The 123,349-nt window shown below is 45.0% G+C and overlaps 2 protein-coding genes, 1 long non-coding RNA gene, 1 other non-coding gene and 1 pseudogene across 8 annotated transcripts; 3 read left to right on the top strand and 2 right to left on the bottom strand.

Moving 5' to 3' along the window:
* Positions 1-6,007: 6,007 nt before the first annotated feature.
* METAP1D (methionyl aminopeptidase type 1D, mitochondrial) lies at positions 6,008-105,964 on the top strand. Of its 5 annotated transcripts, none has more exons than XM_053359580.1 (10): positions 6,008-6,114; positions 51,503-51,672; positions 58,964-59,113; positions 68,503-68,651; positions 69,487-69,529; positions 80,064-80,227; positions 99,215-99,312; positions 103,299-103,346; positions 104,667-104,745; positions 104,952-105,964. In XM_053359580.1, the coding sequence occupies exons 1-10, from the start codon at positions 6,066-6,068 to the stop codon at positions 105,028-105,030; spliced, it is 1,029 nt and encodes a 342-aa protein (XP_053215555.1). In that variant the 5' UTR covers positions 6,008-6,065; the 3' UTR covers positions 105,031-105,964. The 5 variants fall into 5 exon arrangements, with proteins under 5 accessions (XP_053215555.1, XP_053215570.1, XP_053215560.1 ...); XM_053359615.1 differs by lacking the exon at positions 58,964-59,113 and adding an exon at positions 43,064-43,283 and having other exon boundaries at positions 6,055-6,114; XM_053359595.1 differs by lacking the exon at positions 58,964-59,113.
* Positions 18,987-29,130, top strand: LOC128402058 (ras-related protein Rab-22A-like; annotated as a pseudogene).
* Positions 62,464-62,537, bottom strand: TRNAT-GGU (transfer RNA threonine (anticodon GGU)). Its single transcript has one exon. It is a non-coding gene; the product is annotated as a tRNA-Thr (tRNA).
* On the bottom strand, positions 79,953-112,525 carry LOC128398494 (uncharacterized). The gene is made up of 2 exons (XR_008327149.1): positions 112,140-112,525; positions 79,953-80,205 (listed from the first exon to the last, which is right to left on the bottom strand). It is a non-coding gene; the product is annotated as an uncharacterized LOC128398494 (long non-coding RNA).
* A 2,321-nt stretch (positions 112,526-114,846) lies between these two features.
* Positions 114,847-119,728, top strand: DLX1 (distal-less homeobox 1). The gene is made up of 3 exons (XM_053359627.1): positions 114,847-115,804; positions 116,683-116,882; positions 118,528-119,728. The coding sequence occupies exons 1-3, from the start codon at positions 115,492-115,494 to the stop codon at positions 118,780-118,782; spliced, it is 768 nt and encodes a 255-aa protein (XP_053215602.1). The 5' UTR covers positions 114,847-115,491; the 3' UTR covers positions 118,783-119,728.
* The last annotated feature ends 3,621 nt before the right edge of the window (positions 119,729-123,349 follow it).

The following is a 123,349-nucleotide window of genomic DNA, read 5'->3' as shown; positions in this document are numbered from 1 at the left end:
CGGGTTACGAACTTTGCTTCAGGATGAGAACAGAAATTGCGTGGCGGCACAGCAGCAGCAGCAGCCCCCATTAGCTAAAGTGGTGCTTCAGGTTAAGAACAGTTTCAGGTTAAGAACGGACCTCCGGAACGAATTAAGTACGTAACCAGAGGTACCACTGTATTACAAACTACTGGGAAGGTTGTTTTTTTTTTCTTTGGGAAGCGGGACAATTGATTTGCATCCAGTTCCAGTGAAGATCATCATCTTTTTTAATGGAGTCAATTATCCAGTGACAGAGGCCTGGGCCTTGACACTATTTCCTACGTGTACCATGCCCATTGTCTTGGGGTGGGAGTGCGCGGGGGGGGGTCAGGGGACAGGAGAGAAGGCCGAGAGAAAGTCTGGGTGACAGCAAAGAGAGCAGGGCTGTGGGCTGTCTGTTCCCGCAGCAGCTGGATCTTTTCTTCTGCTGGTGATCAGGGGAAACGTAATGCAGTTAACGTGCCTCAAATACGAAGAATGTCCTCTGGTTAAGTCTGCTCTGCACCGTTAGAGTAGATTAGAGCAAACATAAATGAAATCTGGTTCAATGGAAAGGGAGGGGGGGTGGAGATTCAGCATCTGCCACCTTTGTTCCAAGCACATTGCAATAAGCAAATGTCTAGTTTTTAAACTCCCCACCCACTGGGCAGTTGCTTTTTTGGGGGGAGGGGAACCCTGATTATTAAGCACTTTTCACGGAGGTGGAGGGGGCAATCAAATCTAAAATGTATTGACTAAGTGGGGGAAAATGGTGGGGCAGTATGTTTAAAAAGCAGAAGGGCTGCATGAGTGAGAAGTGAAAGACTCTTGACAAAACAATGGAAGATGATATTAGAAATCATAGAATTGTAAGGTTGGAGGGACCCTGAGGATCATGTAGTCCAACCTCCTGAAACACAGAAATATGCAGTTGTCCCATACAAGGATCGATCCTGCAACCTTGGTGTATCAGCACCGCGCTCTAACCAACTGAGCTATTGAATACCACTAGTTCCACTTGACTAAAATCAAGGGAGGTCCATGGCGCTCTGCTTCTCCCATACAAAGAACCTGACCAAAATGGTAAGTTCAGCAAATACAGTGGTACCTTGGGTTACATACACTTCAGGTTACATACGCTTCAGGTTACAGACTCCGCTAACCCAGAAATAGTGCTTCAGGTTAAGAACAGTTTCAGGTTAAGAACGGACCTCCGGAACGAATTAGGTGCTTAACCCGAGGTACCACTGTAATGACGAGACAGGGCTCTCCAGACTGGCTTCAGGAGTGCATGGCAACCCACATACAGCTTTTCTCCTCCAACATTTCCCCACTCTTACTAAAAGCAATTCAAAGCATCTCACATAATGAAAGCCAGAAGTGTTTCCTCTGTGCAGACAGCCATTCCCTCACCAACGGTGTTGGAAACTTAGATACATAAGCTAATTGCCAAATGGCACCTTAAACCTAGGTTACAGTCGCCACAATGGAATGCTTAGACGCCTTTTTTTTTCCCCCTGGGGAAATTTGTTGTTGTTGCTGTTCATTTCATTTCCGTGCCACTTTATATTTTGAAGGAATAAAAATCTCAAAGTGGTTTGCAACACGTTAAAAAAATCAAATAAAACAATCCAGAATAAAACAAATTCAAGCTTCAAGGAAAATATTTCAGATCTAAGTGGCATTTTGCTTTCCCCTATACAGTGGTGGACGCGGGTGGCGCTGTGGGTAAAACCTCAGGGCCTAGGACTTGCCGATCGCATGGTCGGCGGTTCGAATCCCCGCGGAGGGGTGTGCTCCCGTCGTTCGGTCCCAGCGCCTGCCAACCTAGCAGTTCGAAAGCACCCCCGGGTGCAAGTAGATAAATAGGGACCGCTTACCAGGGAGAAGGTAAACGGCGTTCCGTGTGCTGTGCTGGCTCGCCGGATGCAGCTTTGTCACGCTGGCCACGTGACCCGGAAGTGTCTGCGGACAGCGCTGGCTCCCGGCCTATAGAGTGAGATGAGCGCACAACCCTAGAGTCTGTCAAGACTGGCCCGTACGGGCAGGGGTACCTTTACCTTTTATACAGTGGTACCTCAGGTTAAGTACTTAATTCATTCCGGAGGTCCGTTCTTAACCTGAAACTGTTCTTAACCTGAAGCACCACTTTAGCTAAGGGGCCTCCTGCTGCTGCTGTGCCGCTGGAGCACGATTTTTGTTCTCATCCTGAAGCAAAGTTCTTAACCTGAAGCACTATTTCTGGGTTAGCGGAGTCTGTAACCTGAAGCGTATGTAACCCGAGGTACCACTGTATTTATTTATTTACCTACTTAATTTATACAGTGGTAACTCGGGTTAAGAACTTAATTCGTTCTGGAGGTCCATTCTTAACCTGAAACTGTTCTTAACCTGAGGTACCACTTTAGCTAATGGGGTCTCCCTCTGCTGCCGCACGATTTCTGTTCTCATCCTGAAGCAAAGTTCTTAACCCAAGGTACTATTTCTGGGTTAGCGGAGTCTGTAACCTGAAGCGTCTCTAACCTGAAGCGTCTCTAACCCGAGGTACCACTGTATAGCTGCCCCATAGCAGAAATATTCTAGGAAGCCAGGGTAGTGGATAGAGTGTGGGACTCAGACCTGGGAGATTAGGGTTCAAATCCTCAGTCGTGAAGATCACTGGGTGACCCTGAGCCAGTCACAGCCTCTTAACGTCCTCGCAGGGTCATTGTAGGGCAGGCATCCCCAAATTCGGCCCTCCAGCTATTTGGGGACTACAATTCCCATCATCCCTGACCACTGGTCCTGGTAGCTATGGATGATGGGAGTTGTAGTCACAAAAACAGCTGGAGGGCTGAGTTTGGGGATGCCTGTTTAACTGAGGAGAGGGGTGAATCATGTACTCCTTGGAGAAAAGGGTGGGATATAAATACAATAAATAAGTTCTTCTGCTTGCCTGCTTAAGAAAGCTGGAGAGGCCAGCCAGATGGAGATGTGAGCCTCCATTCTGGCATCCAGAGATCTCCACGTGGTTGCAAATGAATCTGCACCAGTAGCAAAATGCACCTAAAAGGTAAAGGTAAAGGTACCCCTGCCCGTACGGGCCAGTCGTGTCCGACTCTAGGGTTGTGCGCCCATCTCACTTAAGAGGCCGGGGGCCAGCGCTGTCCAGAGACACTTCCGGGTCACGCGGCCAGCGTGACGAAGCTGCTCTGGCGAGCCGGCACCAGCGCAGCACACGGAAACGCCGTTTACCTTCCCGCTATAAAGCGGTATCTATTTATCTACTTGCACTTAGGGGTGCTTTCGAACTGCTAGGTGGGCAGGAGCTGGGACCGAAAGACGGGAGCTCACCCCGCCGTGGGGATTCGAACCGCCGACCATGCGATCAGCAAGCCCTAGGCACTGAGGTTTTACCCACAGTGCCACCCGCGTCCCTAGCACCTGGCTAATTCCTAACGCTGGTTACCAATAGGAGAGGTTCTCTTGCACCGAGCAACCGGTGCAAGTTTGTTGGGATTCCATGACAGAATCCCTGACTTGAAGACCTTTCTTCCTAGAAACTACCCAGTGTAATTCAGTAACTTAATAAACTGAACCAAACAATGTAGGCGCATGCAGCCTCCAACCGACTGCACACGAAATATGAAATGGGACACAAGCTGTGAGCCAGTGGTAAAATATTTCGCAGCATGATCAGAACTGATGTTTTCTACTTTACACTGACTTCAATTAGGCTCCTCTCCCCGCCCCCCTTTCACTTAAATATGCTTAGACTTTCACTTTTGTGCCCCTGAACTGGAACAATGAGTCTGATTTGGGGCGTGCGAGCGTGTGCCAAAGAAAAGCTCATCTAGAGCGGCAGCTGCAGTGTGTTCTGATTTGGGTACGAAGACGACTGCATTATAATTGTCGAAAATTGATTCCTGCCAAGCAGCCACAATGGAGCCATTAAGAAATGTGAGAACTTAAACATCTCTGCTTGCAAAACCAGGGGGGCAAGGTTTCATTTTATCTTTCTGCAAAATCACACTCAACCTTCCTCAAGAAAGTTCTTCTTCTATTTTCCCCGAGAAGACAAGTACCTAGAACGTCAAATAAAGGATGTTTCAAAACAACAACAACAAAGTGGGGAGGAGATTACTCTATTAAACCATAGGATTCTGTTCTATCAAAAGTCTCTGAGACAAGCATCACTCGTTACCCAATCTTTCTTCTCTTTGCCAATTAATGCAACGATCTGGAAATCCCCACCTGCATGCAGGAATTAGCTATAACTTCAGTATTTTTTTTAGGGGGACCAGGTGGCGCTGTGGGTTAAACCACAGAGCCTAGGACTTGCCGATCAGAAAGCTGGCGGTTTGAATCCCCATGACGGGGTGAGCTCCCGTTGCTCGGTCCCTGCTCCTGCCAACCTAGCAGTTCAAAAGCACATCAAAGTGCAAGTAGATAAATAGGTACCACTCCAGCGGGAAGGTAAACGGCATTTCTGTGAGCTGCTCTGGTTCGCCAGAAGTGGCTTAGTCATGCTGGCCACATGACCCAGAAGCTGTATGCCAGCTCCCTCGGCCAGTAAAGTGAGATGAGCACCGCAACCTCAGAGTCGGCCACGACTGGACCTAATGGTCAGGGGTCCCTTTAACATACAGTATTTTTTAAAAAAGAAATGGCAAAGTTGAAGGGCATTCACCATATCTCAGTTGGTAGAGCATGAGACTCTTAATCTCAGGGACATGGGTTTGAGACCCACACTGGGCAAAAAAATTATGCGTTGCAGGGAGTTGGCCTAGAATGACCCTCAGGGTCCCTTCCAACTTTTCCTGGTATTCATTTGTCCTAGGATTTGCCTTCATGGGAAAAGTCAAACTGTTAAGAGAGTTGCAGCGCCTGCTGTGGCTGTGTAGAAACTGATACCAGAGAGCCATGTTTTGTTGCAGCTGGGGCAGATGAAGGCGTCCAGTTTCGCTGCTACAGGCAAGGCTTTTTTTCCCAGTCAGAACTCGCTAGAACTCAGTTCCGGCACCTCTCAGGTGGGTGCCATTGCCATTATAAGAGAACAAGGCAGGCGCTTATGGTGAGTTAAAGCACCTCTTTTTCTAGAAAAACGGCACCGGCTACAGTTGCACCATGGTGTTTCTTCTCTCTGTTCTCCTCCAACAGTCATTCCTCCTCTGGTCACTGCTACGGATACACAACCTGATTGTCTCCAGGCACTGCGGTCACCCTCTCTACGATTCCAACAACCTTACAATTCCAACTCTACAATTCTATAGAACAGATTTTTGTAGGGCATATAAAACAATTTTGTGGTTGACTCACAGGGGCGCCAAGCTACTTTTATACTAGTGTTGCCACCTTTGTTCTGGGAAAATACAGGACAGGGTGAGTTGGGGCACGATTTTCTTTTTAAAAAAAATCTTTTGTTGAAGTGTCTTTCAAGGCAATCCATAGCAATCTCTTGCAGCCGAACAGGATAGCCCCTCTGGAATTTGTCACACAGGCACACATGAATTTGTAAATCTGTTTGAGCTTGGCTACCCAGAGTTTAAACGCATGATCTTTCAAACCCCCTTTCAAACAGATGCATGGGCTTAGTCAGGATTTTTGTTAGTGGGGTCAAGCTTTTGTAAGGGAGGGGCAGAATCTCAGATTTATATTGATTTTTCCTGATTTGGGGGGGGATCTGCCCCCCGCCCCCCATCTTGGCTATGCCCATGAACGTAGGATGCATTTGGAGAAGATCTCTAATTCATTTGGAGAGGATTAGGCGGGGGGGGGGGCTGAAATAAAGGACAAAACTGCAGGAGGTTGCATTGAAACACGGGACATTGTTATACAGGACAGGTGGCAACGCTACACCTTTGCCGAACCTTACCTGCGACCTGCCTTTGCCGCCGAGCTACAGGACCAGAGGTGCGCATGCGCCCCGCAGAGGAGGTTCCGAGGGTTCCACCTCCGCCCGCTCGCGCGCCTTTGACCCTCCTGGCCAGGTCGACGCCTGACCTTTAAAAGCGAAGGGGAGGGGAGCAGGGGGGGGGAATATTTGCTCTCCGCGCCCACGTGACCCAAGACGTCCGTCCAAAATGGCGGCGCCCAGGAGCCTTGTTGACATGCTTCCGCGGCTGTTCAGGGGTAGGTGAATTCTGCGCGCTTGTGGTGTTCCTGAAGGGGGTGTCCCCGCGTGTGGGGGAAAGCGCGGGAGAGGAATTGCGGGCTATACTACTGAGGGGAAGAGGAACTGCGCGCGCTTCTCTCCCTCGTGCGCACCCCTGGTAGGGGAAAGATGCCGAGGAAAGCCGCCTTTCGTTCTGAAGTGCACCATAAATAAATACATGTATGTTGTCTCCTCCCCTCCCTGTCAAGTGAGGGGGCACTTGGCCGTTTTGCATCACGGGTTCAAAAAAGTATTGGGCTGCAACGCTGTACCAGTTTGCCTGGAAGCGAGCGCCGCTACTGTTACCATTAAAAGGGACGTGGGTGGCGCTGTGGGTTAAACCACAGAGCCTAGAACTTGCCGATCAGAAGGTTAGAATCATAGAATCATAGAGTTGGAAGAGACCACAAGGGCCATCGAGTCCAACCCCCTGCCAAGCAGGTTGGCGGTTCGAATCCCCGCGACAGGGTGAGCTCCCGTTGCTCAGTCCCTGCTCCTGCCAACCTAGCAGTTCGAAAGCACGCTAGTGCAAGTAGATAAATAGGTACCGCTCTGGCGGGAAGGTAAATGGTGTTTCCGTGCGCTGCTCTGGTTTGCCAGAAGCGGCTTAGTCATGCTGGCCACATGACCCGGAAGCTGTACCCCGGTTCCCTCGGCCAATAAAGCAAGATGAGCGCCACAACCCCAGAGACGGCCACGACTGGACCTAATGGTCAGGGGTCCCTTTACCTTTTAGGCAGGTATAGTGCTGTGAAGCCCCAGGTTGGGTTTCCCAGTTTATCTGACTGGAAAGTGGAAGGGTGGGGGGAAAGAGAAATGATATTCCAGTCCAGACTATCAACAACACAAATATGAATTATGACCTCTTCTCTGTAGGTTTAGTGCCCTGTTTCAAAGCAGGGAATCTTCCTAGGGAATGATGGTGTGATTTAGCATATTTAGCGTACCTTCATATAAACTGAATATATGAGGCTCCTGTACTCAGATGGTTGGTTCATCTTACCTAATGCAGTGCTTGCTTGAGCCTGGCAGCCTGATGTGCTGAAGGTGGTAAGGATTGCGCTTATCGCTCAACTATGGTCCCTGCTTGGGGTTCTTGTACAAATATAGATGTGGTTAGCCTGTTGGTGGCTGGTGCTTGAGTCTATCGAAATTAGAAACCAAAGATGTTCATAAATAGCCTTTGACTAGTTGTCAAATTACTGCTTAAAGTGGACAGCTCCCAATATGATTTCTAAGAAGAAGTGACATAACCAGGCCTTTTTCAGCTTGTCTAGTGTGATTAGGGCAAACAGTCTCCCCATGGCTTATATTTCACTTTATTACACTGGAGAAATAACAAGATTAGATGCATCTTTAAAGTAAGCAGATAAGATTTGGATAAATATATCATTTGTGATTTTAGCAGGCCAGGAATAGCATTTTGTGTAAGTCAGGCAAGTTATGTATTAACATTGTGAACAGGTTTTTTTTGGGGGGGGGAGCAGAAGGAGCTTGAAAAACTGTGAGCACTGCACTGGCAGAGTAATGAAAACTAATTTAGAAAGAAATAATGGCAAGAAATTTATTCAAATGGCTCTTTGTGGAAGTAGAAATATTGAAAAGCACCTTAAAAATCCAAAAGCAAGCAGCCGTTACTAGTAGTTCCTAAGCTATAATTCCTTTGAAATGAGGGGCAATTCTTAAATGTTCTGCCATATTGTGCAGTAAATTTTAAATACCATGGCCCCAGTCCATACAAAGCTACTCCTACATTTCTTTGAAATCAACAGGACTTAAGCTACCACATGCTTACGTGGAAGAAAGTTAAATCAAACTTATTCTCAGGTAAGTGTGCATAGGATTGAAGACTTGGGTGCAATTCAAACCCTCACCCCTGACAGTGATGCCATTTCTGCATCTGTAGTCCAGCCTTTCACGGTGGCTATGGCAGAAGGCATGGGAAAGAAGGACCTGGCCAGATCTCTGCACCAACTCCAGGCTGCTGCAACCACTGGGTCTGGATCAGGCCTGATGCCAGTGGATCTTGGGCCAGCTCAACACCACCTCTTCTCCATTCTCAGAATGTCCCATTTCAGGACTTTCTGCTGGCAGGGATATTGCCAGAGCACTACCACTTGTCTGTTTGGAAGGTGGAAGTAGGAGATTGATTCTGACAGAGATGCTTGTGCTTCTCCATTAGCAGTAAACAGTGAGAGTCTGATTCCTCCTGCAAAGCTGAGCAAAGGGACACCTCTACTCAATCCAACCTGGAGCAAGGGGTGGGCTTGGATTTTTTGGTCAGTTGCAACTAGCTCCCCCGCCCCCCATTGTTTGCAGAAGAGCTTTACTAGCATATCTAGTATCGGAGCCCTAGCTTCAGGGACAATTTGGAAGGCCGAAAGGAGAAGGCCTTTGCTGAACTAACTCCCTCCCCTTAAATAATGGTGCAAAATGGTGGTTATCGTTCTAGGCTGGCCTTCCCCAACTGGATGCCCTCCAAATCTGTTGGATTACAACTCCCATCATCCCTTATCATCGGCCATGCTGGGTGAAGCTGATGGGAGTTGTAGGTGGACTAGGACCTGGGGATTCTCAGCCACATGGAGCCCATGGGGTGATTTTGGGCCAGTCACTATCTCTCAGCTTAACCTACCTCACAAGGCTGTTGTGAGACTAAAATGGAGAGGGGGAGAAGCTTGTATGCCACCTTGAGCTCCTTGGAGAATAATAATAATCAATAATAGCTATAAATAAAATAATAAAACAAGTAAACATCCAGAGGGCACCAGCTTGGGGAAGGCTGGTCTAAGGCACTGTTATAGTCTACACTGGCATGATTGATTATGCTATTGTAGTAGATTGTAAATGTTCTAATTATGCATTGGAACAGCTCTCAAGTATTAGCAATAATTGCATCAGGGTGACACTCCCATTGCTAATAACAAAAAATCAGGATAATGCCCTTTGAAAACCATCTTAAAGGGGCACGAGAGACTGCAGTATCCTTATGTGCACTGATTTACTGATTTTGAAAAGCTAAATCATTACGAAGCAGGCACTCTGCGCATCTTCGTGTAAGTGGCTCTCAATCTTCAGAAATATTCAGTTCCTGGATAAACGCTTGATTCTATATTTGAAGTCCAAAAACAAATAGGAAGGCTATAATTTTTTTCTTCTCATTTGTGACTTCTTGAACACGAAGGCTCAGGATGTTGACCTATAAGAAAATAATCATGTTTATGAGAAGAAGTCACTTATTCAGTCAATTTCTTCTTGCCTCTGTGTTCATACTAGTGCAGGGTGATGTCTTCTGTGGCTCAAAAAGGGAAATGGAGGGGGAGGTTGTTTAAATTTTGATTTCCTGCAAAAAAAGAAGTTAAAAGTCATGTATGCATTTCTAGGTTATATTTTTAAGAATAGTGCCTGCATGGATTTATACAGTTTGTAGGGGGCCTTGTAATATATCAAGCAGAACCTTATTCTGAGTGAGACTTTCTGCATTACTTTTCTTTTTTCTTTTTTACTGTACAGCACTTTCTACAATTCCTGCCACTAGGAAGGGGAAAGTGTCCCATATCGTAACATTCATGCTTTTCTGTGCCAGGAGCCTGTACGTGCTTGGCAGTTGCTTTTGTAAAACTGGACCTGTATTGTATGAAGATTATGAGTAATAATAATAATAATAATAATAATAATAATAATAATAATAATATATTATTTCTACCCCACCCATCTGGCTGGGTTTCCCCAGCTACTCTGGGCGGCTTCCAACCGAATATTAAAAACAATACGGCGCCAGACATTAAAAACTTCCCTAAACAGGGTCATCTTCAGTTGTCTTTTAAAAGTAAAATAGTTGTTTATTGCCTTGACATCTGCTGGGAGGGCATTCCACAGGGCAGGCACCACTACTAAGAAGGCCCTCTGCTTGGTTCCCTGCAACCTCACTTCTCGCAGTGAGGGAACTGCCAGAAGGCCCTCGGTACTGGACCTCTGTGTCCGGGCTGAATAATGGGGGTGGAGACGCTCCTTCAGGTATACTGGACTGAGGCCATTTAGGGCTTTATAGGTCAGCACCAACACTTTGAATTGTGCTCGGAAACGTACTGGGAGCCAATGAAAAACAACGATCCCATACGGGAAATGTTCCCAATGTTGTGCCCTCTGTCAGGGTTCTGGGAAGAGATATATTACTCATCTGTGCTTTATTTCTTTTTTTGGCTATTGGATGCTTGTTCTTTGTGAAAGATTCCTCCTTTGTGCGAAGTTTCTCCATCAGCAATCTATACTTGTATGCTCATAGTGCTAAAGACATTGAGGTGGAGTAACATAGCTTGCATTGAAGCACACCTTGATAATGAAATCTTGCAATTGTGGTGTCTTGCATAGCTATCAGTGTGCTGCGATTGTTTTGCTACCATCGGTGGCTTTGGAGGCAAAGGCAGGGGAACAGTGGACTTTTAAAAGGAGAGTGTTTTAGCTTTATTAGGGCTGTGTTACACTGTGGGTATAAATGTGTATGAGCTATGAGGGAGGATAGGCTCTGAACTACACTTCTCATTTGCCACGCCTCACTTTTTCCCACTTCTCTTGCTGGTGCTAGACTCCGCTAGTGCAAGGGAGTCACTAGACTAGTGTAGATTCACTATCCTGGTGCGCTTTGCCAGAGCGGGGTGTTTGTGTTGTTGTCGCAGTGTCATTTTCCTTCTTCCCCAGCAGGTGTAACTCAGAGATTATGGATTATGCTGCCATATGTTTGGTTCCAATTATTAAGCACAGACAAAACAACAGTGTGCATGTCTAACTCAGAAGCAAGTACTGCTGCATTCAGTGGCACCTACTTCTGTGTAAGTGTATATAGGATCAGAGCCTTTATGCATTTGCAAATGAATACAACAATAGTGTCTGATTTGCAGGATTTCTTTTTGCCAAAGAATAAATTTGCCCTCTTCAAAATGGCATAATTGTCCATGCTCCAATATGGAAATGGAATGTACTGATACTTTAGAAAAGAGACGTGAGGAAACAGATACACTGCTTGATCCTAAATTGATTGCAATCAGTATTAAGACTGCAGCCCTCAACACATTCACATAAGTAAATGTGTTTAAGAGTGATGCAGAAGGCAACAGAGGTACACGTACTTGTGGGGGGAAAGAGCCCCACTGAAATCAGCAATGTGGGCTCAAACTCCTGCATAGTTGCCATGGGCCTAGTGTTAAGATGCTTTCCCCTCAGCGCAGAATCTGTTGTGATGTTCCTAGTCCCTTTGACCGTCCTCTGGTATCATTACTGTGGTTTAATAGCAAACATGAAAGCTAAAGGTCCAAGCCTTCAGACAGAATCGTAGACACTGATCATAGTTGAAGTCTTTGGCTAATGGATGTGCTGATCAAAGGACGGCTCTACTTTATTCTGGGCCCTGAAATAATAGCTGAAAATGGAACCTTATTATTACATCTTGACTGTGAAAAAAATAATTAATTCAAATCTGTATTCAGCCAGCGCTGTATTTTTTTAAATGGCTGATGATTCGCAGGCCTCATGGTTTTCCCCAAACATTTTTATTATATCCTATGACAGGAAGTGTTTGGGTGGAAAGGGTAAAAAGTTGGGATTTTTAGATGATTTTTAATCTGAACTTTTGTTACATCTTAACCCTTCCTGTCATCCTTTCTTCCTGAGTGGGCAGCAGTCACGGTGGACCATTGTCTCAGCCTTGCTCATCATTCTAAAGCATATTAGGCACAGTGTTTGAAATTCACCAAGCATCAGGCACATTTTGCATCTGGCTATCGGCCAGTTGCGACCAAGTAAAGGTGTCTGGGTTCCAAGATGGTGCCTGTCATCTCCACTGTTATGTGTTCAGTGGTCTGCGTTTGCCTGAGCTTGAGTCTGGACTAAGGATTCTGAGACCCTGCGTTCTCATTCAATACATGATATCCAATCACAGAACATTTCAGGATTTGGGCCTCTGCCATTGGCCCTTAAACTCTGAGTCATGATTCGCAGCTTGGAAGTTTAGACAGCCAATGACGTTGGGAGTGGGAGGGGCCCAGGCCTTCCGAAATGTATATAAGCAGTTGCTTTGCCCCTGTTGTCCAGTTCTGTTAATTCAATAAAGGGTCTTGCTGTTATCACTGTGTCCTGCCTTGTGGGAACCCAGCTACGCTTCATCTACCATCTGGAGGTGCATGCCTGGAGATCCTTGGATCTTGATTGTTTTCACACACTAGCAACACATCCTGTAGAATTCTACCCATTATATTTTACCCGTGCAATAGGAATGAATTTCAGGAACCAAAAAGTCATATTGAAAAATACGACTTTCGAGCCTTCTGGCCCCAAAATGGCAACTAGGCGACTGCAACCCTCGTTTAAGGAGCCATTTGGTGCCTAGCTTATATATCTGACGCAGGTGGGATGCGGGTGACGCTGTGGGTTAAACCACAGAGCCTAGGACTTGCCAATCAGAAGGTCGGCAGTTCGAATCCCCACGACAGGGTGAGCTCCTGTTGCTCGGTCCCGGCTCCTGCCAACCTAGCAGTTCGAAAGCACGTCAAAGTGCAAGTAGATAAATAGGTACCGCTCCAGCGGGAAGGTAAACGGCATTTCCGTGCGCTGCTCTGGTTCGCCAGAAGTGGCTTAGTCATGCTGGCCACATGACCTGGAAGTTGTACGCCGGCTCCCTCGGCCAGTAAAGCGAGATGAGCGCCGCAACCCCAGAGTCGTCCGTGACTGGACCTAATGGTCGGGGGTCCCTTTACCTTTTAGGCAGGTATAGGAATGTGCACCAGGTTGGGATTCCCAGTTTATCTGACTGGAAAGTGGAAGGGTGGGGGGAGAGAGAAATGATATTCCAGTCCAGACCATAGCATCAACAACATAAATATGAATTTGTGTCAGGGGTCCCTTTACCTTTACCTTATATATCTGAGTTTCTAACACTGATTCGGTGGGCATTTCACAGGCAAAGGCTTCTAAATGCTTAACCGAGTCCTGTGCTTCGGCTGTGCACCTGGAGTTGGATGATAGGTTGCCTGAAGCTTAAGATCTGCCAGACACATATAGAAAGGGACTGCGTAATCCAGACTCAATATTACAGCCAAAAAGAAAACATCTGTAGCACATAATATAAATTACTTGCCTGTTCTCTGCAGTTTGGGCAGCTTTAAAGGCTAGATTATTTTTTCCCTTGTTTGTTTTAAGTTGGCTTTTAATATTGTGTTGTTATCTGATGTTAATATATTCAGATGTTTGGTTAAATATGTTTGGTTAAACTTGCGGTATCTTACCACACATCACCTCTTAGCCTGGCTAAGTAAAAGTGGTTGCTAGCCCTTTTAAGGGAGCTGGGTGGACTGAGATGGGATGTCCTTTCTCCCCACCCACCCCAAATCAGGTTTTTTTGGGGGGGGATGGTTTGTGTCCAGGGATAGGAAGTCCCACTTTGTTAGATACAGCCCATTGTATGCAGATAAGCTATAACAGTAATCAGCCAACCTCACCAAATAGGCAATATAATTATGGGTCCTTTTTTTCATTGGTTCTACTTCATGGGATCCCGAAATAGCTACTTTTCTAACTGTCCCAGAATGTCCTGTTGTTTTTATTTAAAAAAATCAAGTACCATTGTATATGTTGTGAGCTTTTAATAATCCCAACTATTACATTACCGTATGTGAACGTGCGGAACGATTTGCCTTTGGTCTACGTGGTCTGTATCTTGCAGTTATTGCATGCTGCAGAAAGAAGTCCTTTCGTTAAGGCAGTCTGCTAATTTCATTTTTTAGTCTTCAGTTACAAGCTTCTGGCAGGTTTTCTGACCACTACTGTTACCTGGTGGCGCCGATATTTCATCAGAGTTAGACAAGCAGACTACCTGGACCTAGGCCCAGATGCCCTGTTGTAAGTGATGAACATGATCCCTTGTGTTAAGGAATTCAAGACTTATAGTGCTGGAATTCCCAAGTGAGTTGAAAGAAAACTGTGTTCAAGCATTCCCTTTGTGCGTTCTCTTTGTGCTTGTTACGTACACAGCATTATGAGCTCAAGCAATTACACATCACCCCGACGAAATCCTTTTTTCAGTTATTGATCATTTATTTCAGGTAGAAAGACTCTCTTAATTTGAACGAATACAAGCCATTAAAGATGCAGATGCTGTTTAAAGATGACCTGATAATAGTGGCTAAGGAAAACGTAGCTCGTGTTTAGCACCATTTTTATTTATTTTTAACTCCGATAAAAATTGACACCAACGTTAAGATAATACATCTCATTCCAGCAGTTTGAGTGAATTTTGTTTGCTTTAAAATCTTATCTCTTAACCCTGGACAATTTGTATTTTATTGTGTTGATCTGTCTGTTTGGGCTGTATGCTGGTTTGGCTTTTTAAGACTTATTGTGGATTTCACTGTATAATTGTTATGTTTTTAAAACATGTCATCCGATGGCCTAGATGAGGCTTCTAACAACTATAAATCAATAAATGCTGTATCCTTCCCAACATTTCCTTTTTCATATAGTAACTTTATGCTTACGTTTTGGGATTGTTTTAAAAAATTATGTTTATCCTACATAGCGTGCCATGCTTAACTGTACTCTGCATTTATAGCATGTCATATGTTAATATGTTGAAGTTGGTATACTATAGATATTGAGTGGCAAGTCACTATTCAATTCTCCTGAATCGGCCCCACTGAAATGTATGGGAGCTGCATCCACTTCAGTAAAATTTGTGCATTATTCTGCTGATTGGATCTGGGTTGGATTAATAATGGTTTGGATTAGATGTCATCTAGATTCCCTCTATGACCATGATTCAGAGGGCCTCATAGGGAACTAGATATGCTCATCAGGGCTTCTTGAGGTGTGCAGCCTGGGAGTCATTTTGGACTCACAGCTGTCCATGGAGGCGCAGGTCAATTCTGTGTCCAAGGCAGCTGTTTACCAGCTCCATCCGGTATGCAGGCTGAAACCCCACCTGCCCGCAGATTGTCTCGCCAGAATGGTGCATGCTCTAGTTATCTCCTGCTTGGACTACTGCAATGTGCTCTACGTGGGCTACCTTTGCAGGTGACCCAGAAACTACAACTACTCTTGAAAGACCTACATTGGCTCCCAGTACGGTTCCGAGCACAATTCAAAGTGTTGGTGCTGACCTTTTTTAAACAGCCTCGGTCCAGTATACCGGAAGGAGCGCCTCCACCCCCATTGTTCTGCCCAGACACTAAGGTCCAGTGCCGAGTGCCTTCTGGCAGTTCCCTCGCTGTGAGAAGCCAAGCTACAGGGAACCAGGCAGAGGGCCTTCTCGGTAGTGGTGCCTGCCCCGTGGAACGCCCTCCCACCAGATGTCAAAGAGAAAAACAACTACCAGACTTTTAGAAGATATCTGAAGGCAGCCCTGTTTAGGGAAGCTTTTAATGTTTAACAGACTATTGTATTTTACCATTTTGTTGGAAGCTGCCAAGAGTGGCTGGGGAAACCCAGCCAGATGGGTGGGGTATAAATAATATATTATTATTATTATTATTATTATTATTATTATTATTATTAATCTTTCCATCCCTCTTGCTTGTTCTCTTTTTTCCCCCTCAACCACTCTCTGCAAATTGCAAGCCTTATTTCATATAATCATACAATTGTAGAGTTGGAAAAAATCCCTGAGGATCATCTAGTCCAACCACTTGCAATGCAGGAATATGCACCATGGTGGGATTGAACCTGCAACCTTGGCGTTATCAGCACCATACTCTAACCAACTGAGCTATCCGGGCTATTTGCTGCTTAGCAAGCTGCTTCGGTTTTTAATTAACCCTTTCAGAAGTGGTTAGTAAGATGAGGAGCTATTATTTGGAAACCTCAATGAGATGCCCTCACACACAATAGCAGGGATTGCTAGATGTCTGTTCACAGGGGGTGTTTAGTGCATTTAACGCTAGTTAAGTCAGTGGGCTTAAGCATGCTTAACCCTGTATAGGAGTGGGCTATAAATCCCTAGTTCTTGGAACTGGGATATTCGTCCCCAACTGGTGTGTGTGTGTGTGTGTGTGAAATTCATGAGCATGGGATCAAGGACCAGAAACCACCAGCCTCTGATCTTGAAATGCATACTGGGTGTTAGCAGACAAAACAATTTAACCTGCAGCCACAAAAGAGAGGTAATACTTACTTCTTTGGCAGGTTAATTAGTTTGCATTTGCAAAGTTCTTTGAAGATGAAAAGTGCTATAAAAATGTTAAATAGTATTTTATATGCTGTTCTCGAGTGGATTAACAGGTGCAGAATTAAAAGCTGGCAGTTGCTGAGAACACTTAACGGTAACTTCTCTCTTTCATCTGCTAATGGTTTTAACTCCCCACCCCGCAAAAAATGTAAGAAATAGATAGAAATTTACCTTATGGTAAATATGTAAACTTCAGGAATGGCTGAGGGAATTCATTTAAAACTGGCTTTCAAAAACGCAACTGAACCAAAAGAAGCATGCACTTGAGTAACCTGGCAATATTGCTTACCAATCTTGACTATTGTTTAATAAAATCCTCTAGTCTGGGAATTTATAGAATCTTGGAATTGTAGAGTTGGAAGGGACCCGAAGGGTCATAAAGACAGAGTCCCTGCAATGCAGGAATCTCAAACCTCCAAGAAAGGACACTCCACAATCTCCTGAGGTTGGACCTGTTTGATATCATGTCTCTTGGGACTAGGGGGTGGCTGTTACGTTAATAAGACCAAGCCATTTTTATTCTTAATCATTTACATTTACAGTTTCCAGAGGGGTAACTGTGTTAGTCTGTTACGGGGGGACGACAACAAAAACAACCCTGCAAAGAGTCTTGAGGCGCCTTAAAGATAGATTCTGCCACAATAAAATCATTAGACTGAAGGTGCCGTAAGACTCTGTTTCTTACATCTGCTGGATTAGATGGAGCTTTGATGATGATGATGAAGAAGAGGTTGGATTTGATATCCCGCTTTATCACTACCCGAAGGAGTCTCAAAGCGGCTAACATTCTCCTTTTCCCTTCCTCCCCCACAACAAACACTCTGTGGAACACAAGTGAACAGCAGAGAACCCGCACAAGAAACGCTGACACAAAACCCCACATATATTAAGTACAACAGAAACATCACCACCCGACCCCAACCCCACTCATATTTCCCCCCCTCCACCTCTTTCACCCTATTCTTCCTAATGTCTCAACAAATGAAAACGATTTGTAAAAAAAAAAAATTGCTACGTGGAAAAAAAATACGAGAGGCATTCCACATACCTTTGTAAATCAAGAAAATCTTTAATAAAAATACATTTTTTAAAAAAACACTCTGTGAGGTGAGTGGGGCTGAGAGACTTCAGAGACATGTGACTAGCCCGAGGTCACCCAGCAGCTGCATGTGGAGAAGCGGAGACGCGAACCCGGTTCACCAGATTACGAGTCCACCGCTCCTAACCACTACACCACACTGGCTCTCTTGATCTGATTCTTATATGTGCTATTAAATTTCTGCCAGCTCTGGAGGAGAGCAGACATGTCTGGGAAATGGAAAAGCTAGGTCAGGGCAGTGTTTTCTTGTCCTTTCCATCATGTTCTGCCACACTCGTCAACCAGTGCATGGTTCAGCTTCATCTCTTTGACCACACATCTAATCAGCTCCTAAATGGAGGAATATCTGCATTACATCTTCAGCAAACCAAGCGACAGCAGAAAGAGGGAAGAGAGAGGGACATATGGTGCCCTAACCAATCGGCCCCCTTTTCCTACCATCTCTGTCATCTTCCCCAGGCTCCTGAACGAAATAGTATACACATGTGCCCTATAGGGGCTTGAGTCAAGGGTCAAATTATAACTTCCCAGGGTTTCTGGTCCTCGGTCCCACGACCTGCAAACCTTGAGAAGTTACAGTTTGCAGGGATTCTAGGCTGCAGGATGCTGCTAGAGTAACTTAGCTCAGCCCTCAAAATTGTTGGAAGGGCAAAAAGGCCAGGAGCGTCAATAGGCCTCATCTTAAAATGAGTTAACTTAGGCCAGGGAGGCTCTCCTGGCGCCCTTATTACAGATATTATTATTATTATTATTATTATTATTATTTAGGCACCAGGCAAAAATGTTCCTCTTCTCCCAAGCTTTTGCCTAATTAAACAATCTACACCCTTTTAAACTGGGCCGGGTGGGTATTTTTGTTTGTTTTTATACTGTAAACCACCCTGTGCTCCTCAGATGGAGGGCAGTATAGCAATAATGATGATGATGATGATGATGATGATGATGATGATGATGATGATGATGATAATGTTTTACTATGGTTTTATGTATGCTGGAATCCTCCCAGAGTGGCTGGGGTACCCCGTCAGATGGGCGGGGTGTAATAAAAATAATAATGTCTGAATCATTTCAGTTTAGCTGAGATAATTTTGAATCTGGTGCACGGAAGTTCATCTAGTACAGTCGTATCCTGGATCCCGAATGCCTTGCGAGTCGAACGTTTTGGTTCCCGAATGCCGCAAACCCAGAACTGCGTGTTCCTGTTTGTGAATGTTCTTTGGAACTCGAACGTCTGGCACAGCTTCCGATTGGCTGCAGGAGCTTCCTGCAGCCAATCGGAAGCCACGCCTTGGTTTCTGAACGTTTTGGAAGTCGAACGGACTTCCAGAACGGATTCTGTTCGACTTCCGAGGTACCACTGTAATAGGATTGTCAATGAGCCCTGTAAGATGGTGCCCATTTTGTGGGGCCCAAAGTGGAAAAGGAGGAGACTTTACCTGTAACTAGGAACTGGGTGGGAGGAAAGACAGGATTTTTGGTCAGGTCATCTTCCATGCCTTTTTTTTCTTTTCTTTTTTCTTTTTGAGAGAGAGAGAGAGAGAGACTTTTGACTGAGGGAGAGGGCGACAATGGCTCTTCAGTTTGTGCCTTTTTCCAGTGGGGAGAGTATGGTTGGCTTTGTTCCTTAGAAGCAAGCTGTCTCTTTTTCCCCAGCAATGGCTCTGAGAGAGCTCAGAGTTTGCCTGCTGGAGGGACACTGGTGTGGGCATATCAAGCACTATATAGTGCTTTGTAGAAGACCGCTTTGATCCCAACATCAATCCAACAATTAGAGCATCTTTTATGAGAAAGACAGCGCAGTATCAGAATGGGTTGCGTAAATTCCTAATATGGGATACAGCCGGTTAAAGACGATTTCACGCTCTAGCGCCAATGGACTAGTGAGCTTCTGCAGCCGCTATTTATGTTTATGACATCATCGCAAAAGAGGAAACGTTTTCAATTTTAAGGAGCTGTGTGGAAGAACTCCGGTAGCATGGATATCCCAACATAGTTGCTGCTATTGCTGGAAATAAATGTGATCTTAACGATGTAAGAGAAGCCATGGAAAAAGATGCTAAAGACTTTGCAGATCCCATCCATGGAATATCTGGAAAGAACAGGGCAAAAAATGCAACAAACATAAATGAACTGTTTATAAAAATTAGTCATAGAATTCTATCAACAGATAGTAAAGGTAAAGGGACCCCTGAACATTAGGTCCAGTTGTGGCCGACTCTGGGGTTGCGGCACTCATCTCGCTTTACTGGCTGAGGGAGCTGGCGTACAGCTTCCGGGTCATGTGGCTAGAATGATTAAGCCGCTTCTGGTGAACCAGAGCAGCGCACGGAAACGCCATTTACCTTCCCGCCGGAGCGGTTTATTTATCTACTTGCATTTTGACCTGCTTTCAAACTGCTAGGTTGGCAGGAGCAGGGACCGAGCAACAGAAGTTCACCCCGTCGAGGGGATTCGAACCGCCGACCTTCTGATCGGCAAGTCCTAGGCTCTGTGGTTTAACCCACAGCGCCACCCGCGTCCCTCTATCAACAGATACAAACCCTCAAAATGCAGCTGTTGTTGACTTACACTATCATATACCAGAGTAGTTTTTAGAAAGTGTTTGACCTTGGAAATTAGGGGTTTATTTGGAGTATAGTTGACTTGGTCCCCTCCAGATTTTGCTGGACTCCAGTTCCCATCAGCTCCAGCTAGCATGGCATATTATCAGGATTGATGGGAGTTGTAGTCCAGAACATCTAAAGGACACCATTCTGGCTATCCTGCCATAACCAACCTGCTCTCTACCTGCCATTGTCGGATTTTTGTTTTGATTGTTTGCAGATTCATTCACCGCTTTGCAGCAGAGCATTACTGAAGTGGTGTACCCTTAAAATAAAATAAAATAAAATATTGCAAACTCAGTAAACCAAAGACAATAAAACAAGTCATACAATTATACGGTTATTCTTTCATAAAATAATAGGTCATGTTTTGCTCAACATCTACAATTCCCATGTCCTTTGTGTGAAAAGTGAACAGGTGGCACGGCAACCCTATCTACTGCAATGCTTTCTTGCATGTATGAATCTTGTCAGTGGGTTTATTACCATGTCAGTTTTGATCACAAACTCTGAGTTTTCATTTAATTTTTTTGGCCTACAGATTGAGCCATTAATTCATTGAGTTAATTGACAATGACTTTACAGCTCTGACTTTCCCACTGAACTCTGGAAAAGCTCCTGGCCTTGCCTATAAAGTCCAGATGTTGTGCTTAAACTAAAATGCCGCATGGAAGTCGAAGGGGAATCGATTTGAATACCACACCAAACTTCAGACAAGGGCAAGAGATTTGAGTCTCTAGTAAAACATGCATACTTTTGGAGCAAGGAGCAGGTCTGAGGGGAAATAATATTGTGCATATTGAACTTGAACAAGCACCCTCTTTCTCTCCCTGTAACTGATTGTACTGCTACTACAAAGAAAGGTATTAAGAGTGATTCCGTAAAACTTTCAAATGGCCACCTCTTCCTTCTTTGCTATTAGCTTGAGTGGCCTATGGTGTTAGAAAAGTAAAAAATGCACTTTAGTGTTTGGAAGACACACTGCCCAAGACAACTTTTGAAATAAGTGATAAGGTCAAGGAGCCGGTAGGGATCATAGCTTAAACAATTTAATATCCTCTGTCTTACACATGCACAGTCAAAACAGGTCTTTAAATAATGTTTATGCCAGTCTTGTGTGTATGGAATTAACTGCAAATAAAGTGTTTTAAGTGTGTTGCAATATACAAATGTGACACTAGATGGCGACAGTGAGCTATGGCAAATTCAATATATTTTTCAAAACGTTTTTTAAAAAAGCATTTTCACAGCGTTTTTTATATGTGTGTAGATTCCACCAGTGTGTGTGTGTGTGTGTGTGTGTTATGAAACAAGGAGTCAAGCATATGTGTAAGGTAGAACAGTATTACGTAGTTTTGCCATGTTGCAGATGTAAGGAATGCAAGTGTAAACGTGGTGAAGTTTCTAGTTTATAATACAATCCTAACAATGTTTACTCAAAAGTAGGTACTTTTGAATTCAGTGGGGCTTACTCCCTGGTAAGTAGGTTTAAGATTTCAACCCCAATCTTAACTCAGTTATGTGTATTTTTTAAGAAGCCCAGGTTAATGTGAAGCAAGGTGCTGAAGAAATATGTGGTTGCCTACCTATTGATCCTTAACATTAACAGCAACTGCCTTTGATGAAGGTCTGAGGATGTGTTATGAAGGCATATGGTCAGTGGCAGCTGTTGTGGTGGGTAAGAACAGTGGAGCTACCCTCCCCAGGTCACTACAACATGGATGGGGAAACTTTTTGGATCTGCAGGTCAAGTGTAGTATGTGGTGGGTCTGGCTACTGTCAATCATGTGACATCACAATGATGTCAGGTGATTGGTGCTTTGACGTCCCAAAGTTGGGACGTCAAAGCACCATGCACAACCAATTCAGGAGGCTTCAGCTCTGGCCCCTTATTGGCTGATGGGTGGTAGAGGCCGAAGCCTGCTTTCCCTTGCCAATGTGCAATCAGGAGCGCACTTGAAGGCTCCCAGTTATGCATTGGCAACCACATATTACCTCAGGTATAAGGCCGTGGTGTATCCAAGAAGAAGAAGAAGAGTTTGGATTTGATATCCCGCTTTATCACTAAGCGAATGAGTCTCAAAGCGGCTAACGTTCTCCTTTCCCTTCCTCCCCCACAACAAACACTCTTTGAGGTGAGTGAGGCTGAGAGACTCAGAGATGTGTGACTAGCCCAAGGTCACCCAGCAGCTGCATGTGGAGGAGCGGAGATGCGAACCCGGTTCACCAGATTACGAGACTACCACTCTTAACCACTGCACCACACTGGCTCCTAAGAGTGGCCAGCCTGATGCTGGGTGCCCATATGCAGGTGACACAGGTGATGATCTTCTCTTGTTCTTTGTCTGCCAGAGGATGGTATATTGGCTCTGTACATGGAGGTTCCATTGAGCTATCAAGGCTAATAGCCACAAGTTATGCTCCATGTATCTATCTCAGAGGTTTCCAAGCTATTTGAGTCCACGGCTCCCTTAACCAACCCCATTCTTTCTGCGGCTCCCCTGTGGGCTACAGGAGAATCTCCCCATGTACGGGAGTTCCATTTTGGGCCGTCGTGTGCATCACTTGAACATTCCTGTTCACATTCCCCTGTTCTGTCCCTACCCCTTTTGGGTGCTGTTTCAGTGCACACTTTTTCAAAGATGACCAGCATCAGATGGCACAGAGGTGCATGAAAATGTAGACAAGCGCATCTCGTTTGCCTATTTGATTAGCAGTGGTGTCCAAACTTTTTTCAAAGAGGGCCAGATTTGATGAAGTGAAAGGCCGTGGGGGCTGACCAAAGAGCCAACCAAAGTTATTGACCTTTTTTTAGGATTGATATTGCTGAGCTTCTTTTAGGGTTGAAATTGTTGAGGGTTTTTTTTAGGATTTTACCCCTTGAAATAAACTGAAATGGACTGGAGTTTCCGACTTTGTGTTGTTATTTTTTCATCAGAGGAGGGAGGGAAGGAAGGAAGGAGGGATGGTCAGCACCCCTGACCATCATTCAAGTCACCCCAGGGTGCCACGGCACACTGGTTGAAAACCATCTACCTGAAGCCCTCTTCATGCTTTGCTTGTGTGAAGAGACAAAGCAAGAAGATAGGGGTTGTGGGGCTTCACTTTTGAAGTCTGGGCATAACTAGTGTGGCCTTCTGATGTGGGTTGTTGTTGTGGTTGTTGTTTGTTGAATTTATATACCACCCTATATAAAAAGTGCGGGTGGCGCTGTGGTCTAAACCACTGAGCCTCTTGCCACTTGCCAATCAGAAGGTTGGCGGTTTGAATCCCCATGATGGATTGAGCTCCCATTGCTCTGTCCCAGCTTCTGCCAGCCTAGCAGTTCGAAAGCATACCAGTGCAAGCAAATAAATAGGTACTTCTGTGGCGGGAAGGTAAACGGCATTTCCGTGCGCTCTGTTTTCCATCACGGTGTTCCATTGTGCCAGAAGCGGTTTAGTCATGCTGGCCACATGACCTGGAAAGCTGTCTGTGGACAAACGCCGGCTCCCTCGGCCCGAGAGCAAGATGAGCGCCGCAACCCCATAGTCACCTTTGACTGGTCTTAACCGTCCAGGGGTTCTTTACCTTTTTACACCCTGTACCCAGAGGTCTCAGGGCGGTTCACAGAATAAAATCAAAATATGAAACCACAAAATGCATAATAAAAAAACCCCAATAACCCCCGCCCTGAAAAAAACACATTTTAAAAGGGCATAGGATGTCAATCAAATCAACCATAAAGGTAAAGGTAAAGGTACCCCTGCCCGTACGGGCCAGTCGTGTCCGACTCTAGGGTTGTGCGCCCATCTCACTTAAGAGGCCGGGGGCCAGTGCTGTCCGCAGACACTTCCGGGTCACGTGGCCAGCGTGACAAAGCTGCATCTGGCGAGCCAGCACAGCACACGGAAACGCCGTTTACCTTCCCGCCAGTAAGCGGTCCCTATTTATCTACTTGCACCCGGGGGTGCTTTCAAACTGCTAGGTTGGCAGGCGCTGGGACCGAGCAGCGGGACCCCGCCGCGGGGATTCAAACCGCCGACCTTTCGATCGGCAAGTCCTAGGCACTGAGGCTTTTACCCACAGCGCCACCCGCGTCCCATAGGACATAGGCCTGGTTAAAAAGGAACAACAAGGAATCAACCATAGGCCTGATTAGAAAGGAACGTCTTTGCCTGGCACCTAAAGGTGTACTGTATAATGAAGGCGCCATTGTTTTTCTCTACACATGAAGTCTTCCTTGGATCCTGGGACTCTGATTGCTTAGGATTCCAGAATACAGAGAAGCCTCTGCGTGAAGCAGCACTCATCCTAAGGAAGCCATGTGCTTGGGGGTCTCCCCTCCCCCCTACTCTCTACTTGCTTTCCCTCTTTACCCGAGTAAAGCGTGAAGAAGAGGGCTTAATTCTGCGCTAGTTCTCAGAAGTGGGGTGTTAATTGGGACGAAACACAGGGCAGCGAGCAACTGTGCAAGCAATCTGCGCTGCGCTCTTGCCTCAGATCATGTGCAAAACAGCAGGTGCAGGCCTACTGAGAGGCACGGCGAGCCGCAACGAGCCCCGAAACAAACGCTGATTGCCGGCCTCATTGACAAAGCACTTTCTGTAGCTGGAGCGGGCTACCCCTGCGACTGTTTCCCATTTGTTTCTTCCTGTGTACCAAAATTAGTTTCATATTGTTTGAACCGAGTGGTAATGGATTCTCCGTCATGCAAGCCCAGTCCCCTTCCAACAAAGAAAAGAGCCTGATTTGGCGGAGGGAGGGGAGGGGAATGCGGCGCTGCATATCAAATACATGCTGATGATGCGGTGGGACGAAGCGCATTCCCCCCGTTTCTCCTTACACCTGTTTGGACAGAAAAGGGTCACAGAGCAGGGTCCCCAGGGAAGCCCGCTGGAGAGGTGATTAATTGCCTACCTGCTGATTAAAAGGATCCAAGCGGCTGAATTCACCCAAGTCCGTTTCCGTAGGTGTCGCCATGTGCTGCAGCACAACACTAACTGCTAAAGTTACAGGCCTTCCAAGTACAGTGGTACCTCGGGTTAAGCACTTAATTCGTTCCGGAGGTCCGTTCTTAACCTGAAACTGTTCTTAACCTGAAGCACCACTTTAGCTAATGGGGCTCCCGCTGCTGCTGCACCGCCGGCGCACGATTTCTGTTCTCATCCTGAAGCAAAGTTCTTAACCCGAGGTTCTATTTCTGGGTTAGCGGAGTTTGTAAACTGAAGCGTATGTAACCTGAAGTGTATGTAACCTGAGGTACCACTACATCCCTATTTCCGAGGGCAGCCCCGGGTTTACAGAAACAGCCCAGGTTTCTGATTTGATCCCGGAATGTCCCGCTTTTCTTTAGGACGTCCCCATTCCATCAGAGAAATGTTGGAGACATGTGACCCCCGAGCCAAGGAGTTAAGAAACTACACAACTTTTAAAAGACATCTGAAGGCAGCCGTGTACAGGGAAGTTTTTTAGTGTTTTATTTTCTTCTTATATAAGTTGGAAGCCGCCCAGAGTAGAGGGGCGGGGTATAAATTATTAGTATGGAATAGGATGTCCCTATTTTCATCAGAGAAATGTTGGAGGGTCTGAAGTAAAACAGTATGAGCTGTGCATACAGTGGTCTAAACCACTGAGCCTCTTGGGCTTGCCGATCAGAAGGTCGGTGGTTCGAATCCCTGCGACGGGGTAAGCTCCTGTTGCTCTGCCCCAGCTCCTGCCAACCTAGCAGTTCGAAAGCACACCAGTGCAAGTAGATAAATAGGTACCGCTGTGGCGGGAATGTAAACGATGTTTCCATGCGTTATGTGTTCCATCACAGTGTTCTGTTGCGCCAGAAGCGGTTCAGTCATGCTGGCCACATGATCTGGAAATCTGTCTGTGGACAAACGCCGGCTCCCTCGGCCTGAAAAGCGAGATGAGCGCTGCAACCCCATAGTCTCCCTTGACTGGACTTAACTGTCCAGGGGTCCTTTACCTTTTTTACCTGTCGTTTGACTGCCTTCTTCCTCTACCCCCTGCCCATCTCTGAGGTGCTTTGAACGTTTTGCAATTCCAGAAGTCAAGGAAACTTACTCTTTGTGAAAACCATGCCCGAGTGTTGACGATGACTGCCTTTGTGCACATGTCGTAGTAACCTTATAACTAGTAATCTCGGGGGGGGGGGGGTTACGCTTGTTTCCTGCTCAGATTGCCTGAGCTCTCGGCCTTCCTCCTCTGCAGAACGGTCTTCTCCCAAAGAGAACCAGGCCAGGCTGGATGCCTGGTCAGGTTTCTGCCCCTCCATCAAATCACAGCTTGGTGGTAAGGTGACAGCAATTCTGCGCCTTCTGGCCTTGAAGCAGAGAAGGGTGGGCCATTCCTTGTCAGGAGGTGTTCTCTCTGTGTGAATGCGGGGCTGGGGGGGGGCGTGAGCACAGCTCTAATGCCCTGCTGTGTTTTCCTGCTGTGAAAATAGGGGTATGCTGTGACAGGCCCCAGGCTGGGCCTTTTCTCTTTCAAAGAGAGAGGGGCTGAAGAAACAGGTGCGCTCTGCGGTTGCTCTATATCTTCTGCCTTTGTGGCGGGGCTGCATCTGGTCAGCTGAAGGCGCCTTTTTATTATTTAAACTTTCCACGTGTGATTAGGGAAATGCTTGATTGCATGGGCTTGCTCCATTATTATTTGGGCTCTGTCAGTTCTGATTGTGTGGCTATTCCTGTATCTTTGTTCCAGCGCACTCCAGGCAATGCATCGGAGTGGTGAACATTTAATCCCTTAGATTTTGGCTTTGTTTTGTTTTGTTTTGTTTTGTTCCGAGCAACTCCACAGGAAACAGAAATCCAAGTCATAAACTTCCACACATGGTGCTGCAGAACTACACAGATCCCATCAACCCATCCTGCTGGCCATTCTGGATGGGGATGATGGGAATTGTAATCTTGGGGCAGCGGGGGGGGGGGGGCTAATAGGTCTCCTAGCCCTGGCTTGTTCAACAACTCTGCATCTCCTTGCTGCTGCATGGAATAACACATGTACCAGACCTTTGGATTTAGTAAGTAAAGTAATTTAAACTTAAAAAACAACACCACCTTCCACGCATACGTGCTACTAAGTGGGCTTCGCAATGACTGCCAATCTGTGTAGGTTGAAGCAGCGATGGTCAATCTGTGGTCCTCCAGATATGCTCCAGCATGTCCATCGGTCTGAGATAATGGGAGTTCTCATCCAACAACACCTGCAGAGCTGCAGGTTGCCCACTCCAGGGTTAAAATGGCCAGTTTGCCCTGGGAATCAACCTTGTGAAGGTTCCCCCAGGGGGTGATGTTCTTGACAAGGCTTGGATTAGCCTGACTGGTCTTTTGTAGGAATTCAACCGCACTGCAAACTTAATGAGATCAGGGCTCCTTCCATCACCTCTTCCAAGAAACAATATTCCGCGGTGGCTTCTCAGTTTTCGCCCGTCTTGTTAAATCTACCATCCGATTCAGCCTGGCGTCCCTGCGCTCAGGTAGGGGCTTCTATTTCTCTCTTGTTGAAACTCAGGCGAGTCTCTTTGAACAGCTGCTTCATCACCAGTTAACCTAGCAGGGGTCGCGATCAAATGTGATCATTCCATACGATTGCACCCAGTGATTTGATGCAATTTACTTTTTATGACTCTGTGGAGTTTCGGGGCTGCTTCCAAGTAGGAAAAGCAACACAGGTGAGATAATCTTCTTGACCCATGTACTCCCTTGCGAAATACCTACAATGTGCTTCACAAGATACAATATGCACATTTCTTCCCTCCCACTTGTGTACAGGTGGCCCAAGTATTTATTTGGCTACAGTGGATAAGAGAGGGCAGTGATAGATTCACATGCTTTGTGTACACAAGGTCCCTGGTTCAAGTCCCAGCAGTGTTAGAAACTCAGATATATAATCTAATCACCAAATGGCACCTTAAACCTGGGCTGTGGTCACCACAATGCAGTGTCTAGGCTCTGTTTCCCTCCCACCTATGGGATGTTAAATTATTATTATTATTATTATTATTATTATTATTATTATTCATTCATTCATTCATTCCACTTTTATACCACTTTATATTTTAAAGAACAAATCTCAAAGTGGTTTGCAACACGTTAAAACATACAAATAAAACAATCTGGAATAGAACTAATTCAAGCTTCTGGGAAAATATTTCAAATCCTTCCCTAAGTGACATCACCTCCTGGCAATTAGAAGGGGAAGAAATGGAGGCAGTGATAGATTTTACTTTCCTGGGCTCCATGATCACTGCAGATGGTGACAGCAGTCACGAAATTAAAAGACGCCTGCTCCTTGGGAGAAAGGCGATGGCAAAGCTAGACAGCATCTTAAAAAGCAGACACATCACCTTGCCAACAAAGGTCCGTATAGTTAAAGCCATGGTTTTCCCAGTAGTGATGCATGGAAGTGAGAGCTGGACCATAAAGAAGGCTGATCGCCAAAGAATTGATGCTTTTGAATTATGGTGCTGGAGGAAACTCTTGATAGTCCCATGGGCTGCAAGAAGATCAAACCCATCCATTCTGAAGGAAATCAGCCCTGAGTGCTCACTGGAAGGACAGATCCTGAAGCTGAGGCTCCAATACTTTGGCCACCTCATGAGAAGAGAAGACTCCCTGGAAAAGACCCTGATGTTGGGAAAGATGGAGGGCACAAGGAGAAGGGGATGACAGAGGACAAGATGGTTGGACACTGTTCTCGAAGCTACTAACATGAGTTTGACTAAACTGCGGGAGGCAGTGGAAGACAGGAGTGCCTGGTCCATGGAGTCACGAAGAGTCAGACACGACTAAACGACTAAAAAACAACAACAACAAAGTGACATTTTGCTTTCCCCAGTCGCCAGCCTGGCATCCAGAGATATCCATGTGGTCGCCATTGGGCCTGTGCTAGTCACAAAACGTGACTAGCACCTGGCTAATTTTGAACACTTGAGTCCCAATATCTCCAGTATGAAGGTGGATTGTTGGCCACTGTGGGGATAGGATAATGAACTAGATAGGCATTTGCCCTGATCCACCAGGTCTTTTCTTCTGTTCTTCAGGAGCAGCTGGGAGGCGATCTGAAAGACATGGATAGCTCGGTTGGCTAGAGCAGGGTGCTGATAGCGACAAGGTTGCAGGTTCGATCCCCATACGGGGCAGCTGCATATTCCTGCATTGCAGGGGGTTGAACTAGATAATCCTCAGGGTGAGATGCTGCTTGTCAGAGTAAACATTACCAGGTTAGGTGGAGACACAGTCTTAGCTGTGCACCTTCCCCGTGTTCGTTTATTATTACATTTATGTTCCACCTTTTCTCCAGAAAGTTCACGATGGTATACACGCTTCTTCCCCTCTCCGTTGTCTCGTCACAGCAACCCTGTGAGGAAATTTAGGGCTGAGAGACCTTGACTCGCCCAAAGTCACCCAATGGGCTTCATGACTGAGAGGGGATGTGAACCCGGATCTCCCAGGTCTAAGTCCGGCACACTAACCGCTGCTCCACTCTGGATGCCACTACGCAGATGACAGCATGGGCATGTTTTGTGCTCAGCTGTGAAATTGCATAACCTGAGATTCGTGTCTTGAGCTCTTGGGAGGACGGGCAGGGTACAAATAAAATGCTTGACGAGTTGGATTCAGCGTGGAAGGCACCAAGGTCCAGGCAAGGTCTGCTGAAGGAAGGGGACCAATGAGGAGGCAGCTCTCAGTGTTTTCCTCTGCGTCACCCGCCACACTACCCCAATCCTCCACAGCAGATCCTTTTAAGGGACACGGGCTGCAGGGAGAAGGCAGAATCTGCTTGAACTGCTCCTTCCACATCCTCCACTGGGAGTGGGGCTGGGCGATACCTGGTTTTCAGCACCGTGATATATCACCAGCTAAACACCATGATGGGACGTGGGTGGCGCTGTAGGTTAAACCACAGAGCCTAGGACTTGCCGATCAGAAGGTTGGCGGTTCGAATCCCTGCGACGGGGTGAGCTCCCGTTGCTCGGTCCCTGCTCCTGCCAACCTAGCAGTTCGAAAGCACGTCAAAGTGCGAGTAGATAGATAGGTACCGCTCTGGTGGGAAGGTAAATGGTGTTTCTGTGTGCTGCTCTGGTTCGCCAGAAGTGGCTTAGTCTTGCTGGCCACATGACCTGGAAGCTGTACGCCGGCTCCCTCAGCCAATAAAGCGAGATGAGTGCCGCAACCCCAGAGTCGGTCACGACTGGACCTAATGGTCAGGGGTCCCTTTACCTTTACCTAAACACCATGACATACCGATTTATGACAGTATCCGAAAGGAGGATGGAGCTGTGTAGAGGCATTGGCTAGCTTCACGGTTTCCCCCGCATCGTGACTTTTGCCGGCACCTGCTCTTGTGATTCACTCCCGTCTGCAGCAGGCAAGGGAGAGCTGTGCTGGCAGAGTTAACGGGCTGCAGGACTCGAGAGAAGCATTGGCTGGCTTTACGAGTTTTCCTATGTTGAGATTTTTGCATAGTATACACACACAAGCACATCATATCATGGTAAAGGTAAAAGACCCCTGAACGGTTAAGTCCAGTCAAAGGTGACGATGGAGTTGCGGCGCTCATCTTGCTTCCCACGCCAATAGAGCCAGTGTTTATCCCCAGACAACTTTCCGGGTCATGTGGCCAGCATGACTAAACCATTTCTGGAGCACTGGAACACCATGACGGAAACCAGAGCGCATGGAAAACCGTTTACCTTCCCGCTGCAGCGGTACCTATTTATCTACTTGCACTGGTGTGCTTTTGACTGCTAGGTTGGCAGAAGCTGGGACAGAGCAACGGGGGCTCACCCTGTCGCGGGGATTCGAACCGCCGACTTTCTGATCGGCAAGCCCAAGAAACTCTGGTTTAGACCACAGCGCCACCCGCACCCACTGGGAGTAGGGCTGGGCAATACCTGGTTTTCAACACTGTGATATATCACCAGCTAAACATGCCGATATACCGATTTATGACAATGTCTGAAAGAAGGATGGAGCTGTGTAGAAGCATGGGCTGACTTCATGGTTTTTCCCACTTTGTGACTTTTGCTGCCGCCTGCTCTTCTGATTCGCTCCCGCCTGCAGGAGACAAGGGAGAGCTAAGCCAGCAGGGTTAACAGGCTCTGCAGGACTCGAGAGAGCCAGTGTGGTGCAGTGGTTAAGAGCGATAGACTCGTAATCTGGTGAACCGGGTTCGCGTCTCCGCTCCTCCACATGCAGCTGCTGGATGACCTTGGGCTAGTCACACTTCTCTGAAGTATCTCAGCCCCACTCACCTCACAGAGTGTTTGTTGTGGGGGAGGAAGGGAAAGGAGAATGTTAGCCGCTTTGAGACTCTTTTGGGTAGTGATAAAGCGGGATATCCAATCCAAACTCCTCCTCCTCCTCCTCCTCCTCTTCTTCTTCTTCTTCTTCTTCTTCTTCGAGAGAGAGAAGCACTGGCTGGCTTCATGAGTTTTCCCATATTGAGATTTTTGCATAGCATACACACACAAGCACATCATAATTCATGATATGTTGCCAAGTCAATAATTGTGAAACCGATATCATGATATGGACTTCAAACCGGTTTGGGACGATATATCGCCGAGCCCTAACTGGGAGCATCCCATAAGCAGAGTTTTGCTCACATGAACTCTGGATCCAACCCATGTGTATACACTTGTGTGGCTGTGAAAAAGAGGGCCCCATATTCTTGGTGAGCTGGCTTGGGCGCAATAGGTTCCCCATGCTTGACTTAGAGCTTGGGTGGCCAACATGGTGCCAAGATGTTCTTGGACTACAGCTCCCATCATTGGCCATGCTGGCTGGGGCTTATGGTAGTTGTAGTCCATCAACTGCTGCTGAGATGAAGGCGGCAGCAACCAAAGGCTGAAATGGCCTGGGTGAACCAGCGTTTAATTCCCCCCCCCATATAATTCTCCTTTGCTTCCTAGTCTGTTTAGTGCCCCTCCTCACACTTGGCAGAAGAGATTCACCTTTTCACAGCAGTACTTCTTCATTTACAAATTACAATTTTCCCAACAATTTGCTGTGTATAAAAATTGGCCTTGCGTGCAACCGGCCACTTAGTTGGAGAATGGAGCCTGCAGCCTTGATGCATTCTGTGAACAATTGGTAATAACTCTGAACCGACCCCATTTACTGCAATGGGAGTTCTTGACTACAGTCTGAATTCTTACCAGATTAACTCTGCCACCCACTTTTGCTCTGTGCTAAGTTTGCTACCGATGCAAATGTCCTCTGAAAACCTAATGGACTTCCATGTGTGTATACGCCAAAACAATTTGTCTCGCTGACCTGAGAGGAAATTTGGTCTCTTCCGTGTGACCGCAAATGCCTCTTTTTCTAATTCTTAATATTGGCTGCCCAGTTATTCTTTTCAGTGATGTGGATACAATACTTAGCAAGCAGTAGGTGAGGGTGGTTTTTCAAAAATCTTCTGGTTTAGTTTTCAATACTTTCCCTCCCTTTTAGCTCTCTGAATGATTAATGGGAATAGGAAAATAGTGTTGACCCATTTGAATCATGTTGGACAACCTTCATTGCTCATCTGCATAATGAAATACACACTGAGCATTACGTCTTAAGTGTAGGAGCCACTGAACTACAAATATTTCTCTAATTCAAATTATGAAGTAAATTATAGAACGTTCAGTACTAATAATAGTATTAAATATTAAGCCACCGTGTAAATTGTAATTGTCAGGGAGAACCATAAATTGAAAATACTATTATCAATTTAGCTATAACAGATAATTTCGGTAACCTGCCTCCCTCCCTCCCTCCCTCCTTACAACACTGCATTTTTTTTGGGGGGGGGGGAGTCTCTGTGTTGAAATCCACTTGTAATAAAACGCTAAAATCAGAGTGATTTATATGTGTATCATTTTGTGTTCCATTTTAAGTTAGCAATATTAATTTGCAAGGCTAAAATATATTGATTTTTTTATAACACTGTTATCTTTTTGCTTGAATGCAATTTTTAAAAAGCAAATTATCGGTAATTGAGATGGAAAAATCATTCTGGGCAATGGTTAGGAAACAAAGAAAACCATTGGGCTCTAAAATAATAATAAAAAACCCCCACGAATTTTATGAAACGGGGACATAATTTGCAGCGTTTTAAAATAAATGCAAACTTTAAAATGGTGAACTTAGTCTGCGGGGTTTCTATGGTTACCCACCTTCAGACAGCTTTATAAGATGCGTAAATAGGTCTATGAGTGATTTATAATTATTTGTGTGGGGTTTTTTGTTTGATATGTTGGTAACCTTGTGTTCCGTTTGCATGTAATACATTTTGCATGCTTTGGTTTATGTATATTTTAGCACCTTTGATTGACAATGATTGAGCGTTCCTTTCTTGATTTTTTTTGTCATAGATGATGGATGTTGATAGTGTTGAAAATGTAAACAATTTTACTTGCATCACTATTTTGATAAACAAGGACTCTCTTATGCTAAATAGGGGGGGGGAGGGGGGAGGACCTGTATATCTTGAGCAGGAAAGCTCCTTTCCTTTATGGTGAACTGCTCCAAGCAGGTTCTGTAATCCTGCCTGTTAAATATATTCATCAAATCAAACGCCAGACTCTCGTGTGAATAAATATGCTACGTATGCAAGAATGCCACACTTTAGCGGCTGCCTGACATGAAAACAAACAATGTTCACGAAGCTACCAAATTTCAGATGAAATTGGACTTTTGTCTGGAACGTCTTCATTACACAGTATGTGGTATGAAATACAAAAAAATATATTTTCGGATTCCATCTACATCTTATAAACGCCAGGCCGCATTTTGTCTGTCTGTGCATTTGTCAGAATATCTCTTCCAAAAATAGTGGGGTGACCCCCAACCTTACTTAGTCTAGCATCTAAAGTTTGGGGGACATCGCTGTTCTAGTTGGAAATTAGCTGCTCACGCCACGTACAGTGGTACCTCGGATTACAGACGCTTCAGGTTACAGACGCTTCAGGTTACAGACTCCGCTAACCCAGAAATAGTGCTTCAGGTTAAGAACTTTGCTTCAGGATGAGAACAGAAATCGTGCAGTGGCGGTGCAGCAGCAGCGGGAGGCCCCATTAGCTAAAGTGGTACCTCAGGTTAAGAACAGTTTCATGTTCAGAAGGGACCTCCAGAACGAATTAAGTTCATAACCCGAAGTACCACTGTACACCAGGTGTACAGTTCTTGAGACCCTCCTGTCCATGCAACAGGCGAATGGGACAAGGGAATAAGGAAGAGAGAGGGGAGAAGCTTGCTTTGCAGCTCTTTTGGATCATGCTTGGAGAAGAGTTGATCCATAAAGACTGGGGAGGCTTGCGTCCTGATTTCTGCATCAGGAGGGGGAAATGTGCGGACCTGCTGATCTCCAGGGGAAACCTGCAACAGAGCACATAAAGAGGTGGGCACAGCCCCCCAAATAGTGGCTTGCGGTGCCAATCATTGCAACACAAGAGGCGGTCAACAATGTTAGAAAGACAGATACAGTGGTACCTCGGGTTACATATGCTTCAGGTTACATACGCTTCAGGTTACAGACTCCACTAACCCAGAAATAGTCTTCAGGTTAAGAACTTTGCTTCAGGATGAGAACAGAAATTATGCTCCGGCAGCACGATAGCAGCAGGAGGCCCCATTAGCTAAAGTGGTGCTTCAGGTTAAGAACAGTTTCAGGTTAAGTACGGACCTCTGGAACGAATTAAGTACTTAACCCGAGGTACCACTGTATACTAACCAAGAGCCAAATGGTTCCTTAAACCATGGTTACAGTCGCCAAAATGGAAGGTCTGGTTGCCATTTGGGGGCAACACAGCTCTAAAGTCTCATTTTTCAAATGATGTACTGACTGTGATTGATTACCAGTTAAACATCTGGCTAGTTCAGATGACCTGGAGGAGCATCCCCATCGTTCTGCCCGGACACTGAGGTGCGGCTCCGAGGGCCTTCTGGCGGTTCCCTCACTGCAAGAAGTGAGGTTACAGGGAACCAGGCAGAGGGCCTTCTTGGTAGTGTGGAACGCCCTCCCATCAGATGTCAAGGAAATAAACAACTATCTGACTTTCAGAAGACATCTGAAGGCAGTCCTGTTTAGGGAAGTTTTTAATGTTTGATGTTTTATCGTATTCTACTGGGAGCCACCCAGAGTGGCTGGGGAAACCCAGCCAGATGGATGGGGTATAATTAATATGTTGTTGTTTATTGATTATTATTATTATTATTATTGACAACCTTTAGCTAAGTTAGGAACTTTGATAACTTAAAGAATAAAAGTCACTTGATCCAGGGACAATCCACATACATATTGGCATATTCTGATCTCTTTTTCTTAATGGTGACACGGACCATTCCTAACATAGGAAAATTCTTCACAACTGTGAGCAGGGCAAGGGGTGGGCTGGTATTTAAGTGAAGGCAAGCTACGGCAATTAACTATAACGTTCCGCACCCTCCTGCTCAGACTGCACAGAAAAAGCATTTTGATTCCTGAAATTCATTCTGATTGTGCAGTTAAAATATAACTGATAGAGTTCTACAGGATGTGGGTGTGTGAAAGCAGTCAAGATCCAAGGACCCCCCCAGGCATGCTCCTCCAGGTGGTGGAGATGTCAGGTGCCATCCTGGCACCCTGGTATCTTCACTTGGTCGCAATTGGCCGATTGTTGTTGTTGTTTAGTTGTTTAGTCGTGTCCAACTCTTCGTGACCCCACGGACCAGAACACGCCAGGCACTCCTGTCTTCCACTGCCTCCCATAGTTTAGTCAAACTCATGTTAGTAGCTTCGAGAACACTGTCCAACCATCTCCTCCATCGTCTCCTTCTCCTTGTGCCCTCCATCTTTCCCAGCATCAGGGTCTTTTCCAGGGAGTCTTCTCTTCTCATGAGGTGGCCAAAGTATTGGAGCCTCAGCTTCAGGATCTGTCCTTCCAGTGAGCACTCAGGGCTGATTTACTTAAGAATGGAGAGGTTTGACCTTCTTGCAGTCCATGGGACTCTCAAGAGTCTCCTCCAGCACCATAATTCAAAAGCATCAATTCTTCGGCAATCAGCCTTCTTTATGGTCCAGCTCTCACTTCCATACATCACTACTGGGAAAACCATGGCTTTAACTATACGGACCTTTGTTGGCAAGGTGACGTGTCTGCTTTTTAAGATGCTGTCTAAGTTTGTCATTGCTTTTCAAGAAGAAGCAGGCGTCTTTTAATTTCGTGACTGCTGTCACCATCTGCAGTGATCATGGAGCCCAAGAAAGTAAAATCTCCCACTGCCTCCATTTCTCCCCCTTCTATTTGTCAGGAGGTGATGGGACCAGTGGCCATGACCTTAGTATTTTTTGATGTTGAGCCAATAGCCTATAGCCAGGTTCAAAATGCACCTAGCACTTGGCGAATTTCAAACACTGGCCATCACTATGGGCCAACAGAGGAGGATGGGCTGTGGGCCCAAAGAAGGGAGGAACCTACAGGAGAAGGGGTGGAGTTGGCAGAGAGACCCTGAGGGCTCCCCAAAATGTCTCTAGCCCAAACTCCTGTAGTTTCCCCATTCTAAGGGAGTGGGGAATCAATGTCATTGTTCAAACTTTGGAAGGATTAATATTTAATTTTGTAGTAGCATGAAAGATACCTGAAATGTATCGTTTGATCATAGGCATGCTGAGGCTTCTGTGGCTGTTACTTGCATTTGTAAATTCTCTCTCAATGGGAGGCTAACCCCCATAATGTATAAAATTGTGTTTTCAGATTCCTGCAACCACTGCTTATAAAACAAGATAATGCAGGTAATTAACCAAACCTGACACGGTGGAGGAAAATGCTCACTGCTAGATGCCATTTCCAAACAAGCAGTATTTTATTAAAAGATTTCTCTCAGAAAACAAATTCTGACATAATTTATACTTTTCTCCATTGTTGAGGTAAGGCTGGCTTTATGGCTCAAGCAATGGTTGTTGTAGTTTCTCAGGTACATGGCTGCAGAACTGAAATTAAAATATAATGCCCTCCAACATTTCCCCAATGAAAATAGGGTCGTCCTATTCCATCATAATAATTTTAATATATATACTTTGCCCATATGCCAAGCCACTGTGGGCAGCTTCCAACATACAGTGGAACCTCAGTTTTCGAGAGTCTCGGAAGCCAAATGATTCAGAACCCAAACATCAAAAACCCGGAAGTAATTGCTTCCGTTTTCAAACACACCTTGGAAGTCGAACGGCTTCCAAGGTGCGTTTCTCCATTTTTTCAATAGATTTTGCAGACCACCCATTGGTCCTCGGTTTTCGAACATTTCGGAAGTCAAACAGTCTTCCGGAACAGATTACGTTCAAAAACCGAGGTTCCACTATATATAAAAACATTTTAAAAAATTAAACATAAAAATACTTCCCTATACAGGGCTGCCTTCAGATGACTTGTGGGTCAGATAACTCTATACTCTCCAACATTTCTCCAATGAAAATAGGGTTATCTTGAGGAAAAGTAGGACATTTTGGAATTAAATCAGAAACCAGGACAGCTTTTGTAAACCTGGAACTGTCCCTAGGAAATAGGGACACTTGGAGGGTCTGAAATATTGGTGAGTAACTGTAGGGTTGGTATCTATTTTATTTATACAGTATGTAAAGAATGCTAAGAGTAGCTTGCATAGGAGAGTGCAGAAAACTATTATGCTAGATTCTTCGTTTTCTTCATGGATTTTCTTTATGGATTTATGTTAAAAACCAGGAACACTGACAGGATTATTACTGTTTTTAAACCAGGTTATTTTCCTGTACACATATAGTGCAGGAAGCAATATGTACATATTAGTACATTGTACACAGAATACAATTGTGTGGCAGTTATGAGTCCTTCTTTGCTTTAGCTTTGCAAAAAAAGTAAGTGAAGCATTGTATGCAACACGTAAAGGACACAAACCAATAGGAATGTTGCCCATGCAGGCACCATTGAAATTAGTGGGAGTTGTGTAAGCATGCATTAAATATTTCCCAGTGGGTTGCACTTGGGAGATGTGCCTGTTAACAATTATTTATCTTAATGCCTGCTCATTAGTAGGCTTTTGTCTGTGTTTAAAAAATCTAAATACTAAATCTGTTGAATGCTTAGTTTCCTGTCAAAATTGAGATTTGGGGGTCAGGAGAGCTGCTATCACTTCAAATTGGATAATCCACAAAAGATATGAGCAAATCTGTACATTCTGGTTATAACTGTAGACATAAAGTTATGTGTTTTCCCCTTTATAACAGAAGTGCAAGGAAGTTAATAGGAATGTTTCTTTAACTGTTTTTTTTTTTAAGTTGAAATTTGCCAGATGTGCTCGTTTGAGGCCTGTATTCCCCTGGTGTTAACCATGTGTGAACCTTTTTTTAAAAAAATTGCTCTGTCCAGCATTTGGATCTGACTTGTTTTATTGAGCTCTCTTGTTGGCTCTTGACTTAGGCTTTCTCTTTATGCCATGCTAGCAGTGGGAAATTTTATCAAAAAGAATATTGAGATGTGAATTCTAGATTTTCTGCTTTCTTCGTAACCCTTTTTACTGTACTGGCTGTAGAGACACGATTTCTTTTCATCAAAGAAATGCCTGTGGTGTTAAAGAAAAGGGGGAAGGGTTAAGAATCCCCTTTTTTAAAAATAGAAAACGCATTACATCTATCCACACTTTTATTAATAGACAATGAAAGCCCTTTGGTCGAAGGATGAATGGAAGATGCTTGCAATACTCTGCTGCGGCTGTTCTCCATACACACACACTAAATTAACTGATCTTACTGTTTTTTGTTTTCTTGGTGTCCCCCCCCCCCATCTCTTTTTTTAAATGTACAATCGCTGGGGCAATCATCGGCCGAAGATTTGGGGATTTATTTTTAAGGGTGTAAAACGAGACGTCTTCCGACTTTCTCTAGGCTTGTTAAAGTTGCACGGAATCAATTGCTATTGATAAAAGGTGGCTCCAAGCCAACTTCCTGGGAAAAAGAGCTCTGGGGAAGGGTCAAGGTTTGTCATGACCCAGGCACTATTGCTTGAATGTTGTTATTATTGGGCCAGAGTACCCTTAGGCTGTCATCCTTCCTGTACTGATTCTGCAGAGTTTCCAACTTACCTTCCTCCATGCAGCATAAAAAAGCAAAATAAAGCAACCTAGTCTCTTATGCTTGCAGCACAAGGACTGCATTATTCTCGGAGATATTGCGACCACAGCATGAATGTTGAAAATGGAGTCGGGGAAATGAAAAACAAGCCACGCCAGTGGTTACGAAAATGACGGCTGAGATTTAATATGCGGTAGTTTACACAGCTGCAAAATGTGCATGTTGCTGATCGATATTAGGTGAGCTGGGCATTATTTGAGTCAACTGCAAAACTTCACATTCACAAAGAATAGCGTCCAGGCAAATTCTGCTTAGTTTCGCCCTGTTTAGGAATCCTGATAACAACCGATTTAAAACATGGCTTCATAGTCGCATTGACATGTGTGCTCATGGGAATATCCCTCCCAGGTGAGGACAGTGGCCAATTGAACACCATGGGTGGTCAACCTGCAGCATGAATATCAGAAATGGTACAATAACAGGGGTTTGTGCCATTCCTGGACAAGGTAGGAATATAGACAGGCCTGGTTTCCTCTCCCGTGTTCCTTGGCTCAGGTTGGAATCAAAACAGCTCCAAAGCGTGGGTTGGGGGATACGACTTGCTTTGGACTTGGATCACGCCTGCAAAAGTTGCCTTCCGTCCAGAACTTTAGACAAAATGTACAGTATCTAGCACTGACCCAGCTATAGAATTCCATGATGTCCCAAAATTCCAGGGCTACCTCCTTCAGCCATGTCAAAATCTTGGAGAGAAGTCAGTTTGGGAGGAAATATACAGGTTAGGGCAGTGGTCCTCAAACTTTTTACCCTCTGGGCCACACTTTCGGAATAAAGATCTGCTCAAGCTACACCATTTTATTTTATTTTTAATTGAGAAGAAATACATAGGAAAACAAAAAGAAACAACTCCTAGCAACACTTGATGTATAACGTAGAACACAACTGCTTTATAAAAGGATCATGGGACATCCAGAAAGTATAACGCATAAGATGACAAATCATTCCCAAAATATAATTATAAACGAGTCTCTTACACATGTACCTTAAGTATGTTTAGAAATTCAAGTGAGAGGTGTGAGCTTGCTGTGGCCAGGTAATCTCATTTATATTAAGTCTAATTTGAGATAAACAAACCCTCATTCCTTTGGATCTTCCCAGCATACTTTCCATCCTCTCCTGCCCCACCAATGTGGCGCACCACACACCCTTTGAGAACCACTGGGTTAGGGGTTCATTGGCTTGGTGAGGGTCTCTGCATTCCAGAACAGCCTTTCCCAACCCAGCTATTGTTGGGCTTCTCATCGTCCCTGACCATTGGGCCATGCTGGCTGGACGGATGGAAGTTGTAGTCCAAAAACATCTGAGGACCTAAGGTTGGGAAAGGTTGTTCTCGAAGACACACTGAGAAGCTCTTGGGTCTCTGTCACCTGTCTAGGGCAAGGGCAATCTTAGAACATGAGTCAGACAATTGGTCCATCTAGCTTAGTGTTGCCTACACTGAGCGGCAGCTGCTCTCCAGGGTTTCAGGCAGGGGTCTCTCCCAGCACTACCTGGGATTGAATTTGAGACCTTCTCTGTGCATGGCTGGTGCTCTAACCACTGAGCTGTGCCCCTTCCCTATAGCCACTGGTGTGAAGAGGGGGAACTGCAAAACTGGTGATCTTTAAAAACTAGAATAGTCTCCCTATGTTATTAATAGGTTTTATAGTACTTATGACTTTGATTATTTAACAATATCTTCCTCTCCCCCTCCATTTATTTTTGGCTTTTTGATTAGATGGGCACTTTTATAACGCAGTGGTGAGATAATTCTGTTATACCAAACTGATGATATAGAAGTGTATTTCTGAGCAGCATCCCAGTCAAGTATTGTTCATGTAAAGTGTATTGCTTTGCTGTTTGGCATGTAATACGGTAGAATGACGCGGGTGGCGCGGTGGTCTAAACCACCGAGCCTCTTGGGCTTGCTGATCAGAAGGTCGGCGGTTCGAATCCCTGCAATGGAGTGAGCTCCCGTTGCTCTGTCCCAGCTCCTGCCAACCTAGCAGTTCGAAAGCACGCCAGTGCAAGTAGATAAATAGGTACCGCCGCGGCAGGAAGGTAAATGGCATTTCCATGCGCTCTGGTTTCCGTCATGGTGTTCCGTTGTGCCAAAGCAGTTTAGTCATGCTGGCCACATGACATGGAAAGCTGTCTGTGGACAAACGGCAGCTCCCTTGGCCTGAAAGCGAGATGAGCGCCGCAACCCCATAGTCGCCTTTGACTGGACTTAACCGTTCAGGGGTACTTTACCTTTACCTTTATGGTAGAAGGGCCATTCACCTCCTTGAGCAGCCTTCCCCAACATGAGGCACTCTAGATGTTTTGAACTACAAATCCCATCATTGGCCATGCTGCCTGCAACTGGTGGGAGTTGTAGTCCAAAACATCTGGATGGCACCACATTGGGGAAAGCTATCCTAGGGCAACAAAAATTCATTTAGGGCAAGTTGCTTCAGACATTATATAAACAGAGTATATTCCTCTGATTAAAATTTCGGCACGCACTAGACCTCAGGGTAACTAGCCTCGCTGAGATGCGAAATAGTTTATCAACTGAAAATGCTGAGTTTGATCTTGTCTCAACACTATCATGCATTTATACTATCAGCAAAGTGTTTTATTGGATTTTAACACTGTATGATTATAGCCTGCTTTAGGTTACATGGGGAAGGGCAGGTAAGAAATCTTCTACATAAATAAATAAAGGTCCCCCCCCAAGTCTCTGGAAACTGCAGATTAAACAATTACTTAAAAGTATATCATACAATGCAATTCATTCAATGATCGGCCTCTAGATTACTTTCCTAAGTACAGTCATACCTCATGTTACGTTTGCTTCATGTTAGGTTCTTTCAGGTTACGTCCCGTGGCGACCTGGAAGTACCGGAAAGGGTTACTTCCAGGTTTCGCCGCTGGTGCATGTGCAGAAGCGCAAAATGACGTCATGCGCAGAAGCGGCAAATCGCAACCCGCGCATGCGCAGATGTGCCACTGCGGGTTGTGCTCTTTTCATGTTGCAAACGGGCCTCCGGAACGGATCCCGTTCGCAACCAGAGGTACCACTGTAATAAACTCAGTTCATTCATGGGCAAGGAGATGTTGTAGTTCAGGAATGGGGAACTTGTGGTCCTCCAGGTGTTGTTGGGGCTCCAACTCCCATCAGCTCCAGCCAGGATGGCCAGTGGCCAAGGATGATGAGAACATCAAGAGGGCCACAGGTTCCCCATCCCTACTACACTGGAACTGATTCACAGGCGTAGTATAGATTGCTAATTTTGCTGCCAGGTCTGTGTTCCCTGTGCATTCCATTTCCATTGTCAAATTCATCATATGGGTGTGGATGAACATCATGGATAGGTGGGTGAACATGTGTGTTTGCATATCTTTCCAGCCATTTAGGTCGCTATTTTTTTAGACTGATCCTGTATTTCTAGTAAGCATACGTACTAGGAAGTAATCCCCATTTTCCAAAAAGTTTAGGTAGCCAGTGGTAGCCAGCAACCACTGACTAGGCTAAGACTATACATTGACAGAGTCAATTGCAATGGTGCCACTTCAACCCCAGTCAAAGTCCAGGGCTCTGTCCTTTGGGCAGCACAGGTTCTCTTGCCCATCACCTTCCTCCAAATCATGGAATCATATAATTGTAGAGTTGGAAGGGACCCTGAACATCATCTAGTTCTAGGCCAGCTCCCTGCAATGCAGGACTATGTAGCTATTCCATACAGGGATGGAACCAACAGCCTTGCCATTATCAGCATCACAAATTAACAAGTTGGAACAAATGTAGCTGCGCGTTGAACTTCTGACAGGTGGGCATTCTCTGTGGCCTGCACTATTGTTCTGTGTATGCGCTAAAGATTTGTTATATGTCCAGAGCTGGTGTAAGGTGCTTCATATCCTTGCAGGAGGCTCCCTCAGTCCCCAGAAGTCCTGTGACCAGTAGTAGCAGACCATGGGGTCAGGCAGAGCTGCTTTCCTGATATTGATACCTCCGCAGCTTGCCTGAACAGCACTAGAGCAGTGCGGCAGCGGAGTCAGGACTGGATAGATGCAGTGGCAGGAACACCAGACGAGCCTCTTTGCGTCCACACAGCCCTGAATTTACCTAGCTCCAGTGCCATCCAGGTAAGCCACAGGGCTGCTTCTTCCTACCATGCTTGCTGCAACTCCTCCTGGTTTTGTCACTCTTCCTCTGCGTTGCTGCCGCCCTCCCTGAGCATGCAGACAGTGGCAACAGTGAGGAGATGAAGCAGCCTCTCAGTGGCATAGCATGGGTTGCCACTGCCCAGGGCTGCGCGGAGGGGGGTGGGTGGGTGGGAGGAAAATGGATGGAACACGCATGTGCATTCAGCTGCCTAATGGTGTATACATCACCCAAGGGATTGCAGCTACAGAGATAAGAAAAGAAGAGTCGTTCCGTTGTCTGGAGAGGTCGCCGCCTGGTTTGCATGGAGAAGCTCTTTTCAACAGAGTCCATCAATGGAAGCGCACAGCACCGAGTGTTGAAATTTTGCACCCCCTAACATTTTTGCACCCCCTACACTACACCACTGGAGCAGCCTCCTGTATCTCCCCCCTTGAACCTGCAGCCAGCATTTTGCAAAAGCTCTCCAAAGAATGATCTGGATAGACTGGCTTGCAGTCTGAAAAAGTAAGAAGACTGTGGGGGCATGAAAGTTTCAGAGGATTCCCAGGGATTGTCTTGTTTAGGGTGGCCATGGCACAGCAAGGATGGATTCACAAGAGGGGAACAGACTGCGGTGGGTGGGACTTCCTGCCTCTAGGGAACTTGTAGGCTTAAGAGGCTAGGATTTGTGAAGTGTGGGGCGGGTGGTGAGGGGGGGGGGAGAGAGAGAGAAAGTGGAGAGAAACACATGAGAATTGTCTTCCTTGGGGCTAAACATTTCTTCTGAGGGGCCTGTCCTGTAGCCATGATTTCCTGCCACGGAGGGGAAAGGGCTGCGAAGCATCTGGAGAGAAGGAGACTCTCTTTACCAGCTTGTTTCCTGTACGTTAAATTGGAAGGCCTTGTCTGTGCAAATATATTTCAAAATAGAGCCTGCCCTTTGACTGTCTCTGTAATTGCATGGCTCTTGCAGTGTTTTATTTGGCTGCCAGAGTAGTTAACCCCTGGAAGTAAAGGGTTGAGGATGGCGTGACCAGCACGGGTGTGTAGACATGGCCATGTGAATGCCGCCTTGTTTAAATAAGCCTGCTTACCCACAGCCCTTTTTCTGCAACATTTGTACTCTCTCTCTCTTTGTGTGTGATATATATATATATATAAGTACCACACATATATAGATATTTATAACATGCAAAAAGTTGGTTTAAAATATGCTAGCTCCTGGGTGTACAGATAATGAGGTGGTTTTAGCTACCCAAAAGGGGGGAGGGAGTTTTTTCACTGCTTTGATGTAACCCACATCTGTCAGGCCTGGCTGGGGGTGGGGGGTTGAATTTGTTTTTGTTTAATTTCAAGGGCTCTTTTCTTCCCTATTTGCCCAATCAGTTTAAGCTTCTGCCCCAGGCACTCCCTTGTGCTGTTCTTTTCTTCTGCCAGCGCACAGGTTATTGCGTGTGAAATGTGAGCTCCACTTCTCTTGCGCAGGTTACAGAGAGTTGCAAAGACCCTTTAATCTTTCGCGGTGTGGTTTTCAAGCACATGTACCCAGCCCATCCCCAACCCCCCGGAATACAACACAGATACAGCTACATCGGTCTATCATTGAGCGCTTGGTGTCCTGCCTTCTAAGAATCTGTGTTGTGACTTATCTTAGCGTGAAACATTTGGTGTCTCTGTTTAGGAAATTTGAACCGCTTAACTAGAGTTAAGAATAAAAGCCTTGCACATTCCGGTTGAATTTGTTAGAGTCCGCAGTCCGTTTTCTCTCTCAACCTGTTGCAAAAGAGTTATCCAAATTTAAGATTTATTTATTTATTTTTAAAAACCTGGACAGACGAGCTTCGTTGCTTATCCCTTTGTGCAGTCTTCTAATGTACTAAATATCTTGAAATACGGGTTTGCAAATTAGTAATTTCTTTTAAAATTGTCAGACAATTTTGAATTCAGATCAGACATTAGTGGGAAATCGCTAATAATTTAATGCTTGATTCAGACAAATTTTCTTCACTCAGTAATCAGTTTCTTAAGAATGATAACCTAATGGGCCTTTGTAATTGATGTTGTCCACTTTTTGAAATTATAAATGTTTTGGTTTGGGGTATTTAATTGGCATTTGCAAATTGTATTACAATTGGTTAGTATTTCACAATTTTCGAATTCTTTGTTGAGTGTGGGGTGTGTGTATGTGTGTGTGTGTGATATTTTAATTAGCAGTTGCCTTTATTTACACTGTCATTTCCGCTGTGGCAAATTTTCAGCAGCTTAATTTTGAGGTTAACCAAACAGGTTTTAATAGTTTGATGAAACATGAGAGCACTTGCACTAATGTGTGTTGAAAATAATGTGGGCTTCTAGTTCCAGTTATTGATGGACTATGTTACTGCTCTCTGGAACATAAAGCAATTATTCCTGCAACTATTAAATAAGAAACACTTTAAAAGGAGTCATTGCCAACCTTTCTCTCCGGGGTGGGGGATCTTGTTGACCGGAAGAAAAGTCACATCTGAATTACTAAAATCAGCTTAATTAAGGGTCATTTTGGAAATACACATAAAAATTCTTACTACTCAATGGGTGAAATGGAAGCATTTCATTATATACTGTAGCATGCATGAACAGATAATAATTAAAACAGACCTGCAGTAAAGAGGCTAATAAATGTGGGGCATGTAGCTTGCTGTAAAATTAAAATACTCTTTCCACTCCAATCATCATCAGCTGAGTTCTTCATTCATCCCCTTTAACTGAGTCAGTTAAAAGAGAACCAAGAATTGTTTTAATAAAAAGATTACTACTTTTTCTGCAAGTTATTGAAGAGGAAGCACCCCAGCAGAACTATATTACTGAATGTTAGTTAGTATCCCTGAAAAGTATAAGAACAAAGGTGTAGATTTTATGAAGGACACGAACCCGTTTTACATCAATATTCAAAGCAAAGTAGAAAAATGACAACAGCCAAAGAACCCAACGACTGATGGGATTTTTATTATGTACCCTGCTAATTCCTGTTATAGAAGTTTGTAAAGGTGTGATTTATTCATCACAATTTCCTCTATAGATTTGCAGCCTCTAGGGTACAGTGGTAGGTGGTCAATTTTGCACCACTTTTAAGATTAGTAGTACAGAATGCTAATTTTGGTGTGTGTGTTTTTCCTTGCGGTTCCCCCATAGAAGTATTTTAAAACTAAAACTGCGCCCGGTAAGCAGGCCTTTGCTGTTGTTGATAAATCAGTGGGCTTAAGTATATATAATATCACATTTGGTTTTTAAAGCAGCATTTCATCTTTCTTTGAGATGTACATCTAGGGCACTAAACAGTTTAATGCATGAGAGGCTGTCAGCTGTAGAATAAACAGGAGTAAACAGAATTTGACAATGGCTTAGATTTGCGTAAAGTGTTCTTGTCGGGTGGAGGCGAAGTCTGTAGCAACTAGATTGAGAAACACAGCCAGCAGTTCTTGTCTCTAGTGATGGATGATGTTAGTGTATCAAATGGGCTGTGAATGTTAGAAGTTTGGAAACTTGAGTGGATTTGGAGATTTAAAAAAGTACTTTATTTGTAAAGAAAACAAGCCAAGGCAGAGTAGGCTTTTCGTTGTTCTGAAGACCCTCTCCGCGTATTAGATTTCGCCCTCATCATGCTTGCTTAGACTGCCTTTTATGTTAAAACCCCGAGGAGGGGAATAATTCTGGTTTCGTTTTTTTACGCGTGTTTATCTTAACACATTTCTTTGCAAAGGCTCTTCTTTGTGTGCTGTTGCTGCCTGGTCCTACGCTGGGGTGTAACTCTCTGCCTGCTGCTGCAGCATCCTGTATGAAACAAATGAGCTGGTGTTGCAGGTTGCGTTGGAAAGCGAGGGAGGAAAGAAAATCCTTGCTGCAGCTTGCAGCAGTCACAAGAGGGAGCTGAGGACTGGCTACATGGGCCTTATGATGGAGCTGAAGCAGCCTGCCTCCCATCTATCCCTCCCAAAGCCCCTCTCTGTTCTGTTCCTTCTCTGTGCTTGCCATAGCTGTGGTGAGATCTGCCGGTCTGGCAACAGGAGAGCCAGTTCTCCCTCTTGCCTGAAGCAAGGAAACGCCAAAAAAAAAAAACCCTGCCTCTTGCGTCTGCCCTTGAAGCTGCGAACACAATCTTGTGCACAGCAGGCCATAGGATCCGGCCTTTATTGCGTCGTATCCCTTAATTCCAGCATATAACAAACAATTATTACAGACACTCCAAGTATCCTTGTTTTCCAGGGACAGTCCCGGATTTACAGAAGCCGTCCTGGTTTCTCATTCAATCCCAGAATGTCCTGCTTTTCCTTAGGACGTCCTAATTTTCATCGGAGTAATGTTGGAGGGTATGGAGTTATGCAACCCCCGAGCCAAGGAGATAAGGAACTGTACATCCTTTAGAAGACATAAAGGCAGCCCTGTATAGGGAAGTAATGATAATAGTAATAATAATAATTTATTATTTATACCCCGCCCATCTGGCTGAGTTTCCCCAGCTGCTCTGGGCGGCTCCCAATCAAGTGTTAAAAACAATACAGCGTTAAATATTAAAAACTTCCCTAAACAGGTTTGTTTTTATGTATGCTGGAAGCTACCTATTGTGGGGCAACCCAGTCAGATGGACAGTGTATAAATAATAAAATCATTGCTATCATCATCGTTGTTAAATAGAATGTCCTTATTTTCACTGGAGAAATGTTGGAGGGTATGTTATTATTGGAAGGGTTCTTGACATTATCCTGTCATTTTATTACTCACTTTTAGAATATATTCCTCCCCCCCCCCCATTTTTTCCCCTTTTGGAAAAGTGGTGAAAGTTTAAGAGAACTTTGACTACTGAGTTTGCGGTCATTGTCAAGAGCCACATTGTGGAAAGGAAAAAGGCACCCATTGTTTCAGTTTGGGTACTTGGGAATTAAGCACTTTATAAACTCTTTGTGAGCTGCTTTACCACCCTTACTCATATTTACAGTATCTCAGCCAAAAAGTGCATGACTTGACAAAGGCAGGATCTATGTCTAAGCAGAGATTTAAACTTAAGTCCGGTTCTCTAATTTTTGGACTTTGCTGGCTGAGGGAGCCAGCTTGTCATTAATTGAAAGGTTACTTAATTTATTTCTTTCTGCTTCTTCTTAAATGTCTATGCAGGGTCTGGCTTGACAGCAAACTCCTTCTTAGATAGGGAAACGCTGAAATGCACTTCTGTGATGAACAAATCAGCGCGGCCTGATTCATAACAGAGTCTAAAGTTATTCGCAGTGCAATGCCATGTATTTTGTTTTTTTACACACAAGTTAGTCACACTGTGTTCAGCAGAATTTACTCTGGCCCGCCAGATGTTTGGGACTACAATACCCATCATCCCTGACCACTGGTCCTGTTAGCTAGGGATGATGGGAATTGTAGTCCCAAACATCTGGAGGGCCAGAGTTTGCCTATGCCTGCTCTTGGGCTTCCCGATCAGAAGGTTGACGGTTCGAATCCCCATGACGGAGATTTATTTATTTTTAGTTATGTGTCTCCTCCATGGCTCACATGGGCATCTTTCCGTGAGCGGTTATATATCTACCTCTGGCTTCCTGGCAGACCTGTGAACTGTTGCACATGTTCAGGACAGGTGTTTTAATGAGTCTCTTGGGCTCCCTGCCTTTTACCCAAGTCCCTACACGACGTAACAGCCCTTCCAAAATCTCTCTGAACCACACAAGAGGTAGCCCTTCCCCCCCCCTTAATTACCAGACAGAGCGCGCTCAGTATATTTCAGGCTCGTCTGCGAGAGCTGGATTTAAGTCATCCCTCTGTGTTCCTGCGCCATTAGTCCATATACTATACTTCTGGGATAATGGAGAGTAGAAAGTTGCTGGTAATGTGTTGGGCCTCTGTTGTCCCTTGAGGTGCTATACAAATCTAAGCAATTTTCGCTTACTTGCCACTTGTCAAAATCTGGAAAGAACATTATGAACCCTGCAGAAATTCTTAAAATGGCAGCTCCTATTCAGCCAGGGCTTTTGTTCTGTAATTTTTGGGCTCCTGAAAGGAGTGCCCCACTGTTCTAATTAAAATAAATGGGCAAAGGACAGGCTTCTGCATTTCACATGTTCTATGGAGTACTAAGGGTTGGGGGGGTGGGGAGTATAAAAGAAGCCAAATATTTTACAAATGTAGAGGGAAAATGTCTGCACCATAGTTACAAAGGCTGTATTTTGTAGGGGGCGGGGGGAACAGGTAGAACCAAAAAGCTGGTAGCCTTGAAGAAAACAGAGACAAGTTCCCCCCCCAACATTTTCTAAAACTATATATATATATATATATATATATATATATATATATATACATACATATACATATACATATATACACATACACACACACACATACACACACACACACACACACACACACACACACACACACATATACACACAGTGGTACCTCGGGTTACATACGCTTCAGGTTATATACGCTTCAGGTTACAGACTCCGCTAACCCAGAAATAGTACCTCGGGTTAAAAACTTTACCTCAGGATGAGAACAGAAATCACACGGCGGCAGCGGGAGGCCCCATTAGCTAAAGTGGTACCTCAGGTTAAGAACAGTTTCAGGTTAAGAACGGACCTCCAGAACGAATTAAGTACTTAACCCGAGGTACCACTATAAGCATTTTTAGCAAATCACATTTAAAGTGCATTTATAGCAATTTAACAGGCATGGTTTCCTCCAAAGAATCCTGGGAGCTTCAGTTTCCAAAGAGCTTCAGTTCCTGGAACCCTTAACAAACTACAGTTCCCAGTGCTTTAAATGACCAAATCATTCTTACTTTACCATTCATTCAGGCCTTGCTACTTCTTCCCCAAACTCCATCCTCTCCCTTTGTTGTTGTTTTGCATTGTCTAACTTAGATTGGGGGGCAAGCGGTAGAATTCGATATAACAACCAATAATGTGTTCCTTCTCTATAAAATTGTATGACCATGTTATACAGATGTCCTGTATTGGGTGCAAAGGATGAATGAAAGCGAGACATATTTATGTTGAAGATATGTGATACAACTGCTGGGATAGCTCAGTCGGCAGAACATGGGACTCTTAACCTCAGGGTCGTGGGTTTGAACCCCACATTGGGCAAAAGATTCCTGCATTGCAGGGGGTTGGACTAGATGACCCTCGGGTCCATTCCAACAATGATTATATGAATAAATGAGTAAAAAGTCTCCAGTAAGAAGGAGATCGCTACTCATCAAAGAAAGGAAACTTCCAGATAAGGCTCCTTCGTTTAACCATGACCACAGGGGGGAAGGTATTTCCACACATTAGTTTTGATTGGCCTGGATAAATTAATACGGGGCAGGGAAACTGGTGCAACTAACTGGGTTCCATGTTAGAGGTAAGGAGAAAATATTTTGTTCCGAGAACAGTTGTTTGGAAACTATGGAGGACTTTTGCTGCTCTCCCTTTATGGGTGCATACTAATGTGTCTGATAGTAAGCTATAATCCTCTTTGATATGGGACTGTCTGCTAATAAGGTTAGATAACCTTCTATTCTGGAGTTAGGCCCAGTTTACCTGAAGGAACATCTCCAGCCCCAAGTTTCCAAGCACGATTCAAAGTGTTGGTGCTCACTTTTAAAGCCCTAAACATCCTTGGCCCTGTATACCCAAAGGAGCATCTCCACCCCCATCGTTCAGCCTGGACACTGAGGTCCAGCTTCAAGGGCCTTCTGGCAGTTCCCTCACAATGAGAAGTGAAGTTGCAGGAAACCAGGCAGAGGGCCTTCTCGGTAGTGGTGCCTGCCCTCCCATCAGATGTCAAGGAGATAAAGAACCACGCAACTTTTAGAAGACACCTTAAGGCAGCCCTGTATTGGGATGTTTATAATGTTTGATGTTTTTTAATGTTTTTATATGTGTTGGAAGCCACCCAGAATGGCTGGGGCAACCTAGCCAGATGGGTGGGGTATAATAATAATAATAATAATAATAATAATAATTAATTATACTAGATAGAAGATGCTGACATCCCTCCCAGCAAATACTATTCTGTGAGTGTAAATAAGCTACGCTTAAAAAGATTTAGCAAAGCAGAACTTTCTAGAGGGCATAGGGTTTTGTTGTGGGTTTCATTGGTAGTTTTAGTATGATTGTAACAGCAATGCCGTCGTAAAATGCTATTTAATCATTCCTTTTATGTAGATATTATATATATCTATATCAATCCACAGGTTGCACGACTGGCCATCAGCGACTTTTCTCTTCATCAGTTGATCATATCTACTTACACAAGCAGTCAAGCATTCAGCAAAGAAGATATCTCTTTTTCCAGAGACAAAGAAATGCTCCCTATAGCATAGTCTGGCCAGCTACGGTTTCTCCGGCTCATCCAGTTCCTAAGGTACTGTAATTTCTATTATCTGATCCTTTCTCCAGTCAATATAAAGGTTGACTGCACGAGTGATCAAGTACATTCATCCCTGACAGCTGGGAGTTTGAATCATGGTTTTGTTACCAGGGCTGAGATTTGATATTGGAACGCTGGTGCACCAAGTTCCCTGCTCCCTGCTATGCTAAAGACAGCGCCAAATCAATTTCTCAGCCAGTTTAAATCTGATGCTCCTTCAGCTGCCGCAAACCCAAATGCGCTTTTTGTTTTGTTTTGTTAGTCTCGTTGTTTAAAAAAGAAAGATATTTTGCAATTGGTTAGAAGTCAAGTCAATGTGAACTGACTGCACTTGGGGGGGGGGGATATCACTGTACCTTTTAAAAATAGCAAACTTAAAAACATTTCTGTCCATTTCCAGCTTTGTTTATTTGCTTCCACCTAAAAACTGAAATGCTTATTAAAAGGTCAGTGAGCTGCCCTGCTATGTATCTTATCAAGTAAACCTTCCTGTTACTTGCTGAAACTAGCTTCTTGGAATACAGAGAAGGGATATTTTAAAAGGCAACCTGGAAAGTATGGGTTGAGGTTGCCGTTTTTTAAATTTCAGTGTTCATTGAAAGTAGTAACTCAAGCTATTTCATAGATTTGACATACGCATTGTCCAGTCCTATGCGGTATTTACTCAGAATGAGTCCCATTGGTTTCCATAGGGCTTACTCTCATTGAACTATGCTTAGGACCTGATCTCATGATGATTTGCTCAAAAACTAGTTCAGTGTAAGTCTTAAAGTAAGAAGAGGTGCTTAGCTTTCAGGACAACTCCCATTACAATGTCCCAGCTCCTTCAAAGAGCTTCCTGCATTCTGTGTGGAGGTCTGTGCTCAATGTGAAGGGAGATTCAAAGCACATTTGGGTAAAAACAACAACAACAACAACAATTTTGTTATTTATACCCCACCCATCTGGGCAGCTTCCAACATATATAAAAACATAATAAAACATCAAACATTAAAAACTTCCAGTTACAGGGCTGCCTTCAGGTTTCTTCTAAAAGTTGTTTAGTTATTTGATGGGAGGGCATTCCACAAGGCGGGTGCCACTACCAAGAAGGCCCTCTGCCTGGTTCCCTGTAACCTCACTTCTCGCAGTGAGGGAACCACCAGAAGGCCCTCGGAGCTGGACCTCAGTGTCCGGGCTGAATGATGGGGGTGGAGACGCTCCTTCAGGTATACTGGGCCAAGGCCGTTTAGGGCTTTAAAGGTCAGCACCAACACTTTGAATTGAGCTTGAAAATGTACTGGGAGCCTGTGTAGATCCTTTAGGACCGGTGTTATATGGTCCTGGCAGCCGCTCCCAGTCGCCAGTCTAGCTGTTGCATTCCAGATTAGTTGCAGTTTCCGAGTACAGTGGTACCTCGGGTTAAGTACTTAAGTCGTTCTGGAGGTCCGTTCTTAACCTGAAACTGTTCTTAACCTGAAGCACCACTTTAGCTAATGGTGCCTCCTGCTGCCGCCACGCCGCTGGAGCCCGATTTCTGTTCTTATCCTGAAGCAAAGTTCTTAACTTGAGGCACTATTTCTGGCTTAGTGGAGTGTGTAACCTGAAGCGTATGTAACCCGAGGTACCACTGTAAATACATTTAGAAGCCTCCCCATGATTGGGAACTCCTATGACACGATTAGAACCTCCCTTCAGACCTTTGAGCTCAACACCTGAAGGTCAGAAGTGGAGCTGGCACATGGGGAATGTTTGGGGTGGGGCTTGTATACCTACATTGCCCCGCTTTTACCCACCTGCTAGGGCAGGGCGATACAACACGCAGCCCAGGGGCAGCAATTGGCCCTCGGAGCCTTTTTTGGGGCAGCACTGGGCAACATTTGACACACATACCCCTGCAGCACTTGCACTGCCTACCCAAAACCAGGTAAGGAGGCACTGGGCTGTAGGAAGGAGACGTGAGGGCTCTGTCAGGATCCTCTTATAATCCCGATATCCCAAGTCTAACATTGCTTCCTCTGGCTATTACTAGCTTCTGTTATGCAAGTTCTGAATTCTGGAAAGTAAAGTAGTATCTACATCTTAGATGTTTTCAGAAAAGTAGTAGTAGCACAGGTGCATGAATTTATCTATAAATGTGGTGCCAGATGAAATGCCAAAAACCAGTTTGCAGAGATTGTGGAATCCAGGAAGCTTGCCTGTTTTCTGAAATGCCTTCAGTGATGCAGATCAATGAAATAAGCCGTGTTCTGTTCTGATTTGCCTGCTCCCTTGCTATATTATTTACTATTGTTGTTATTATTTGTTTTTCTTACCCGCCCTTCGCAAGAAGGTCCCAGGATGCAGCTAAAATAGGCAACAACAGCCCCAACCATAATCCTGTTGGAAAACAAGATATTGTAACAAATCCACCCCCACCTCCATCCAAAAAAAAATCATTCCATGCAACATGTTACAGGGAGGATACCAAAATCAATATTCAGATTTAAAAGGCTGGAATGGGTAGCTACATACACAAAGCACAGTACTAAGACCTGCATGCCTGAGCAACCAATCTGCATTCTGATTTTGATGTCAAAAGGAAGATAGCGAATAGTGAGAACAACCTCACTGAAAGTGTAATTAAAATGTGTGTGTCTATTATTATGTGTGTCCTGTGTCTGCAAAGAGCAGCACTTTGGCGGCTGCCTTTTTTATATTTTGCGCTGCCTACATTTTGGGTTCCACAGTGCAAATCCTTATCAGAATCAGCCTCGTGGGCCAATCTGATAGGTGGGCAGCGGCTTCCTACTACCTTTTAGTCACATGGCATTACCGTGACATCACATTATTGGCAGGTGGGCAGGGCCCGTCCACCTGTTGCAATTGGGGTTCCCGCTTGGGAACCGCAGTCAGCCCTGTGTTTCATGCTTTGGGAAGCTCCGAGCATAGGGACAGCAAACTCCTTGTTTCCCCCCCCCTTCCATTTACAAAGGCAGGATAAGCAAGTCTGAAGATTGCAAATGACAACTGCAAGCAGGCCTTTGCTTGCAAAACATAGCTTTGTTTCTCACCTTTGTAAGGTCGGCATATTCCAAAGAGCAAAAACCCGGACCCCCCCCCCCATCGGGGCACCCCCTCCCACTATTGAACATCTCCGTCAGGTGGCTAGCGCTGTGAGCCAGCCTCACACTGAGAGAGAGAGAGAGAGAGAGAGAGAGAGAGAGAGAGAGAGGAGATAGGAGGGAAGGGAGAGAGAGGTGGAATCTACACACATAAAAACTGAAGATGCTTTTTTTAAAAAGCGTTATTAAAAATACATTGAATTTTCCATAAGGCTCACCATTGCCATCTAGTGTCACATTGTATATTGCACTTACTTAAAACACACTTAAAACATTTTATTTGCAGCTGTATAGCTGAATCCAGAGAGAGAGAGAGCGCAACATCAGAGGGCACCAGGGAGGGAGGCCCACGCTGAGAAAGAAAAAATTATTTTGGCAAGAAATCACCCCTGTTGCTATATGTCCAGGTTTCCCCGGACATTTTGCCGAGTTCCAAAAATCCCCCCAGATGCCATTTTCGGGACGTATGGGGTGGAGATCCTGCTTAGCGCTGAGTCTGGGTGTGTAAGAGAACTCTCGGCAGGGAACTATTTTGCACAACTGCACCAAGAAGTATTTCTCTCCCCTGCATTAGCTGCTGACGGGCGGGGGGTGGGGTGGGCAGTGATCCTGCATAGCATTAGGCTTGGTTGCATGAGAGAGATCCCTCTTGTACACCCAAGCTCAGTGCTTTGCAGGATGGCTCTCCCTTCACAACTGCTGAGAGCAAATCTGCTTAGGGCTACGTTGCAAAAGTGCTGCTTGAAGCATCTGTCCCCATTTTCCTTGAAATGAAATGCAGTCCCCGCACTTCAGCTGCAACAGGAGCATAGGAGTTGCCTTAAAGTGCTTCTCAAAAGCTGTATTTGAAGAAGCTCGTGCTCTTCTCTGAACCAGTGGCAGCCACTGCTGCCTGCCTGCTTGCAGGAAAAGCATGTGAACTGCGGCAAACAGTGCTTTTGAGCAGATCTGAATCTCTGCTGATCAGCTGATGTGTGGAGATTGCATCCTACTGCCTCTATGGGTTGATACCGTTTCATGCTGGGAAGAGGGCATGCAGGCAAGGCAAGATTGAGCCCTGTCTTCCTGTCCAGCAGCTGGCATCTTCAGGTGGGCATGGTGTTGGAGAAGTGCCTTTGTAGGCAAAACTAGAACCCCTGGCAATTCGAGAGTGGCCTGTCAGCCTGTGATTCCCCGCCCTTGATTTATACAGTCATACCTCGGGTTACAGATGCTTTGGGTTGCACGATTTCAGGTTGCGCACCGCACCGAACCCGGAAGTACCAGAATGGGTTACTTCTGGGTTTCGGCGTGTGTGCATGCTCAGAAGTGCTAAATCGCACTTTGTGCATGCACAGAAGCGCCGAATTGTGACCCGTGGATCGCGGGTTGCAAATGTGCATCCCGCACGGATCACATTGGCAACCTGAGCGTCCAATGTATATAGAATGTCTGGGCTCTACAGTTTAAGGCTAAAGATTGATAAATCATATGATTGAATGTTCCTCCATACAAATACAAAAACCCTATTTACAGTGGTACCGCAGGTTACATACGCTTCAGGTTACAGATGCTTCAGGTTACAGACTCCGCTAACCCAGAAATAGTGCTTCAGGTTAAGAACTTTGCTTCAGGATGAGAACAGAAATTGTGCTCCAGCGGCGCAGCAGCAGCAGGAGGCCCCATTAGCTAAAGTGGTATCTCAGGTTAAGAACAGTTTCAGGTTAAGTACGGACCTCCAGAACAAATTAAGTACTTAACCCGAGGTACCACTGTATAGAAAACTAGCATGTTGGAGAGAAGAGTTCTAGCCTAGCCTTTATCCTGACAGGCTTGCTGTCTATGTAGAGGTTTTCATTGGTGTGCTTCTTGGGAGGCACATTTAGTCACACGAGTCTCCACCTGCCTTCTGCAACAGAAGCCCAGTCACAGGTTTACCACTTCATTGAGAAATAGGCCTCACCCTCTGTCCAAAGTCAAGAATAACTCTACACCCCAGTCCCATCTGTCCTGCAGGTAAAGCCACACATCCAAACTGCAGCACTACACAGGAAGAGAGCATGCATTGCAATAAACATCCCTGGAAAGCAAATAGCTTCAAACGAATGAAGCAAAGCCCGCAGGATAACGTAAATGCTGAGCAAGGGTTTGCCCAGGTCCCAAATCTACCGTATTTTTTCCTCTATAAGACTCACTTTTTCCCTCCTAAAAAGTAAGGGGAAATGTGTGTGCATCTTATGGAGCGAATGCAGGCTGCACAGCTATCCCAGAAGCCAGAACAGCAAGAGGGATTGCTGCTTTCACTGCGCAGCGATCCCTCTTGCTGTTCTGGCTTCTGAGATTCAGAATATTTTTTTTCTTGTTTTCCTCCTCCAAAAACTAGGTGCGTCTTGTGGTCTGGTGCGTCTTATAGAGCGAAAAATACGGTAATTGTATTCACTGCCAGGGCCCAAACCGTTTTTATTTATTCATTAATTCACGCACTCACACAGTCTTCTGCCTTCTCTAGCAACAATAAAATCCACAGTCCTAGAATATCTCCATCTATAAATAGCCAGTTCCCAAGGTTATCCCTTTTGCCCATTCACAACTTTGTGAAGATACAAATGGTGTGCTGTCAGTTCGGGATACAGGAGTGGGAAAGAGTGGGTGGCAATACCACGGTCCAAAAATGAACCTTGACTACAGATCATGGTTTGTTGGGAGCAAAACAAACCACAATGTCTGTGTCAGCCGTAATACTGAACCGGAGTTCGTGGTTCTTTTCTTCACAGCATGAGCAGGGATTTTTAAATTTTCGTTTATTTTGTTCTTTAATATCGTAAGCTACTTTGGGAAGGCCATGGGCAGCATTCGTAAGCAGACTAAAATATTTTAAATGAATAATTTTTTAATTAAAAAAAAAAAACAGCACAAAGTTGCTCTCACAGACCTTCCAAGTGTCCCTATTTTCCAGGGACGTCTCTGATTTAGAGAAGCCATCCCAGTTTCCAATTAGATCCCGGAATGCCCCGCTTTTCCTTATGATGTCCCTATTTTCATTGGAGAAATGTTGGAGGGTATGGAGTTATCCGACCCACCAAGCTGTCTGAAGGCAATCCTATATATGGAAGTTTTTAAAAATGTTTAATGTTTTATTATGTTTTATTATGTTTTTATGTATGTTAGAAGCTGCCTAGAGTGGCTGGGGCAACCCAGTCAGATGGGCGGGGTATAAATAGTAAAATTATCATTATGGAATGGGACGTCCCTATTTTCATTAGAAAGATGTTGGAGGGTATGGCAAACCAGTAACTATAGACATCTTCCACAATCTGGTGTCTTCTAGATTATTGAAACTACAATTCCTTTCATCCCTCTTGATTAGACTTGCTGTCCAGGACTTACGGAAAGGCTGCACTATGGTTTATTTACCACATCGTGCAAACACAGCCCATAATATGTGTGTTTATATTTGTGCGTATAAAGATGTGTGCGGTTGCGTAGTAAAGTCCAGCGAAGCAATTAAGTAAAGAGTTGCCTGAATTTGGAGTCGCCCCCCTGAATTTGGGGGTTCTTGGGTTGTTGTTTTTATTTCGATTATATATTTTGTGGTTTTATATTTTGATTTTGTTCTGTGAACCACCCTGAGACCTCTGGGTGTAGGGCGGTATATAAATTCAATAACTAATAATAATAATAATAATAATAATAATAATAATAATAATAAATCTTTTCCACAGAATTCCCACCTGTGCTGTTTTGTGGATGGGGGTGGGTTGTGGCTTACATTTTTAAAAGCTGGGATTCCTCCCCCTCGATTTCCCCCATAGCCACGAAGAAACCGAACAATTTCGCTGGGTTTTGTCCGAAAACACAGCGCCGTTGTTTTTTTAAAAAATGGGGCTGCGAAACAGGAGCCGGTTTGGCTACTTTGAGGAGCCTTCTGATAGTTTTAAGCCTCCGACTGGGAAGCAGCTGCGGTATTTTGAATTTTCAGTGCTGTAAGGTTAACAGACTATCAAGAGTTGCTGGCAACGGACAACGTTAAGTTCAAAAGGGCAGTGGCAGAAACACTGAGGCAGCCTTGAGGGTTTGCCCTGATGGCTTAGGAAGGTCGCTAGGGCGAACGAAAGGCCAAGCTGCCATGAAGCAGGGGGCTCTATCTGAGAAAATGATCCCATTGTCATTCTCTCTTTTTTTTCTGATCTTCCATTTTCAATCCTTTCCCCCCCCCTCCCAAGCACATAAAGAAACCAGACTATGTGACGACAGGCGTTGTACCAAGCTGGGGAGACTACATAGAAATTAAGAACGAAGATCAGATTCAAGGGCTTCGCCAGGCTTGTCAACTGGCCCGTCACGTCCTGCTTCTGGCTGGGAAGAGTTTAAAGGTAACGACCGCCACGTGGAGGCTTGGCCAGTCCTCGCCTTTTTCGTCCGGCATGTTTTGAGTTATGCCATTCTCGGTTTGTATTGAAATATCCTTTTTTTAAAAAAAAAAGTTTGCAGAAATAGTGAAAAGAGAGTTTCAGCATAACCGTGCTCTCAGCTCTAAATCTGTATTAAAAGAGCCCTAAATTCAGAATGAATAGTTTCAGCTAAGCTTATATGCTGAGAACATTTGTTTAACAACCACAACTTATTATTCGTACCCTGCCCATCTGACTGGGTTGCCCCAGCCACTCTGGGTGGCTTCCAGCATATATAAAAACAGAACAGAACATTAAACCTTTAAAAAGCTTCCCTATACAGGGCTGTCTTCAGATGTTTTGTATCTCAAAAGGGTATTTTTTTTAAAAAAATAAATATTATTATTCATGTTGCCTCATTCCAGAAAGGTGGGCTAAGATCCATGCCTGTAAGGAGAATATGGAAAACTAACTTTCTTGACAGCTGGAAAAATTGGGACTTGGAGCTTGTCTGTATGAACGAAGAAAAGGTCTTTGGATTCTGGTTTCCACCAGGAGTGTGTATAACGTATTAGATGCTATGTAAATAAAGCACTTGTAGCTCTACATGTAACCCTAATAGCATTTAATCAGGGTTTGACATACAATTTACTTGAATATATATATTCCAACATGCCGTGTTGCATATGTTTGTCCTAAGGCACATGAGATTCAGCGTTGTTTAGTCACAAAGCAAAATCCCTTTGTTCATACTTGCTAATTTTCAGCTGTGCATTTATGTAAATTGGATTGGGCTGCTGACTCCTTTCTTAGCAATTTTACTGCTCTTGCCTCCCCTTTCTATGCCTTAAACAGGCATATTTTGAGCTTCAAACTCATTTATAAAGCAGGCCGTGGCATAACGTCAGGAGCACTTGCTATTTTTTCATGTCTCTTTAGGATATTTTTCTGTTGTTTGCTTCCCTTTTATTAAGAGAAGAGCTTTATGAAGAACCTTTTACAAGATCTTGAGAAATTGAGGGTATTTTGCTTTAAAAAAAAAAAATCTGCCCTAAAAATAGGAAATATAATTTTGGTTGCATGGAGACACTACTTGGAAGGAGTGGCAAAAGAAGATACAGACAGAGCCCAATGGGACTTGCTCCCAAGTAGAGGTGTATAGAATTGCACTGTTCAGATTTCACTGTAGCCCACTGGGAAATTGTATAATTAGCTGAGCTGTAACTTTGTCCTTCTGCGCATATTAATTCCAGGAGGTTAGATTCAAAGAACCACATGGGGTGTCCCATGTGTGCTTTTCCAGCAGCAGCAGCAGGATTTCCCTGCCCCCCCCAAAAGCAACTTCTGGAGTTCAGGGAACTTCCAGCAGATCATGCAACATAGCCCTGGAAGCTGGAGCTGGGGTAGAAATGAATTTAGTGAGCTTCTCCATGCATGAGCACAAGTGCCTTCCATGTTGCTTCGGGCACTATGGAAACGAGTGAGTAAGCTTAACTACCGTATTTTTCCGTGTATAAGACACCCCCATGTATAAGACGCCCCTTGCTTTTGGGGACCCCAAATTTAGAAAATGGGCATATGCACTATCCGTGTATAAGACGCCCCCCATATTTTTAACCTTATTTTAAAGTAAAAAAAACCCTAGTCTTATGGAAAAGTATGGTATATTTCTGAGAACAAAAAAATATACAGTCTGTGCATGTCTGTATATTTTTATTTTAAAATATTTTAGTCCACTCAGATTCCAGAGCAGGATGCAATTAAAAATATTAATATTTCCCCTTTATAAATATTTTTTGTTATACTGCTTGGATTAACGCTGTGCAATGTCAGCATTACTTCAATACAGATTGTATTTTTGGAAATCAGTTTTGGTTCCTTAGTGGATTTCAGTGAATTATGCAGCCAGACATTTGCACCCAACTTTAGTCACTGCTTGACCCAGTTATGCTTCAGTCTTCTGCATACTCACCTGGGAATAAGTCGTGTACCACAACATACATTTAATGCACACTATATGTGTTTAAAGCACATGTTTTCCCCACCCATCCAACTAGTTTACACCTCACAGAGCTACAGCTCCCAGCGCCATGATAAACTGCACCTTCCAGGGTTATTTTGGGGAGAGACATGCTTTAAAGGTATGTTGTGTACACAGTGTAAATCCCACTGAACTTATCAGGACTTCCTTTGAGCAGGCAGGATTAATACCAGTAACACAAAGGCTACAATCTTGTGCATCCCTACTCAGGAGTAAGACCTATGATTGTTATTTAGACTTGTTAGTCACTTGTTATCGGAAGGCCTCCAAGCGCTTTACAACAAATTAGAAACATAAATATAAATGCATTATACCGTTAAAAACAAAACAACCCCCGTCACAGTGTCAGATTGCAAGTTGTGTTGACACCGGATTAAGTGTAAACTGAGGGGCACAGCCGAAGCAAGTCAAGTCGCATAAGTTATTTTGGCTGAGCTATTTTGGCACTTGGGCCAGAAATTCCCACAGGCACTTTCCCCCCTTCCTGGCAGTAATTATACAATAATCAGAAATTAAATGACTTAACAGTTTGCTGCTCTTTCATGACACCCAAAATCTGTTGCCTGAGGCAGCTGCCTCGTTCAGCCTAATGGTAGGGCTGGCCCTGATGAGGACACCGTTCCCGGATTGCAGACTGGAGAATCTGTTACATCTGTGGCCGTAATGAATATATAAAAATTCAGGGACCAAAAGGCCATCTAGTCCAATCGCTGAAATTGCAGGCCTCCTTCTTAGTGTGGCAGACTTGTGACGGATAATCTTGCAGTTTGTGTTTCATTGGTATTCATGGGAAACGGACCGTGTGGTAGAAGATGCAACCGGTGGACCTGATCTCTCCGTTGCAGAAGCTCTCTTGAACATTATAAAAATAGAAATGTCTGTTCAGCTGACTGTGTTTGGGCATACCCTGTGGAGTTGCTGCCAACAGATTCAAGGGCACTCAATATGGTGCAACAAGAGATGGGGATCTGGACTGCCGTGAAGATATGGAGGTGGCGTAGAGAGAAGAGAAGAGATAGCAAGAGCATATTGAGCTTTAAATATAAGCCAAAGAAGTTTCTGGTGAAGATTACAGGGAAATGGGAGCCAGGACAGAGAACAAGAACATGGCGTCCGTATGGATGAAGTGATAAGCCCTGAATGTAAGTCGAGCACCTGGTTTGGGGACCAAAGCAAAAAGCAAAAGATATGAATGAAGAGGCCCAAGGAGAAATATGTTTTAATGATAAAAGAAAAGACATAGATCAGAGTTGGAAGGGACCCCAAGGGTCGTCTAGTCCAAATAAGCAGCTGTCCCATACAGGGATCGAACCTGCAACCTTGGCGTTACCAGCACCATGCTCTAACCAACTGAGCTAACCAGGCTGATAGTGAAAGGCTGGTTTTGACACATTTTGCTGATCTTCCAAATATCAATGTTGAGTACAGGCTGAACATAGGAAGAAAAAAAATAACTGTTTCCTACCAAGCCAACTTCAAACCCATGGGTTATGAAGCTGGCTTGCTAAACTAGCTTCAAACCAGGTTTGAACACAACACTAAGTTGGGATTCTTAAAATTTGAAACTATACTCTGAAGAAGTCCTCCTAGCCAGCAGGAGGAGAAGAGGGGAGTGCGAATGCAGACACTTTGCTACTGCCTATTCTGACTCATCCACATGGCGCCAGGGGCGTAGCGTGGGTTGCCAGGGCCCGGGGCCACACGGAGAGGGTGGGGTGGGAGGGAGGGAAACTGACAGAGTATGCATGCACATTCAATGGCCTAATGACTTCTGCATCACCCAGGAGATCACAGTCGCAGAGATAAGAAAAGAAGAGTTGTTCTGTTGTCTGGAGAGGTCACTTCCTGGTCCACATGGAGAAGCCATTTCCAACAGATCCCAGCAACAGAAGCATGCAGCTGTATTGAGGCAGCACTGGGTGTTGAAATTTTGTGCCTCCTAACAATTTTGCGCCCCTGTGCCCCACACGCTATGCCACTGCATAGTGCCAAAGCATGGCTTAGAGTGATGTGTGAATGCGGCCATGTGTAATGCATTTCAGAAATTCAGTCTAGATGCAACTACATAGGTCAGACCTCCTCAGGAATGGGCGTAGCTGATGCACCAGTTTAAGCTGGACAAAGGTACTCGGGTCACCTCCTGAGAATCCAGGAGCAAGGGTAAATTGAGGAGTACCTCCAAACCAGTTCTTCAGGCGGAGTGCTACCCCGTCCCAAACAGTTTGAATGCCTATTCCAGAGCCTGTTCCCACACAACCAGGAAGAGCACCTCTGTCTTGTCTTGATTAAGCTTCAGATGATTAGTCCTCACCCCACCCATTACAACTACCAGAACATCAACAGTTTCCTTGATATCAGATGAAGATGAAAATGAGCCACACATCCTCAACATATTGATGACGACACACTCCAGGTCCCCAGACAATCTATCCCAGTGGTCTCATAGAGATGTTAAATCGAGTTGCCATATTTCAAAAAGTCAAAATACAGACACAAAGCGAAATCGCTTTTTAAAATTGCCTATTTTGAGCTGTTTTCTAGGGAAATTAGCAAAAACAACACTGCCAACATTGCTTCCCATACGTCTGGAATTTCCCTGACATTTTGGTGACTTCGGCCTGGACACTGCTTCCAACTACAGTATTCTGGGTATGTCCGGGAAATTCCGGACGTATGGCAACCCTGAGTTCATGCACTCCAGCGGGCAAGGCATCAAGCTAGAATCTCCACTCCACCCAGGCATGCTGATAACTCTCTCATTTTGATGGCATACATGTTGGCATTCAGATACACCGACTTTGCTCTTAGGGGGAGTGATATCTAGAATTAATTGGAAGAAATTGATAAGAATGCCATAAAGCAAAGCTTTCTAAACTCTGTGTGGGCTGCAGTGTGTAGCTGTGTCTCATGAATGCTCTCCGCACTCCTCCCGGGGCTGGAAATGGGTTAGTTTAACCTCCGGTTTGATAGTAAAACTGAACCACTGTCGCCATGAAATGATGCGTGTCTAAAAAGTGTGTCACCAACCTGAAAAGTTTGGAAAGCTCTTCTGTAAAGGGGAAAAAAGTAAGATGGACAAACCTTCCCCTACACTTCTCTTGTTCTGTTGAAAATTGCCCCTTCAGCCTCATAAAAACATACTACCAAAGAGGAAACAGATAGAGATCGAAACAGGAGCTTGGCCTCCCCCCAGGAATCAATGCAGTTTGTTAAAGGTGCTGAGAGTTAGGAGACTCCCCCCCCCCCGACAGAGCTACAAATCCTAGAGGAGGGTTCAGCAACCTGGTCCCTCAGACCATGTGGTGGGCTGGACTATATTGGGGGGGGGGAATGAATTCCTATGCCCCACAAACAACCCAGAGATGCATTTTAAATAAAAGTACACATTCTACTCATGTAAAAACACGCTGATTCCCGGACCGTCTGCGGGCCGGATTGAGAAGGTGATTGAGCCGGATCCGGCCCCCGGGCCTTAGGTTGCCTACCTCTGTCCTAGAGTTCCCTGAAAAGAGGGAATGGCTGTTAAACCACTCAGAAACTTGTGGCTTTGTGAGGTGAACTGGTGTCTCCCAGCACCTCTCAATACCCTTAACAAACTGCAGTTCCCAGGAGTCTTGAGGGGAAACCATGATGGTTTCAAGTATCACGATACTGCTTTAAATGTATATTGCAGATGGAACCCTGGTTTCCTAGGTCCACATCTCAAACCCTGCTTGGATCTGTAGCCGTGTTGGGAAAGAAACTGAACCTGCTGAACTGCCTGTTGTTAAAATCACAACAGCCCTCGTTGGGTCATGAGTTTTCAGTGCTGTACGTCAGTGAAGACAAAGTATGTCTGTCTCATTTATTTATAGCTTGCCTCTCTGCCCAAAGGCAGTGAGGTCATTGCCCATCTTCCGCGGTGGTGGAATTCTATCCAGAGTGAAAGAACAGAATTCCTTGAATGGCTTAAACCCATTGCAGCACCTGATGTGCTCCCACATACATCATTGTAACTCCCAAACCTCAACTGTTATGTCCATTTCACATGGAAGAAGGAATCCATGCACAGTTATGGCATGACCTGATTTCCTAAATCTTTTTGCTGTATTGAGAGCTGCTGCATATGGCTAGAAACCAAAGTAAGGGACTGAAAGTTTATACCTATCATAGTGCCTCTGCTAAAGTGTCGTATTCATAGGCTTATAGCTCATTCAAATCACAACCAATTTTCACAGGAACACTCAAAGGCACTTCTTGACAATGAGGGAGGTTTTCCTACCAAATTTCAACTTTCAACCCTCGCCATTTCACAGCTGGTTCTGTTCTGGGGAAAAGAGTTGTAATGATAATATTTAAAGTGTATATTTTCCTCCACTTTACTCATATTCAAAAATGGTCCAGAGCTTTCTTCTTGTTCTTCTTCTTCCTCTGGAAAATCCAAGCCAGAAAAATGGAAGTTTCTGGAAATGATAGGTGTTTGAAACCGGGGTGTCAAAATGAAAATGCTAATACAGGTTTAAATTGTATTGTAGTCAGGGCTGCTTACACTGCTATACAAGCTGTTTCCAAGTATGAATAGAAATATTAAAGTGGCATGGCAATTCTGAATGTGGTGCTAGCATATACAGAGGAAAATAATTTTGATTGTAGAGAGAAGTTTGGAACAGGAAATTCTTTTGTCTAAAGCTGTTGAGGAGAAAATGGCTCTCCAGGAGAATGCAAATGCCATATTGCGGTTCATTATTTATATAGCACTATCAGTGTATACATGGCATTTTATAGAGTAACGTAACAAAAACGCAGGACCCTGCACCAAGGAATCTACTTCAGCAGATGTGTGGAAGTGGCCTGGAAAGGCAAAGGGTGCATTTGTGGTAAGGATGAAATTTAGCCAGTGTTGGGGGGTGGCTCCCAAGATGGTGGCATTGTTGGGAATTAGCTGGGACCCCAAGACCAGCAAAGCACCCGTCAACCCCACAATGCTGCCATTCTCTTTTTTAATATATATATAATTTTTATTAATTTCAACATACCACTTATTATACATTCCACAGAACTTCACATCTTATACAATCTTTTTGGACTTCCGTCAGCACCTTTGATGATCCACCATTTTTATCATTTCTTCTGTATTTCTTAAATTCCTATTGCCTTTAATTATCTTAACTCACAATCCACCTCTTTAGCCATTTTTGCAATAATTCAAATAATTTACCTCACAAAACTTCTTGCAAACCTACAAACGTAATCTGGTCATCACAATTACTTTTCAAATAGTCTGTAAATTTACACCAGTCTTCTGTGAATCTCTGGTCCCGCGGGTTTCGAATTCTTCCAGTTAGTTTATCCAATTCTGCATAGTCCATCAATTTCATCCTCCATTCTTCTTTTGTCAGTGATTCTTCTTGCTTCCATTTTTGTGTCAATAATATTCTTGCTGCCGTCAATGCTGCCATTCTCACTTTATAAGGACCTTCCAGGAAGAACAGAGGTCAAGTGAGAGAATCCTCAGTTTGCACAATCTCTTCCAGATTAAGGTGTGGTCTACACATGTGGAAGATTAGGCTGTACCTCTTCAGATGGTATCACTTCACTTTATGGAAGTGAGTCGTGGGCAACTTACAACCATCAGGAGCCATGCCTCAACGCCTTCCACATGCGCTGCGTCAGGAGAATTTTGGTTACCACACGGCAGGACAGAACTCCAAACAAAGATGTGCTCTCTCAAGCCCACGTTCCCAGCATGTTCGCACTCCTGTCTCAGCGAAATCCACGCTGGCTTGGTCATGTCCACAGAATGGAAGATGGCAGGATGTGCTCCTGGGAGGAAACTGGCTTCCTTCACCAGGCCAATTGGCAGACCAACTCTGCACCACAAAGATGTCTGCAAAGTTGACCTGAAGGCAGGCCACATCAGCCCTGCCATACGGGAGTTCCTTGCAGACGACCACAGTGCCTGGAGACAGGCAGTCAAGTTGTGTATCCATAGCAGCGACCAGTGGAGAAATGAGAGAGAAGAAATGCCATGGTGCCTTTGCAGCAGCACAACCAGATGCCTTCAGCTAAACTTGCCTCTACAGCCACAACAGGTGCTGCAACCTTCCAACAGCTTGACCTCAACCCCAAAGGTGCTCTCCTCCATTGTCTCCCAAGACAGATGGATGCCAACCAACACATATGGCAGAATAGCCTGTACTGTTTCAGATGGCTACAGGTGGGAGAATACCGCTTTTGAAAGTTCCCTACATAAGCACCTCCTTTGTAACTGAAACGTAACAGTAATACAGGTTCTAACCTAGCAAGCTACCTGAGGACTGATTTATTTAGAGTAGGATTCATAAATGAACTCCACTACCTGAAGTATAAATTACTCTCACCCATGCTATTACTTGGACATTCTGCTACAAAGGCAGACCAAGTCAAAGAGTGCTCCAGGACCATAATTCTGTGGTAGAGCAGTGTATATCTTATCTTATTTTCTTTTTTATTATTAAATTTATATACCACCCTTCATCAAGAGATCTCAGAGTTGTTCACAGAGAAAAAATACAAGATAAGACACAAGTAAATAGTTAAACCAAAACAATAAAACAATAACCGCCCCCCTCCTTCCCACAGATACATTTAAAAGGCTGTAGGATATTAATCAGCCACGGGCCTGGTTGAAGAGGAACGTTTTTGCCTGGTGCCTAAAAATATATAATAAGGGCGGCAGGTGAACCTCCCTGGGGAGAGCATTTCACAAATGGGGAGCCACCACAGAAAAGGCCCACCCTCTGGGCCTTGTGGAGGTGCCACACAAAGAAGGGCCTAAGATGATGAAAGCAGAGTCCGGGACAGTTTATATGAGGGCCCTTGACATATAACGGTCCTGAGCAGTTAAAGGCTTAATAGGTCAAAACCAGCACTTTTAATTGGGCCCAGAAGCTAATTGGCATACAAAAGGTCCCAGGTCCAGGTCCCGTTATCTCCTGGTAGGGCTGAAACCCTGGAGAGATACTAACAGCCTGTGTCAACGATGGTGAGCTACGTAAATAAATACTCAGTACAAGGCAACTTCCTTATGTTTCGATGTCCCTGTGGCCACTGGGCTTCCTGTTAGAGAGCAGTCTTTCCTGAGGGTCCAAAATCCCGAGCTACCTGTTTGCTTTTCTTCTGGAAGTGACCAAGTGCCTCCCATAACAGGTGCTTGGTATTGAACCGTTCTTCAAGGAAGCTAATTTTTGTCAGGGGCACAAGCTGTGTGGTAGCTCTAGTTTCTCGTTAAAAGCATTCCTTTTATCGTGTTCCATATGCAGGGCCCACTAGGCACTTAATTCATCGCAAATTTTAAATCACAATCTTTCAGGTTGGCATGACTACAGAAGAAATAGATTGCTTGGTTCACCATGAAATAATCAGGCAAGATGCCTACCCATCACCTCTGGGCTATGGAAATTTTCCAAAATCCGTTTGTACCTCAGTCAACAACGTGGTGTGCCATGGGATTCCTGACAGGTACTCCGAGTTCTTGTTTCTTTTCCCTCCCATTGCAGAATTGAAATATTTTGCAAGTACAGTGTGTATTTCTTTTTATATTTTATACAATATAAATGCACGATGCTTTAAATCCACCCAATGCCATTGCCACAAATCTATGTTTAATTCAATGGGTCTGAACGGAAGCTTCTTCCTTAGTAGAGATTTCACAGCAGCCACGCTTAGTGAATTGCACCCAGTGCCCGCAGCAGTTTTATTGAATGCTACCAAAAAGAAGTCCTAATACAGCTGGTTGTCATGCTGTAAGAAAATGATGTTGGCACATAAGGAAGGTGTGCAGTAATAAAAACAATGATTAGTGCTTTGCCATCTCTTCCCAGCAGGCTATGGGGCGTTATCATCCAAGAGAGAGAAAATCACTCAAAAGAAAAATTATATTACCTAAAGGTGGATTTAAAAAAAAAAAGATTATACACCAATATATAGCTAATTATTAATTAATATTGCCTCTTCACAAAGTAAAAGGTGCCAACCATCAGTCTTGTAATTGTGATAAGATAATGATGGTTATAATTTTCCTTTCTTGCCTTTTATATTATTTTATATTATGATATATTATCCCATTTATTTGTTTGGGATTCTTTTGAACCGGTGGGAGCTTAAAGACCAAAAGTGGCGATTCCATCTACCTCCTCCCTGTTCTGCTCAATTATGTTCGCTCCTCTTATGTTTGTTTAGGTGTATATGTGATTATGTGCATGTTCGTGTGTGCGTTCTTATATTTCCTTATTGAGAACTGCCTATCACCATTATGTGTTGTTGTTTTTTCTCCCCTCCTATGACGATGCTTAAGCCGCCCTCTCCAAGATGGTGATATTATCAACATTGATGTCACGGTGAGTAATCCGTGTTTTTGGGGTTGCTGTTTTTTAATAGCCTTTGATCAACTTTCAGAATTTCTAGTAGCAACAGGAAGAATAGTAGATTGCAAATGTAGTGTACACGGGGTAAATGTGCCGTTTTACATCGAAGCCAAGCAGCTGGTTTCCTCTTTTGTTTTCCCCCCCACACACACACCCTCTGTGTTTATTCCAACTAGACCCAGGCCTGACTTGAATTTAGGGCTGGAATCAGATGCACTGAGATCAATGTTGGCCTAAGTGAAATGTCAACCCAATCCTGCTATGTGTCATGTTTTTGAGAAGGTGTAATTGTTATTGATCCACTGTGTAGTTAATGCAGAGCACCACAGTACTGGGCAGCAGCTGAAGACAGATATGTATGAGATGAGCTAACATGAAGAAAGCCAGCATTTTTCCTTCACTCTGCCAAGATTGATCTCCCTCTTCCTGCTGATTTTGAGTGGGGCCTGTCATTATCTTACTCTGTCATTAGAGGCTACATTGGCCTGTGTATGTCAGTCTATTTGGACAGCAACTCTTTTGCTTGCTGTATTCCCTACATTTATTAAAATCCCTGAAGGTAGTATTGTGTTCCATTTGTGGCATAAGAGCCCTGAACCGCTTTGCTCACAAATACGCAACTTGATCTGCGGCTCAGTTAATCCAAAATGCTTGGATTTCCCTCGAGACTTAAGTTTATAGCCCAATTCTTTGGCTTTGAACAACCTGACTCGCAGCTCCCTTAACTCCCTTAACTTCCCTTGAGACTTAAGTTTAAAACCCAATCCTTTCACTTATCTGAGTTGTGGATCCCACTGTGTATATAGATATATAGATATCCAATATAGCCATTGATCTAAATAGGGGCGTTCCATTTTTGTGGTATGAATCTTGGTTTGAAAATAAACCTTGTAAGAACCAGTTTATGCTCAAAGCATAAATAGGAATATACACAGTTATCAAAAGAGAAAATAATTGGGTTTTGTCAATATTTCATAACCTCCTTTCCTTTACAACTCATTAAATTGATTTTGGCCATTATATCTTTATTATGCATGTAAGTCCTAAATTTTAATCTTTTAAATAACATATATGTTTTTAAACTTCCTGGGTTTTTGGAAGCTTCAAGTTTAATTGTAAATTTTTGTACAATGGGTACTTCCTTGATTCTAATGGTGATTTCAGCTTTATTCCATCTGTTGGTGCCTCTGTCATGTTTGTAGTCCATTAGACTCCTTTGAGGATTTTTTGTTTTTTTGTCATTTTTGCCTTATGGACGCAGTGACCACCCATCAAGTTAGGCAGATTTTGCAATACTTAAGAAAAAATTGCATAACCATTCAGTGTTTCCAAATTCTGCAGTGATCATTACTAGGATGATATTGAACATTAGCCATACTCAGGGTAGACTCATATAATTAAGTCCATTAATTTTAATGGTTCTACTCAGACTTAGTTGGACACCATCCCTTGCTTCCTCCCCATAAAATTTATTTAATTTAACGTTGGCACAGGTTGTACACTTTAACCTCTGAAGTCAGTTCATGTTTGATAGTTTAGATAGATGTGGATTTAGATATTTTGATCTTTATACTGTAATAAGTATTAGTTTGTGGGGGTTTTAATAAAATATAACGTACTGCATTCTGCACAACCCTAAACTAAGCATTGTAATGTCACCCATTTAACTACAAGTGACTTTTGCTGTTCAAAATACATATAGGCCTAATCCTCAAGTCTTCCATGTTGACAATCACAGGCAAGCTACACGTTAGATGCCAAAATATGAAATGATGCATTAACTGAGGAAACATGCATCTAGAATTATTGAATTAGGTGGGCATGGAACAGCTTAAAAGGTAAAGGTAAAGGTAAAGGAAAAGGACCCCTGACAGTTAAGTCCAATTGCGAACGACTCTGGGGTTGCAGTGCTCATCTCTCTTTACTGGCCGAGGGAGCCGACGTTTGTCCACAGACAGTTTTTCTGGGTCATGTGGCCAGCATGACTAAGCCACTTCTGGCGAAACCAGAGCAGCGCACAGAAACACCGTTTACCTTCCCGCCGGAGCGGTACCTATTTATCTACTTGGACTCTGACATGCTTTCAAACTGCTAGGTTGGCAGGAGCAGGGACCGAGCAATGGGAGCTCACCCTGTCGCGGGGATTTGAACCGCCAACCTTCCGATCAGCAAGCCCTAGGCTCTGTGGTTTAGACCACAACACCACCCACATCCCATGGAACAGCTTAGTGGGAAGATTTAGTATGGAAAAATAGGAGGTGAAGAAAAGCTTACGTATTCTCCTTCCCACACAATATCTTTGCTCAAAATCTTACCTTCCTAAAGCCACCTTTCTAAACCAAAACTATCCATCAGGGCATTCCTGTATGCAGTTGTGGGAATTATGCTGTTTGTCCTAAGAGCGGCCAACAGTGCAGTCCTAGCCATGTCTACTCATAGATTAGTCCTGTTGAATTCAATGGGACTTACTCCTAGGTAAGAGGGGTTACAGTTGTGAGGGGCATAGCCTGGGGAAAGTTCCGAGGGCCGGTCAGAGAGGTCTGGGGGCTACATTCAGCTCCTAGACCAGTGGCTCCCCACCCCGGTTCCAACTGAAGGGCAATTTCATAAGCAGCCTGTGAGATGGCATAAGGGTCTTCTGTTCAAAGTCAGAGGAATCAACATGCACAAAAAGAGCTGTCAGGACTATGGTTTCCAGTTTCTTTTGACGGACTCTTTATCTTCCGATTACTCGCTTTTAAACACTGTACCAACACAACAAAAGTTGCATAATGGACAAGCCACAAACAAACTTTGCATGAAGGAGGAGCGATATGAATATTTCCCCTTGCTAAACCCCCCAGCACCCACTGAAGACTTTCCGCCCTTATTTCAGCAGGCATTACAACAGAACTCCATTATTTTAATGTTAACTGGGGTTTTGTGTTTTTTTTTCTAACCTTTATTGCATTGGATTGAGTGACTTGTTCATTGCTTAGAGATGACTGCAATTAAGCAGTATATAAATTGTCCAAATAACTATTAAATGTGCCTTGATTTCCCCCCTGAGGCACTCCAGAGCACCAATTTTTGCAGCTGCTTTTTTTGTATGCTCTTCTGCAGTTGTGTTTGATTCCTTCCAATGTTTGAGAAGTCACACATCCTAAAATACCTTTTTGGATCCTTGCTGCTGTCTGGAACCCACAGAACTACAGCTTGGACACATCCCATGGGACTGTTTACCCGCCCCCCTTTTTTAAAAACAAACAAACCAGCAGAGCCATGTTACAAAAGTACTTTTGAAAGTCCCTTCTGTTTTAGGAAACACTTTGCTACATCCATTTATTTATCCACATTAAAGGTGCATATTCTGCTTTTTTTTTGGTCCAGTTATCTCAACAAGGTGGCTTACAATGCAGCTGCAATAAAATAGAATACAATAGAGTAGAATACAAGCATTAAAAAAGCCTTTGAGAAAATAATGTTCTTGCCTGTCATGACTCCCAGAGTAACTCATTCCCCAAAGTGGAACACCATTAGTGTCACTCTTTCAGTAGTAGCAGAAAGCCTACTATAAAAAGCTCCTAGAAAATGTAGATCAAAGCAGTCTTGGACACAGCACCAATCGCATGGTTCCTTGGATCCTGGCCTCTAACGATATTGCCTCCTGGAGCATACCCTCCAACATTTCTCCGATGAATTTCTTTATTATTATTATTATTATTATTATTGTTGTTGTTGTTGTTGTTGTTGTTGTTGTTGTTGTTGTTGTTATTATTATTATTATTTATACCCCGCCCATCTGACTGGGTTGCTTCAGCCACTCTTGGCGGCTTCCAACATATATAAAAACATAATGACACATCAAACATTTTTTTTAAAATCCCTATACATTGCTGCCTTCAGGTGTCTTCTAAAGGTTGTATAGTTACTTATCTCCTTGGCCTGGGAGTCGCATAAGTCTGTATCCTTCAACATTTCTCTGAAGAAAATAGGGACGTCCGACAATAGCCGCCCCTCACATTTTTCAATGAAAACAGAGGTGTCCTAAGGAAAAGAGGGATATTCTGGGATCAAATCAGAAACTGGGATGGCTTCTGTAAATCTGGGTCTATCCCTGGAAAATAAGGACACTTGGAAGGTCTGCTAGAGCCCATGTGCCTGATTTTATATAATGCATATAATGCATTATATATATATTATATAATGCATATAATGGTGCAAATAAATGGCTCAGGACCACAATACCTCAAGGACCACCTCTTCCCATATGAACCTACCCAGACCCTGAGATCATCTTCTGAGCCCCTCCTTTGTGTGCCCCCTCCTCAAGAGGTTCAGAGGGTGGCAACATGAGAAGGGGCCTTCTCCCCAGTGGCTCCCCATCTGTGGAATGCTCTCCCCAGGGAAGTTCGCCTGGCGCCTTCATTATACACCTTTAGGCACCAGGCAAAAATGTTCCTTTTTAACCAGGCCTTGGGTTGATCTGATTTATATCCTATGCCCTTTTAAAATGTGTTTTTTGTGGTGGGGGGTATTGGGTTGTTTTTGTTTTTATTATGTATTTCGTGGTTTTATATCTTGATTTTATTCTGTGACCGCCCTGAGATCCCCGAGTATAGGGCAGTGTATTAATAATAATAATAATAATAATAAAATTGTTTGAGCCACTACTGCTTCTGAGGCAGCATGCTGTATCATTCAAGACCATGGGTAAGCAAACCAAGGTCCGGCGGCCAGTTGTGGCCCAGTCGCCTTCTAAATCCATGGACGGTCTGGGAACCAGCGTGTTTTTACATGAGTAGAATGTGTCCTTTTATTTAAAATGCATCTCTGGGTTATTTGTGGGGCACAAGAATTCGTTCATTCCCCCCCAAAAAAAAATATAGTCTGGCCCCCCACAAGGTCTGAGGGACAGTGGACCGGCCCCTTGCTGAAAAAGTTTGCTGACCCCTGTTCAAGACGGTTGGCTCTGATTCTTACCCCCAGCTTTTAGATCTTCCTTCTATTTAAAACAAGTATATATTAGGTGCCCTACAGCCCACTTTTGCCATGGAAACAAAATATTCTTTCTGCGTTACAGGGCCATTGGCAGTTTGTAAGCTCCTTCTCCTCGTGCCATTAGTTCCTTCTACTAGTCTTTCCCCTTGTGACTGATGCTTTGCGTTCTGGCATTGGATCATTTTACCCTAAGACCAGATGACATGTTTCTAAAGCTGTAGGCCTCAGCACACATGCCCTGAACATGAATTCTGTGGAGCTCAGTGGCACTTACTTCTGTAATTTTGATAATGTCGCATTTATTCCCACAAAGGTATGCTTGTTGTAGATTCAGATTTGCCTTTTCACTCAGATCTAAGCTAATTCCAGTGTTAACACCCCTACCTTTAAAGTACCATTAAAAAAATAATTTTCTAAAGTTCACTCCAAATTTTCCCTTATAATCATAGAACCTTTCCTGGTACCATAATGGGAAAATCACAAGTGAAATGTCTACTTCCTGCAGTTATTGATCCTCCTCCTTTTGGTTAGTCTATAATAATTCATATCTAATATGTCTGAGGAAGACTTTCTTGACAGTGTTTATAATTAACCTTTCCTAATGGGCATAAGCTGGGCCATTTCATAGGTAGAAGCAATGATTATGGACCAAAGAAAAGGACAATTGCGGTACATGGCATTTTACAATAATTTGTTTATGGATGTGTACACAATCTATAAAATGATTAAATAATAATCTGTCTATCAAATGTAAATGCTCTTTTGGTGAGCGCAAATTGTCTAGGAATAACAAACTAAATGTATTTTACTCTTATTAATTTGCGGAAAAATTAGAGACTACGGCGGAATGTGTTTTATTTACTGCAATCACATGGACTTCACATATTGTTTAAAGGATTGTAGAAACCACTTCTTTGTACTTCCCTGACTACCAACACACTACAGCTCTTAACCAATAATTATCATGTAGGGCTATCCCATCTCTTAATAGACAGTCATAATTTTAGGATTGACACTTTGAAAACTACTATATTCTACTTATTTGCTGTAACTATTGTTTATGCATCTTAAAAATATAAATAATGAAAGATGAATTGTATGCATTGTAGCAGTGGTTAATAAAACAGTACCAGCGTAATACATCTTTATAAAAGATGTATACTTTATACTGTATATCTTTATACTGTCTTGCTTTTCCAAGGCTATGGAAAAGTGGCTGAAATTATAAGATTTGATTTTTAAACTATGCTTCTTTTACCCACCCGCAATGTAGCAGTGGCTTAAGGGATCATGTCCTTTTGTGTCTGAAGGACCGAGAGGTAAAGTAATAAGCAAAAGTATACTGAGAAATGCCCTAACTCCTGAAAGAAAATAGTATAGAGGTTTTACTGGGTAGTGAAAAGGATAGCATCTGTTGGTTTTCTATTCATTAAAAATAATGGAAGCAATTAACCAAATAAAATTGCTGTACCATCTCCATTTGTTAGGTTGGAGCAGGTGGCCTGGCTGCTTGCATCCAGTGGGTGAAATCCAGAAAGACATAGGCTGTGATCCTGTACACACTTACTCAGGAGTACGTCCCATTGAATTGAATAGGACTTCTGTCTGGCTAGACATGTATAGGATTGTTAGGCATGCAAGTCCCATGAAACTTTAGGGAGACTTTCAGTGATCTTATGCACCCTTCTTAGAAGGAAGTTGTTTGAGTTCTGCAAGACTTTCTTCTTAGTTGCGATGGTCAGTATGGCAGTGAACAGTTACATGCTTAATAGTGCAGTCCTATGAATGCGGGTGGCGCTGTGGGGATGCGGGTGGCGCTGTGGGTTAAACCACAGAGCCTAGGACTTGCCGATCAGAAGGTCGGCGGTTCGAATCCGTGCAATGGGGTGAGCTCCCATTGCTCGGTCCCTGCTCCTGCCCACCTAGCAGTTCAAAAGCACGTCAAAGTGCAAGTAGATAAATAGGTACTGCTTCAGCGGGAAGGTAAACGGCGTTTCTGTGCGCTGCTCTAGTTTGCCAGAAGTGGCTTAGTCATGCTGGCCACATGACCCGGAAGATGTACACCGGCTCCCTCAGCCAATAAAGCGAGATGAGCGCCGCAACCCCAGAGTCGGTCACGACTGGACCTATGGTCAGGGGTCCCCTTACCTTTACCTTTATGAATGCTTAGTGAGAAGTACATAGTATAGTGCCTAGTGTAGCTTACTCCCTAGTAAGTGTGTGCACTTCCCTGGGGGGTAAGTAGTCTTGAATATAGTGGGATTTGCTTGTGGCTAAATATGAATAGGATTGCTTATTCATATTTAGGAATAGGAATGTGTCTCTATTTTCCAAGGACAGTCCCAGATTTACAGAAGCTGTCCCTGTTTCTGATTTGATCCCGGAATGTCCCGCTTTTCCTTAGGACACTTTTCATTGGAGAAATGTTGGAGGGTATGGTAGGCTGTCCCTATTTTCAGTGGCGAAATGTCAGAGGGTATGGAGTTATGTGACCCCCCAGCCAAGGTGATAACCTTTAGAAGACATCTGAAGGCACACCTGCATAGGGAAGGTTTTTTAAATGTTTAATGTTTTATTCAGCGGGTGCAGAATGCCACGGCGAGACCCCTTACGGGGTCCTCGCTGCGGGATCACATTCGCCCGGTGCTATACCAGCTGCACTGGCTCCTGGTGGAGTGCAGAATCAGGTTTAAGGTGCTGGTTTTAACCTTTAAAGCCCTATTTGGCCTAGGACCCTCATACCTACGGGACTGCCTCTCCTGGTATGTCCCACGGAGGACCTTACGGTCTTCAAACAAAAACATCTTGGAGGTCCCAGGCCACAGGGAGGCTAGGCTGGCCTCAACCAGAGCCAGGGCTTTTTTGGCTGTGGCTCCGATCTGGTGGAACGCTCTGTCACAAGAGACTAGGGCCCTGCGGGACTTGACATCTTTCTGCAGGGCCTGCAAGACAGAGTTGTTCCACAAGGTCTTTGGCCAAGGCACAGTCTGATCCCCTCCTTTGGTAATCCTCATAGAACTCTAGCCCATGGTTGCCATTAATTTGATTTTGATTTGATTTTAGAATGAACGGATTTTAGAATGCTGTGTTACTTTTATTGTTGTTAGCCGTTCTGAGCCCGGCTTTGGCTGGGGAGGGTGGGATATAAATAAAATTTTATTTTATTTTATATTTTATATTATTATTATTATTATTATTATTATTATTATTATTATTATTATAATATATTTTTGGAAGCTGCCCAGAGTAGCTGGGGCAACCCAGTCAGATGGGTGAGGTATAAATAATAAAATATTGATTGATTGATTGATTGATTGATTGATTGAATAGGATGTCCCTATTTTCCTCAGAGAAATGTTGGAGGTTATGGGATTGGACAGCATGACTAAAAGCATAAGTGGAAACAACTATCATTTAATATGGTGGGATTTTGTTTTCAGAATGAACATGCATAGCCTCAGGCTATAAATCACATTCAATTGGGTGGGAGATGACGTGCCAAAAGCAATCTGGATTTCACCTAAATTTTCTTTGTAACATGTCTATCAAACCATCATCCTCTCTTTAGTTATGCCCTGATGTGTGTTTACTTGGAGGAAAGTTTTATGTTGTACAATGGGGCCTATTTCCATGAAGACAGACATTGACTCTTTCAGGCTTTGTGCAGGATTAATCCCAGGTGTTTCCCTTTAAACTTAACAAGAAACATTTTGGCAAGTGCTAGCTTATTAAAATAATGCTTCTTACATAGATTTTATTATTGTCTCTTGTGTACCTTATCGTGCATAGTTCTTAAACAGCAGATATTAAGACTCTACCATTCTAAAATTGGAGATGTCGTCAGCTGAGAAATCTATAAAGTACTCTAGTTTGAAACTATTTAATGAATGTTAGCTGCTGATAAAATCTGAGCTGCGTAATACCATATAGTGACAAAGCTAAGACTTTGGTTTCTCCGATGTACCTCCAGATAACCAGTTTAATCAGCATTTATCCTGATCTGCTACCACAAAGGTTACACAGTGGTTAGGCTATGTCTGGTCTTTATTGAGCAGTATTAGCCCTGTGCCCTGCATTGCTCCGAAATTCTAGGAAACAAACAAACAAAAACCACCAGTGCAGTTTTAAAATCAGTGTCGTTCTGAAAGGGGCAGCCACCATCTTGATTCAAAATGGCATCCAGTTGTACCCAAACATAAACGAAAACCTGCTCCTTGAACTTAGGAACCATCATACAAAATTGGATTACGATACCTTAAGAGGCAGAGCAAACTGACAAAAATAGCAGCTTTCCAAAACATATAGTAGATCCATTGTGCTTTGTTACTGGGACAGTTATATAGCAATGAGCATTCATCCTGATTCGCTTGTGGGGTATTTACATGACTTTCTGTTGAAACATCTATTCATTCCCACACTTTTCAATGCATTTCCCCATCACATTCCAAACTGCAAAAAAGCCATTTTTTAAAAAGCTGGTTTGTTGCACTAGGGCAGCAGCTCATAAGTCCACTTTAATTGTGCAAACCTGAAGTTCTAGAAAGCACATGAATCTCTCCTGAAAAATACAGATTTTGGAGGCACCCAGAGAGCATTTTATTTATACTGTGTACATGTCCGCCATTGCCAGTCTTCTGCCTTATTTTCTTTTTGAAAACCCAATAAGATGCAAAAAATAAAATAAAAAAGCATTGTAACAGATGGTTATGAGAACTGTTCTCAAATGTGGCAACTAAAGATGTCCCAGCTGCTGAAGCTATAGATGTTTGTATAAATATAGGAGTTATGGAAATCCTAAATTCCAGATATGGAGCTGTCTAATCTATAGGTGTGACATACATTGTAAACCTCAACAATCCTATGTTGGCCTTACGTTCTCATCCTTTGTGCCATTATCTCATCTCATGCCCTACATGATCGAATCTGTTGCAGGAATGAAGAGGAGAGGATGTTCAGTGCAAGATGAGATTTAATTTTATTTCCAATAAGTAGCCTCTCAGTAAGTGTGTCCACAGAAGGATGGTCTTTAGGCCTAAATCCCAATTCTGGCTTATCCAACGGATTGTTCTTTCTCAGGCTGACCTTTGCATTTCGTTCTCATGAGGAGGATAATTTCTGGTACATTGTTTTTAGTTTTTCCAGCCTTGGCTTCCATGTTCCTCGTTAGTTTACTCATCACTGTTAAAGCCGCTAAAATCCTGTTGACCAATGTGATTTGAATAGCCTAATTCTGTGCAGGACCGTAGCCTTAAATTCACAGCCTTTAATTTCGTAGCTCGTGTTTGTGGAGAAAACCTGCGCCCGGGTTGATGTTTGACAGTGACGGCCTTCTCATTATCATGAATGATCACAGCTAACAGACGAGAACTAACGCCCTTCCACCACCCAATTTTCTGTTCCACTTGCAGCATTTCAATTATTTTATTTTTTACTTGCACCTTAAACGCATCGTGAAAGAAACCCAAGAAAGTCCTGGCACCTGGCTGCAAAACACAAATGTCTCTTTTGCATTTCTGCATGTGCTTAGGTATACTTCAATGGCTACCATGGTGACACTTCCGAAACAATTCTAGTGGGCAACGTGGATGAGTCTGGTCAAAAGTTAGTGGAGGTTGCCAGGAAATGTAGAGATGAAGCAATTGCAGCTTGCAGACCTGGGGCTCCTTTCTCTGTAATTGGAAACACAATCAGGTAAGCCTTATAGTGACAAGTAAAGGGAAGGCTGGCAAGTGGGACAAAGGTTATTGGTGGTTTGGTACAAAGCTGATGACATGTTTTATGATTCAGAACCATCATTTCAGTCTGATATCACTATGTGAACTGCCAGGCTGTAATGTTGTTCCCTGGGTAAGAAAGGATTTTTAAAAGTGAATTACACTAGACAGGGTCAGTGGATATAGCCCTGTAGGAAAAGCCAAAGACATTTCTAAGACTGGCTGCCTCCTTACCTTTGCAGGTATGATTGGTAGCTGCTTTGACTACCTTAATAAAATCATATTGGAGATGGAGGGGGGAGCGTTGTGTCTGTTGCCTGATAAATAATGCCAGCAAGGACTTTTTATCCATGCCATGAAGAACTGCTAAAGGTTGTCAGAATTATTCAGTGCTACAAACCCCTTCCCCTTTTATAACAAAATGCAGTCAGATTTAAATGCAAGGCAGCTCTCTTTAGGAGGTCCATCCCTTGTGAGAGGCTTAGATCCTGGAACAATATGATAAAACCAATGGTCCATCATGTTCTGCTTTATTAAAACATATTATTTGACCCTTTTACTATTTGCACACATTTTTTTCTTTTTTAGAAATGTTGCGCCTTAATGCCCTTTAATTAATATGTTAATGCTATCGGGAAGAAATTGCATGAATCTCGACGCCTACAAAAACACGCATTGCTCAGAACCCTGAAAAGATGCTGTCTTCCCTTTCTCCCCCACCCGCCTCTGTATGAATCTTCAAATACTTTAAGAGAAATAAGAAAAGAGAGCAGGAAAATATCAGTTTGATGTATTTATAGCTTTAAAAATATTGTAACAGAGTCTGAATCAAACTTTAGTAAAACCACTTTGGGTTATATCCAAGAAGCTTTTATTGAAGACTTTGTATAAAATTGTGTTTTTGACAGTTTTAAATTATAGGCTAACTAGCCTGGGGAAAAAGGATAGTGTCTATCTGTTCTTTCATAGGAAATGTTGAATCAGACCCCTACTGGGAAAAGAAATTTAATGCATATCTCACTATCTTACTGTCCATGAATGTAATAGAAGTGAATTCAAAATGTAGTTTTATTTTTGCAAATGGGATGAGTCGATGGATGCAGCTCCATATTTTTGAACACCTAGGGTTCAACAAATTTACTGGTGGTGCTCTTGCATTTTAACAAAATTTATTCTCGAGTCGAAGGGGGCACAGAAGACGAGATTCTTATTCAAGCATTCTCTCGAGCGCTGCATTCATGGCTGTGTCTAAAGGGCATGTCAGCCTTTGATTCTCTCTGAGAGGTAATTATCCTTTTCCTGTCACGGAACAACAAATGATAGCTAACTACAGAGGAACATTTGCAGTAGTCACATTCATCAACTGCAGGGGAAAAAAAATTCAATTTAATTGTGCAACACAGCTGCACATAGGCTTTTTGAGCATTGCTGTTGTTCTCCCTGTCTTGCTATTCCTCCCTACCAGATCTATTTTTTAAACTTTTTTTCCCCTCCCTGCTTATTTTTCCCCCTCTTCCACCTCCCCCCCACCCCCATTTTTTTATATTTTTTTTGTCTCTTCTTCCATTTTTACTCTCTGTACTTTCTTGTTAAAGTAATTTTCCTTTGTGGCTCTCGTTCTTTTTTTCCCCTCTCCCCCCCCCATTGAAGGCTATGAATGTAGAAAATTATCACAATTACTCATATAATTGAGCCTCTTTGTAGCAAGTGCAACTCCAGTACCCTTTCTCCATCATGAAAATGGTTTCATTATAGGGTTTTTCATATTCTCTGACACCATCTACACAGAGGAAAAGGCGTGCAGATGAGATGTACTAGGAATAGGGTAGATCAGGAAGGTCACAGTGGGAATAATTAGCTCTGCTATGGAAAGAGCATCTAGGCCTTTTACCGCTACATAAATGTACTGTCCGTGGCTTTTAGTCACAAAAAAACTTACTAACAAATGGAGCTCCCGCCTACTACTTTGAAAAAAAGATTTGTATCAACACTACAATTTTCCATCATTAAGACTAATAACACAGAGCCTAGTATACATCAAGGGGAATAAAAAGAAAAATCTCACATTCAAGTGGCGACTGGGTGCTGACCTTTGTTCCCCGTTTTTTTTGTGTACGACTTAACTCTTTACAAAAAGAGAGCCACATGCCACACCAACACGCAGGTGAACTCCAGCCAGTGCTAGCAAAAGTAGCAGCATTCACTTGGAAAAATCTGATAAATCTCCGCGCAGGGTAATGCATTTCATTAGATTCACCGCATTAAGTCTAGCTGTATTTTTTTTTTAAAGGATAAAGAGAAGAGCAGAATTGAAAGTGACATTGGCCTCTCTCTCTCTCTCTCCCCTCTTTTTTGCCTTTCCCCTCCTCTCAGTGTTGATGCAGAGGTCAGTATTTCACCGCATGTAAATGCGTATGCAAAACTCAGTTGAAAAGCAAATTAATTTGGATTGGTCGCAGTCACAATCACATCCAGAATAACAGACCCCCGATCATCTGTGCTCCTACCTATTGTCTGTTTCAAATATGCTGGTTTTGCTCAACCAAGGCTTTTTCTGGCCTATTGCAATGTTGCATATGTAGGCTTTGTCACTGTATATTCATGTAAACAAGATGAGAGTTTGGTGGGGAAAATATATTGATTTCTTCCTTGCCGGCATTATAGGAGAGACCTATCAAGATTTGAATGTGTGTCCTTCTTTCCACAAATGTGCTTGGTATGCTTACAGCGTGTATTTTGAGATTCCACAGAAAACACATTATGTTAATACATTGGATGCATTTGAATGGATTCTGTAATCCAGAATGTTCTTCGATTCTGGGACCAGAACTCAAAGAACTGTAGCGTATCTACTATTCCGAGAAATGGATATATTTACAAAAATTATTTAGCAGATTGGTTTCCTTTGACTAGGCAATTACTAACCGACTTTTATTCCGTCCATTTAAGTTGACCGCCAGAATTCAGATGAAGTGTAATGACTGGATTTGAATGATCTTTATGTACACCTTCTGCGAGTTTTCTGTTAAAAAGCCTCTGTAAGTTAGTTTCTAAAGCAGCGAGGCATGTTCCCTGGAAGTCGTTACTTAGATCTAAACAAATAAATGCAAACATAGCTGTAGTTAAATCAAGCCAATTTCAAACTTGTAGTTAAAATTACCCAGATAAGAGTATCAATAAATGGTTTTAAAATGTTTTAACTTATAAATATATGTTTTGATATTAACTTAGAACAATACAAAGGCAGACTTTAAAAAAAGAAATCTGTTTCTATCAGATTATGCACATTTAAACAATAAGTGGCTCAGGCAAAATAAGTCATTTTAATGTCATCTGTGATAGATTTTCTTTGACAGCTACTGTAAATTACAATTACACTGCTTCTCCCTGCATTTGAAAGTAAGCATTGCAATAAATTATCTTTTATTTCAATCCATCATGTCTGCCTTTCAGAAACAGAGCACCTTAAATAAAAGTTCAGCTCTATTGTAAGAAAAATATAGTAATTTGTGATAGTTTGAAACTAAAAATGTACCTTTCTTTAAGGAGAAAGCCCTAAATTGTGGGCTTTCAAAAAATATTACTAATTATACTTCATCGTTCATTGTCATTAGAGGGAATCCCTGAACTTGTGTATTCTCTTAAGTCTAGAACTGCTGCTTAAGGAAAATAGTTTAAATTCTCCCGGGAGCATTATGTAATCAACCGGGTAAACCATTGTGATACTGTTGAAAAAAAATCCATAATCCAACATATAGGTTCCAAAGTCAGGTTGCATCTCTGTTGGCAAAATTATGCCCTTTCCACCTCAATCAGTGCTGATTAACAGGGCAAACGGGTTGCATTTGGCGAGGCGGCCCCTTTTCAGTGCTTCTGAATCAGAAATAAAACTGACGTCTTTGTGCATTTGTTTGTTAGCAGTTGTTTCCTGTCTCTCAGGTTCTGTAGCCATGGTTTGGTTCCCTGCCACACACTTGATTCCCACCACACACACCCTCACCTTGTGTTATGTCTCTTCTGAGAATTACGCAATTTTGCATTTGACAGTTGTGAGCCTGGCCGTTTCTAAATAAGCACCTTTCCTCCCTGTTCCCTTTTTAAAACAAAAAACAAAAACATGTATTTTTTGCCTCTGTTATTCCCTCAACACAAGATTAGTAGCACACATCTAGCAAACCTGCAGAGATGTGCAATTACGCAAAACGTAAAAGAAGGTGGAATTCTGCAAACTTGGACCAGGTCGGAGGGCGAAAGGATAGGGCTCATCAGAGCTTAACAAGGGACTATAGACTTGCGTCCAGGAGAGACAGGTTTCTGTGCAGAACTCCTAGTACAGCCGCATAAACTGTAGTCGGAACACTTGCTCTGCTTTTTCATCATAAAGCTAGTTTGCGCAGTCCTTTCAGTTGGGTGCGAAGGTGGGCTCTTAGCTTTCCTAGTTCTGTGCTTCCGTGGAGAAACATGCCATGTGAACTGGTGTTTCGTGGCTGTCGTCAGCTTTGTTACCGTAGCAGCAATCAACACACACACACACACGGCAAAAAAATTTTTTAGCTGCAAATATAGGAACTTTGGCTAACTCCACTGTCATAGATATGGTTAACATGTGCTGTTTGAGCATGTACCCAAGCAACCTTCATGTGGGCAGAAAACGTACTGCGTGGGCTGGCATAAACTTCATAAGCTGCTTGCAGCGCAGAATATACAAGTTCCATGTGCTTCAGGTGTGCTTCAAGCTTGTTTCTCACTTGCTACGAAAACCTTGCGCCAGCAATGCCTTGGCTCACATTGCAGCCATCTCCGTAGGCTAGGCTATGCTTTAGGTTGAGACTAAGTGAAAATAGATTTAAAGGTAACATGCATTCTGCTGTAGTGCTCTGTAAGAGCTATTATTTTCGTAGGCGGAAGGGTATTTAAAATCTGCAAAGAGTGACATCATACTATACCATTTCCGAATCAAGTGTTGGGGGCAGGGGCTGTCACATATATGAAAGCTTCTCCTATGTGTAAAGCTGATGTTCTAGGATAGAGTTGGCCATACAGCCAGCTTTTCTTGGACATTACCAGGATTTCAAAGGGAGAAATAACGTCTGGAGGGTGTTTCTGAAATGTGACGCTTTGTCCTGGATCTTAGGCAAGTTAACTGTTAAGTTTTGGTATTTTTGTAAAAAAAGAAAAGAAAAGCTCAACTACTTTTGGATTTGTCTTAAAAAACAACTTTCCGGGTGTCCTGGTTTTTACTTTCTGAAATATGGCAACCCTATTCTAGGAAGAAGTCTTCTAGGTGAAGCTTTCCCCCTACAAGTGTAACATTCAGTTCAATCTTTAGCTAAAGGGGTGCTTGTATAGAAACAGTGTGCTGGAAATCTAGAGGTGGTGTGGTTGAAGGAAACAGTTGTCCAAGTTTGCACACTTGAATTGCCCTTTTGCACTCCTTGCTTCAGAGGAAAGGTTTTGTGTGGTTCAAATCCATTTCCTAACTGTTCCTCTTCCATTCTCCCAAGTCTGCCCCACAATATTCAGGCTTTCTCAGTTGGAAAGACACTGAGTCCATAACAGAATCAGAGCACCAGATCTTTCTGTGTTCTTCCAGGCCATAAACACCTTCTCTCCCAGCTTTATTGACTAATCTTCTCCTGGCTGCTACTTTTTATTTCAGCTGAGAAAAGAAGGCAAGGAGGTAATTGTGAATCTTTGTCACTACCTACTTCAGTCGAGATTTCTTTCACCCGGTTCATTGTTGAGGGGTTACAAGTTCAGCATCTCTTCCCAAAGTTTTCCTTCAAAACACTTTTGTCACTTCACACCTTGAACATCTAGACTCCAGTGGCTCGCTAGGGTCACACAAAATTTTGCAGGGAGAAAAAGCTTTCTGGGGCATAGCTTTTTGTCATTTGACTTTCAAGCCCCAAACCAATTTTCCTGATGCCATCCCAGGAGAAACATTTTGGAGAAAGCTCTCGTACTTCCTCTTTCTGTGGCACGTCAATGACACTTGCTGTCACTGTTCTTTTTACTGGATCCCAAGTGGAGAAAGGGGAGATGGTTGGCCTTTTATCTTTCAACATCTCCTCTCTAGTCGTCACTGCGGATAGGTGAATCTGCTAGTTTTGTTTTCTCTCTGTTTCTCATTTTCCCCATCTTTTGGTATGGATTTGGTACGATTTTTGCAACAGATTGTGAATTCAGAAAGGAAGGAAGGAAGGAAGGAAGGAAGGAAGGAAGGAAGGAAGGGAGTCCTCACACAAACGTGTCAGTATTTCAATCCATATTCCTCCTAATACACACATTTTTCTTTGTTTGGAGAACCACATCCTAAAATTCATGTGTTCATGTATTGTTCGTATATTTTTTCAGAAAGCGTGAATTAAACAGGATTGCACTAAAAGGCAACAGAAGCAAACTGTCTCCCATCCCTAGTTGTCACTTATGCCCCTAGAACACAGAGCAGTGTGCGATGTGTAGCACTGGATTTCAAAATGTGCTGTGAGAGGCCTTTTTCCCACACTTGTAGCTCTATAGCTCTGCCTCTCCCTGATGTATTATTATTATTATTATTATTATTATTATTATTATTATTATTATCTTTAAATGCTGGCTTTCGCATGTCCACTAACTGACAAAAGGGCCTTGGGGCCTAATGTACATTAAAAATAGTTAGGTTTTGTCCTAGGAAATTTGGGTTCAGGTTTTCAGTTCATCCATGGTTTTACTGGTTGGCTTTGGGTAAAGAAATGGCTTTTAGCATCTATTCCAACATCTGCAAAATCAGAAAAAGCTAAGCATCTTGCAGGACTAGGCTTGCAAAGTGCCATTGTATCTTTACAAAACACCGTAATGCCAGAGCCATCGGCAGAACTGTGTGCAAAAAAATTATTGAAGTGCAAAGTCATGAATGGAGGAAAATGCAGAAGGAACCTAGTTTGTGCTGTTGATTAGCTTAAACAGACACTGCCCTTTGAAATAAATGTTCAGTTGAATTTCGCAGTGCTGATTTGCCTACTTTCTAAAAGGAGAGGTGATGGATGATTTGTGTAGTCATCTCTGCCTACCACCTAAATTTATTTGTGTTTAAAAAATGATTGGTTGCCTTGATATAGGAGTATGCAGAGTGATAACACAACACAAAATAAAGTAAAAGAAGCTAAGGTTAACAATAAAACGGGAAGAGAAATCTATCTAGAAATTTACTGCACCATCGTTTTTTAAATTGGGTGGTGAAGTGGCTTGGCTGGCACCTCTATAAGAAAGATGCTCTATGACATGGAGTGCATTGGGCACACTGCAAGGTCTAATTTCTTTATAAGGTATGGAACATGGAATGTGGTCTTTCCTAAAAAGTCCAAAGAAGTCCTTAGGCAAGAAAGTGCTCTTACAGACTGGTCCATCAGCAGGTCTACATCCTGCCGAGTTAACCAAGTACAACTCCTTATCAGAAGTTACCATCTCATATCAAAGCATCTTAGCTCAAATAGCATCGTGCCCAGAACTCCAGTATGATATGAAGCAGGAAAAAACTCAAGGACTTTGCTCACACAGCCCTCCTGGGCCAACTATTCAACCTTGGGCTTTAAGATATCTGTGGATGGAGATACCCCCACATCCTTAAGCCAACCTCTGCTGCTGCAACCACTACTCTTCTGGACATAAGGTTCTTTATTAATGTCCGGTTTAAATCTTTTTACCTGCAATTTGGGCTCATCATTATTTGTCTTGTGTGGTTACAGTAGACAAAGAGCTGCTGACCCTGATTCTGCTTAATTAAGGCAACTTTTCTATCTGACCGTAGTTATCAGATAAGGCACAATAATGAATTTTCTGCTATGAAATTGATAGTAGGCAATTTATGAACACAGTAGCCAGGGTGGTTTGAAGGTTGATTATGGTGTGTTTATAAAGGTTGGGATTCAGCTACGTTGCTGTGTGTGTGGAACGAGGTCCACTCGTGCAAAGGAGCTTGCCCCTTCTCTTCTCCCCCAAGCCCCCAAAACCCCTAAATATATTCTGGGAGTTTGAGGGGGGGAACCAAGAAGAAGCGTAGTGGGTGGGTGGGGAGTCTTATTGCATGACCAGACCTTGTTCCCCACACTTGATACCCCACTTAGCACTATGGTGAATTCCACCCATGGAATTGTACTAAGTTGTCTCCTTAGTACAAGAACATCTGCCTGTGCCAGGGGTCTCTCTTCTCCTCTCTTCCCATATTCCCCCACCTGCACACATCTGTTCTGTGTTACCACCACCACCACCCAATACTCGAAAGCAGATTTGGGTCACACACCACAAGGGCAGAAAGAAGAGGAAGTCCTGACTAATAGGACAACTTGATTGGATACCATAGATGGGGAAGGGTCCAGTGCCAACATGGACACGGTGCCTGCAAGTGGACTCCCATAGCCTCAATAGGCCTTGTTTTCTCCCCACACCACACATACACTTGCACACAGGCAACACACCGGGGCATTACAGTAAATGAGAGGGGCCTGCTCATGCCTCGGTCCAGTATATCTGAAGGAGCATTTCCACCCCCATCGTTCTGCCCGGACACTGAGGTCCAGCGCCGAGGGCCTTCTGGCGGTTCCCTCATTGTGAGAAGCCAAATTACAGGGAATTAACCAGGCAGAAGGCCTTCTCGGTAGTGGCGCCGGCCCTGTGGAATGCCCTCCCACCAGATGTCAAAGAGAACAACAACTACCAAACTTTTAGAAGACATCTGAAGGCAGCCCTGTTTAGGGAAGCTTTTAATGTTTGATGTATCACTGTATTTTAATATTTGGTTGGAAGCTGCTCAGAGTGGCTGGGTAAGGCCAGCCATATGGGCGGGGTATAAATAATATATTATTATGCCACCCACGTCCTTGGGCATCTTTCCAGTCTGCAGGATGAAATTCATTCAGACTCCATGTCAGAGAATAAAGAAGGGTCGTGGCTCTATAGAGGCCAGTGGGAATTTTCTGTTTTTAGTACAGGCACAATAGGATTAGACTATGTCTGTAATATGCTCAAGGTCCAGGGTGACTAACAGCCTTTAACATATATAAGGTAAGATCAGTGGGTGACAGTTTTTTCTACAGACCTTTCCCCAAACCCAGAATCTTTGGGCATACAGAGTAAGGGAATGGTTTAACATCGTGGTTTCTGCGCAAAGGTTGTACACACACCAGATTTCTCTAATCGGATTACATTTCCCTTAAGCTTTCATTACTGCTATTCTGTTCGTTAAATGACAGACTAGTAATGACCTATGTGTCTTGGTCTGCCTGAGCCCAGCGCAGTTAAAGTTCTTCAGACGAACCCACTCTTGTCCCAAAATAAAATAAAAAAAGATGGGGAGGTTTTGTTTGAATGCAAGTAACACCCAAAGAATTGGTCTGGGAGAAGCTTGTACAAACATTTGGAACCCAACTGCAAGCTACAATAGAAGAAAAAGATGAGTCAGATCTCATCTTTGCAACAGGGGAAAGCAGACAAGGATTTTCTAAGGTAAGCCAAGGAGGGAAAATGTGTCCCTCTTTAGTCAGGTGTAATTTGCAGCACAGTTGCACAGCATGAGACCTCACTTAGGCAGATGCCCATCTCTCTATTGTCAGCATAGATGCTGCATGGGATCCGCACCTCAGAAGTGTACTACACTGGTGGTTTGACTATTTAGACATTAACTTCTGCTCACTGCCGACTCGCAACCGGCTTGTAAAGTAGGCAAGCTCTTAGCGGTGGTTCTGTGGTCCGTCAGAACTGTGTGTTGTTACTCTTGGGCTTTAGAGAACCTGAATTCATCTCTGGGGAGCTGTGAATAGGAATATGAACAACCCACCCGTTGAGAGGATGATTTTTAGAACCGTAAAGCACCCAAAAGTTTCAGTTGGTAGGTCTCACAATGAAAAAAGAAACTATTGGTTTTAATGCATTCCACGACCCCTTTAAGATGGGTTAATGGAGGGGTCATGATCCCTTTTCGGCCCATGGCATATTTGAAAATCAGAGAAACTGCCGTGGTAAAGGTAAATGACCCCTGGACAGCTAGGTCCAGTCAAAGGCAACTATGGGATGTGGCTTTCATCTCAATTCAGGCTGAGGGAGCCGGTGTTTGTCTATAGACAGCTTTCCGAGTCATGTGGCTAGCATGACTAAACTGCTACTGGTGCACAGAGGACTGTGAGATGTGCCAGTGCACACGGAAACGCCGTTTATCTTCCCGCTGCAGCTGTATCTATTTATCTACTTGCACTGGCATGCTTTCGAACTGCTAGGTTGGCAGGAATTGGCACAGAGCAACAGGAACTCACTCTGTTGCGGGGATTCGAACTGATCGGCAAGCCCAAGAGGCTCAGGGGTTTAGACCACAGCGCCACCTGCTCCCCTTAAACTGCCATGGATATCCTACAAAACCCACAACCATGCACACACTGCAACTTATTTTGTTGGTTGCAAAATTATTATTACTACTACTAGTAGTATACCGCCCTATACCTGTAGATCTAAGGGCGGTTCACAAGATAAAATTCCAATATGAAAACACAAAATACATAATAAAAATAAGAACAGAAACAAACCAGTAATCCCCCCCCCCCTTTAAAAGGGTGTCGGATGTCAATCAGCCCAAGGCCTGGTTAAAGAGACAAATCTAAATGGCCCTTGAATACTTTATTTCAAGTCTAATCTCATCAAAGGATGGGAGGGAACACTGTGGGCACCAGGGAAGGCTTCTTTGGGGGCATATGCACCCGTGGGCACCACTTTGGCCAACCCTGGCTTAGAGCCATTTGGCACTGAGCTCAGGAATGCTGATTTCCCAGCTGTTTTGTGGCTCACATCCTGTGTGCCCAGTGGCGAAAGACACGTCAAAGAAATCTTCCCACAGAAACCAGCACTGAAAGCTACTAGAATATTCGCCAAACGTCCGTGAAATCACAGCAGGAAATAAAAAATGTGGTGGGTGTATGCTTCTTGTACCTACTCTTCCCCCATTGCCTATTCACCTGCCCTAATCACACACACCCCCATTCTGCCATTTGTACACAGACACCCCACATTATTCTCATACTCTTATGTCTAATAGCTTCTCACCAATACAATAGTTGTAGCTCCTTGTGTACAGGACACACAGGCGCTGATGGGCTAACGGCAAATTCCATATAAATTTTACAACTTTTTTTAAAAAGCATTTTCATAGCGTTTTTAAAAATCTGTGTAGATCCAGCCTATACCAGTTTCCAACAACAGAATACAGCCCCACCTGTAAGTTCTTCATGCTAGCAGCTTAGCTTGTTAGCAGTCAGTAAGAAGCATTATTGGCATGTGGTACAATTATGTCTGCTCATTGTTTTGTGTTATTGTGAGCCACTTTGAGCTCAGTGTTGTTCAGAAAAGCAGAATACAAATACTAAGTCAAAACATATCAGCATTCTGTTACATCACAGACCTTCAGGCAGTAACAAGGCATAGAGCATCTTTGCAATGAAATAAAACCAGACTTCTGTCTTGCAGCCAATAGGGATATTTGTGTGGTTTTACCTCCAGTGTATGTTGACTTTGGGGGGTTTTTGGGGGGGGCAGATTTGTTAGGCCACAATATGTAGTGATTGGAAAACCACAACCTGCAGAAATCTGGTTTCTACCTAACTCTTAAAGGATACAGGATAAAGGATGATGTCTGAAGTATTTGCAGCCTTTCACCCCCCATGAAAACCCCTCTATATTTGGTAGCTATAAGGGAATCTGCCAAGAGGCAGAGGCGTTTGCATATTTGTGACATATTTGTCTGAACAGAGTGAGCGTAATGCTTCCTGTCGAGACAAATTGATTTTATTTATTAAAGATGCTGAAACAATTGTTGAGAGGGGCAGTGTAGAAAAGTAAACCCGAGCAGCAGCAACAAAAAGGTCCAACGTTTGAAGAGCATGTGTCCTCCAGAGCTGTTTTTCTGCTCCGAAAATCCAACAACACCCCCAAATTTAGTGCAGCCTTAGTCTACATTTTTGATCTAGAAACCCCATGCTTCATTTGCTCCCAGACATCTGCTTTCCACAGCTCCCTTTCCCCTTGTCTTCTACCCATGCACTCAGTATGAGGGTGTGGCTGATTTTGCTTTCTCTTTGACTTTCCTTTCTTCATATCTCCATTTCCCATTGTTTCTTTCACTCCACGCTTTCCTGACTACAGTGGTACCTCAGGTTAAGAACTGAATTCGTTCTGGAGGTCTGTTCTTAACCTGAAACTGTTCTTAACCTGAGGTATCACTTTAGCTAATGGGGCCTCCTGCTGCTGCTGCGCCACCGCTGCGCGATTTCTGTTCTCATCCTGAAGCAAAGTTCTTAACCTGAGGTACTGTTTCTGGGTTAGCAGAGTCTGTAACCTGAAGCACCACTGTATTTTGTGTCTCTTTCTCCAGTGCCCCTCTAACATTTCTGTCCCCCTCCCCTCTTCTCCCATTGGAAGCCTGCTCTGATCTTAAAATGTTGTGAGACTTTTTCAGATCTCCACCCCACAGTATCCTTTCCCCTCTGCCTTTCATGCTGTTGTCTCCGTCTCTTCGCTCAGCTTCTTGTTCATTGCCTACTTTGCACATGCCTACTCAGCCAGCTTGTCTCCGAGCTCCCAGCTTCCCTACTTCCTGAGATTTCTTCCCGCTTCTCACCCTGGCACACAAAACGTCTCCTCTCCCTGGGGCCAGTGTGCGGTTTAATCCCAGCCAAACTAGCAACCATCCCTTCCCTCATAGAAGCAGAACTGCAAACATGGACAGCTTTGCTCTCCCAGCATGTAGAAGGTTTGTAAACAATATTCCATGCTGTCACACCGGCTCAGCCAATCAGTATCAGAGGCTTCACTGGCAGAAACACAATGCAGTATGGATGTGCAATATACTGTATTGTTGTCACCTTTCACAATATTACATCCAATAGTATCAAATTTCTACTGTTCTGAATGGGCATTTCAGACATGCATTAGAAACTCTGCCCAAATGAATGGATTACACGTTTACATCCTTAGATGATCATCCACTGACTAGCCACTGACTAGCGATGATGATTAGAAGCCCATGCTTTAGCCAGCTGTTCTGCTTTGATTGATTTATATAGTGTATATTTCAGACTATATTTTGAATGAAAATACAGTTGGGGAATTTTTTAAAAATTACGTTTAAATTTTTATTTTAACAAAGTAATAAAAATGTGCACCCTACCCCCGAGACCATTCCATTATAACTATCCAACCTCCCAAAATTTCAACCCCTCTAGTGATGGTTTGACCCCTTTCCATTTTAACGGTACAAATTCTACAAATACCTTCCATATCTCCTCAAAATAATTTCTCCTGCATATTCCCCGTCTTGCCTTAATAGCACATGTCAATTTATCATTAATAGCTATATCCCACACCTCTTTATACAATTCTTCCATTCTATATTCATCTTGCCCCTTCCACTTCCTAGCTATCATAACTCGTGCAGCTGTCAATAAATTTGTCAGCAAGTCCTCCATAGCCTGCGAACCTTCCACCCCCGTTGTAAATCGATAACAATGCTACCTCTGTACTTTTGGTCAGCTTTGACCCAGTGATTTCTGTTATCTCCTTAAACACCCTTTGCCCCCCCAAAAATTGTACATATTTACACCCCCACCACATGTGAACATAAGTCCCCTCCTACATAGCACCGAATATTCCTTGTTTATTTGATTTAATCTTACTGGTGTTAAATCCCATATCCATACTAACTTACAGTAATTTTCTTTTATCCTTATAGACAACATTTTGTACGTTCATTTCTCTTACATTTTCCCTCAGCTTTGACTATTTACCTGCCCTGTTGTCTTTTTCCCCACACCTCTTTTAATTGATCCATTTCTACTAATATTTTATCAATTTCACTGGTTTCCCCTTTTATTACTATATTTTCTTCTTTGTCCATTGCTCCAGTTGTATACAGTTAAACAAAGTTATTTTACTTCCCGATAGAGTTCCTCTTATTTGTTCTTTGCTTCTCATTTTCTCCACTGATTCCTTTATTTTAAGTATTTTCTTCTCTTTCACTTCTTTTTCAATTTCCTTTTTAAAATTTACTGGGAAGGGGTGGGGTGGGGGGAAACTTCTGTTGCTGCTTTAGAGTAAAGCATGAAAAAGACAGTCTCCATTAGTGTCTCAAGATAAGCAGGAAGAAAAAGTCAGACAAACCCAAATAGAAAATTGATTAAATTATTTTGGCACCAGCAAGCACACACTTGGAGAAAAGCAGAGAGATATACAAAGGCTTAGTGCTTCATGGAGGGGGGGAATAATGAATCGCTTGTTCTTATCTCTTTTTTTCTGTTCATTTTTATGTGTTAAGTGAGAAAACTGTTAACTTCCTAGCTTCTCATTTCTACTGCTCTTTTCGGTGACTCTAGTGAAACAATTGCGTTTTTAAAAAAACACCTCTCAAATCCTAGTGAGATTTTTTTTGGGGGGGGGGAAGAAAAGAAAAATCTTTTAACTTCCATGTTCCTGCTTCTTTGTGTCATTACTTAACTCCCTGTGAGTATTTAGGAGATCCATAAAGACATTTGAGCTATCATACATTTGAGATCTATACTCTGCTGTGCTCCAGAATCAAACAAAATACTGTAATAGCTAAAGATTTTTTTTGTTGGTGTGGTAGGCAAGCAGTAGCTAATCTATAGGGCCTGTTCAAAAAAAAAATCCATTCAAGGTGTTATCTGTGAGCAACATTAAAAGTTATTGACCTAGTTCTTCACTCTCCCACTTTCCAGCTCTGGGGTGCCATTCACTGTAATGGCAGCGCTATTGTAGTGGCAGCACATTCTTGAGCAATGGGGCAAATGTGTGGGCAGATGCAACAAAAGCTCCATGTAAATAGACCCAGAGGAAGGAATCAAGTCCTCACCTTCATGGGCAGATAGGGCGATTTATTTGAAATCAAACTGGCAAGTATAGTCAACTTTTTTCAAAATAAAATAAATGTAGCTTCTTTAAATGCCTCGACCCTTGGGCTTCTGCTAAGCTCATAAACTGTGTGGAAATCAAAGTCCCTGTGTGAGAGACAGGGAAGGGGAAATCTCAAAGGGTGAGAGGCTAGGGAGAAGAGAGGGGCACCCCCAGGTGAGAGCAGGAAGGAGACCCCCTTTTCTGGGTGGGACAGAAGTTAAGATATGTTTGAGAGAGAGGATCCTGTATTTTTCTATCCTATCTTTTCTTTGTTCTTTTATTCTCTTATTTTTGTGTGTGTGTGACTAGCTTGTCTTATACTGTACTGTGAAAAGTGTTAATGAATATATACAATGGTACCTCGGTTTTCGGACATCTCCATTGACGAACATTTCAGAACACAGATACCGAAAACCCGGAAGTAAGTGCTTCCATTTTCGAACGCGCCTTGGAAGTTGAACGGTTCCGCTGAGGGTTTCTCAATTTTCTCAATTAAATTTGCAGACTGCCCTTTGCACCTTGGTTTTCGAATGTTTCAGAACTCAAATGGTCTTCCAGAACGAATTACGTTCGAAAATTGAGGTACCATGTGTGGGTGTTAGTTATCACATGCCCACTGCAAATAACACAGGATGATGGCTCTATTAAAAGAGGTAATTGCAACATTTCCACATCAAAAGTATATCTGTGGCAGAGTTTATGAATGCAGTCTCTCATGCCTTCCATATACACACTGACATACTACTGTACTCATTTCAAGAGTAAAAGGTAAAGATAAAGGACCCCTGGATGGTTATGTCCAGTCAAAAGCGACTAATGGGTGTGGCACTCATCTCGCTTTCAGGCTGAGGGAGTTGATGTTTGTCCACAGACAACTTTCCGGGTCATGTGGCCAGCATGACTAAACCGCTGCTGGCGCAACAGAACACCGTGACAGAAACCAGAGCACACGGAAACGCCGTTTTCCTTCCTGCCACAGTGCTACCTATTTATCTACTTGCACTGGCGTGCTTTTGAACTGCTAGGTTGGCAGAAGCTGGGACAGAGCAACGGGAGCGCACGGCGTCGTGCAGATTTGAACTGCCGACCTTCCGATCGGCAAGCCCAAGAGGCTCAGTGGTTTAGACCACAGCACCACCCACGTCTGTGTTGTAGGAAACTACACAGCCATTTATTGTCTCTATGGTAATGCAATGCATCTCTTAAGTGAGGCTTTTGTGGAGCGGGAATTGAAACAAGTGGGACCCTAGACTTTCATCCAATTCACTTTCATTCCATGCAATTCCCTTTTAAGTGGTGATGGTGGTGTTCTTAAATTCCAGGAAGAGTGCCTTAAGAGTCTTCTGATTGAAGACCTCTGTCTCTGTTCTGCAAAACATGTCAGCCATCTGCCTTGTATAAAAATAAGGAAATGTGAAAATATATTTCACACTGATTAGGCACTGCAGCCCATGGGTGGAGCTTCATGCTCCGGCACTGGGGGGGGCAGAGAGCAGGTGGGGGCGGGGCTGCTGCGCGTCCCAGGGGCAGGGTGCGCCGCCCAGAGGGGCATGCATCCTGTGTCGGAATCAAGCCTTAGTCAGAAGAATTTGCCACTCTCCAGGCACCCGGCTTGAGTTCCTTGTTGACCTCCCCGTCTGCGACTCCCGGCAAGATCAGGCGAGATCTCAATCGGCGATCCTCCTCTAACGTGAGAAGAACACACCATTCCTCCCCTGCCATCCCCAGGGAGGGGAGAGAGACAGACAGAAATGTATTTACATGCCTTTATTTCTGTCCTTCCAGCAGTACAGAGAAACGTGTCTGCACTCTCTTAACACCAACAGCAGAGAGAGAATAACTCCTCCCATGTACTTCCAGTACAGGTCAGGTGACACTCTGAGCTAACATCCGGTGCTCAGTGGTGTGAATAGACTGTTCCTTTGTTCCCACGGAACAGTCCCAAACATCAACATCCTGTTTGGCTTTCCAGCCACCTGGAGCTCGCTGCAGCATTGCTCCTTTTTCGTAACATCCTGGGGGCAGGGCATGCATCCTGGGGCGTGGCACCCAGCGTGGGCAGGGTAGCAACCGCGATGGCACCCTCCTGGGATTGCGCTGCTGGGGGCGGTGCACTCCCCCTGCACTCCTCTTCCTCCGCCAATGCTGCAGCCCAAACACTGAAATGAGGACAGCAGCGAACTCTGGAGAACCTTGAGTTTTACAGAACTATTTAAAAATCCTTTTTTTAAAAAAATAGCAAAATAGTCCTCTACCCCTTCCCTTAAAAACACAATATAATAGAGCAAGGAGTCAATTGGTTTGGCTTGAACTCTGAAATGAAGCACTCCTGTTAGGAGGTGAGAATGTACTGCAACATTTCATCTATGTTCTATAGCCAGATTAAATACCCTTTGACGCAGTATGTTTCACTTCCAAGAGCCATGCTTAGTTCAGATGCTTCTCTTGAACTAACGGCATTTGCCATTAGTTACTCCTTTTACTCCCAGCCTGTTATAATGGACAATACAAGTTCACCCAGGTACCCGGTATAAAAAATCCCTCAAACCACCCTCACTGAACCGGGTTTTTTTGTGGGTTGTAAACCACAGAGCCTAGGGCTTGCTGATCAGAAGGTCGGCAGTTCGAATCCCCGCGAGGGGGTGAGCTCCCGTTGCTCGGTCCCTGCTCCTGCCAACCTAGCAGTTCAAAAGCACGTCAAAGTGCAAGTAGATAAATAGGTACTGCTCCGGCGGGAAGGTAAACGGCGTTTCTGTGCGCTGCTCTGGTTCGCCAGAAGCAGCTTAGTCCTGCTGGCCACATGACCCGGAAGCTGTATGCCGGCTCCCTCGGTCAATGAAGCGAGATGAGCGCCACAACCCCACAGTTGGCCACGACTGGACCTAATGGTCAGGGGTCCCTTTACCTTTACCTTAGCTTGTATCTTAATGCTGTGGAAACTGAAGCTCGTTAGCAAATTGCCAGCCTGTGCAAATTTGTGTTCTACTCTGGGAAAATATTGACCTTTTCTATTAAAATATATATATATTAATTTACCGGTGTCAACTCCACATGTAAACTTGGCCGTTTAAAAGTGCTTGGGAATGCAACCTAAAGGTTTTGTCCACTCGGCAATTGTGGTGGCTGCATTGTTCTGTCCAAATGCATTAAAATGGCACCTGAGGGGAGAGGTGCTCAACCATGCCTATTTGCTGCGATGATGGCCTTCAGGGAAAGTAACAATTTGGTTTTTATTAATATCAGATGTACTCTTGGGAGTCGAAAGAGCTTGCTTGGGGAGGGGCAATGGCTTCATTTTAAGGCAGGCTCCTTTGTGTGCTGAAGGGGCACACATTAAGTCTCCAATTAAAAGGATCTCAACAGACCCTGGAGAGCTGGCTGCTGGGTGGAACTGATGCTACTGAGCTAGATGGAACCAATGGGCCGACATCGGGGGCTATCAGAATAGCATTTGTGCCCCCTCCCGATATGTGCCTGGATTTGTAGAAGAAATGATTTGGGGTTTGTCTTTCAGCTTGGCACAAATGCTCACACCAATCTGATGCTTGGTAGAACTTTAAAAAGCATTGCCTGCTTAGTTCCCCTATGCCCAGTCCCAAGATAAACATTACTTTGCTTTTAAAGGGTCGTCTGGTTTTTTAGTACCAGGCTTACCCTGTGAAAGGAAGATTCCTCTCTTGTCTTCCGAAGACCCAAAGCTCACCGCTGAAGTTACCCACCTTATTGTGTCTTCCTGGGGCAGAGAGCTTTTTATGGGAGGCCACAATCTTTTTAAAGACAGTGTTTGCTATTCCATAGGTAAGCACATGGGAAGCACATTGGAAATGTGACAGAATGGTTACATTTCTCAAAGAACGCCGTTTAACCCGCACTGAACTTGCAGCACTGAAATTTACTGAACCGGGGGAAGTCTCTAATGGGTTAATTGAAACAAGCATGAATACGTATCTGAAGAGATTTAATGTTTGATTCATTCTTTGAATTCTGGAGTGTGTTTTTCTTTCCTGTTAAATGCTTTCACTTTTGCTCTTCTTTAAAGCCATATAGCCCGTCAGAATGATTTACGAGTGTGCCCCTACTTCGTTGGGCATGGGATAGGATCTTACTTCCACGGTCACCCGGAAGTTTGGCATCATGGTAAGAAGGTTCCTCCATCATCGGTTCATGAGCCTTGCACTTGAGTGTTCACATGCAGGAGATGTGCTCCTCCTTTCCAGCTTAAAAAATAAGAAGGGGGGAAAATGCTAGTGGGAAATAGTCTTAAAATAGCCAGTGTGGTGATCTCCAAATGTTGTTGGACTACAACTCCCATCAGCCCCAATTAGCATGGCCAGTAGCCAGGAATGATGGATGTTGTAGTCCAACCACATTACCTAAGAGGAAAAGCTAAAGTCTGCACTCATCACGTCCGGCACAATTGCCACAAGCCTGCATGTATCAAAAGACACTGGGGATTGTTTGCAGGAGTGTTCTTGAGGAGTAGTCTAAGACCCTTGAGCCCTGCCTCTTTTATGCTGGGCCCTATATCTCTTATCCACTCCCTGCCCTTATTTGTATTCATGTTTATTTTGCATAAAGGGACTCCTAGCCTTGCTGCAAAGCTCAGCACTGGTGAGACCCCAGCCACCAGCCACCTGAATGTGCTCAGAGAGACCTGATCTTGCGTCGATATATATAAATTAGCATGTGCCCATTTTCATAATGGGTCTGTACCCTAAATATTTATCTTTTTAAATATCTAGCAGCACCCCTGGCTGAGCGAGACTGTTAAAATTACAACAACAACAACAACAACAACAACAACAACAACAACAACAACAACAACAACAAACAACAACAAAACATAAACCCCGCATGCATTACTGATCTCAACAGTTTCTGGAGTTGCATTTTGTTTGATGTTCTCCCTGTTAGGATATAGTTCCATTCCACCTTAAAAGGGTACAGGCATGACGTTTGTGTATCACATGCCTGTTTACTTCCAGCTCTCGCTGGGAACTTCCATTGCATGGAGCATGTGCATGTGATACACAAACGTCATGCCTGTACCCTTTTAAGGTGGAATGGAACTATATCCTAACACTCCCCACCTCCAAACAGACTCCAGTTCCCCTCAGCCACAGCCAACATAATCAGTAGCCAAGGATTATGGGAATTTTACTCCATAACATCTGATTTCAGAGTATGCCCCCTACTTGGTTGGTCATGGGATCAGAGCCGTCTTTCCCATTGGTGTTAGTGGTTCGTTGCGCCAGGGCCCCGGCCTCTCAGGGGCACCCTAGCGAGTTTCCCCTTTCCCTGCACGCCCGCCAGCTGTGCCCTGCCAACTATATGGCGGGCGGGCGGGCGGGCAGCTTCCCTCCCCAGCCTCTGCATCTGCTAAAGATGGCCCTGCTCTCGGTCGTTGTCCTCCTCCTGCGTGGGAGAGGCAGAGGACATTTTCCACCACCCCCTCCCTTGTTTTGGAGTTGCCAGGGGGGACGCCAGATATGCTTAAGATGGCCCTGCATGGGATAGGATCTTACTTCCACAGCCACCTGGATGTTTGACATCATGGTAAGAAGGCCCTTCCATTAGCTACCCCTGCTTTAGACTGAAGGGATATCTACTGTTGGGAGTTAGTTTGGTTGTGGGGAATGTTGCATGGTTCTTTTAAGATTTTGAAGTGTTGCAAGACCATAGGGCAGCGTGGTCAACATGCCTTCCAGATAATTGATTACAACTCTCATCAGCCTTAGCCAGCGTGACCAATGATTAGGAATTGAAGTCCAATAACATTGGGACTATCCCAAGTCTCACTACCTTCTGGAAAACGTGGGCTGAAGGATTTTCTTACGTATAAAGTCATCACGATCTTTGACTGCACTGAAACTGCTCGAGTCAGCTTTACCATTCCCATCTATCGTGCTAAACAGGCTGGTCTGGAGAGTTTGCAGAGACATGTTGAGTTCCCGGTGACCACAGCATCAAGGGAGGACTTTGCGATCACAGCTGAAACACACAGCTTTTGTGTTTCCCTTTGGAGGCTGTCCATTGTTTAACTGAAAGCTGTGGCAGGGTGACATTTCGAAGGCAGCGTATTTAGCCTCCATTTCTGCAGATAGGACTTGAGTGTTTTGGTTGCAAACAGGGAGCCTCTCCTGGAGTGCCATCTGAAGTGCTTTTGCTCTCCCTGATGCATCTTCTGAAATAAGCTGTTGCTTACAAAAGTTCGTGCCGCAACCAATCTATTGTTGGCATCTGTCTGCCTCAAGAGACAATGGAGTACGCCTCCAGGGGTGAAGTCAGACCACCGTGTTAGCGGCACCAAAGTGACCTCCCCTGAGCGCACACCTGGGCAGTGTGTATAGAGGTCCTGAGCTACCCAGAGAACTAGACTCCCCTCTCAGCATCACTGATGTGGTCCAAAGGAAAGCAGAGCAATAGGTTTGGCACCAGCTTGGCTGCAGGAGTTGCCAGAAGGAGGCATGCAAACCACCATCCAACTATCTTAGGGACTCCACTCTCAATTTGTGTAAGGTTTACTCTTTAGCCTTTTCTTCTCTGGAAAATATCTCACAAGGCAGGAGAGGTTTAGGATCAGAATGTTCCTTCTCCTAGGTGGGCTATCTTCCCAAGTGGATGAGCCCCATCTGCCCCTTACTTTCCTCTCCATCGCGTGCAGAAACTGCCTTCTTGGCCATTGGACCCACTATGGGCTAAGTTCACCCTTAACACTGGGCTCTCTGAAATTAGAGTGGAGCTTTGAGGATAATCTGAATTGAACCCTGCCCACTAATTGAGTATCATTTGACAAATAAGAGCCAGGATTTAGGGTCCAGGTGTGTCTGCCCTCCCCCCAAGTAGACTCCAGTTCCTGTAGCTATTGCCCTTAGAATCATAGAGTTGGAAGAGGCGCCTTGACTTTTTTAGCTGAACTGAGAAAGGACAACACAAGATTTTCCAAGGTACCGCTTGTGAGATTCTTACTGACGTTGGAGTAGTGGAAGAAGCAGATCAGAAGCTCCAACTTTTCTTTGATGCAGAGTGACACTCACTTCCTTTGTTGTGGTCTCCCCTCCAGATAGAATTGTGCTTTGTACAGCAGCAAAACCATGCCCAGGGCTCAGGGTTGTTAATAAAAGTCAACTCCTGGCAATCGCCCCAACCTCACCCTTTTGGTTACATAGGCACTTGGAAAGCAAAGAACTAGGACAGACGTGGGCAGGGGTGGGGGTTAGGAGGGGAACCCAGAATTCGACCCTCACAATCCCAAATTGATATCACACACAGAGAGAGAAACAGAAGGGAGGAGAAGACAATCCCATGTTCCAGCATTTTTACACATTGCTCCAAAGCAGGTCCTATCGCTTTACATACTTCCAGCTGAAGGTACTGAGGGAGAAACCAGGTGTTGGTACAATGAGAACCTACTCCAGGTGCATTTCGGATGCTGGACTTCAGATCCCATAATCCATGGCCATTGGGGCTGTGCTGGTGAGAGCTACAATATCTGGAGGGCTCCACGTTGGCTACCCCTGTTATTAGTGCCTCCTTATAATTCAGAAATGCTTCTGTTTGCGTTTGATTAAAGGGAAACAAAACTTAGTGGTTGGACAATGATTGCTTTTGATTTGATTTGATTTTTTAAAAAGAAAAATCAAAGTGTTTCTACACCTTCAGTTAAAAAAAATAATAATTCTGAAACATGGTGGGGTGGGGTGGGGTTAAGTTAAAAACTCACAGAGTTGCAAAGCAGCCTGAATTTATTTTCTTCCTGATCTCCTCTCTCCCCCCCCCCCCACCTCTTTCTGCATCACTGATATCCACCAGCTAACGGGGTTAACTCTGCCTTTGGTGACCAGGGTAAGAAACCTTATGTGACCAGGACTGCAACAACTGAAGGCTCAAATTGGGCTGCAATGTCTCAAAGTGGGAATAATTCGCTATATGGGCAGGATGGAGAGCGATTTGGACCTTTTTGAGGAATGGGTGAGGTGTGCTTCGTTTTCAGGCCACCAATACCTCAAATACTAAAAAGAAACTCTGCTCCCCAAAAAGGATTGCAGATATACTCTACTGAGGGCGGGCGCGCAATTTCCCCCTTGTAATTGAAACGCTTCTTTTTTTTCTCCACTCCACAGAGAACGAAAGCGATTTGTTAATGCAAGAGGGCATGGCGTTCACAATAGGTTAGTTGCGGTTTGTATCGAAAAGGGGAGCCACCTTCTATTCGGATTGACTCAAAATCGCCTGGTTTTTGTTTTGGTTTTGAAGGCATTCGGTGCGTTCCCCTGGCCCCGGTCTGCATAGCTTGCTTGTTGGTACTGGGTATATGGTTTTTTAATTCCACCTCTCCCCACCCTCCAGTTTTAGCCCCGATCCAGCCAGAGTGAGTTGCAACCAGTCACAACTGCTGTCGCACCCTCGGAGCCTCTTACTGTTACCCATGTGCGCGCATTAATCCTCGGAAGTAAAACGAAGTTTACGCAGCGCGTTGCTCCCCTGCCTGTATAGAACTGTAGAGTTAGAATGGGGTTCCACAGGATCATCCAACCCAACCCCCTGCGATGCAGGAATCTCAACTCCTTAAAGACCCTCCCAAGAAGGAGAGTTCACCACCACCTCCGGAGGGAGCCTCCCTTCCCTAGATGAGTGTTTACCCTCCCAACAGCCCTGCAGGGTTGGTCGTTTCGACGGAAGTGCGTGGAACAAATCAAGCGGGGAAGAGAGGAGGGGAAGAGATGGAAATTCCTCAGTCCATCAAAATGACAGGTGTAACCTGCGCTTTGGCAAGCCACGCGGTTTGAGGAGCTGGGTTTGCCGCAACAGCACAATCTAAAGTCGTCCCCCCCTCCCAAAAAATGCAATGTTAATCACCCTTCTTTCTCTCTCTCTGGGAACGATTATGCCCTTTATTGTAGACCCAGGAGCTGCTTCTCCCTCGTTTTGAGCTCTGCTGAGTTCTGAGTAGCCAGGCAGCAGACCTCGCCTTGGCGACTGAGCTTCATCCTAAATACCAATCATAGGGGCGAAGGGGGAAAAAATGTGTTCCGCGCTCACGGCGCGCCTAAATGGCGCGGCAATTAGAGGAAAATAAGAAAATTGTTGTTTTGCTGATTTAATGAACATTTTAAAGCCTGCTCTTAAAGGGGGGAAAAAAACAACAACTAATATTTCTATCCTATCTGCTGTTTGGAGGAGAGTGGCTGGCGCTTTGGCTGTTATGATCCATGGGGATCTTAATTAAAGCTTGATTAAAATGCCCTTCTTCGCACTTTAAAAACAGAAGACACCCAAGTTCAAGCCTGAAGGTTGCCACTTTCTCCTCCTTAGTTCAGGGGCTGCTTTCTTTGGTTTTATTTTTAGGCTGTTTCCAATGAGGTGGGGGACGGGGAACGCACAGTAAAAATAAAATATCGGGCATTTTGCCTGGGTCCGGAATAAATTTGGCTTGCAGGCCAGTGGACAAACTCTTACCTCGTTTCTGTTTTATTTTTGCTGCATGGCAGAACCAATCCTCATGGAAGGATCTTACGAATTTAAAATCCTAAAGGATAAATGGACCGCAGTATCCGTGGACAATAAAAGGTGCCTACTTTTCTTTTCTTAAAAAAAAAAGTTGTAGTTTGTTGTTTAGTTTTAAATCGGTTTTATCTCTCTCTGGCTAGGGGAAAGAGCGGAAGCTGCCTCCTTGAGTGGTTTTCTTTCGAAATTATATACCTCTCCGCCAGTAAATAAAGCTCGGTTACTCTTTGGCCCCTTGGCCACTTACTGCGTCTGCTTGTGTGTTTCAGATCGGCCCAGTTCGAGCACACCGTCGTTATTACTTCGAGAGGAGCAGAAATCCTGACCCAAGTAGCCGGGGAGAGCTAAGGCGCAGCTGGGCACGCGTGGCGAGGAAAACTCGCCCGGCAGAGCCTGGGAGGAGGAGGAGCGCGAAGAAAGCGCCCCAACTTGGAGGCGACTCCAGGGGACCCTCAAGAGGAGACGCTCCAACGCATCGGATTTATTTCTTGGATCAGGCCCAACGAGCTGGGTGGAATCTGGCGAGGCCAGAGGGAAAGTTGCCATGGGGAACGGTCCCCTAAAAGACAAGAAAGGAGGCGGGGGAAGAAGAAGAAGATTCTCATTTCTCTTCCAGCAGAGAGATGCGGGACAAAGACGCGGAGCGCAGCGCCTCAATTTCCCAAATGCAATTGAGCATCGCTCTCGTTTGCTCAAAGAGCCGAACTCTGCAGCAAGATTTTCCCCACCACCCTCCATATTTTTCTCGTTCTTAAATTAATTTAACTTCTTGGTACTGTAACGTCTCCTCCCGCTCCTTCACTCCCTTAGATTTGGCGCTTGGCAGCTGTGACATCTAAACACGTGTGTGTGTGTGTGTGTGTGTGTGTATCGCGTTTCTTCCAGGTTTAGAGTTCTCTTCTGCGTGTTTCCAGAGTTTGACGTATGTAGGGAGTGTGCACAGGCACTCTCCGCGGAGAAAAGGTGTAAAACCACTTTCCGAAAAGAACAACAGCAACAAAAATACAACAACTTTAAAACAAAACAAGCGCTTTTGTTCTTGTAGACGCGTTCTTGGTACAACAATCGCGTTTTGGGATTCTTTCGTTGCTTTCAAAAAACCGCTGTGACTTTTTAGAAACGATTTATAAAACGTTCACTGATTTTTTTTACCCCAAATATTGGAAAGCAGCTCTCTGCTTGCCTTATTGCGGGGAGGTGGGTGAGGTATAATAATCCTCCCTTTTCCTAGCTTTTAGGTGGGAAGCTGGTCTAGTAAACGTACCTTTCTTCCTCCTTTTCAGTTCTGCTTTTAGGAAGACATTGTGTTTTGCCTTCGTTTTGTGTGTGTGTGAATTTGCACAGGGCGGCCTTCTGCTCCCAGATGGGCAGCCTCACATGCTGGGAAGAGATTTGTTTATTTGTATTGGGTAGGTTGGCTGGAGAGGGGTGGGGAGGGGAGAATGGGGAGGGGGGAAGAGACTGTCCTCTGATCTGCCCGCCTCAGAATCAAATCTCCAGCTGCCCCCAAACCCCAAGCTGAGAGCCCAAAGGAGGAAGGAAGGGGTTTGATGATCTGCAATTAGGTGCTTCCTAATCACGCCGCCTGAATGCAGAAAAGGAAGCGTTTTGAGATTCAAATCGGGTTCCAAAAAAAAAAAGCGAGAGGAGGGTGCTTTGACGGCTGACACACACCCGCTTCGAGGATCAAGCGCTCCCCTGGACTGTCCTGGCTGGCAGCCCTCGGGAGATGAAAAGGGCTCTCTAAGAGAGGGCTCTCCCCCGGCACATATGCACACACGCGCCCTGCCCGGCCAGACTAGGGCGCACAGCAGCCTTTGCTGCCTGCCGGAGAGGTGCGGGCGACAGCTCCGCTGCCCTTTCAAAGGCGGCTGTGCGCGGCTGTGTGTGGTGGCCGCGGGGAGGCCGAGGACATTTCCGCTGTGGTTTTGTTTGGGTGTTTGCTGCTGCTGCCTGAGTCCTTGCAAAGTGACAGCTTTAATTTTTTTCCTTTTGCAGTGGGCTGGGGTTTTCGGGCAGCTTGCAACTCTTAGAGACGAGAGATAGAGAGAGAATTGGGTGTGGAACCTGGGCGAGGCATTTGCAAACAAAAAAAGAAGAGGAAATAACAAACCAACAACAACAGTAGCCCGCCAATCTGTCTGGGTTGCCCCAGCCACTCTGGGCGGCTTCCAACATCTATAAAAACATAATAAAACAGTAAACATTAAAAGGCTTCCCTATACAGGACTGTCTTTTCAGACCAAACACCACTTCTCACGACTCCTTAGATCGGAACTTCAAGGCCAAGTGGGACCTTCCTAGCTGTAAAAATATTAACTCGAGTTGATTTGCTGCCGCCAGACTAGACGAGCAAGCCTCCCGCTGCCCAACTCAGACGCGTGGTGAGCCTTGCGCCTCTCAGGCACTGCCTCTCAGCCTAAACTACCTCGCGGGGTTGTTGTGAGGTTACAGTTGGGGGAGGGGGAGATCCGCGTAGGCCACCTCCAGCTCCCTGGGGGAAAGGTGGGGTAAGAAATGAAATAAGAAGTAAACAAATGTAACCGCCAGGCTACGGTGGGATTGCGTCCCATCTGCGCGCCTCGGAGCGCAATCCTATACTGAACACGCTTACTCGAATAGAAACCCCTGGGAGTTCAATGGGGCTTCTTTGCCAGGGAAGTGGGTATAGGATTTCCCCCTAGCGCGCACAAAGGGGGCATCAGCCCCAAGGCGACTTAATTGGGAGTTATGGGTCTGATTTGGGGGCTGCTATGATCCTGTAAACAACTTTAAACAGACGGAAGTTTCGCTAAATCTAGTTGTGCCCAAAAGAAGTAAGCCCTCATGAGTTCTCAATGGGATATTATCAGCTAAATGCGTATAGGATTGCATGGTTTATGAAGTGAAAATGAAAGACCGATGTTTAAGGATAAGGATTGCTGTTTAATAGTTCTGTATTGGGTGGGGGAAAGGAGAGGAAACTCTTTTAAGTAACCCGACTCAAACGCTCTGGAATCAATAATAGCTGAGTTTAAAGAGAGGGCCGGAGTCTCTGCTTCTGCCTTCGGTGGATAGAAGCCAGCCAGAGCTGCGCGCTTTGACACCCCATCCTGGTCCAAGGGTTAAGCACGTCTCCCATTCCCCTACGCGGGTGCCTAGGCAGAAGGAAGCCCCACTAAGGTCAACAGGATTTGCTCCCAGCCAAGAGCGCACCTCCAGTTGGCAGCCTGACGTGGCCTGGATCAGGCCTGGCCAATGCACTGAAAAGTGACAATCCTATGCACGCATCTTGGGAAAGAAGCCCCACTGCAGCGCTCGTGGAAACTCAGCCCGAGAATCATGGGATTGTAGAGGTAGAAGGGGTCTCCCGAGGGTCATCTAGTCCAACCCCTTGCAGTGCCGCAATCTTTTGCCCAAGGTGGCGCTCGAACCCACAACCCTAGAGTCTTATGCTCTACTTTAAAGCTACTTTAAAATCACCCGTCATGATTACTGTTTCTTGTTGGCTCTTCACACCAGCCCTGGGAAGCCAGGCTGAGAATATTCCCATTTCACAGATTATAACTGAGGCTAAGAACCGGTGTCTTCTCCAAGGCGGTACAATATTAATTGTGGTTTATTATCCCTGCCACCCCAGAAGGCCGCGCTATCCCGCATCCCCTGGTGGGCTCTACTCTGTTTCTGACTAGAATCCTGAGGTCCAGAAACCACATCCAAGCGCCAAACAGAAGCTAAATGGGTGAGCGACGGGGGGAACCACCAAGTGCAAATGGGGGCTCAGGGACCGCGAGATCCAGTTACCTGCTGGAGCCCAGGAGACTTCGTGTACACTGAGACGTGTAAACGCTGCTGCTGTGTACACATACGCATCTATAGCAGGGTTTCTTGCTACAGGTTGGCGGAATCTGCCCTGTTGCCATTGTGAAGAGGTTACGAGTCAGAAACTCACCCAGCCATCTAGTGGCAGAATCAGATCCCTTAGAAACTGCCGGAAAGGATCCTGCAGAGAGATCCCTTGAACACCAAAGAACACCCTTGGGGTTTTCAGAAGCAGTAACGACAGCAGCCAGTCGTCTCCATCAGAGGCTTCTGTCTGCTACTGCGACATTATTAGTTTTTTAAACCCTGTACCTACTGACTTGGGAGTCAAAGCCATTGAGCTCAACTGGATTTTACTTCTGAGTAAGCCTCGAGGGGCTTGCGCTCTAATGCGTCGGATTGGGCCCGCATCTCCCTCTGGGGTTAGAGAGCGTATGCTTTCGACGAGGTTCTCTCCGCACCAACCCAGGTTAATTTTATTAGGACTGCAGGATTTTACCAACTGCTGCGGTAACAAGCTGTTTGCGTAGCAATTAGAGCGAGGTGGTGGCATTTATGGTACACATTTATAATCCTAATTATAAAGGTGATTGCAGGAAGGTTTAAAGGGAGCGAGGGGGGGAAACTCTGCTGTGGTTTTTGCTGCAAGAGACTGCAAGAGGCTGCCCCTCGGCCAGACCTCCCCCCCCAAAGTTTGCCCGTCTCCTGGAGGGCCTTTCAATGCGCAACTGGTAATTCTTTTCACGACCCCCGATTGAAAAGCAAACCTTAATGTATTTCTGGATGAGACAGACTCTTCGCCTTCGACAGGTTCCTTCCTGCACAGGTGCTTCCCAAGACCACCGTGGAAGTTGGAGTATTTGCACAAAATGCATTTCTTCGCAATGCCCATTTAGCCCGATCCTAAGTAGCTCTACTAGCCATGAAAGAGTCTGGCTATGTTCAGTGGGACATATTCCGCACCTTAGCCCCTCCTTCCAAAGGGGCAGCTTAAAAACGCAGTCCCTTAACGCGCCAACGCAGAAGTCCCACTGGATCGCACGGGATACGCTTCCTAATACTTTAGGATCGCAGTTACACTTCAAGAGGACGGAAGCAATTCGAGCCCAGAACCCTATAACTTAACTAACCAGGAGTTGATCGGGCAGGAGGGGGAGCGGGTCCATCAGGGCGATCTTGCCTCCCCCCCCCCAAATAAAAATTAAAAATAAAACTCCTGCTTTTTTGTGGTTACTTTCAGGAAAGACACTTCTCACAAGCTAGTTGCAACTGACCGGTAAACTTTGCATTAAAACTACAGTTCTAAAAGTGCTGGTTTAAAAGTTAGCCTCAGTGAGGTCAATCTGACTTACAGATGAAACTCGAAAAATTAGAATATCGTGGAAAAGTTCGTTTATTTCAGTCATTCAACTTAAAAGATGAAACTAATATATGAGACTCGTGACATGCAAAGCGAGATATGTCAAACCTTTATTTGTTATAAATGTGATGATTATGGCGTACAGCTGATGAAAACCACAAATTAACAATCTCAGAAAATTAGAATATTAAATGAAATCAGCAAAACAAGGATTGCAAATAGAGCAATATTGGACCTCTGAGAAGAAGCAGCATGCATATGTACTCAGTACTTGGTTTGGGCCCCTTTTGCATCAATTACTGCCTCAATGCGGTGTGGCATGGATGCTATCAGCCTGTGGCACTGCTGACGTGTTATGGAAGACCAGGAAGCTTCAATAGCAGCCTTCAGCTCTTCTGCATTGCTCGGTCTCATGCCTCTCATCTTTCTCTTGGCAATGCCCCATAGGTTCAGGTCAGGCATGTTTGCTGGCCAATCAAGCACAGTAATCCCATGGGCACTGAACCAGGTTTTGGTACTTTTGGCAGTGTGTGCAGGTGCCAAGTCCTGCTGGAAAATGAAGTCAGCATCCCCATAAAGCTCGTCTGTGGAAGGAAGCATGAAGTGCTCCAAAATCTCCTGGTAGACTGCTGCATTGACCCTGGACTTAATGAAGCACAGTGGACCAACACCAGCTGATGACATGGCTCCCCAAACCAACACAGACTGTGGAAACTTCACACTGGACTTCAAGCATCTGCCATTGTGTGCCTCCCCATTCTTTCTCCAGACTCTGGGTCCTTGGTTTCCAAATGAGATGCAAAGTTGCTCTCATCAGAAAAGAGGACTTGGGACCACTGAGCAACAGACCAGTTCTTTTTTTCTTTAGCCCAGGTAAGATGCTTCTGACGTTGTTTCTTGTTCAGGAGCGGCTTGACAAGAGGAATACGACATTTGAAGCCCATCTCCAGGATCCGTCTGTGTGTGGTGGCTCTTGATGCACGAACTCCAGCCTCAGTCCACTCCTTGTGAAAGTCCCCAACACGTTTGAATGGTCTTTTCCTGACAATCCTCTCCAGGCTGCGGTCATCCCTGCTGCTTGTGCATCTTTTTCTTCCACACTTTCCCCTTCTGCTTAACTTTCCATTAATGTGCTTCGATACAGCACTTTGGGAACATCCAACTTCTTCTGCAATTACCTTTTGAGGCTTTCCCTCCTTATGGAGGGTCTCAATGATGGCTTTCTGCACAACTGTCAGGTCAGCAGCCTTCCCCATGATTGTGGTTCCTACTGAACCAGACTGAGAGACCATTTAAAGGCTCAGGAAACCATTGCAGGTGTTATGGATTGAATAGCTACTGCACCTTTTCACAATATTCAAATTTTCTGAGATTGTTAATTTGGGGTTTTCATCAGCTGTATGCCATAATCATCACAATTATAACAAATAAAGGCTTGACATATCTCGCTTTGCATGTCACGAGTCTATCTCCTATATTAGTTTCACCTTTTAAGTTGAATTACTGAAATAAATGAACTTTTCCACAATATTCTAATTTTTCAAGTTTCACCTGTACTTCAAAGGAAAGTTTGGTTAGGATAAGGACTAGGGTTTCTCTGTATGCAATTTCTCAAGTAGCAGAAAGCTCGATTCAAGTCACGAGCGCGCGCACGGGGGGGTCACTATTCCCCTTCTCTTGTGTGTGTATGTTTATTAGTGTGTCGCCTTTGGTCAGAAGGATGGCTAAACTAAGGCGCTTGAGGTTTAACCCAGAAATCTTCCATTAAGGGGACATGGGGGGGAGGGGGAGGGAGAGAGAGTGTTTCTTGGGGGAAGGGGGATAACAAACACACACACCCAATGTAAACATCCCCACTTGGTACAGCTAAGAGGACACTTGAGCGTTAGGTCCTGCTGGGATCCTTCGCCCAATGGCTAGAAAATCAATCCGGATTATTCGCGAGGTGCTGCGGAGATGGGGACAGTCCGCAGCTGATTGCAGATTTCTGCCACCCGTCTCCCCTCGCCCCCCCCGTAAAGAAGTGTCTGGACTCCAGGCTGCTGCTGCTCCTCCTCCTTTTCCCAGATGTCCACCTTCCCAGATGTCCACCCCACCCACACAAGATGTGTACAGCTTAGCCTCCCAACTTTCTCTTCCCCAGTTCTGGGCAGTTTGGGGAAACTTCAGCTAACTTGAGCGCGCGCGGTTGTTGTCTAGGGCGAGGAATCCGACCAAAGTCTCCCTACCCTCCTCTTCTTCCTCCTCCTCCTCCTCCTCCATCTCCACCTCCAGCCTCCCCGGCCGGTCCACTTACAGCTCGGGGCTCCTCGGGGAGAAGGCGGCGGCTGGGTCTTCCTCAGGTGCGCAGCTGCTTCGGGGCTTCTTCTCCTGCTTCTGGGTGGAACCGTGGATGCTGGAGAAGGCGCAACTCTACTTCTTTCGGCAGCTTAGACGGGCTTTTCCCCGCCGGGGTGGGGTGGGAGTTTTGTGGACAGAGAAGTCTCTCAATTCCCTGACCCGCCGAAGAAGGTGATCTGCTGAACGGAGGCAGGCTGGGTGGATCCCTTCCAGTTTGGCTCAGACACTCCCCCAAGGGATTTCAGCCTCAGTGTTATTTGGATTTGGAGCACGGCGTTCACTTAGGTCTCAGTTGTTCTGCTTCCTTCTAACCATCTCACTCTTTCTCCAGCCAGCCAGCGAGCAAGCTGCTCTCAGGCTCTGGGAAAGGCGTGAGCCACAGAGCGAGCGAGCGAGCGCGCCCGTGGGGAGGGGAGGCCTCCCCACTAATATCTGTAACGCCATCAGCAATGTAATTTGTGCGGAATGTTCATTTTGTATTGGTGTTCTCCCTGTGCCAAAAATGTGCGCTTGATTGCATAGAGTGGGCTCGTTGACGGAGCAAGGTGTGACCGCTGTCGAGGGGCGGAGGAGGGTGAGGGAGAAGGAGAAGTTCAGCTCAGGCCAAAGCGTGGGGGTGGGGTTTTTATATATAGATGGATATATGGATAGAGAGATATATAGCTCTCGATCTCTTCCTCACCCCCCAGGCTGTTTTAGACTGCAAAGGCGCCGCGCGCCGCGATGAGTGTTAAATAGATGGCTAATTACGCGTATGAAAATTAAACATCAGTGTTATGCTAATAGGGCCGCCTTCAGCTGTGGATCAGAGCACTTGAGACTAGCATTTAATCAAAGGAATCAGTAACCAATACTGCTGCACGTGTGAACTTTCCTCAAGATCATCATCTCTCCATCCCCGCCGCCGAGCGGCTCCTGGGTCCCGCGCGCCCAAGCGAAATGATGGATGCGGGGCGGGGGGGAGAGAAATAATTAGCAGGCGCTTTCTAATTATTTAGACGACGAAAAGTCAGTTGGGATTCAGCCCAGAAGGCCTTTGCCTGGCAGCGGCCCTGAAGCGCCCCCCACACTATCGCCACCCCCCCGCACCCCCGACAGCCAACACTTTGGTTCTGGTTGGTCAGAGAGAATTTGGCAAAGTGGGAAGAGGCGGGGATCGGGCTTCGACTTTTTAAGGGAACGGGATCAGGCCAACACGCAGGTCGCTTCCGTCTCGGGGTGGATTGGTGTGTAGATCGGGGAGGAGTATTACTCTGGTTGAGCTCCCCCCCCGCGCCCCCGGAAGCACAAAACAGCTGGCCTTTGGCTATCTGCCCTGGAAAGGAAGCTGCTGATTTATTTCCCCATTCCAAGCTGAGCAGGCCTGTTGTTAGAGGAAGAGCCAGCTTCCCAGTGACACAGAACTCTTCGTCAAAGTTTGACTTGGGAAATGTAACCCGAAAAGTACTTCTCATGGTGGACCTCCTGCTCGCTAAGGATGAAAAACTGAGAACCCTTCCTTCACCCCAAACACTGAAATCCTGATTGTGATTACCAAAAGGTGGTAGAAGGGAACTGAGGGGTAAGGGATTCCCGTTAGGTTATTATTCTTTGTTTGTTTTTAACAGGGGTCTCAAGACAGCAAAAGGCATTTTCTCACCCGTTTTGGCTCAGCAGCCAACACTGCGTTTGCTTTCCATACTGTCTGACGAAGAGTTCTGTGCTCGCGCTAAAGTCGGCACAGTTTTTCAGCTGACCAAACCAAAAACATGAATGACAGCCCCATCCCCGAAGGTTCCCAGGTAAACCTGTGAAAAGCAGCTTCTTCTGAGGTCTCCTGCATCCCCATCCTGCGGAAAAAAAGGGGGCGGTGGGGTACCTTCTTTGCCAGAGAAGGGGACCGTGAAGATCTCTCCTCCCCCCTTTCCTTAAGATAAGCCACAAAGCCTTTGTATTGGGTAGGGCAACTACATCAGCTGCCCCTTTTGGGGGGACGAGGGAGAGCTGCTACATAATGGATCCCCTAACACGTGCGAAATTGATCAGATGCACCCTCCGTGGAACATCCCAGCCCCAAATGCACGCACACACCTGACTATATACCACAACAACTTTGCAAAAGCAGGCTGGTGGCAGTTGCTGTTTTCTTTATAAGCAGCGAGACATGGTGAGCTTCAAGCGGTGCTAACCATTTCTGGACACGCACGCACGCACCTGTGTCCCAGTTACTGGTCCTAATACAGTGGTACCTCGGGTTAAGAACTTAATTCGTTCCGGAGGACCGTTCTTAACCTGAAACTGTTCTTAACCTGAAGCACCACTTTAGCTAATGGGGTCTCCTGCTGCCGCCGCGCGATTTCTATTCTCATCCTGAAGCAAAGTTCTTAACCCGAGGCACTATTTCTGGGTTGGTAGAGTCTGTAAACTGAAGCGTCTGTAACCTGGAGCGCCTGTAACCCGAGGTACCATTGTATAATATCTGAAGAAGCTGGACGATCTGTTCCCATCTCTCTGTGAGAGACCCCCTCAGAGAGGGAGATCTGCACGGGTGGGAGGGGGTCTGGAGAGAGAGAGAGAGAGAGAGAGAGAGAGAGAGAGAGAGAGAGAGAGAGCCCTTCCTCTCTCTCAATCCATCTGATGTTCTGACATCAGGTTGGTGGCGCTGCTAGAGGTAGTAGATAGCAAAATCGTTTGGAGACGTCAGAGGGGTCCTGGAGCCTGGGATCTTTCCCTCTCCATAGGAGGGGTTTTTGCGCCCCTCCTTCCTCCCCTGGGGGCCAGGGAGGGGTCTCTGGGCGGCCCCCCTCGCGCTGGCCCCGTCCAGCTCGGCGCCGTCGTCTCTGCCTTCTCTCCTTCCTTCCTTCCTTCCTTCTGCTGCTTCTCTCCTTCCTTCGCGTCTCTCTCTCTCTCTCTCTCTCGCTCGCTCGGGTCCAGCAGGCGAGCCCCCGAAAAGCGTCTCCGGCCAATCGCGCGCGATCCTGCCAGGCGGCGGGCCAATCAGCTCGGCGGGCTCATGCATATTCATCGCTTTTGGCTGAGTCAAAGCTTTTAGGCGAGTTTGTGTAGATCTCCAAGCATCATGCCTTAGACTTTTTCAAAGAGACAAACTCCATTTTCTTATGAATGGAAAGTGAAAAGCCCCGGGCCTCTTAAATTGGGTCCTGAGAGAGAGAGAGAGAGAAAGAGAAAGAGGAAAGAGAGAGGGAGAAAGGGAGAGAGAGAGACCCCCCAAAAAGGCAGGCTGGAGGAAGAGAGAGAGAGAGAGAGAGAGACAGAGAGAGATCGCCAGGGAGAGAGAGAGAGAGAGGCACCCAAGGCAGCGGCGCGCAATGACCATGACTACCATGCCAGAGAGCCTCAATAGCCCTGTCTCCGGCAAGGCGGTCTTTATGGAGTTTGGGCCGCCCGGGCAGCAAATGCCGCCGTCGCCCATGTCTCACGGACACTATTCCATGCACTGTTTACACTCGGCCGGCCACTCGCAGCCGGACAGCTCCTACAGCGCAGCTTCGTCCTTCTCCAGACCGCTGGGCTACCCCTATGTCAACTCGGTCAGCAGCCACGCGGCCAATCCTTACATGAGCTCAGTGCAGTCCTACCCCAACAGCACCAGCTTGGCTCAGACCCGGTTAGAGGAGACAGGTACGTGCCTGCAGAGGGGAGGGGAGCTGGCTGGGTTCTGTGGGGAGAAAGGGGGAGGAAACGGGGGGAGGGGGAGGGGAGGGGGGGCTCTGGGAAGCACCAAACGACACCCCTCCCCAGAAAAGAACAAGATCTGAAAGGGGGGAAGGAATCTCGACGGAAGCAAAACATCATCATCATCATAATAATAATAATAATAATAATAATAATAATGCTATCAAGCTACACCCCCCCTCCTCCTTCCCAGTCCTCAAGAGAGCAAGCAAATTCCTCCAGCCAAACCTCCAAGATCTCTGGAGTTTGCACACAAAGGCACCCCGTGCCCGGCTGGCAAAACCCAGAAAGAAATTCCTTCTCTCCTCTCCTCAATCTCTCTCTCCCTCTCTCCACCCCCCCCCCCAGATGTGCGCCTATTAGGCTCGGCAATTATTTATTGCGTAGCGCTATAAACAATGTATGCAATTAAGGGTAATTAAACCTAAAGTGCCGCCGCCTGTAAAAATAGCAAACTTTCTTTCTTCTCCGGCGACCGAGCCTCCGGGACTCAGCAGCCTCTCTGGAGTTGCCGAGCAGCAGCAGAAGAAGGAGAGGAGGAGGAGGAGGAGGAGGAGGAAGAGGAAGAGGCAGCCACCGGGCTCCGGGGCTCCTTGAGAGTGGCGAGGAAAAGGAGGAGGAGGTGAAGGAGGGTTGCTTGACACGGCTGCTCCCGGGGCACCTCCAAGGCCAACGGATTTGTTGGGAGGAAAATTTGGGGCCCAGGATTGCCTTCTCATCAGCACCATCAGCATCGCTGGTCATTCATTGCTCATCCCTCCATCCATCCCTCCATCCATCCAGTCATCCAGTCCCTCACTGGCCCCCTTTCTTGCTTCTTGCAGGGGCCGAGACGGAGAAAAGCACCGTGGTGGAAGGCGGAGAAGTGCGCTTCAACGGCAAAGGGAAGAAAATCCGAAAGCCCCGGACTATTTACTCCAGTTTGCAGCTGCAGGCTTTGAACCGGCGGTTCCAGCAGACTCAGTACCTGGCTTTGCCCGAGAGAGCCGAGCTGGCCGCCTCCTTGGGGCTCACCCAGACCCAGGTAGGCAGCGCCAGCAGCACCTGCATCCCCAGAGCATCCTTCGCCCGCTCAGCCCCATCCCTGAGCCCCGAGCAACTTCCTGGCGGCCTCGCCTGCCCGCGGCCCTCTCGGCTCGCCATCCCTCCCGAGGCCCAAGAGGCAAGATCCCGGGGGAAGCTGGGCGGGGTAGGTGGTGGGACTGCTGCTGCCTGGCGGTGGGGCAGAGGGCCCTCCGAAGCATCAGTCGAAAAAGACCTTCTTCTGCTCCACTGCTGCCCCACCACCAGACCATGTTCGCTCCCCTACCTTCCCAAGCGCGCTTAAGATTTAGGAAACCCCTGATCTCATTGATGTTTCCTCAAGAGCTTGCCATAAAAAAGTCGGTCGATCTCTCTCTCTTTCTTTATCTAGCTATCTTTCCAACCCCCGCGTTAAAATTCCAAGGAGGGGCACTGGAGAGTGGCATGCCCATTTTTAAGGGCAATTCTGGGGAGAATGGTGTCCCCAGTAATAATAGCTGCCCTTATCCTATGCCTGGCTTACTCGGTCTTCCTGAACCCAGTGGAACTAATTCCCCTCCCTCCCTCCAACAAACAAACAAACAAACAAACAAGCAAACAAAGGTGCCCAGGTGATGTCTTGAAGATGTAGGTGTTTAGATCTCCATTTCTGAAGGATCTCACCATCTCCTCCAGCGGTTTAATTGTCCATCTTTCAAGTCTTGGAGGATCCTATTTGGTTTGGGTTAATAGAAGGCTCCTCTCTCCCTCGAATCACATACAAAGGCGCGCGCCCTTATCTTCTCAACCACCATCAAATCTTCACCTTTGTCTATCTGAGAAAGATGTACAGTGTGTGTGTGTACTTGTCACCCAAATAGACTGATCCCCGTTGCAAAATGCGATTTTTCTTATTCTTTTTGTTTAAGTTGCTCCAAATAAAATATTTCATTTGTCTAGACTTGGGTCCCTCGTGGGCTTTGGAACCTGGGAGATCCGAGGCCTTTTGCCTCTGTGATGTATCACCCTCCTGAAACTTGCTTCTCTTGGAGCAAGGCCGTCCCACCTTCCTTGTGGCGCAGGAACTTTAATTAAGGATGGCGGCGTGATTTCAGTAACTGTAGTTAGGATTGTCTTTAGGATTCCTAGGCCTTAAAAACCCCCCAAAAACTCGGATGTTGCCTCAGATGGAAACTAACAGGCCTTCCTGCTCTCAACCCATGTATATATTTTTTAATTTTTTAAAAACTGTCCTTGTGGCTCCTCGAATGACCCACACACTTCGCTGGTGGTACATTTACGCATTTGTTTTGGGGGAGCTATTTTTGTTTTGTTTTGTTTACAGATGACCTAGTGCGGGGAGTGTGGTTTTTAGCTCCGCTAAAGAAAGGGGAGAAGTTAGTAGTGCGCCTCCATTTCCGGAAATTTGGTCCCCCGAGCGAAAGACGCGCGTTGGTATCAATCAAGCGTCCCTCCCTAGGGGTGGGGGAATCACAGCCAAGCGTTGCCTTGGGCCTTGGGCCTGGTACCGTATTTCTCCGGACAGAGACCCTCTTGGCCACTGGGTGCCCTTTTTCCTGGTGCCTCCCGGATTCTGTCTAGCTTGTCTTCTCTGCTGGCGCCTTCAACTTTCGTTTTTCTCTCTCTCCCCACCCCTTTGGGGACAGGTCAAGATCTGGTTCCAAAACAAGCGCTCCAAATTCAAGAAACTGATGAAGCAAGGAGGGGCCGCTTTGGAAAGCAGCGCACTGGCCAACGGCAGGTCCCTGTCTGCCAGTTCCCCCCCAGTGCCCCCAGTTTGGAACACCACCTCGACGTCGGGTAAGACCTCCACTGGGACCCCGGCCACTTACATCCCCAGCTACACGTCTTGGTACCCTTCGGCCCACCAGGAAACTATGCAGCAGCCTCAGCTGATGTGATTGGGGGTTTTTTGGAGGGGTTTTTCTTTCGGGTTTGGTATTTCGTTCGTTTTTGGTTTTGTTATTTTTTTTTATTTTTTAAATAATAATAAGAAAGAAAGAAAAAGTTGAACCAACAAGCCGATCTCCCCGTCGGCACCAACCAGAATACTTAAAAGAAAAAGAAAAAAAATTACTAAACACCCCACACAAACACGCGCTCGAACACTGTGCTTAGTTTGGGGAAAGCGCGCGCACGCACGACCCAAGGAGCTTGAGAAAAGGCAACGTGGGAAGAGGCGCCAGCCAAAAAATTTTAAAAATAAAGGAAAAAAGGACACGCCACGCGCGGACAGTCTTTGGGAAAGTCCTCCTGGGCGCAGCCGCTGCTGAGCTGCCGGGCGAGGCAGGCACAGATGCGACGCGGGGCTGGTTCCCAGTGCAGACAGCTGACGCGGCAGCCACGGATCGGCCCGAGAGCAGCCGGACAACAGCCTGCCAGCAGCGCCGGAAAAAACCCTCGGCTTAGTTGGACAATCAGGAAAAAAATATGAGAAGAATCTGTTTGTACCAGGAAGAGGGGCGGGGAGGAATCTATGTCCTCTTTCTTGTCTGTCTCTCGTGTCTGTTCTAATGAAATGTAGGTCATTCCCTTCATCTCCAGTTTTCTGGTCTCCGAAAAACGGGACACAAGTCGTCTTTCTTTCTTTCTTTCTTTCTTTCTTTCTTTCTTTCTTTCTCTTTCCTTCCTTCTTTTCTTTCCATTCCCCCCGCCACCTCCCACAATGTTCGTTGTTAGTCCTCGGTGTATATTTTTTTTTCTTCTGTCGAAGGGGAAAGGGGGGATTTTTTTTTTGTTTAAATTATTATTATTTATTGACTTTGAAATCTACCACTATGAGAGTCCTAAGCATTTTTCTATAAAAAATAATAATAATAAACTTACGGGCAGATCTGGTTTGCAGAAGTGACGTTGTTTTCATGCTGTTTGTTTCAAAGTCGAAGACCTCGCACACATACTAGGGAGGAGATGCTCAGGCGCTCAGTTTAATTTTAATTTTAATCTGTGTGCATTCGCTTTTCTGTTTCGGGAAGGTGTGGGGCAGACCGGAACGGGAGCATTCGGGTTTCACACACGCATTTATGGAGAGATCTATTCCCCCACCCGCTTAGCGCTCATCTCACGTTAATTATAACTGAGAGAGAGAATTAAAAAAAAAAGGGGGGGGGGGAGAAATAAATCAAGGTAGTTTGCTTTGGAAGCAGAGTCAGGCCAAGGCGTTGTTTTCTTTGCTTTTAGCGAAGTAACCGTGCCCGTGTTCAGGCAGCTACCTTTAATGAACCAATTGACTAGATGCCAATTGGGCTTCGCAGCTTTAAATCTCAATTTCTTAACGCCACAGAATTATCAATGTGAAATCTCCCTGCGCTTATTTTCAAGTGCAACCTTTGGTCGCTATACATTTTTTTAAAAAATAAATAATAATAATATTGTCCTGTGAACACGTTGCACAAAAACTAGCTTTTTTATTGTTTTGGGTTCTTTCTCCCACACACCCCGCATTTTTAAAATTTAAATCGGGCGTGGCTACAATATATGATGCTTTGTGAAAGCTGAGATTCTTGGAGATTTTGCCTGTGGACAAAAAACCAAACCAAACCACCCTCTCTGGCGCTCTATGTCGGAAGATGCGATACTAGTCTTGGGATTCCGCGCTGTTGCTTTAGTGCTCTAAAATGTCAATGTTTAGTTTTGCATTTGAGGATATTAACTTATTTCATTTTTTTCGTTTGGGGTGGGGTGGAGGAATAAACAACAACAAAAAAAGGATGAAAACACACACACACACACAAGCCCACTCAACGCCGCCCTGATTCAGTCACCGTCCTGGCCCTGCCCTAAAAATATTTGCACACACAATATGATGAAAAGTTTCTTTTGATAGTGTGAAATTATGTTTTGGAAGCGGGGGGGGGGGGAGAGCCCGTGCCATGTTTCCTGCCGGGGGCGGATGATGAAGGGACACGGGGACTTTAGGTCATCCTATCCGTAGTCGTGAAAAAACGAAGAAAAAGGCAGTTGACTGGTTGGAAACGTGACCTGCGGTGGAGAGAATCATTTGTAACTTGGGTTGTTCTGATGCGCGCAAGGGTTAAAAGGAAGAAACCGCAGGATCTTTAATGCTCAGTCCCTAACGAGGCATTGTTGAGTGTGTGGAATGAAATCAAGGGTGAGCTGTGCGCTCAGGATCCTGGTTCCTGCATCCATTCTGGATGCGCTACGGTGGTCGGATGGAAACAAACCACATTAAATGCGCGACGGAAACGCTCAGTTCTGAAGTGAGAAGCCCGCGCCGGATCTTCTGCAGGGCATTAAGGGAGGCTCTCTTGCAAATGGAAACGCAGGGCGCAGGGGCGACGCAGCGCAACAGTGCGCGTGCATGTGTGCATGGGGTAAGAAGCCCAGACCTGATCTGGGCTGCGATCTACTACAACGCTTTTCTTTTGCTTGTTCCCCAACTCCCACTACGATCTTGAATTTATGGTTGCTTCTATAAATAACTCTCCAGCGAGCTAAGGGCTGAAATATGGAGAGACTTTCCTCCCAGGCACCTTTCCAGGCAAGGTGCTATGTTTAATTCCATCCTAGGCGATCGCCTTTCCCTTTGCGGGGGCGGGGGGGGGAAGTAGTGAGTGCGCGCTTGCGGTAGGTCTTCGCTCAGGAGGCAGAACAGGTGCTAGCTAGGGAAAAGGTCTGCGGTTGCCGCCTTAGAGGAAAGCAAGAGGAACTGGGACGGGGGGGGGTGAAATGGGCAAAAAAAGACGGGCTTGCCTCTGGTTTCAGAGGCACCGAGGTCTAAGAGCTGAGGTCCTGCGGGATTGCAAAAGAAATAGAAATCCTGAGGTTTACCACCGCAAATAGCGATATATTATTATTATTATTATTATTATTATTATTATTATTATTATTATTATTATAGCGTATGGCTCGGGACAGCTTGGAGCACACGTGTGTGTGTGTGTGTGTGTGCAGCTTCTCGCCCCTTTTGCTGCCCTGAATTTTAGCTCTCCTCTTTTTTTATTATTCCTCCCCCAAACAACCCCAAAGACGCGCCGCCGCTTGTCACTACCTCCTGCACCGTTTCGTCAAGCGCAAACTTTTCAGCGGAGGAAATTGGCAGCTTACACGCGTTTCCATCCCTAAAACACGATGCCGCCTCTCTCTGTTTAAGCATCCAGGAGGCTGGGACCGGCTCCAGCGGAGCCTTCCCCTCGGGGACGCGCATCTGTTTGGACAGCAGTTCTTGGGAAGGGAAGGAGAACCTGGAAGAAAGGAGATGGGGGGGGTGCGGGGAGAGAAAGATTTCTATGGGCATTGCACATGTATGTGCGTATGTAGGCAAGCATGCACGGGGGATGACAAACTGGGTCTTTGATCTGGGTAGCAGAAAGCCTAGTTTCGCCATTGCAAATGCGCCTGGGCAAGAAAATAAAACCGAGATTGGGGTGGAGGGCAGCGAGGAAGGCGAGGGATTGAGGAAAGCGGTGGATCACCGTTTGGGAGGTGGTTTTACTGTCTTTCTCTATGGGTGGTCTCTCTGTATGTGAGAGATCAGGGGAGGGGATGGCTTAGGAAACTTTGGGCGCCTTGTCCATGCTTTTGCGCCTTGCGCATGGTTTTGGAAGATCAAAGCGCCACCGCTTTTGGAGAAGAACAGCTCTGTGTGTGTGTGTGTGTGTGTGTGTGTGTGTGTGTGTGTTGGTTCCTTCTTTGCTCATCAGGACAAGACAAAATTCAAGAGATATTTCTGAGGCACACCACCGAAGTCTCTGAAGAATGCATTATGTCCCTCGACCCCCTCCCACCCCACATCCTCCGCTTAGTTGTTATTAAAAATGAATAAACAACCAACCAACCAACCCACATAAGCCTTCAGATTCATCACCCCAGAGCCTATTTCCCCATTGCAGGGAACTAAAGAGGAGTTTGCGGAGCTGCACGTGGGGCCTGTCGTAGTTTGGTACCTCGGGGCAAATGGCAAGCGAGATGCGTCACTCGGGCAAACTCCGCCGGCAAAGTTCAGTATGTCCTACCAAGCGGGCGGAGGAAAGCAAGCAAAAGAAAGATTAAAACTAGATAGATCACCGCTGGGATCAGGACCCAGATCCCAGAGCCAGGGCTTTCCCGCCGCCTTGGCAAGATCATCTTTGCTCTGTGTTTCTGAGACAGAGAAGGAAGTTCCTTCTCTCTTTCGCTCCCCCCCACCCTTTCCTCCAAGCCGAGGATTGCATCCGTTTGCAAGTTCCCTATGGGGTGAGTGGGTGGGGAGAGGAGGAGGCAAAAGTGGGTGGGTGTTGCGGGGGTGGGGGAGTAGGTTTCCGGGAGGCTGCTGGAGGAGGAAGCGAATGATAAATTGTATCGATTTTTGTTTTGACACGCACCCATTTTTCAATTCTGGGCGATGAGTGATCAAATGATGCGGCCCTCTCTGGCTAATGTACTTGGGAGAGAGACGGAAAGCGGGAGGGAGATAAGGCACCATAGTGCGGTGTGTGATTGTGTGTGTGTGTATGTGGGGTGGGGGGT

Source organism: Podarcis raffonei, chromosome 1, assembly GCF_027172205.1.
Source record: "Podarcis raffonei isolate rPodRaf1 chromosome 1, rPodRaf1.pri, whole genome shotgun sequence".
NCBI lineage: Eukaryota > Metazoa > Chordata > Lepidosauria > Squamata > Lacertidae > Podarcis > Podarcis raffonei.
This window is presented reverse-complemented; position numbering and strand designations above follow the sequence as displayed.

Bases quoted from the DNA above. Each gene is read 5' to 3' on its own strand.
- DLX1 (XM_053359627.1), top strand. From the start codon at position 115,492: ATGACCATGACTACCATGCCAGAGAGCCTCAATAGCCCTGTCTCCGGC. The intron at 115,805-116,682 runs GTACGTGCCTGC...TGCTTCTTGCAG, and splicing joins GACCCGGTTAGAGGAGACAG to GGGCCGAGACGGAGAAAAGC. The intron at 116,883-118,527 runs GTAGGCAGCGCC...CTTTGGGGACAG, and splicing joins TGGGGCTCACCCAGACCCAG to GTCAAGATCTGGTTCCAAAA.
- METAP1D (XM_053359580.1), top strand. From the start codon at position 6,066: ATGGCGGCGCCCAGGAGCCTTGTTGACATGCTTCCGCGGCTGTTCAGG. The intron at 68,652-69,486 runs GTACTCCGAGTT...ACGATGCTTAAG, and splicing joins TGCCATGGGATTCCTGACAG to CCGCCCTCTCCAAGATGGTG. The intron at 103,347-104,666 runs GTTAGTTGCGGT...GCTGCATGGCAG, and splicing joins GGGCATGGCGTTCACAATAG to AACCAATCCTCATGGAAGGA.